General features: G+C 40.3%; 2 protein-coding genes across 2 annotated transcripts; both read left to right on the top strand.

Moving 5' to 3' along the window:
- Window positions 1–54: 54 nt before the first annotated feature.
- Window positions 55–12,980, top strand: LOC137256200 (acetylcholine receptor subunit alpha-1-A-like). The gene is made up of 7 exons (XM_067793918.1): window positions 55–130; window positions 1,295–1,431; window positions 2,919–2,963; window positions 3,512–3,621; window positions 10,988–11,529; window positions 12,031–12,227; window positions 12,688–12,980. The coding sequence occupies exons 1-7, from the start codon at window positions 73–75 to the stop codon at window positions 12,967–12,969; spliced, it is 1,371 nt and encodes a 456-aa protein (XP_067650019.1). The 5' UTR covers window positions 55–72; the 3' UTR covers window positions 12,970–12,980.
- Window positions 12,981–52,092: 39,112 nt separating this feature from the next.
- Window positions 52,093–83,674, top strand: LOC137256489 (mitogen-activated protein kinase kinase kinase zak-1-like). Its single transcript, XM_067794326.1, has 21 exons — window positions 52,093–52,144; window positions 53,877–54,056; window positions 54,578–54,665; window positions 55,135–55,233; window positions 57,839–57,904; window positions 60,134–60,162; window positions 61,291–61,374; window positions 62,146–62,199; window positions 64,554–64,640; window positions 65,904–66,033; window positions 67,292–67,343; window positions 67,775–67,910; window positions 68,940–68,984; window positions 70,115–70,145; window positions 70,961–71,097; window positions 72,431–72,493; window positions 72,667–72,762; window positions 75,525–75,656; window positions 76,502–76,576; window positions 77,259–77,499; window positions 82,101–83,674. Exons 2-21 carry the CDS (start codon window positions 53,907–53,909, stop codon window positions 83,672–83,674), a joined length of 3,369 nt encoding a protein of 1,122 aa, XP_067650427.1. The 5' UTR covers window positions 52,093–52,144; window positions 53,877–53,906.
- The last annotated feature ends 60,505 nt before the right edge of the window (window positions 83,675–144,179 follow it).

Raw genomic sequence — 144,179 nt, 5'->3', positions numbered from 1 at the left:
CTAGCTGGAATAGTTCCTGGTTCGTTAAGTGTTGTACACAGTTTCACGGCTGGGCTTGTGTGGTTGAGAGAGATGCTCTTCCCGGAGATGGATGTAAAGACGTTACTTCTCTTCCTTGGATGGATGCTAGGTAAAGACAATCTTACAGCGTATGTCCAGGTATCGTTTGGAATAGTATGTAAGTCATTCCAGGGCTAATTAGCTTGTTCCAAGACGTTGATTGATTTCTTAATATTCGCCAAGCCTAATATGCCACATACGCCCTGCTCCACGGCTGTTCTGAATGCTGAGCCCCGTGGATGTATGGTAATTCTATCATCCGATGCGGCGAGTCTAAATAAGCGTGCAGTACAGCCCCAGCCGGTTATGCGTTTTTTATGAAGTTATCTTTAATATGTTTTACCTTGGAGACTTGTGCAGGTGTTTGGTTACAAGACCGGAGAGAATCGAGGCTTATGAAGAACCTTAACTGGGCCTTTGCAATGTAAAGAGGAATAGCTGTTAGGTCTCCGGTTTACGAGAGCAGTAGGTGTCAAAAGTAATTTGAATGTTTGAGAAGGCGGCTGCTATTTTCACATATTGTTGTTTTGTTGCTTTCTAGATTTATTCATAAAATGTGTCTGGATTTATTCATAAATATTCTGTTATGCTGTTGTTTCATATCGTTGTGTACGATCTCCTAACACTTGATGTTATGCTTGCGCTGCTGTTTCATGATGTCTCGTGTGTATCCCTGTTTCCGATCTACTTTCTCCTGACCTTGTGATATTGTTTCATGTCTCGTCTGTGTACATGTTAGTGTTAACTTCTCTTGTGAATCTCAGAAATTTACAGTATTTCGTTGTGGACGTTCCCATCTATTGGCCACCTCTGCTCTACATCAGGGGATTCCCGTCATCTGTCTATATGTGATGATGTTTTGTTGTTCAGCGTCTCATGTCTACTCCTGGTGGTGGCCCGTTGTTTCACGTCTCCTGTCTAGCCCTTATGACGCTCCGTTGTTTCACGTCTCATGTCTGTCTCTGCTAATGTCATTTTGTTCCACGTCACCTGTCTGTCAATGATGACGCTCTCTTGTTTCACGTCTCCTGCCTACCTGTGATAATGTCCTGTTATTTCACTTCTCCTGCTAACCGCTAATGACCTTCTGTTGTTTCTGATAATGTCATTTTGTGTAGCGACTCCTGTCTGGTAATGATGACGTTCTGTTGTGTCACGTAACCTGTGTGTGGTTTTTTTTTTATATTTAATGATTTCGACTGTTTACAAATGCCTGATATTGTTCTGACGGCAGTCCCTGCAGCTTGCAATCCCAAACAACGCCTGGTTGCGGATTTGTTTCGAAGTTACGACAAACGTGTTGAACCCTTTGGTCCTAACACCACCCTGGATGTGAGGATGGACCTCACCCTTGTCGAAATATCTGGCATCGTAAGTGTACCTGACCACATTTGGAACGTTCACGTTGTATAATGGAATTGGCTGAGTGTAAGTCTGATACACTTAACTTGTATTCTGCAATAGTGCTACAGAACATTTGCACACGTCTGTAGTTGAATAGTTGAAACACTACAAACTGTTGCGATTCGGCTTACAGGAGCAGTTGTGGTACTTGTTATGATGTATATACTATGTATTAGACAGTTAAAGAGCAAAAGTGATACAAAAGTGATATGTTCACGCTATACATATAGTTGGGGTTGTAAGCATAATGATGTTGTCGCGGTATTCGACACCAGTGGCTGTCCCTTGGCAGCTGAGGAGATCACCGGTCATCGTGATCCGATCCCACCAGGGTGTGCCGAATGGAGATAATTCCATAATGTCGGTGTGGTGATACAGTTCCCGATCATCATTCTGTGTATTAGCTGTAGCAGGGTTCCAGTTTGTCGACGATCACGGAGAGGTCCTGCGTTTATCCGTCGGTCATCACATCTCGTGGTACATCTGGGGCGACAACTCCGAGGCCTATCGTGAACGGCAGCGTAATTTGCCCACCGCAGCCGGCTGACACCAAACTGCGAGGCATCTAGTTGTGTTTAGGTGTGGACTTGTGTTCATCCGGTGTGGAACATTCCTATGACGCTCCATCTTCATGTACTCTTGACACTGTGGAAGGTAGTGAAAAGCTGGACGACATTGGTCCTAGGCCGAAATTTATAGCAACCCTTCCACATGCAGCACATGTATTTTGCCATTTGCCAGGTGTGAAACATGGTGTGATTTTCCATACCCACCTTCTGATGCGTTTGGGCCCAATGTTACCGTATCCAAGGACACCCGGTGGTCATTGTACAACATGCTAAACTGGGCAAATGGTTATCCACAAACAAGTATTTGCAGGATGTACATGCTTGTGTTTAACTTCAATACCCCCTACTGTTATTGAATGGTATATATAGAATAGTTCAATAGAAATAGTGATATTTACATTATTATAGTTCAGGAAACACAGTTATATATTTAGGATCTATGATGAATAATTCTAGAGCAATCGTGAATAGTTTGTACTATATTTTGACCACTGTGGACCCTGTCTAAACCGGCACTCATTGGGACTGAAGAAATTGGCCGGTTTAGACAATGTGCCGAATCGGACAGATGCCGGTTGTGACAGCGTCCACTTTAGTTTAAGAGAACTGGTGATAACGTTATATATTGAATAGTTAAAACAAATCACGCTGACATTTGCGTTAACGTTGCTTAGTACAGTTGTGTTGTGAAGACATGACAATTTAGTCACCATTTCTTTGGCTTGTTGGGCAGTAAGGGACATCGTTACTGAGTCACTGTGTGTATATTTTCTTAGAACGACTCGGCTTTCATAAATACCAAATCATCAATCTTAAAGTCCATTCTTTATGCTGGTCGATTTTAGAAGTGATGATGACATCATAACCCCTTTTCAATTATTGTAGGATGAACAAAACCAAGTGATGACTACAAACTGCTGGATAACTTTGGTACGTATGTGTGCGTGAGGGAGCGAGGGAGATGGGGACGGAACTGATCACTTTCGTGTGGGAGTAATCTCAAAAAGGAAACGCATCTTGTGGTTCTTGTGACCTATCTGTCAATATGTACCTGAAACCGACGACAATAGGCTCGCCACGGCCCTGTTCCATCGTCTGGTCCGATGTCTGGTCAAACCAATAACACACCTTACAAAGGACAGTACATTAAGTAAAACATAAGCTTAGCATTCAACTTCTTAACACACTGCTTCCATTAAAGGCAGCGGTTGATTTGCACAACTGTACTGCTTCTTGCTTTGATTGTTACAAACAACCCCATTCTAAAAGCTAATACACACACGTCACTTATTCCTACAAACGGGTCCAATGCATTGAGATTTATGCATGTAGAATACTGCCAATGATCTTGGTGGCAGCAACTAGATCTGTGATAATGTGCTTCCTAGAGAAGCGTTCCTTGTTTGCTTGGGCTTTTTTTTTAAGGATGATTGAAACTGAAAACCTAAACTAAGGTTTATTTGCTCAACTTTTTATAGATATGGAAGGATGCGTCGTTAGAATGGCAAACAGAAAAATACGAGAACGTAACAGACATCCGGGTTCCAGCTGACTCCATATGGACGCCTGACCTAAGAATAAAAAACGCGTGAGTACCTGCCGATGTCTTTTATGGCATATGCTATGAGGAGGATATTAGAAGTAGTTAATCCTGGACGTGCGTTTGTATCCATGAAAATAAAAATGTTTCAGTGGAAACTGACAGTGAAGTATGGGCTTGTTAAGTTATAATCTGCCATCAAGGTACAATAAACTCCTTGGATCTCGAGCTCCTGAATCTCGAATCTGCTACCTAATATCTCGTCCCAATCTCTTCTTATATATTTATCATTATTTTTTAGTTATATCTCGAAGAGCCACATACATGATATCTCGAACCTGAAAATTAGTCCCAAGATTTTTGTATCCCAATCTCGGACAGTCCTCTGCGCAACAAACATTTTGCAGACATGCTCAATGCGTTGTCAACATAAGATACATTGTGTTACTGGCGGACTCCCAATACTGTACCGACCCGTGAAGGTCCCGGGGTAGAATAGGCCTTCAGCAACCCATGCTTGCCATAAAAGGCGACTATGCTTGTCGTAAGATACGACCAACGGGATCGGGTGGTCAGTTTCGCTGACTTGGTTGACACATGACATCGGTTCCCAATTGTGCAGATCGATGCTCATGTTGTTGATCACTGGATTGTCTGGTCCAGACTCGATTATTTACAGACCGCCTCCGTATAGCTTGTACTTTGCTGAGTGCGGCGTAAAACTACACTCACTCACTAATACTGTACCCATAGGGGCTTGTAGCGCTAAACGCTGACAGGGTCTAAGTACTGTATCAAAGGACACCAAGACACGTCCGGAAACGGTGCATACCTTGATGGTTGCTTTTAGCGTTACAAGCCCCAGTATAATATCCTTCACTAATAAACAATATTCGATATCGATAAAGACAACTCTCGTCAAGAAGCAATGTTGCTCAAAGTATGTGTTGTACCAGTCGGTGCTGGAATATTGTTTGTATCTTCAAGAGGTGATCCCTGCTGGGTTATATTATGGGATTCAAAGATGACGATGAATCAGTAGACAAAGTAGTTACATGACTGTTGCTATGATATTGTCTAACATTGCCCAGCGGCCATGATGCTGGTAGCTAGTGTCAATGTCAATATTGCTTCCAATGTCAAAAGTTAAAGTAATGGACTTATACCAGGTCGGGTTCATGTATTCATTCATCCGCCGTCAATAAGCTACATATAGCACAGTATAAATACGTGCCTACTGATCAGCTTACTCAAATCTGTATACAAATGTTACGAACAACCCATTCAATATGAAACTAAATAAACAATGATGTCAGTCATCTAAACATAACATATGTCTAAATATTTTATAAAATATATAACCATTAATTTTCATCCAAAACCATGTCTGAACGGATATGACCCTTGAATGCTTAATGTTGAGCTTATTATGTGAACAAACATCTCATTTTGCATGCCTTAAACACTTCAAGGTCAATACCGAGTGTAACCTACATGTGACAGTATGGCACTCTGCACTCTCCTCCTCATGCACCCTGTCAGCCTCCTGTTTCTCCGAAAGTCTCGTCCATACAATTCCTAGTGTAAAATAGCTTCTAACTGGGTCAGGTTCTGCACAGGTGGATCCCTTTGTTGCTCCTGACTACCAAACATGTCATTTTGCATGCCTTAAACACTTCAAGGTCAATACCGAGTGTAACCTACATGTGACAGTATGGCACTCTGCACTCTCCTCCTCATGCACCCTGTCAGCCTCCTGTTTCTCCGAAAGTCTCGTCCATACAATTCCTAGTGTAAAATAGCTTCTAACTGGGTCAGGTTCTGCACAGGTGGATCCCTTTGTTGCTCATGACTACCAAACATGTCATTTTGCATGCCTTAAACACTTCAAGGTCAATACCGAGTGTAACCTACATGTGACAGTATGGCACTCAGCACTCTCCTCCTCATGCACCCTGTCAGCCTCCTGTTTCTCCGAAAGTCTCGTCCATACAATTCCTAGTGTAAAATAGCTTCTAACTGGGTCAGGTTCTGCACAGGTGGATCCCTTTGTTGCTCCTGACTACCAAACATGTCATTTTGCATGCCTTAAACACTTCAAGGTCAATACCGAGTGTAACCTACATGTGACAGTATGGCACTCTGCACTCTCCTCCTCATGCACCCTGTCAGCCTCCTGTTTCTCCGAAAGTCTCGTCCATACAATTCCTAGTGTAAAATAGCTTCTAACTGGGTCAGGTTCTGCACAGGTGGATCCCTTTGTTGCTCCTGACTACCAAACATGTCATTTTGCATGCCTTAAACACTTCAAGGTCAATACCGAGTGTAACCTACATGTGACAGTATGGCACTCAGCACTCTCCTCCTCATGCACCCTGTCAGCCTCCTGTTTCTCCGAAAGTCTCGTCCATACAATTCCTAGTGTAAAATAGCTTCTAACTGGGTCAGGTTCTGCACAGGTGGATCCCTTTGTTGCTCATGACTACCAAACATGTCATTTTGCATGCCTTAAACACTTCAAGGTCAATACCGAGTGTAACCTACATGTGACAGTATGGCACTCAGCACTCTCCTCCTCATGCACCCTGTCAGCCTCCTGTTTCTCCGAAAGTCTCGTCCATACAATTCCTAGTGTAAAATAGCTTCTAACTGGGTCAGGTTCTGCACAGGTGGATCCCTTTGTTGCTCATGACTACCAAACATGTCATTTTGCATGCCTTAAACACTTCAAGGTCAATACCGAGTGTAACCTACATGTGACAGTATGGCACTCAGCACTCTCCTCCTCATGCACCCTGTCAGCCTCCTGTTTCTCCGAAAGTCTCGTCCATACAATTCCTAGTGTAAAATAGCTTCTAACTGGGTCAGGTTCTGCACAGGTGGATCCCTTTGTTGCTCCTGACTACCAAACATGTCATTTTGCATGCCTTAAACACTTCAAGGTCAATACCGAGTGTAACCTACATGTGACAGTATGGCACTCTGCACTCTCCTCCTCATGCACCCTGTCAGCCTCCTGTTTCTCCGAAAGTCTCGTCCATACAATTCCTAGTGTAAAATAGCTTCTAACTGGGTCAGGTTCTGCACAGGTGGATCCCTTTGTTGCTCATGACTACCAAACATGTCATTTTGCATGCCTTAAACACTTCAAGGTCAATACCGAGTGTAACCTACATGTGACAGTATGGCACTCTGCACTCTCCTCCTCATGCACCCTGTCAGCCTCCTGTTTCTCCGAAAGTCTCGTCCATACAATTCCTAGTGTAAAATAGCTTCTAACTGGGTCAGGTTCTGCACAGGTGGATCCCTTTGTTGCTCCTGACTACCAAACATGTCATTTTGCATGCCTTAAACACTTCAAGGTCAATACCGAGTGTAACCTACATGTGACAGTATGGCACTCTGCACTCTCCTCCTCATGCACCCTGTCAGCCTCCTGTTTCTCCGAAAGTCTCGTCCATACAATTCCTAGTGTAAAATAGCTTCTAACTGGGTCAGGTTCTGCACAGGTGGATCCCTTTGTTGCTCATGACTACCAAACATGTCATTTTGCATGCCTTAAACACTTCAAGGTCAATACCGAGTGTAACCTACATGTGACAGTATGGCACTCTGCACTCTCCTCCTCATGCACCCTGTCAGCCTCCTGTTTCTCCGAAAGTCTCGTCCGTACAATTCCTAGTGTAAAATAGCTTCTAACTGGGTCAGGTTCTGCACAGGTGGATCCCTTTGTTGCTCATGACTACCAAACATGTCATTTTGCATGCCTTAAACACTTCAAGGTCAATACCGAGTGCAACCTACATGTGACAGTATGGCACTCTGCACTCTCCTCCTCATGCACCCTGTCAGCCTCCTGTTTCTCCGAAAGTCTCGTCCGTACAATTCCTAGTGTAAAATAGCTTCTAACTGGGTCAGGTTCTGCACAGGTGGATCCCTTTGTTGCTCATGACTACCAAACATGTCATTTTGCATGCCTTAAACACTTCAAGGTCAATACCGAGTGTAACCTACATGTGACAGTATGGCACTCAGCACTCTCCTCCTCATGCACCCTGTCAGCCTCCTGTTTCTCCGAAAGTCTCGTCCATACAATTCCTAGTGTAAAATAGCTTCTAACTGGGTCAGGTTCTGCACAGGTGGATCCCTTTGTTGCTCCTGACTACCAAACATGTCATTTTGCATGCCTTAAACACTTCAAGGTCAATACCGAGTGTAACCTACATGTGACAGTATGGCACTCAGCACTCTCCTCCTCATGCACCCTGTCAGCCTCCTGTTTCTCCGAAAGTCTCGTCCATACAATTCCTAGTGTAAAATAGCTTCTAACTGGGTCAGGTTCTGCACAGGTGGATCCCTTTGTTGCTCCTGACTACCAAACATGTCATTTTGCATGCCTTAAACACTTCAAGGTCAATACCGAGTGTAACCTACATGTGACAGTATGGCACTCAGCACTCTCCTCCTCATGCACCCTGTCAGCCTCCTGTTTCTCCGAAAGTCTCGTCCATACAATTCCTAGTGTAAAATAGCTTCTAACTGGGTCAGGTTCTGCACAGGTGGATCCCTTTGTTGCTCATGACTACCAAACATGTCATTTTGCATGCCTTAAACACTTCAAGGTCAATACCGAGTGTAACCTACATGTGACAGTATGGCACTCAGCACTCTCCTCCTCATGCACCCTGTCAGCCTCCTGTTTCTCCGAAAGTCTCGTCCATACAATTCCTAGTGTAAAATAGCTTCTAACTGGGTCAGGTTCTGCACAGGTGGATCCCTTTGTTGCTCATGACTACCAAACATGTCATTTTGCATGCCTTAAACACTTCAAGGTCAATACCGAGTGTAACCTACATGTGACAGTATGGCACTCAGCACTCTCCTCCTCATGCACCCTGTCAGCCTCCTGTTTCTCCGAAAGTCTCGTCCATACAATTCCTAGTGTAAAATAGCTTCTAACTGGGTCAGGTTCTGCACAGGTGGATCCCTTTGTTGCTCATGACTACCAAACATGTCATTTTGCATGCCTTAAACACTTCAAGGTCAATACCGAGTGTAACCTACATGTGACAGTATGGCACTCAGCACTCTCCTCCTCATGCACCCTGTCAGCCTCCTGTTTCTCCGAAAGTCTCGTCCATACAATTCCTAGTGTAAAATAGCTTCTAACTGGGTCAGGTTCTGCACAGGTGGATCCCTTTGTTGCTCATGACTACCAAACATGTCATTTTGCATGCCTTAAACACTTCAAGGTCAATACCGAGTGTAACCTACATGTGACAGTATGGCACTCAGCACTCTCCTCCTCATGCACCCTGTCAGCCTCCTGTTTCTCCGAAAGTCTCGTCCATACAATTCCTAGTGTAAAATAGCTTCTAACTGGGTCAGGTTCTGCACAGGTGGATCCCTTTGTTGCTCATGACTACCAAACATGTCATTTTGCATGCCTTAAACACTTCAAGGTCAATACCGAGTGTAACCTACATGTGACAGTATGGCACTCAGCACTCTCCTCCTCATGCACCCTGTCAGCCTCCTGTTTCTCCGAAAGTCTCGTCCATACAATTCCTAGTGTAAAATAGCTTCTAACTGGGTCAGGTTCTGCACAGGTGGATCCCTTTGTTGCTCATGACTACCAAACATGTCATTTTGCATGCCTTAAACACTTCAAGGTCAATACCGAGTGTAACCTACATGTGACAGTATGGCACTCAGCACTCTCCTCCTCATGCACCCTGTCAGCCTCCTGTTTCTCCGAAAGTCTCGTCCATACAATTCCTAGTGTAAAATAGCTTCTAACTGGGTCAGGTTCTGCACAGGTGGATCCCTTTGTTGCTCATGACTACCAAACATGTCATTTTGCATGCCTTAAACACTTCAAGGTCAATACCGAGTGTAACCTACATGTGACAGTATGGCACTCAGCACTCTCCTCCTCATGCACCCTGTCAGCCTCCTGTTTCTCCGAAAGTCTCGTCCATACAATTCCTAGTGTAAAATAGCTTCTAACTGGGTCAGGTTCTGCACAGGTGGATCCCTTTGTTGCTCATGACTACCAAACATGTCATTTTGCATGCCTTAAACACTTCAAGGTCAATACCGAGTGTAACCTACATGTGACAGTATGGCACTCAGCACTCTCCTCCTCATGCACCCTGTCAGCCTCCTGTTTCTCCGAAAGTCTCGTCCATACAATTCCTAGTGTAAAATAGCTTCTAACTGGGTCAGGTTCTGCACAGGTGGATCCCTTTGTTGCTCCTGACTACCAAACATGTCATTTTGCATGCCTTAAACACTTCAAGGTCAATACCGAGTGTAACCTACATGTGACAGTATGGCACTCAGCACTCTCCTCCTCATGCACCCTGTCAGCCTCCTGTTTCTCCGAAAGTCTCGTCCATACAATTCCTAGTGTAAAATAGCTTCTAACTGGGTCAGGTTCTGCACAGGTGGATCCCTTTGTTGCTCATGACTACCAAACATGTCATTTTGCATGCCTTAAACACTTCAAGGTCAATACCGAGTGTAACCTACATGTGACAGTATGGCACTCAGCACTCTCCTCCTCATGCACCCTGTCAGCCTCCTGTTTCTCCGAAAGTCTCGTCCATACAATTCCTAGTGTAAAATAGCTTCTAACTGGGTCAGGTTCTGCACAGGTGGATCCCTTTGTTGCTCATGACTACCAAACATGTCATTTTGCATGCCTTAAACACTTCAAGGTCAATACCGAGTGTAACCTACATGTGACAGTATGGCACTCAGCACTCTCCTCCTCATGCACCCTGTCAGCCTCCTGTTTCTCCGAAAGTCTCGTCCATACAATTCCTAGTGTAAAATAGCTTCTAACTGGGTCAGGTTCTGCACAGGTGGATCCCTTTGTTGCTCATGACTACCAAACATGTCATTTTGCATGCCTTAAACACTTCAAGGTCAATACCGAGTGTAACCTACATGTGACAGTATGGCACTCAGCACTCTCCTCCTCATGCACCCTGTCAGCCTCCTGTTTCTCCGAAAGTCTCGTCCATACAATTCCTAGTGTAAAATAGCTTCTAACTGGGTCAGGTTCTGCACAGGTGGATCCCTTTGTTGCTCATGACTACCAAACATGTCATTTTGCATGCCTTAAACACTTCAAGGTCAATACCGAGTGTAACCTACATGTGACAGTATGGCACTCAGCACTCTCCTCCTCATGCACCCTGTCAGCCTCCTGTTTCTCCGAAAGTCTCGTCCATACAATTCCTAGTGTAAAATAGCTTCTAACTGGGTCAGGTTCTGCACATGTCCCAAAGGATCAACGTCGGGCCTCATTCATTCGTTAGGTATGTCTTGGTCAGAAAAGTTCTTTGTGTATATCTACATTTATAGGAGCAAAGTGTTTACTGATACTGATTCATTTTCTATGCAGAGTGGAAATCGATCTATTATCTTCATCCGGACCAAACAACGCCATTCTGCAGTCAAGTGGACACGTTTTGCTCAACTACCAGGCCATCTTGAAGACGTCGTGTGAAATCAACGTCACATCCTTTCCCATGGATCAACAAGAATGTCGGATGCTGTTTGAGTCGTGGACATACCATGGTGATCGACTCAATATCACAAATGGTGAACGAGGGGCAGCACTCTTAAATGAATATGTTTCCAATACAGGATGGAACATGATCTCATTTAATAAGGACAGGTGGGTCCTTTATTACTCGTGTTGCCCAGAACCCTATATTACATTAGTGTACACAGTGACCCTGAGACGGCGGCCCCTGTTCTTCATCATGTATCTCGTCATGCCCTGCCTCATCATCACCTTGGTGGCTCTGCTGGGACTCCTGGTGCCCAACGAATCCGGAGAGAAAATATCTATTGGAATCACTTCTCTTTTGTCAATGATAGCGTTGTTGCTTGTTCTGTCGACATGGCTGCCATCGACGTCGGTGGAAATCCCTCTACTTGGTACGTTGTGTTTAGGGAAAAAAACCCAAATACGTGGACAATGGCTATCACTATGATACGTACCGTACAGTACACCACACGTACCTAACATGTGTACTATATCTCTGCTGAATTTATACTACATTCAAACTATATTTATACGACATTTATATTACATTGTACGATATGTACAACATTATGCTACTTTTATATTATATGTATGCGATATACTTTACATTGCATTATGTCATATTTATGTCACATTTACACAATATTTTATACTCATTTATACAACATGTACATGCATACTACATTTTTGCTGCATGGCTGCTACATTTATGAATAATTTCAACTGTATCTGTGCAACTTTTATGCTTTTTTCTATACTGTACGCCATACTAGCGATGTGGGTTTACAACATGCAGTCGTCATTCACACAGATACAGCTATAAATATTCTTTCTGGGAATCACTATGGCATTCTTCCCATGAAATATCTTTAATATGGGCTTTGCACCTACAGGATGGTACTACGCGATCAACATCGTTATTGTGTCTCTGAGTGTTGCGCTGGCCGTGTTCACTTTGAATATTCATCACCGAGGGGCGAGTGGACACAAACTGCCGCGGCTTGTGAAAACTTTGTGCTTTAGTTTTCTTGCGAGGATCCTCTTCATCAACATAGACCAGCCGGAGTCGACCGACCAGAACATGGTACATGTATGTATGGTGCTCATTCTGTGACATATCTCATTGGTTCCCACTTGCGCAGATCGATTCTCATGTTGTTGATCACTGGATTGTCTGGTCCAGACTCGATTGTTTACAGACCGCTGCCTTATAGCTGTAATATTGCTGAGTGCGGAGTAAAACTAAACTCACTCACTCATTCTGTGATATGGGCGGCGAGGTATCTCAGTGGTTAGCGTTCGTTACGCCGAAGACCCGGGTTCGATTCCTCATGTGGGTATAATGTGTGAAGCCAACTTCTGGTGTTCTCTGATGTGATGTTGGTGAAATATTGCTAACAGCGGTGTAAAACTACATTCACTCACTCATTCTGTGATAATGTCAGAAATAGTTCTCTTTGCTGTTTGTCCATGTTGGTCTGAACATTGACTGAATGTGTGACCAGTATTTATTTGTTTCTTGGAATCCATTGCATGATTTAAACACGCAGACCCTGATTCCTGCTGATGACGGGGCTATGGATGGAGGCAAAGCAGCACCTACCCTGACAGAGGGACAGCCCTGTGTTTGGAATAATGTGGTGGATATTCTCAACCGATTGCTCCACACAGTAGAGAAGGCCATGGACCTACACAAGAGGAGAATCGCAACACAAGAAAGCCTTGACGAAGCTACGTATGAATGGAAGCAGCTGGCCATCGTTCTTGAACGCGCTCTGACCATCATATTTCTCATCGTCACACTTATTACGACTTGTGCAATGTTCTCGTAGACTCACTGGTAGCCAGGCGGTTGATGTTAATGCTAGTCAGACAGTAGAATTAGCTGCTGTATGTATAATAGTATAAAGACCTTTTCTGTAAAACCGAGAGTTGGCCTTGTGTTGAACCTATTCTCGTGTCCGACTGCATGTCTTGTTTCTATTGCACTTGGAGTTGCTGTATCTACTTTGATCTTCTGCTCTCCAGAACCTAAAGATAGGCCCGCGGTTAAAGTGTTCGCTCACCAGACAGCCGACCCCGCTTCTGTTCCCCATGTGGATTATTGTATCTGTTATGACCTACGCTCTAGAAACTGCAGATAGGCATAGCGGTCAAAGCGGTCGTTTATTAGGTCACATGTGTGACTTGCACATTTATCACGTTTCTGACAATCTCGGTGGCAGGATAATGGGGTGTAATTAGCAATTATATCGTAGAATATACTAAACTTACAAGAAGTCTCGACATTGGGGTTACAGTGGCAGTACAAAATGAGTGGCAGATTCAACAGAAGTATTATACAAAAGTAATGATTGCATCAATAAAGACATCCTCGATATCTCCAGGGTATACGTTCCGATAAGTCTCCACTATACCCTGGACGCATCTACGTCTTACCTCGAGCTCCCTTGACTGTCTTTTGATCCAGTCAGGTGTCTACGCAGGGAAGTTGAGCGAACCAATCACAACTCACTTTCGTTTTTTGAATTATCTAACCGATTATACTTGGCATCAGAAACCATGCAGAGGTTCTCTGGAAGAGGTAGAAGGCGTTCTTGCATATGTTGTTTTAAAGTTTCCTGTCAATTTGTTTGTATGATTTCCCTAAAATCTGGGACGCACTGCGAGCAAACCTTCGCAGTTGCGACCGCTGCCTTTGTTGACACTGGCAAGCTCGGTTATAAAGGCGGCCTAGCCGATTGGCTACTGTGAGAAGGCGGAGAAAGCAAAGGGAGGTAATAAATTATCGGGCAGTGCCGCAGATGCGTCCAGGGTATAGTGGAGACTTCTCGGAACTTATACCCTGGAGATATCGAGGATGCAATAAAGACAGATAGTAATATTATCCTTATAGAAGCTGTGGTGAACTTTCCCAAATTAGGCAGCATAGTAATGATTGCAACAACCAAGACAGATTGTAATATTCTCCTCGTAGCAGCTATGGTGAACTTCCAGAATTAGGCTTGACTGGGTATTTACAGTGAAAATGTAGTGGTCTTAGCTTCCCTGGGACAAAAATACTGCAGATGATCCTCCATTTGCCTGGTACAGATTAGAGCGGAAAGGTCTACAGTGCTGTAGTACCATGAAGTACCTTCCAGGATTCTGTCTAGATATAACACAAGTCTAAATGTAGCTCCGTCACTGCCTCTCACTGAGTACACGTAGAACGCTGTTGCGCAATACATAAGGCAACAACATAAAAAGAGGAGAGACCCGAATGGAGCCGCCCTGTGCTTACGTGGTAACCCTCGGTCTACCATTTCTCGAACGTTCTTGGGTGAGAATTGAGGCGGCGCCGGTTCCATAAACAGGATACTGGGCTCTGATTCAGGTTGAAGTGACCTGCAACTGCAAACTGAGACGTCGCAGTATCATCTTGCAATGCTGCCAGTAGCGGGATTCGGTTTCATTTTTCCACTTCCAGCACGCCATGAAATGTTTGACGCCACGTAGACTGACATTTGAAACATCTTTGGCAGAGCTTGCAGGAGCACTCTCCTTGGAATCGCTTTAGAAAGCTACCAAATTTTGAAACTGTTGCATTTGTTCATAATTTCAGACACTATCAGTACATCCCAGTACATCTCTGCTATGTGACAGTCAATTGGTCTAAACATATTGATAGTGAATGCTTCGCCTGACAATATCAGCGCATCACTGCATCTTGTTTTATGTGACATTTGTTGTAAACATATTAGTAGTGAATATTACGTCAGACAGATTGGTATATCTCTGCGTGTTGTGTTGCCTGAAGACAGGTTACAGAAACGTTGATATTCTGTAAACGTTGGGTGTTCCTATACGATGTCACAGCGACTGGACTTACCATAGGAAAAGGCCAACACAGGTAAAATGTGTAATGGTCATATGGTTTTATTCTATTTCTCCATGAAACAGTACTCAGTGTCGACACTCTGCAAGGCTCAGAGCTTCATGAGCAATACGTGCCATCAAAACTGGTAACAACAATGTAAAACATTCATGGTCTCAGAAAATCATTTGAAAGGTTTATGTGAAGGATACACCCTGATCCTGTGGCTAAAGACTACGCATAATGCAATCCCTACTTCGACTTCAACTACATATCCTTTGCATGTTTCTTCACTGAACAATTAACTTCTCTCAAATACTCATTCTATAGTTGGAACCGTACAATCAATCTGAGTCAATAGTTGCGATTTTTTACGAATGTTGAAAAGGTATTGGCGCTATTCGAGGGATCGCGAGTTAATATGTACACATGAACCGTTATGCTATGTACTGAAAGAAACATGCGGGTTGACTATGTTGTTAGGGCACTAGTTCAGGCATGCTAAAGAAAACCGATTGCAAACTAATCACTGTTGTATCCGCTTATTAATGCCTCGGTAACGTTCATCTAAACCTCACCGGATTGTCTGGTCCAGATTCGATTATTTACAGACCGCCGCCATATAGCTGGAATATCGTTCAGTGCGGCGTAAAACTAAACTCACTCACTAAACCTCAGCGTTTATCAGAAATTCAGATTTGATCCTTATCAGTCACAAATGTACATTTCTCGGTCAAAGTGCACTGTATATACTCAAGATCGTCATGTTTGCATGCGTTCATACATTCAACAGGTTTCCCAAGGGTTCCTATCTTGAAGAGTCAAGGGTGAAATGTCTCCTGTCTCCACTATCATAGCAACAAGTAAAAAAATATATGTCTGAATACAACATGGAATGCAGAATCATCTGTATACAATGTGGCGTTGGTCAGTTCTGCTTTCTAGGTGTAAATGTATGTTTCCTGTTTAATAAAATACAGATTAATCACATTCACAGTAGTGTTTGACATTGTTATTTACACATCAAGAAGCCATATTTCCTGAACAGACTTTAACGAGGTGTTGAAATCCATGACATAGCCATGTGTTACAAATCTGCAATAAAGCTCTGATATCAGCTTCAATACATGTCACTTAAAATATGATCAGTGTCATATATATATCATAAGTGTACATATCAGTTTTGGCTAGAAAGCATTGTTTCGATATTTCATCGTCTATGAAGTTATTAAACAACAGAACTTGGAAGAGGACTTTCATACTGAGTTTTACTGCACAAAAATACACGAACAAAGTCGCTAATAATGATAGTATTACACTTGAATGTGTCTCGCTCGCGCAATGCAAAATGTTACACTCGTTTCGCATAAGTCGTTTGTCCACTGTGGTAAAACTGAAACATTGACTCTAACCCCATGGTGAAACTGAAACATTGTCTCCAACACCGTGGTGAAACTGAAACATTGTCTCTATGTTGGTAGAACTGGAACATTGTCCAAAACACTGAGGTGAAACTGGAACATTACACACAAATCTATGGTGAAAATGACACATTGGATAAGGGATAGTGGTGCTTATTACCGTTGAAAATATGCTGATAGTGCGTTTTGATTCTATCAGATTCTGCCGATTTCTAATAGCAATCAAAAACTGAGTATTCATTTCACTCTATTTTATTGATTTAGAATAGAAAGTTTCATTTTCCGTCGCCTATCTACCCTCATATGTCACGGTAAATCAAAAGATTCTGTATGTTGTTATTAACTATTAACATTATAAATTTAGAACATCCTTTGGAGATGTCACACTAATGACCATGTCTTACCATATGTCGTTTTGCTGCTAAGAGCTTGAATTGTGGTCTCGCAGTTCCTGAATCACATTATTTTCAATACTTTCTGCTCTCTCTGCACTGTAATATCTGTCCCACTGTCCCTGAACCACATGATGTCCCCTGGTGCCTTGTCCTCCCTACAATGTTCTCCCTCGATCACTCCCTGAACTGTATTATATTCCCTACAGTCTCGTTCTACCTACAAACTGTATTATTTCGTTAATTGTTTGCCCTCCCTACAATGTAGTCTGTCTCACAGTCCCGGAACGGTACTATTTTCCTAACTGCTTTGCCCTCCCTACAATGTAGTCTGTCAAACAGTCTCGGAACTGTTTTATTTCCCAACTGCTTTGCCCTCCCTACAATGTAGTCTGTCTCACAGTCCCGGAACTGTACTATTTTCCTAACTGCTTTGCCCTCCCTACAATGTAGTCTGCCTCACAGTCCCGGAACTGTACTATATTCCTAACTGCTTTGCCCTCCCTACAATGTAGTCTGCCTCACAGTCCCGGAACTGTACTATTTTCCTAACTGCTTTGCCCTCCCTACAACGTCGTCTGTCTCACAGTCCCGGAACTGTACTATTTTCCTAACTGCTTTGCCCTCCCTACAATGTCGTCTGACTCACAGTCCCGGAACTGTACTATATTCCTAACTGCTTTGCCCTCCCTACAATGTAGTCTGCCTCACAGTCCCGGAACTGTACTATTTTCTTAACTACTTTGCCCTCCCTACAATGTAGTCTGCCTCACAGTCCCGGAACTGTACTATTTTCCTAACTGCTTTGCCCTCCCTACAACGTCGTCTGTCTCAAAGTCCCGGAACTGTACTATTTTCCTAACTGCTTTGCCCTCCCTACAATGTCGTCTGCCTCACAGTCCCGGAACTGTACTATTTTCCTAACTACTTTGCCCTCCCTGCAATGTAGTCTGTCTCACAGTCCCTGAACTACATTATTTTCCTTACTCCCGGGCTCTCCCTACGATGTAGTCTGTCAAGTCCCTGTGCTACACCATTTTTCCTACTGCCTAGCGCACTGTCTGACGATAACTTTAGCCTTTTTCTCTCTGTGTAATATGCCCGTGCTGAGAGGTACAACCAGAATTCCTCATGGTTTTATTAACAAATCTACTTCTGTCGGGCCCGTTTCACGCAGAGAAGCTAATTTCTAAAACCCAATGGCGCTGTTCAAGTGTGTTACCGACGGACCCGTTCCTCAAGCCATCTCAGTTGTAGGAGGGTCGTAGTGTTCTTCTATTCAGTCAAGGCTACTGACAGTCGATAAGCCAAGGTCGCTTTGTGAAAGAAGCCCCACATGAATCATGAACTCTGGCCATCCGAACAGATTCTAAAGAGAAGACAAGAAGAGTTTCATGACCACCTTTTATCATCTCTCTCCAACATGCACTCTGAAAATGTTTATACTTGTTTCACGGGATTCATAAAACGCCTCTGCTGCTGTCATAAGGTCTACACACAAAGCTACTCCACTCACTGCCAGACCGTATCTTCAGTTCTCAACGGAAAAACCCGCCTGAAACGAGGCACCAGATCTTTTAAAGATTAAAAGCAAGATTTAAGCAAATTCGTCCACATTTATCGAGTTCTGTTGAAACTGATGGACATTCCTATGAACTATTACAGATCCACTGTGTTATGAAAGGGAGATAAGCGAGGGGTGATTGTTTATCCCCATTACCATCCACTGTTTCATGCTGCGCTAAGCTCCGTCACACAATCAGTTGATGGATTACCTTGTGAAGCCACGTGATACATTATGCAGTTATTAACAAGTGGTTAATATCACAGTCATCAGTTAGATAAAGTGTCGTCGACGCCCGATCGTTTTGACTTTTGCCATTTACAACCACATTACGATAGGCTATAGAACTTAGTGTTTGTCATTGGGCCGTTAATGAATACATAATTACGCAATGCTGTCTAAATACCACCGTCCTGCCACAGAATGAATTTCACAACAGTTGCATCTGTTTGTGCTGGAACCTGGTACAAAATCCGCTGATCAAGACAGATACATGTAGCTGGGATAGTTTCATGTTCGTTCGGTGGTTTACAGAGTTTCACAGATAGGCTTGTGTTACTCAGCTCTCGGAGATGGATGTCAAGCCGGTTCTTCTCTTACTTGGATGGATGTTCGGTAAGGACAATCTTTCAATACGTGTCCATGTATCGTTTTCAATAGCATTGAAGTCCTACCAGAGTTTATTCCCTTGGTCCAAGACGTTGATTCTCAATATTCACCAAGTGTAATATGCTACATAGCCTTCCTCCAAGGCTGTACTGAATGTTGAGCCCGTGGATGTCTTTTGTTCTTTGAGCAGTCTTTGGAGGGACATAATGCATTATTTTTGTAAAGAAAGTATCATTTAAACTTTCAATTTTGTGCCTTAGAGATTTATGCAGGTATTATGCTACAGAACCACGAGGCATAGTGTGTATGCTGCAGGTTTGACTCCCCTTATGTATCCCTGTGTTTCCGATCTCCTTACACCCGATGTTTCATGTCTTTTGTACATCCCTGTTTCCGATCTCCCTAAACAAGATGTTATGCTTTTGTTTCATGTTTCTCGTATATCCATGAGATACCGATCTCCCCACACCCTGGGTTATGCTGTTGTTTCGTGTCTCTTGTGTATCCCTGTGTTTCCGATCTCTTTTCACCAGACGTTACACTATTGTTTAATAATGACTCTGTGTCTCCCTGTGTTTCCAAATTCCTTACACTTCATGTTATGCCGTTGTTTCAGGTCTCTTCCATATCCCTGAGCTACCGATCCCCTTACACCCGATAGATTATACTGTTGTTTCATGTCTCTTGTATATCCCTGTGTTTCCGATCTCCCTACACCTGGTGTTTTCATGTTGTTTCGTGTCTGTTGTATATCCCTGTGTTACTGTTCTCCCTACACCTGATGTCTTGATGTTGTTTCGTGTCTGTTGTATATCCCTGTGTTTCCAAATCCCTTACACTCTATGTTATGCCGTTGTTTCGTGTCTGGTGTATATACCTGCATTTCCAAACTACTTACCCTCGATGTTATGCCGTTGTTTCAGGTCTCTTCCATATCCCTGAGCTACCGATCCCCTTACACCCGATAGATTATACTGTTGTTTCATGTCTCTTGTATATCCCTGTTTCCGATCTCCCTACACCTGATGTTTTGATGTTGTTTCGTGTCTGTTGTATATCCCTGTGTTTCCAAACTACTTACACCCGATGTTATGCTGTTGCTTCATGCCTCTTCTGTGTCCCTGTTCGTCCCTGTTAGTGTTTTGATATTTCCTTTCTCTCATGAATCTCAGACAGTATTTTGTCCTGGAAGTTGACGTCAGTTATCATTAGATAATATTTCCGTGGATTCTCCTGTCCACATGCGATGATGTTCTGTTGTTTCACTTCTGTATGCACCAGACGATGTCGTGCTTTTTAGCATCTCCTGTCTAACCGAGATGACGCCCTGTTATGTCACGTCTGCTGCCTACCCCTGACGACGTCCTGTTATTTCACGTCTCTCGTCTACCCCTGTCTACTCGTGATGACGTCCTGTTGCTTCATGTGTCCTGCCTTCTGCTGGGGATGTGCTGTTGTTTCACGTGTCCTGCCTGCCACTGGGGATGTGCTGTTGTTTCACGTGTCCTGCCTGCCACTGGGGATGTGCTGTTGTTTCACGTGTCCTGCCTGCCACTGGGGATGTGCTGTTGTTTCACTTGTCCTGTCTACTCGTGATCATGTCCTCTCGTTTCACGTGTCCTGCCTGCCACTGGAGATGTGCTGTTGTTTCACGTGTCCCGTCTACCTGTGATCACGTCCTGTTGCTTCATGTGTCCTGTCTACTCGTGATCATGTCCTGTTGTTTCACGTGTCCTGCCTGCCACTGGGGATGTGCTGTTGTTTCACTTGTCCTGTCTACTCGTGATCATGTCCTCTCGTTTCACGTGTCCTGCCTGCCACTGGGGATGTGCTGTTGTTTCACGTGTCCTGTCTACCTGTGATGACGTCCTGTTGCTTCATGTGTCCTGCCTTCTGCTGGGGATGTGCTGTTGTTTCACGTGTCCTGCCTGCCACTGGGGATGTGCTGTTGTTTCACGTGTCCTGTCTACCTGTGATGACGTCCTGTTGCTTCATGTGCCCTGCCTTCTGCTGGGGATGTGCTGTTGTTTCACGTGTCCTGCCTGCCATTGGGGATGTGCTGTTGTTTCACGTGTCCTGTCTACCTGTGATGACGTCCTGTTGCTTCATGTGTCCTGCCTTCTACTGGGGATGTGCTGTTGTGTCACGTGTCCTGTCTGTCGCTGATGTCATTTTGTTTCACGTGTTTTTTCTATGTTTAATAACGATTGTTTGTGTGATTTCGCATGTTTGTCCCCGATACTGTTCTGTTATCAGTCCCTGCTGCTAGTAATCCCAAACAAGGCCTGGTTGCGGATTTGTTCGAAATTACGACTAACGTGTTGAACCCTTTGGTCCTAACACAATCCTAGGTGTGAAAATGAGCCGTATCCTTGTCCAGATATCTGACATCGTAAGTGTAGTACTACCCTCTGAATGTTTGTATAATGGAATAAGCTACACTGACACACTGAACTTGTATTCTGCAACAGTGACATGTTTACCTTCGAAATTGGACAGTTCAAAAGTAACAGGAATATGTTTAAGAATGGACTAATTGATCTGAGAACCTAAGTGATGTGCTTACTTTGTACTTATACTTTGTACTTTCAAGAGAAATAGTTCTATGTTTACGTTAAATATTGAATAGTTGAAACAAAATTGATTCACGCTACGAATCGCGTCACCGTTTAGTGCATGACATTTTAGTCATTATTTTATTGGTTGTTAATATCAACGGGACATCCTTGCGGAGTTGATTTCTTGATATAGAGATTAATCCGCCTCCATAAATAGAAAATAAAGCATTATTTCTTTGCGTTGGATGATTTTTAAATATGGAGTGTTATGAACTGATGACATCGTATTTTCTTTTCAATTATTGTAGGACGAGAAAAAGCAGGTGATGACTACAAACTGCTGGATATAGCATACGTTACCAACTCCTGAAGCGTTTACCAGAATCCTGCCTAGAAACTCTTCTAAATATTTTTGATGATATTTGGACATCGGGTAACTTTCCTCCCTCATAGCCAAGTTTTTAAATAACAGACAATTTCAAGTCCGCGTGGGTTCTACCCTGTCTGATCATTACAATCAGGATCAGGGTGTTCCACAAGGCAGTATTTTGTCTGTTACACTTTTTAGCATCATGATCAACAGCTTATCAAAAGTTTTAAACGATTTAATAGATGGATCTTTATTTGTGGATGATTTTAATATTTCTTGTCGTGGGAAAAATATGCATACTATTGAACGGCAACTACAGTTGTGTTTAAACAAAATCGATAAATGGTGTCTTGAAAACGGCTTCAAATTTCTTAAATCAAAAACCAATTGTTTACACTTCTGTCGTAAATATAAACCTCATAAAGACCCCGAACTATTTCTAAGTGGCACCCTATCAAAGTTGTCAAGGAGGCTAAGTTCTTGAGACTCATATTTGATTCACATTTGACCTTTCTGCCCCATATTAAATCCCTAAAAGCCAAATGCTTGAAGGCACTCGATTTATTAATCTAATTCAAAGTGGGGAGGGGATCAGACTACCCTCCTTCACTTATATAGATCACTCGTCCGCGCAAAACTTGATTATGGCTCTGTCGTATATGGTGGAGCATGCAAAAGCAACCTGAAACTATTAGATTCTGTCCATCACCAAGGTCTAAGACTTTGTCTTTGTTCTTTTAGAACTTCACCTATTGACAGTCTCTACGTTGAAGCTGATGATCAGTCTCTTGAGCAGCGCCTTGTTGAGTTAGCTTTACAGTACATTTCTAAGTTATACTCTAATGAATCTAACCATGCATATAACTGTGTTTTCAATCCCCTTTACGAGCATTTATACAATAAAAAATCTTCTCTTGTCCCTCCTCTAGGACACAGACTTAAACCCTTTCTTTCTCCGGGCGGCATTGAGCTGGAAAACATACCTCCCTCCCGTCTTCTTTCTTCTCCTCCTTGGCAGTTGGTCAGGCCCCAAGTAGACCTAACACTGACCACATGTAAAAAAGCAGAAACTTATGAATTACAATATAAACAAGAATATAATCAACTAAAACATAAATATAGCAATTATATATCCTTATTTACAGATGGGTCCAAGGATGGTGGCTCAGTGGCTTGTGCCACTGTCATTAGATCCAGAACAATATTTTCTAGATTACCAGATAATAGTTCTATTTTCACAGCTGAAGCTAACGCTATATTAACAGTTCTTAAATATATTCAAAGACACCCTAAACGTAAACAATATATAATCTATTCAGATTATCTTTCTTGTCTTCAGACGATTAAAAATTTATCATGTAAACATCCACTTTTAATTGATATCATTGAATTGTATAATAATCTTGCTGCTGGCCAATACGACATCGTCTTCTGTTGATTACCAAGCCATGTAGGCATTTCTGGGAACACAATGGCCGATCTTGCTGCCATGGCAGCACTCAGCAAATCCGTGACACCACTTCGTATTCCTTACAGTGATTACAAAACCACCATTAGATCTTATATCCGTGATCTGATGCAAAAGAAGTGGGACACCCAAGTGGGTATCAATAAATTACATGAGATAGAACCTTGCATTGGTTATACCCAATTGGGTTGTCAGTCCAGATTTGAAGAGGTCATACTACGACGATGTCGTATTGGCCACACTAGATATACTCATGCGTACCTGTTGAAAGGTGAGGATCCTCCATTTTGCATCCCTTGTGATGAGAGAGTCACAGTCAAGCATATTCTGCTTGACTGTGTTGAATTCTCCATCACAAGGGATAAGTATTTTACAGTTAAAACAATGAAGGATCTTTTTACCAGCGTTAATTCTCATGTAATTATAGGTTTTTTCAAAAGAAATTGATTTTTTGGTTGAATTTTGAATAGTATATATGTTTCTGTAAATAGATGTATTTTAATGATTGGCAGTTTAAATTAGTAACTTGAATTGTTGGTGGCTGTACCCTCAAAGGGGGTTGAAGTATTGTAAAATTATTGTCCTTCTGAGAGGGTACGTAAGTCCACAAACATTCACAGTAAATTTACGTCTACGTGGTTTTTAATCGTAGCATTCATGTTCTTCCAATTTTGGCTAACTTTTCGTACAATCGCCAGCAGCTGAAGGGATGGTGTAAATGCAACTAGGGTCCATGTAGGTAGCAAAGGTACTGTAAGTCCCCGTGGTCCCTAGTATGGTGATCTACCTTCTGTTGTTGGCGATCTATAGCCTGTTTTTATATTGTATTGTTATCTATAGATAAATTGTTTTAGGTATAGTTACTAGTTCTACTACTACTATATTCTACTCTGTGATATTCTAGTTGATTTACTGTCCTTTGTTGACATTCATTTCAATATCAAATGTTCTGGTCACTAACTCACTAACTCACTCACTACCAAATTGTACTCTAATGAATCTAACCCTGCCTATCTAGGCTATTACTGTGTTTTCAATCCCAGATTTATACAACCAGAAATCTTCTCTTGTTCCACCTCTAGGATACAGAATTAAACCACTTCTTTCTTCGGCCGGCATTGAGCTAGAAAATATAGCTCCTCCCCGTCTTCTTTCTTCTCCTCCTTGGCAGTTGGTTAGGCCATAAGTCGACCTAACATTAACGTCATTTACGAAATCAGAAACTAATGAATTACAATATATACAAGAATATCATCTATTAAAAACTAAATATACTAATTACAAATCCTATTTACAAGGCCGGTGGCTCAGTAACTTGTGCCACTGTCACTGGATCCCGAACACTATCTTCTAGATTACCGGATAGCAGCACTATTTTCACAGCTGAAGCTAATGCTATATTAACGGCTCTTAAATATATTCAAAGACACCCTAAACATATTAAACAGTATATATTTTATTCAGAGTCTCTTTCTTGTCTTCAGGCTATTAAAACTTATCTTGCAAACATTCGTTTTTAATAGAAATTATTGAATTATATAAGGATCTTGCTACTGGCCAATACGACATCGTCCTCTGTTGGTTACCCAACCACAATCTATGAAGCGTATTTTTAACAATAACAGTTGCCATTTAATTATTTCATTTTTAAAAGAGAGCGAGGGTAAGTAAGTCCCAAAACATTTTAAAGTACATTTAAACTTTCCACTTTTTTAGATGTAGAATATCTATATTTTTTATGGCTAAATATGTCTGAATTGCTAGCCTCTGGAGGGATGATGTAAATCCAGCTGGGGACCATGCAGGACGCGAATGTGCTGTAAGTCCAATTGGTCCCTAGTATGGTGATCTACCTTCAGCTGTTGGCAGTCTATATCCCATTTTATACTGTCTTGTCTGAATATACAATCCATTTTTAGAGATAGATATTAGTTTTACTTCTCAGATACTATGATAGTCTAGTTTGTTTTACTGTCCTTCGTCGACAGGTTTTATAATTTACGTGTATCTATGGTGAATGTACTTGTTTTAGTCACGAGATACCTGAAATATTGCGGACGTGACTATAAATGTTATCTCACTCACTAACTCAAAATCTGTTTCCTCAACAAATGCAATATATTGTGAACGGGAAGAAGTTCATGTTTTTCCCTTTGCACGCACATTCCATGCACCATCCCAATAAAAGTCAGGTGGTTTAAATACTCTTACTACAATTTACAATCTTAAATGTGGTGTTGAAGTCATGCCTCGACCTACTGAGGCTCAGTGCAACAATGCGATTGGTCATTTGGAGGCTGGGGAGTCCCAGTTTGCGATTGCAAGGCAACTGAATGTGTCACAGAGTTCCATAGCAAGACGTTGGCATCGCTACCAGCAGCAAGGGTCAATACGTGATCGCCCAAGGTCAGGTGAGGTGCATTCGGCTTCGACATTTGCGCATCAGGTTCACCACAGCATCCTCCACAACATCGGAAGTGACAGGGCTCAGAACAATGTAAGATCAGACTGTGAGGAACCGCTTATTCGTTCTGGCTGGTATTCGTTCCAGAGCACCTGTCCTTACACGTCAACATCGGCAACAACACGGACAGTGGTGTCGCCAACATCTCCTATGGCCATTGCAAAGGTGGAGAACTGTTATCTTCAGTGATGAGTCACGTTACATGCCGACGGAAGAGAGTCGTAACGAATGCTACGCTGTAAATTGTGTACAGGAAAGGGGAAGTGTCATGGTTTCGGCTGGCATCTCATACAGTGTCAGGACAGATCTCATTCAGGTCGAGGGCAATTTGACAGTGGGACGTTACCGTGATGAAATAATCAGGCCTCATGTCCTTCTTTTCATGAACCGCCAGAGCGTCATTTTTTAGAATGATAACGCTCGGCCGCATACAGCAAAAATAACCAGGGATGTCCTTGCGCAGAACAACGTTCAGGTTCTTGGTTGACTCTCACGATTACCGGATCCTAACCCTATTGAACATTTGTGGGACGAACTGGATCGTCGTGTGCGACAGAGTGACCCTCAGACACAGACGCCACCTGCTCTGTTTGTGGCCTTGAGGGAAGAGTACCAACTGATTCCCAGGCACTACATCCGCAATATGTTCCAGTCTATGGAACGCCGATGCTAAGTAACCATTGATGCTAATGTGGCCACGCACGATACCGACTGCTCTGAGACATTGCCAGATGGAACACTTGTCATTTGTGACGTACAGTTTCTTGCAGCATTGGACCGTCAGTGTTCATTCAGGTTTTCTTCATGACTGCCCTGTATTACTGAACCTTAAGTGTATAATTTGATAACAATTTTCAGCTATGCGTTTCTTTTTCAGGGTAGTATATTTGCAATGTATTTACTAGTACTGAATATTCAGTATGCCTTTCATTGTTTTTACAAATGCGTCTAAACAAAGCTATGATGAAAATATGCGCTGTTACTGCTAGAGTTACAAGTATCTACTTTTCCTCGGCATATAATGCATATTTTTAACACACAGACCCTAATTCCTGTTGATGACCAGGCGATGGACGAAGGCAGACCAGCACCCATCCTGACGGAGGGACAGCCCTGTGGAGGGAATGCCGTGGTGGATGTTCTCAACCGACTGCTCTACAGAGTAGAGAAGGCCATGGACCTACACAAGAGGAGGATCACAACACAAGAAAGCCTTGACGAGGCTGCATTCGAATGGAAACAGCTGGCCATCGTTCTTGAACGCGCTCTAATGATCACATTTCTCGTCGTCACTGTTTGTACTGCATTTGTAATGTTCGGATAGACTCACCGCAGGCTAAAGTGCTTATTAATCAGACAGTTGACTTACTTGCTATTTCTTGTGAGTGTAGAACAAAGAGGTAGCCTTGTGGTTTACGTGGTTGCTAATCAGATAGTACACCCAGCTACTATTTCTGGTATGGCTAGAACCAGGAGGTAGGCTTGTGGTGAAAACTGTTCATGCATCAGGCTGTAGGCCCTGCTTCTGTTCTACATATGGGTCATTATCTATTTTTTATTATTTTCGTTCCAGTACACCAGGGCTTATATGTTCGTACAGTAGCATACAAGTCCATACAGTTTATGCAGTGAAGTTATACTGAATGTAATGTTTGCTTTAGTAAAGAGCATGTGCGTAGAAGTGAGTGAGTGAGTTTAGTTTTACGTTGCACTCGGCAATATTTAAGCTATATGGTGGCGGTCAGTAAACAATCGAGTCTGGACAGGCAATCCAGTGATCACAGCATGAACATCGATCTACGCAGTTTGGAACTGATGATATGTGCTGACCAAGTCAGCGAGCCTGACCACCCGATCCGGTTAGTCGCCTCTTATGACATGTATAGTCGCCTTTTATGGCAGACATGGGTTGCTGAAGACCTATTCTACCCCGGATCTTCAGGGGTCTGTTCATACAATAGTATATAAAGGAAAATACTGTAAACGGTCACATGTACATGCAGTAGCAATCAAGTTCGAACAGTTCATACAGAGTAGGTATATTAATTAACAAGAGTGTAGTGTTTGTTTTAATAAAGAATATGTCCGTACAGTAGCATATACGTTCATCCAAAGTAGCTATACTGATGGATAAAGTATATATTTTGTCATTATTCCATGAGTATAAGCAATATTATTCATTTATTCACCACCAGCAGGCGCCAGTCTACTTTTGTAAACTTTCAAAATTGAACTTTATGGTTTTTCTTTCATGCATTAAATCAAAATTGGACAGTGCCTAGATATGACGTTAAAATGGCGTCCCTTCAGCAGTTGTAGGTACCGTGATACACGTTGAATATCAACGTACTTTGGAAAAGAAACGAGCATTGATATAATATTGTTTTTTATAAATATGGTATCATAATATTTTCCACAATGTGTTTAGTTAACATAACAGCCAATAGTTCTCCAGTTAACATGGCAGTGAATGTTTCAGACAAACTAAGGACTTGGGGAAACTTTCGCTGAATAAATTCGACTTACAGTGTGAAATTCGACTTACAGTGTGATGTCTATGTGGCTAGACTGGCTAGTGAATGTCTAAGAAAACGTAATACCAATGTGCCATTATGTGGTACACTTATGGTACTGTGTAGATACAAAGAGAAGATCAGCCGCATTGCAAATATTATCACACATGACAGGTAATGTTAATAGATAAACAATACTTTCGAAAGTTAATATAGTAATGATCACCTGATGAATTCATGGTACTGGTCAAGTGCAGACAAAGATGTTGAGCTTGGAGCAAACATCTCATAAGACAAAGAGTGACGGTTGGTGTAACAATATTTAACAAAAGGTCATGCAATAATACTGTTACACAATACATGATATACATAGAAGTAGCATTATCGTAAATATCAACTTGACAATGTAATAATACTGGTAACATTGAGAACAGTGGGGAAAATACATGATTACATAATGGTTGCTGGCCTATCGATATTTATCAAAGGCTGCCATTTCTTATTGAAAGTGTTGGCTTTCAGATTAATATTTATTCAATGTTCAATGTGTCCTTCATTGGTTTTTTTACAAACGAGTCAAAACAAAGTCTTTCTGAGTTAAGACTGTTATTGTGAATGATCTTATTTGGCAATCAGAGTCAAGTGATTTGTAATCCGGGTTGTAAAAAAAAAGATCTCCTTTGATAGTTTATACCTGGTACAGTATTTCTGTTCACAACTTACGCTACCCGCTTCGTTAAACTAAATTTATGAACCTATGCACATTTATGACAAACATGATCAGTACCTTTATTTGCTGCTACACAAAAAACGTAAAAAGTATAATGAATAATGATGATATATCTATGTATCCGAAATGGGATCCCTATCTCTAGAAAAACGTTAGCAAAACACACTCAAACCCATCCATTCGTCATGCAAAGGACGCTAGTGCCAAATCAGGTTTTGCACGTGCCGTCGATCACGTGATCTTCGCATCGACGTTTTCTTCATTTGCACGTGTTTGCATTGGCCTCAAGAAGTGAAAAAAACACACTTTTAAACCACAGTTCTAACGGTACTTTAAATGCCACGATTGTCAGATGTGCAACGTGAACGTGCCATTGGCACGAAGATCAGTTATTGACGTCGAAATGGGATGCAGTCACTGTTACTGTGTATGACTTGCGAGGTCGTCTACAACAAACTGGCACCACTTCTGATCGCCCAAGGTCGAGTCGTCCACTTCTGACGTCACGAGCAGAAGACCGTCAAATCGCCCTACGTCACGTACGTGACAGGTTTCTGCCGGCTACACGAACCAGGGCTGAGATGTTTAGAGGTCGACTGTCCTTACAGACCATTCGAAATCGGTTGCGGGCTGCCAATCTACATTCTCGACACAGATCCCAGCAATGAAATAAAATCAAATTAACCATCTTACCATTTCTTGTGCTTTTATAGTGCCCTGAAGAAAGAATGTGAAGTTTCTTTTTTGACTCAGTATACGTCTCCAATCCTTTTGATTCGGAGTGGATCTCCATTATAAGTTAGAAAAGCTTAGGTTGTAGAATAGGATGTTGTTGGGTTTTTTGTTTTTTTGTTTTGTTTTGTTTTTTTTCTTTGGGGGGGGGGGGGGGGGCAACTTTTCATTTTAGAAAAAAAATGTTTGGGTTTTTGTTCTGTTGGTTGAGCCATAGAGGTTCATTGAGGATATTCCGGATACCGTTGGAATTACTATGATTTTGCATATAGGAGAAGAAAGTATGCCACCAGAAATGATTGTCCTTTTTCTCGATATTAGCAGCTACTAAGAATAAGTTTGAGAACGGAATATTCTGAAGTCTACTCTCTTTTTATGTGTCGTCTCAGAAATGATATTTATAGAGCTGAGATGAAGTCATCAATGTCTACCATCCTTAATCCTCCATCCTCTTAGTCTGTTATTAAAGTGTTCTCTTTATTTTATCATATTTACCATCTCAAATGAAGTGAAAGAGATCTTATTGGGGTTGTTTAGAAATTATTTTGGTGGATTTGGGTAAGGCTGAGAATATATAAACTAATGTAGATAGTATCTATGATTTTATCGCAATAATGTTACCTATTACTAACAGCTTTCTTCTTCTCCAGTTTGACAATAGTTTATTCTTTGTTTTAGTCGTTTTCAAGTATTTATGACCCGGACATTGACCTTCTTAGAATTTAAAGTAATTCCCAATACCTCTTTTGACATTACTTATCATAATCCCAAGTATCTCTGCAACAAAAAGAAAGAGATATGGGGAAATTGGATCGCCCTGACGACAACCCCGTCCATTTGAAGGAAAAAACGAGGATAGTGTGCCATTTTGAATTACACACAGATAATTACATGATACAGATAGCGTTGTTGGTTGATCCTTTTTATCATTCTTGGCTCCAAACCGACTGTCTTCAACACGTTGAGTATCAATTTTTTTTGAAACAGTATAAAATGGTTGTTTTCAGATTCCATTAGCATTGATAAGCCTACTCTATGCTCAATTTCCAGCTCATATATTATGCCATACAGGTTTCTAACATTAGCAGTAATACATCACCCGCGTATGTGTCATCAACGTCAACGTCTGCTGTGTGCCAACGTCACCTCCGATGGACCCAGGGAGACTGGAATGGAGTCGCCTTTAGCGATGAATCCAGGTTTACCCCCAGATTCGCGGACGGCAGGCATAGAGTCTAGAGACGACGTTGTGAACGGTATGCCCAATGTTGTGTACAGGAAGTCGACAAATTCGGGGGTGGAAGTTGCATGCTGTGGGGTACTTTCTCTGGGAACAACCGTTGCCGACTTCTGGTCATCCTTGGAAACCTCACAGCTGCTGCTTTCCGCGATCAGAAGCTCTCCCCGGAACTCGTTCCTTTCATGGCGGCTCATGGCCCTGGTCTTCAGTCCCAGCATGATAATGCTTGGCCGCATACTGCGACGTTGATACGAAATTTCCTTCAAAACACTGGAATCAACGTCATGGCCTGGCCATCGAGGTCAGCTGACTTTAATCTAAATCTACTCTATGCTCATTTTTCAGGTCAAATATTATGTCATACAGGTTTCTAATATTATCAGTAATACATCCCCCGCGTATGAATCCGTTTGATTTCCATCAATATGATAGTGAAGCATTTGTACAGTCAGTTGTGATACGTGTAATTACTATCTTGTAAAGGGTGTGTTGCTATTTTCAAAGTATTTCCTGTCTTTATTAGCTTTTAGTAAGCAGGTAATACCAACGCTGTTTACAGTATCCAATTGCACAAAGGCTTCTGAAATACACCTAAACATCCATTTGCCAATATCTTTCCAAAATTAACCTGTGAAAACTCTACCGCCAATCCATCAATTCCTGGTATTCAGTAGCCTCGTATAAGTAATGTCTCTAAGAATAAACCGTCACTAATTTTTAACACAAGATCAAAGTCATCAATATCTTCAGCATTGTTGTCGATTTGGTCATTATCTTCGTAGTCATTCTTTGTTTCTTTTAAGATCTTTAAAAAATTGGACGCATTACATTTCCAATATCTTTTTATTCTTTCTTTTCTGGGGGTATTTCTGAGTGATAGGGTGATGGCGGAATGGTCAGATTTGTATCCTGGTGTGAAATTACACCCTAGAGTTATATTAAAGATGTTTTCTTTATCCTAAGAAAAAATCAAGTCGAGCTTGATTATATATATAAATATGTAAATATATAATAGGTATTTATAATATATTATAATCTATAATATATATAAATAGGTAAATATGTATCACCTGTCCTGCCTGCCACTGGGGTTGTGCTGTTGTTTCACGTGTGCTGTCTACCCCTGATGACGTCCTGTTGCTTCATGTGTCCTGCCTTCTACTGGGGATGTGCTGTTGTTTCACGTGTCCTGTCTACTCGTGATCATGTCCTTTTGTTTCACGTGTCCTGTCTGTCGCTGATGTCATTTTGTTTCACGTGTTTTTTCTATGTTTAATAACGATTGTTTGTGTGATTTCGCATGTTTGTCCCCGATACTGTTCTGTTAACAGCACCTGCGGCTAGCAATCCCAAACAAGGCCTGGTTGCGGATTTGTTTCGAAATTACGACAAACGTGTTGAACTCTTTGGTCCTAACACAATCCTGGGTGTGAAAATGAGCCTAATCCTTGTCCAGATATCTGACATCGTAAGTGTAGTACTACCCTCTGAATGTTTGTATAATGGAATAAGCTACATTGACACACTGAACTTGTATTCTGCAACAGTGACATGTTTACCTTCGAAATTGGACAGTTCAAAAGTAACAGGAATATGCTTACTGTGTACTTATACTTTGTACTTTCAAGAGAAATAGTTCTATGTTTACGTTAAATATTGAATAGTTGAAACATAACTGATTCACGCAAAGAATCGCGTCACCGTTTAGTGCATGACATTTTAGTTATTGTTTTGTTGGTTGTTAATAGCAACGGGACATCCTTGCGGAGTTGATTTCTTAATATAGAAATTAATCCGCCTCCATAAATAGAAAATAAAGCATTTTCTCTTTGCGTTGGATGATTTTTAAATATGAAGTGTTACGAACTGATGACATCGTATTTTCTTTTCAATTATTGTAGGACGAGAAAAAGCAGGTGATGACTACAAACTGCTGGATATAACATACATTATCAACTCCTGAAGCATTTACCAGAATCCTGCCTAGAACCTCTTCTAAATATGTTTGATGATATTTGGACATCGGGTAACTATCCTCCCTCATGGCGTGACGCCATAGTAGTACCAATACCTAAACCTGGACGTGATCGTACGGATCCATCCAATTATCGTCCAAGTTTTTAAATAACAGACAATTTCAAGTCCGCGTGGGTTCTACCCTGTCTGATCATAACAATCAGGATCAGGGTGTTCCACAAGGCAGTATTTTGTCTGTTACACTTTTTAGCATCAAGATCAACATTTTATCCAAAGTTTTAAACGATTTAATAGATGGATCTTTATTTGTGGATGATTTTAATATTTCTTGTCGTGGGAAAAATATGCATACTATTGAACGGCAACTACAGTTGTGTTTAAACAAAATCGATAAATGGTGTCTTGAAAACGGCTTCAAATTTCCTTAATCAAAAACCAATTGTATACACTTCTGTCGTAAATATAAACCTCATAAAGACCCAGAACTATTTCTAAGTGGAACCCCTATCAAAGTTGTCAAGGAGGCTAAGTTCTTGAGACTCATATTTGATTCACATTTGACCTTTCTGCCCCATATTAAATCCCTAAAAGCCAAATGCTTGAAGGCACTCGATTTATTAATCTAATTCAAAGTGGGGAGGGGATCAGACTACCCTCCTTCACTTATATAGATCACTCGTCCGCGCAAAACTTGATTATGGCTCTGTCGTATATGGTGGAGCCTGCAAAAGCAACCTGAAACTGTTAGATTCTGTCCATCACCAAGGTCTAAGACTTTGTCTTGGTTCTTTTAGAACTTCACCTATTGACAGTCTCTATGTGGAGGCTGATGAACCATCTCTTGAGCAGCGCCGTATTAAGTTAGCTTCACAGTATATTTCCAAATTATACTCTAATGAATCTAATCCTGCCCATAACTGCGTTTTCAATCCCAATTTACGAGGATTTATACAATAAAAGATCTTCTCTTGTCCCTCCTCTAGGACACAGAATTAAACCCTTTCTTTCTTCGGCCGGCATTGAGCTGGAAAACATACCTCCCTCCCGTCTTCTTTCTTCTCCTCCTTGGCAGTTGGTCAGGCCCCAAGTAGACCTAACACTGACCACATTTAAAAACTCAGAAACTTATGAATTACAATATAAACAAGAATATAATCAACTAAAACATAAATATAGCAATTATATATCTTTATTTACAGATGGGTCCAAGGATGGTGGCTCAGTGGCTTGTGCCACTGTCATTGGATCCAGAACAATATCTTCTAGATTACCAGATAATAGTTCTATTTTCACAGCTGAAGCTAACGCTATATTAACAGTTCTTAAATATATTCAAAGACACCCTAAACGTAAACAATATATAATCTATTCAGATTCTCTTTCTTGTCTTCAGACGATTAAAAATTCATCATGTAAACATCCACTTTTAATTGATATTATTGAATTGTATAATAATCTTGCTGCTGGTCAATACGACATCGTCTTCTGTTGATTACCAAGCCACGTAGGCATTTCTGGGAACACAATGGCAGATCTTGCTGCCAAGGCAGCACTCAACAAATCCGTGACACCACTTCGTATTCCTTACAGTGATTACAAAGCCACCATTAGATCTTATATCCGTGATCTGATGCAAAAGAAGTGGGACACCCAAGTGGGTATCAATAAATTACATGAGACAGAACCTTGCATTGGTTATACCCAATTGGGTTGTCAATCCAGATTTGAAGAGGTCATATTACGACGATGTCGTATTGGCCACACTAGATATACTCATGCGTACCTGTTGAAAGGTGAGGATCCTCCATTTTGCATCCTTTGTGATGAGAGAGTCACAGTCAAGCATATTCTGCTTGACTGTGTTGAATTCTCCATCACAAGGGATAAGTATTTTACAGTTAAAACAATGAAGGATCTTTTTACCAGCGTTAATTCTCATGTAATTATAGTTTTTTTTAAAAGAAATTGATTTTTTGTTTGAAGTTTGAATAGTATATATGTTTTTGTAAATAGATGTATTTTAATGGTTGGCAGTTTAAATTAGTAACTTGAATTGTTGGTGGCTGTACCCTCAAAGGGGGTTGAAATATTGTAAAATTATTGTCCTTCTGAGAGGGTACGTAAGTCCACAAACATTCACAGTAAATTTACGTCTACCAGGTTTTTAATCGTAGCATTCATGTTCTTCCAATGTTGGCTAACTTTTCGTACAATCGCCAGCAGCTGAAGGGATGGTGTAAATCCAACTAGGGTCCATGTAGGTAGCAAAGGTACTGTAAGTCCCCGTGGTCCCTAGTATGGTGATCTACCTTCTGTTGTTGGCGATCTATAGCCTGTTTTTATATTGTATTGTCCTCTATAGATAAATTGTTTTAGGTATAGTTACTAGTTCTACTACTACTATATTCTACTCTGTGATATTCTAGTTGATTTACTGTCCTTTGTTGACATTCATTTCAATATCAAATGTTCTGGTCACTAACTCACTAACTCACTCACTACCAAATTGTACTCTAATGAATCTAACCCTGCCTATCTAGCTTATTACTGCGTTTTCAATCCCAGATTTATACAACCAGAAATCTTCTCTTGTTCCACCTCTAGGATACAGAATTAAACCACTTCTTTCTTCGGCCGGCATTGAGCTAGAAAATATAGCTCCTCCCCGTCTTCTTTCTTCTCCTCCATGGCAGTTGGTTAGGCCATAAGTCGACCTAACATTAACTTCATTTACGAAATCAGAAACTAATGAATTACAATATATACAAGAATGTCATCTATTAAAAACTAAATATACTAATTACAAATCCTATTTACAAGGACAGTGGCTCAGTAACTTGGCCACTGTCACTGGATCTCGAACAATATCTTCTAGATTACCGGATAGCAGCTCTATTTTCACAGCTGAAGCTAATGCTATATTAACGGCTCTTAAATACATTCAAAGACACCCTATACATATTAAACAGTATATATCTTATTCAGAGTCTCTTTCTTGTCTTCAGTCTATTAAAAACTTATCTTGCAAACATCCATTTTTAATAGAAATTATTGAATTATATAAGGATCGTGCTACTGGCCAATACGACATCGACCTCTGTTGGTTACCCACCCATGTTGGTATTTCTGAGAACACAATGACCGATCTTGGTGCTAAGGCAGCACTCAACAAATCTGTGACACCACTTCGTATTCCATATTCTGATTTTAAAGCTACCATTAGATTGTTCATGGTCTGATGCAGAAGAAGTGGGACACCCAAATGGGTATCAATAAATTACATGAAATAAAACCTTACATTGGATATACCTACTTGGGTTGTCAGTCCAGATTTGAAGAGGTCATCATGCGACGATGTCGTATTGGCCAGACAAGGAATACTCATGAATACCTATTGAAAGGTGAGGATCCACCGTGCTGTATTCCTTGTGATGAAAGAACCACGGTCAAGCATATCTTGCTTGACTGTGTTGAATATTCCATCACAACGGATAACTATATTAAGTCACTATCTATGAAGGGTATTTTTAACAATAACAGTTGCCATTTAATTATTTCATTTTTAAAAGAGAGCGAGGGTACGTAAGTCCCAAAACATTTTAAAGTACATTTAAACTTTCCACTTTTTTAGACGTAGAATATCTGTATTTTTTATGGCTAAATATGTCTGAATTGCTAGCGGCTGGAGGGATGATGTAAATCCAGCTAGGGACCATGCAGGACGCGAATGTACTGTAAGTCCAATTGGTCCCTAGTATGGTGATCTACCTTCAGCTGTTGGCAATCTATATCCCATTCTTATACTGTCTTGTCTGAATATGCAATCAAATTTTAGAGATAGATATTAGTTTTACTTCTCAGATACTATGATAGTCTAGTTTGTTTTACTGTCCTTCGGCGACATGTTTTATAATTTACGTGTATCTATGGTGAATGTACTTGTTTTAGTCACGAGATACCTGAAATATTGTCGACGTGACTATAAATGTTATCTCACTCACTCACTCAAAATCTGTTTCCTCAATAAATGCAATATTATTGTGAACGGGAAGAAGTTCATGTTTTTCCTTTTGAACGCACATTCCATGTATCATCCCAATAAAAGTCGGGTGGTTTAAATACTCTTACTACAATTTACAATCTTAAATTTGGTGTTGAAGTCATGCCTAGACCTACTGAGGCTCAGTGCAACAATGCGATTGGTCATTTGGAGGCTTGGGAGTCCCAGTCTGCGATTGCAAGGCAACTGAATGTGTCACAGAGTTCCATAGCAAGACGTTGGCAGCAAGGGTCAATACGTGATCGCCCAAGGTCAGGTCAGGTGTATTCGGCTTCGACATTTGCGCATCAGGTTCACCACAGCATCCTCCACAACATCGGAAGTAACAGGGCTCAGAACAATTTAAGATCAGACTGTGAGGAACCGCTTATTCGTTCTGGCTGGTATTCGTTCCAGAGCACCTGTCCTTACACGTCAACATCGGCAACAACACGGACAGTGGTGTCGCCAACATCTCCTATGGCCATTGCAAAGGTGGAGAACTGTTATCTTCAGTGATGAGTCACGTTACATGCCAAAGGAAGAGAGTCGTAACGAATGCTACGCTGCAAATTCTGTACAGGAAAGAGGAAGTGTCATGGTTTCGGCTGGCATCTCATACAGTGTCAGGACAGATCTCATTCAGGTCGAGGGCAATTTGACAGTGGGATGTTACTGTGATGAAATAATCAGGCCTCATGTCCTTCTTTTCATGAACAGCCAGAGCGTCATTTTTTAGCATGATAACGCTCGACCGCATACAGCAAAAATAACCAGGGATGTCCTTGCGCAGAACACCGTTCAGGTTCTTGGTTGACCCTCACGATTACCGGATCCTAACCCTATTGAACATTTGTGGGACGAATTGGATCGTCGTGTGCGACAGAGTGACCCTCAGACACAGACGCCACCTGCTCTGTTTGTGGCCTTGAGGGAAGAGTACCAACTGATTCCCAGGCACTACATCCGCAATCTGTTCCAGTCTATGGAACGCCGATGCTAAGTAACCATTGATGCTAATGTGGCCACGCACGATATCGACTGCTCTGAGACCTTGCCCGATGGAACACTTGTCACTTGTGACGTACAGTTTCTTGCAGCATTGGACCGTTAATGTTCATTCAGGTTTTCTTCATGACTGCCCTGTATTACTGAACCTTAAGTGTATAATTTGATAACAATTTTCAGCTATGCGTTTCTTTTTCAGGGTAGTATATTTGCAATGTATTTACTAGTACTGAATATTCAGTATGCCTTTCATTGTTTTCACAAATGCGTCTAAACAAAGCTATGATGAAAATATGCGCTGTTACTGCTAGAGTTACAAGTATCTACTTTTCCTCGGCATATAATGCATATTTTTAACACACAGACCCTAATTCCTGCTGATGACCAGGCGATGGACGAAGGCAGACCAGCACCCATCCTGACGGAGGGACAGCCCTGTGGAGGGAATAATGTGGTGGATGTTCTCAACCGACTGCTCTACAGAGTAGAGAAGGCCATGGACCTACACAAGAGGAGGATCACAACACAAGACAGCCTTGACGAGGCTGCATTCGAATGGAAACAGCTGGCCATCGTTCTTGAACGCGCTCTAATGATCACATTTCTCGTCGTCACTGTTTGTACTACATTTGTAATGTTCGGATAGACTCACCGCAGGCTAAAGTGCTTATTAATCAGACAGTTGACTTACTTGCTATTTCTTGTGAGTGTAGAACAAAGAGGTAGCCTTGTGGTTTACGTGGTTGCTAATCAGATAGTACACCCAGCTACTATTTCTGGTATGGCTAGAACCAGGAGGTAGGCTTGTGGTGAAAACTGTTCATGCATCAGGCTGTAGGCCCTGCTTCTGTTCTACATATGGGTCATTATCTATTTTTTTATTATTTTCGTTCCAGTACACCAGGGCTTATATGTTCGTACAGTAGCATACAAGTTCATACAGTTTATGCAGTGAAGTTATACTGAATGTAATGTTTGCTTTAGTAAAGAGCATGTGCGTAGAAGTGAGTGAGTGAGTTTAGTTTTACGTTGCACTCGGCAATATTTAAGCTATATGGTGGCGGTCAGTAAACAATCGAGTCTGGACAGGCAATCCAGTGATCACAGCATGAACATCGATCTACGCAGTGTTGGAACTGATGATATGTGCTGACCAAGTCAGCGAGCCTGACAACCCGATACGGTGAGTCGCCTCTTATGACATGTATAGTCGCCTTTTATGGCAGACATGGGTTGCTGAAGACCTATTCTACCCCGGATCTTCAGGGGTCTGTTCATATTTATATAAAGGAAAATACTGTAAACGGTCACATGTACATCCTGTAACATTCAAGTTCGAACAGTTCATACAGAGTAGGTGTATTAATTAACAAGTGTGTAGTGTTTGTTTTAATAAAGACTATGTCCGTACAGTAGCGTATAAGTTCATACAAAGTAGCTATACTGATGGATACAGTATATATTTTGTCATTATTCCATGAGTATAAGCAGTATTATTCATTTATTCACCACTAGCAGGCGCCATTCCACTTTTGTAAACTTTCAAAAATGAACTTTATGGTTTTTCTTTCATGCATTAAATCAAAATTGGATAACGCCTAGATATGACGTTAAATTGGCGTCCTTTCAGCAGTCGTAGGTATCGTGATACACATTAAACATCAACGTACTTTGGAAGAGAAACGAGCATTGATTTAATATTGTTTTTTTTATACCTATGGTATCACAGTATTTTCCACGATGTGTTTAGTTAACATAACAGTCAATAGTTCTCCAGTTAACATGGCAGTCAATGTTTCAGACAAACTAAGGACTTCGGGAAACTTTCGCTGAATAAATTCAACTTACAGTGTGATGTCTATGTGGCTTGTCTGGTTAGTTAATGTCTAAAGAAACTTAATACCGGTGTGCCATTATGTGGTACATTCATGGTACTGTGTAGATACAAAGAGAAGATCAACCACATTGAAAATATTATCACACATGACAAGTAATGTTAATAGATAAGCAATACTTTAGAAAGTTAATATAGTAATGATTACGTGATGAATTTATAGTACTGGTCAAGTGCAGACAAGGATGCTGAGCTTGGAGCAAACATCTCATAAGACAAAGAGTGACGGTTGGTGTAACAATATTCAACGAAAGGTTATGCAATAATACTGTTACACAATACATGATATACATAGAAGTAGCATTATCGTAAATATCAACTTGACAATGTAATAATACTGGTAACATTGAGAACAGTGGGGAAAATACATCCTTACATAGTGGTAGCTGACCAATCGATATATAGCTATATTATCGATATTTATCAAAGGCTGCCATTTCTTATTGAAAGTCTTGGCTTTCAGATTAATATTTATTCAATGTTCAATGTGTCCTTCATTGTTTTTTTCACAAACGAGTCAAAACAAAGTCTTTTTTGAGTTAAGACTGTTATGGTGAATGATCTTATCAGAGTCAAGTGATTTGTAATAAGAAGCTAGCATCCGGGTTGTAAAAACAAATCTCCTTTGATAGCTTACACCTGGTACTGCATTTCTGTTCACAACTTATGCTACCCGCTTCGTTAAACTAAATTTATGAACATATGCACATTTATAACAAATATGATCAGTACCTTTATTTGCTACTACACAAAAAACTTACTCTCTCTCTCATATATATATATATATATGTGTGTGTGTGTGTGTGTGTGTGTGCGCGTGTGTGTGTGTATGTGTACTGAATCAATAAAGAAACGTTTAATAAAATGTAATTGTTAAATGTAATGAACAATGATGATATATCTATGTTCCCGAAATGCGATCCCTTCTTTCGACTCTAGAAAAACGTTAGCATAACCCACTCAAACCCATCCGCATTTGCACGTGCAGTAGATCACGTGATCTTCGCATCCAAGTTTTTTTTTCATTTGCACGCCTCAAGGATTGAAAAAAAAACACTTTTAAACCACAGTTCTAACGGTACTTTAAATGCCACGATTGTCAAATGTGCAACGTGAACGTGCCATTGGCACGTTGCAAGCGGGAAGATCAGTTATTGACGTCGAAAGAGCAATGGGATGCAGTCACCGTTACTGTGTATGACTTGGGAAGTCGTCTACAACAAACTGGCACCACTTCTGACCGCCCAAGGTCACGACCAGAAGACCGTCGAATCGCCCTACGTCACCTACGTGACAGATTTCTGCCGGCTACACGAACCAGGACTGAGGTGTTTAAAGGTCGACTGTCCTTACAGACCATTCGAAATCGGTTGCGGGCTGCCAGTCTCCATTCTCGACGTCCATATTGTGTGCCAATATTTCATCAACGTCAACGTCTGCTGTGGGCCAACGTCACCTCCGATGGACCCAAAGACACCGGAATCGAGTCGCCTTTAGTGATGAACCCAGGTCTACCCTCAGATTCGCGGACGGCAGGCATAGAGTCTGGAGACCGCGTCGTGAACGGTATGCCCAATGTTTGTACAGGACGTCGACAGATTCGGGGGCGGAAGTTGAATGCTGTGGGGTGCTTTCTGTGGGAACCACCGTTCCCGACTTCTGGTCATCCTTGGAAACCTCACAGCTGCTGCTTTCCTCGACCAGGTGCTCACTCCGGAACTCATGGCCCTGGTCTACAGTCCCAGCATGATAATGCTCGGCCGCATACTGCGATGCTGACACGAAATTTCCTTCAAAACACTGGAATCAACGTCATGGCCTGGTCATCGAGGTCCCCTGGCCTTAATACTCTTCGCTCATTTTTCAGGTCATATATTATGTCATACAGGTTTCTAATATTATCGGTAATACATCCCCCGCGTATGAATCCGTTTGATTTCCATCAATATGATAGTGAAACATTTGTTTAGTCTGTTGTGATACGTGTACTTACTCTCTTGTAAAGGGTGTGTTGCTATTTTCAAAGTATTTTCTATCGTTATTAGCTTTTGGTAAGCAGGTAATACCAACGCTGTTTACAGTATCCAATTACATAAAGGCTTCTGAAATACACCTAAACATCCATTTGCCAATATCTTTCCAAAATTAACCTGTGAAAACTCTACCGCCAATCCATCAATTCCTGGTATTCAGTAGCCTCGTATAAGTAATGTCTCTAAGAATAAACCGTCACTAATTTTTAACACAAGATCAAAGTCATCAATATCTTCAGCATTGTTGTCGATTTGGTCATTATCTTCGTAGTCAATTTTTGTTTCTTTTAAGATCTTTAAAAAATTGGACGCATTACATTTCCAAAATCTTTTTATTCTTTCTTTTCTGAGGGTATTTGTGAGTGATAGGGTGATGGCGGAATGGTCAGATTGGTATCCTTGGGTGAAATTACACCCTCGAGTCATATTAAAGATGTTTTCTTATCCTAAGAAAAAATCAAGTCGAGCTTGTTGTATGGGGTTCTTCCGCAACCATGTACATATTGTTGTATTACCATTCATTTGCCGCCAAGCATCAAGTAGGGTATACTTTTAATTATTTAAGACATACTTCCGTGTTTTGGGGTTATTGATATTCCTACAGTTTCCCATGCCCAGGTTAGGATTAACTATAAGGTTCCAGTCTTCACATTACGTGAAGGAATCACCGGTGTCTATATCAGCAAACAGATTTTCATAAAAGTTTATATCATCATGGCTGGGACAGTATATATTAGCAATTGTTGTCCTAATATTCGTGAACTTTATCTCAATGAATTTCTAGTTATACTTTGATCTACTACTCTCCAGGAACTAGAGAGAGACCAGCGGTTAAACCGTTCATTCATCAGGTCAAAAACCTGACTCTCACTTTTCATCACAAGTCATAGTCTCGATAGCAGACTGATGGGCAATTTTCAATGACTATCTACACGAATAAAATCAGCCAGTATAGGTATATATTATACCTGCGTGTTGTGTTACGTGACAGCTAATTGTCTCAACATATTGATAGTGAATATAGTACGCCAGACAATATCAATATGCATTATATCTGTGCCTGTTGTGTAATGTGACAGTTAGTTGTGTTAACATACCGGTAGTGAATAACACGCCGGACAATATAAGTATATATTTTATCACTGCATGCTGTGATGTGTGGCAATTAATTGTCTTAATATATTGGTAATGAATAACGTTAGAGAATATCAGTACATCTCTGCATGTTGTGTTAGGTTAATTTGTTAACATGTTGGTAATGAATGCTTCGCCTGACAATATCAGCACATCACTGCATCTTGTTTTATGTGACAGTCGTTGTAAACATATTAGTAGTGTGTAGCACACCTGACAATATCAGTACATCACTGCATGTTGTGTTAGGTTAATTTGTTAACATGTTGGTATGAATGCTTCGCCTGACAATATCAGCACATCACTGCATCTTGTTTTATATGACAGTCGTTGTAAACATATTAGTAGTGTGTAGCACGCCTGACAATATCAGTACATCACGGTATGTTGTGCTACGTGACAGTTAGTTGTTTTAACATATTAGCAGTGAATAATACGTCAGAAGATATCGGTATATGTCTGTATGTTGTGTTACCTGAAAGACAAGTGACAAAAATATTTATATTCTGTAAACGTTGGATGTTACGACACGATGTCACACTGACTAGACTGTCCATAGGAAACAGCTCACACGGTTATAACATGTAAAGGACACATTGGTTTTATTCTATTCCCCCATGAAACATGACTCAATGTCGACGCTCTGCAATGTTCAGTGGTTCCTGAAAAATGAATGTGTACATTATCCCTGAAGTGTCAAACAGAAATTAACGCTATATAATAAACACGTTTTACTGCACCTTCTAATAGTATACAACTAAAAGCAAGTTAGAGAAAGCTGATATGTTTGCACTTAAAGCAAACAGGATCAGATCTTAGAGACGTGTGGTAGATTCATTATTTACTGTGTATACAGAAAGGGAAACTCGTGAAAAACAGCTTTTATAACGTGATTCAGTGCTGATAGCAACAGTGTCACGAGATTAATACCGAAAATCAAGGCTGCTGGGGAAACGGTCAGCAACGAGTGTGACCGTCCCCAGCAGTTGCACATACAACAGAACGACCTGATGGAGATCACTAATGTCGGTAGTGTGTTCTGTAGCATAGCCGGTCACTCCAGACTCAGCCACTGAGCAAGCTGATTCAGACCTTGAGGTGGAGGGACGTTGTCTCTGACAGGTCAAGTTGACAGATGCCCTGAGTGTTCAGTGGGTGAAGTATCAGGAGAAAAGGTTGACCATTCCATTGTTTTGTCCCACCAACTCCGAAGTCAGTGACTATATCTGCACCATCATGTCTATTATTGTCGTCTTGCTTAGTTTGGTTTTTGGAAACCAACAATCTGATCACTGATATACAATGTGGTTTCCGTAAAAATCGAAGCACAATTGACCACTTGGTTCGTTTGGAATCATTTGTTAAAACTTCTTTCATTGAAAAACACCATGCAGTATCAATCTTTTTTTATCTCGAAAAAGCATATGATACTTCTTGGAAGCATAGTATTTTAAAAGATTTAAATTCTTTTGGGCTGAGTGTTCGCTTGCCTCAGCTTATATCTATTTTTTTAAATGACAGACAGTTTCAAGTACGTGTGGGATCAACCCTCTCAGACTACTTTCGTCAAGATCAGGGTGTGTTCCACAAGGTAGTATTTTGTCTGTGACTTTATTTAGTATCAAAATCAATAGTCTTTCTAAGGTTTTAAGTGATTCAGTAGATGGGTCACTATTTCTGGATGATTTTAATGTTTCTTGTAGAGGTAGAAATATGTATACAATAGAGAGGCAATTACAAATTTGTCTCAATAAAATTGATAAATGTTCACTTGAAAACGGGTTTAACTTTACTATAACAAAAACAAATTGCTTGCATTTCTGCAGAACGTATAAACCGCATAAAGATCCAGAATTATTTTTAAATGGCAGCCCCATCAAAGTAGTAAAGGAGGCCAAGTTCTTGGGTCTTATTTTCGACTCACATCTAACTTTTCTACCCCACATTGAATCCTTTAAGACTAAATGCCTGAAGGCACTTGATCTGTTAAAATTTGTTTCCAATTCTAAGTGGGGAGGCAACCAAACTACCCTACTCCACTTATACAGATCTCTCATCTGTTCGAAACTTGATTACGGCTCCATCGTTTATGGTGGAGCCTGCAAAAGCAACCTCAAAATACTTGATTCTATCCACCAGCAAGGTCTAAGACTTTGTCTTAGATCATTTAGAACTTCTCCTATTGACAGTCTTTACGTCGAGGCCGATGAGCCATCTCTTACTCAACGACGTATAAAACTCTCCTTACAGTACATAACAAAACTATATTCTAATGAGGCCAGTCCTGTATTTAACTGTGTTTTTAATACTCTTTAAGAGGATCTATAAAATAAAAAGTCTTCTCTTGTTCCGCCTCTGGGACTTAGAGTGAAACCTTTTCTTTCTGCTGGCAGCATTGAGCTAGCCGATAAATCTCCTTCCCGTCTACTTTCGTCTCCTCCTTGGCAGTTAGTTAGACCCGAAGTTGACCTAACACTGACGAGGTTTAAAAAATCACAAACAAATGATTTACAGTATAAACAGGAATATAATCAATTAAAAAGTAGCCATAATACATACAAATCTTTATTTACAGATGGTCCAAAGATGGTGGTGCAGTTGCTTGTGCCACTGTCATTCGATCCAGATCAATATCTTTCAGATTACTGGATAATAGTTCTATTTTCACAGCGGAAGCAAACGCTATATTAACGGCTCTTAAATATATTGAAAGACATCCTAGGCATAAACAGTATATTATCCAACTCTCTTTCTTGCCTCCAGGCAATTAAAAACCTGTCATGTAAACATCCACTTTTAATAGAAATAGTTGAATTGTACAGTGATCTTGCTACTGGCCAATACGACATCGTCTTCTGTTGGCTACCAAGCCACGTAGGCATTTCTGGTAACACAATGGCTGATCTTCCTGCCAAGGCAGCACTCAACAATTCTGTGACACCACTTCTTATTCCATACTCTGGTTATAAAGCTACAATTAGATCGTATATCAGTGATCTGATGCAAAAGAAGTGGGACACGCAAGTGAATGTAAATAAAATACATGAAATAAAACCTTATGTTGGTTATACCTACTTGGGTTGTCAGTCAAGATTTGAGGAGGTAATTTTCCGGTAATTTTGTTGGCCATACGAGATATACTCATGAATGCCTTTTGAAAGGTGATGATCCTCCATTCTGCATCCCTTGTGATGAAAGGGATCAGCATTTTAATTCACGAACTACGAAGGACCTTTTCAGCAATACTAGTCCTCATTTAATTATTGCATTTTAAAGGAATTTGATTTGTTAACTGAATTGTACATAGATAAATATTTCATAATTGGAAGATTAAATTCGTAACTGAAATCGTTAGTGGCTGTACATTCAAAGGGGGTTGAAGTACCGTAAAATAATTGTCCTCCTGAGAGGGTATTTAAGTCCAAAAACATTTGAAGTAAGTTTCAGTTTTCCAGCTTTTTAACCGTACGATAAGTGTTCTTTTACTTTAGGGCTAGATTCGTCTAAATTGCTAACAGCTGAAGGGATGATTTAAATCCAACTAGGGTCCATGCAGGAAGCAAATGTACTGTAAGTCCCCATGGTCCTTAGTATGGTGATCTACCCTCAGTTGTTGGCAACCTATAGCTCATTTTTATATTGTACTGTCCTCTATAGATACATTGTTTTAGGTCTGATCACTAGTTTTACATTCTACTCTGTGATATTCCAATTAGTTTTGCTGTCCTTCGTTGACAGGGTTTTACAATGTATGTGCTATCAATTCATTGTATTTTTATGATTAATCGTTCTCGTCACGATATGGCTGGAATATTGCCGATGTGACGTTAAATGTTAACTCACTCACTCACTATTATTATCATCCCGGTCAACTACCTGGGGGGACTATTCGATGAAGAAAAGAAACCACCATTAACTACCATCCCTGTAGCGACCAGCGTTCGGATTCACTTTCATTGTGCAAAGGCTGGTTATGGGATGCAACGAGAAGCATCCCACACCATGACGCTTCTACCGCCAAAACGACCGTGGTCACGACTGAAGCGTTCCACGCACGGTCTGTTGACAACGCGCTCATAATTATGCTGAAGTGACCACTGTTGTCTTGTCCAACCCATGCTTGCCATGAAAGGTGACTATGCTTGTCGTAAGAGGAGACTAACGGGATCGGGTGGTCAGGCTCGCTGACTTGGTTGAAACATGTCATTGGTTCCCATTTGCGCAGATCGATGGTCATTTTGTTGATCACTGGATTGTCTGGTTCAGACTCGATTATTTACAGACCGTCGCCATATAGCTGGAATACTGCTGAGTGCGGCGTAAAACTAAACTCACTCACGTGCTCACTCAATTAGTCCACCAGCACATTGGCTTCTTCTTTGAAAGGCATTTTAGAAGTTGTATAGATGAAGGAAATCCAAGTTCTATGGATAGTCAACTTCTTTATTGCAATGGGGGAAACGAAGTTGACTATCCATAGAACTTGGTTTTCCTTCAGACAGACAGACAGACAGACAGACATTTTATTCAGTAATGTAGGCCACTGGCCCATAATACAATATCATGCAAAAATATATAATATATACATGCTAGTTGTAGAATAATGGTTGAAGTACATGGTCAGTTTGTTGATGTAGTGGATTTACTTCTTAGTTTTAATACAGTGGAGAGGAATGTAGTTAATGATTTAAGACATTTAATGTTGGTGCAGGTAAGTAAACGTACAAAGGTTTCAATTGTAGGAGGATGGGTCTGCTGGATTGTGAAACACTTATTTCTTATTTCTGAGTATTTGCTACAGATAAGGAGGACATGAAACTCATCTTCGACATAGTTCAAACCAGCAGAGTGACAGTAGAGGCAGAGACGTTGATCATATGGTGTATTTGTATGGCGACCGGTTTCCACTGCTAATCTAAAGTTGCTACAGCGAAACATAGCTAGAACTTTCCGTTGATATGGTAGGAGGTCTGAGGACAAGTAGTGTTCAACATGAAGTAAAGATTTAAATTGTGAATAGTATTTACATTTGGATGAAGACTCAAGTGCAGAATGCCAATATTGAAGGAAGCAGTCATAAAATCGTTGCTTAAAAATAGATATAAATGTTTTTATACAACTATATCCTGTGAGATCCATACAAATCCAAAACCATATTGAAAAAGTATTTGTCTTATGTGTGAAGCCCAGGTAGATTTATTGTTGTCATCAATGGCTTCTGTCTAATTAAATAACGTTCGCTAATTACCATAGTAAACCCAGTCATCTCATTTACAAGTGTTATCTTAGCTCATCATCAAGCCGTTGTAGCTCATTATACTGTCCTGCTAATTAACCAACACATGTGGATTTGATGGATTTATCCAGTTCCATGAGACCCGTGAAAGTCTCGGGTAAAATAGGCCTTCAGCAACCCGTGCTTGCCATAAAAGGCGACTATATGTGCTTGTTGTAAGAGGCGACTAACAGGATCGGGTGGGGTGGAGCAGTGACTTGGATGACATGTCATCGGTTCCCAAATGCGCAGATGGATGCTCATGCTGTTGATTGAGTCTGGACCGGACAATCCAGTGATCAACAACATAACCAACGATCTGCACAATTGGGAACCGATGACATGTTTCAACCAAGTCAACGAACTTAACCACCCGATCCCGTTAGTCGCCTATCCCGACAAGCATAGTCGCCTTTTATGGCAAGCGTGTGTTGCTGAAGGCCTATTCTACCCCGGGACCTCCACGGGTCCAGATATAAACAACTAATAAAGTGTAAACATCGACCAGGTATGGTTTACACATCAATATATTTAGCACACCTTACCTTTAGGTGGCGGACATAAATAAACCACATTTGCAGGCTGATGGAGCTTTCTTATTCTGCTGTCATGCTCTTTTATCTGAAGGTAGATAACTCACACCACTACATGTTACACAACACCAAATGTTTTCCCATCTGTAGTAACCTTATATTTTGAGGAAAATATTCAGGCTATCAACAACCAATCCATGTACATAGGGGTACAGTCTGTTCTTTGAACTACAATAAAAGACAAATTCTGTCAAACGTGTCCGGCTTTTTGCCAGCATAGGAAGCGGAACACATCAACCCTCCATTCCGCACCAAATGTCACCTACTTGAAAATATCGGTGCACATATGGGCATAAGTCGTGGTGATAAAAAATGAAGCACTGAATGCTTAAAATTGTGGTTAGTTTTATTTACTGGATGGATGTGCTTTTAACGCACATAAACATCTTACACTATTTCATCCAATCACAGCTGTCACAGGTCTCTGTCCATTTGAGTTGTTTACAAACGGTCCTCGCTTGGGGAGCATGTGATTCTGATTTAGTGCAGTAGAACCTAAAAATTACCAACAACCTGATAGTGAAAGGGAGGAAACTCAATTTGTAAAGTCACAGAAGCGTTAATAAAATCTGTAATGATCTGAACCTGTTAGCCTGTAACACTGCACTCATCATCTGACTTTCTGTGATGCTATGTTATCGTACCCTAGATATTGTTATCTCATTGTCTTCTCTTGTCTATAAACTAGTGTACCAAAACTGAAATAAGAATCTATACCGAAACGTCTCCATTGTCAAAAGAGACGTTCATCATCCATAAAGTCTTACGTAATGAAATGGGGTTTTATGTGAACATCACATGCACGACTGTTTAACGTTAACATTGCCATATACTGCATTGTCTGAACGACATTCTAGAGGTTGGTGAGTCAAAAAATGAAACATACAATTTTATGGATGATAACTTTTTGATTATTGCATAGACCGATTCGTACACCGTTATCAACCTAGAATTGACTACAACCAAATGATGAGAAGTATGATCATAATACATATTATTACGCTATAATACATTCTTATCGAAAACATATTTGAGTTTGGCACGTGAAACCATTTTGCTGATCACATTGCAGACTTACAAAGTCTCTAAGGTATTAATTGATAGTTTAAATGTTTTCTAAAATATATAAATTTTCCTCCAACAGACGGACTTTTACTGCCCGCTGATCTTGCCTTGCATCTCTAAAAGATAGAATCACTATGCATTCACTGGTTTTGCCTACAGAACAGCGTGGGCGCAAGGCTAGTCACGTGGGTGCTTCGGCAGAAAGCTAGTCACGTGGGTGAGAAAAAGTGTGTCACCATGCAGTTCCGTTTCATTTTCTTTGGCCTAATTTGTGACATATTGAGGCTGAATTTTGCAGTGTGTGTCACTTGGCTGACAAACCAAACAAAGCCTCCCAGTCGAATTTCTCAAATTCATTTTAACAGAATCTCGGCTGTGATACACTCATGGGCTGATTTTTTCTCTTCTGTCCACTGAACAATATGTCTGGTTCACAACTGATAAATCTCTGTCAACCAACTGCTCATTTCTCATTCATTTGCTTTCATATGAGACATTGTATTTTGCGTAAGTATGTTACGACACCATTGTCAGTATCCTCTCAACGCGGACGTAACCGAGACTTGCACGAAATAATATGTTTGTTATAAAGTGTCTTTAGTTAAGAAACACAGTTCGCTCTACAGCCATGTAGAGTGTAATAAGGCAACCTTTGGCCCTGAATTATTATATATTGAAAAGCAAAAGAAACGTCGCTGGTCATTATGTAGATATCCATTGGCTTGTTGTCGTTGATGTCTCGTTAATATAGCCGTTGCTGCTTTGTTCAGAAAACACTTTAACGATTGCCATGCAAACCTGCAATTTATGCCTGAATGCATGCATGATGCAGATGGATCTTGATTTCACTGTTTGTGTGCGCGAACTCAACGAAGTGAATGAAATATGAATACTACGACTTGCCGTTGAATAAACATGAGATGACGTTTTCGCTTGACCTTCAGTCCTTGTTTTGTCGTTCAGAAATCGATGACATTTTGCTGAGATGCCGGTTTAGTTTGCTTCCGGTACAGTGACATAAGGGAACGATTTCAGTTTATTTTGTCCACACCTGCATCAGGAACACCAAAGTGACTTAACCAAGTTGAGCCATTGATATAGTGCTAGCGCTGTGTTATAACCAACCACTGCGCTGCCGTCATCAGCACTGAGTGAGTGAGTGAGTTTACTTTCAGTCCGCTTTTACAATGCAAGCAACATCACGTCGGGGAACACCAGAAATGAAATTCACAAATTATGCCCATGTGAGGAAACGAACTCGGGTCGTAGGCCTGACAAGTTAGCGCTTTTACCACTAGGCTATCTCACCGCCCCATTTTATCAAAAGTCAAAGGGATTATCACAGACATCTTCACGTTATTCAGCGGACAATCACAATTTTAAAACTCAGTGTCTGAAATGATGTTTTCATAGATGTTGCTGTTTAAGTGACATTTTTTGTTCACAAATATTATTTCTTTTCCGTTTGTCAAAAAGGACTTGTCCACCATTACAAACGATGTGTGGCGTCCACCATTACAAACGATGTGTAGCAGTGTTTTATACGAGATGGTTTGTGCAGTATAGGTAAGTGATGAATGAACATCAGAACACTGCATGAGTGAATGAACGACTGAACGAATGAGTGAATGACCCGCCCATTCCTTCATTTAGTTTAGTTTAGTTTAGTTTAGTTTAGTTTAGTTTAGTTTAGTTTAGTTTAGTTTCTAGGCTATAACCAGACAATAACATTTGCCTACACTTACAAGTTACCTTCCCTTGAGCATCCAGGGTTACATAGCGAAATCGATTCCATGAAACTCAGTCTTGCTTAATTACCAGTATTTTGCTCTTTTATTTGACTTCATTTGTTGATATTTAATAACTTTTGGAAGGTAGGAGTAACGTGTAATTTGAAGACAGTGGGCTGGTTCTCAAGTAGGATTGTACGTACGTTTCCCCTAGGCACAACGCGACACGTGACGTCAATGGTTTCGTCTTAGTGCATCGACACGCCCGGACAAGATATCCGTAATTGAAGTATAGTCGCACATTCGTCAGGTAGGGGAGCTGGAAATCCCAAGTGGTGAAATGTATGTGCAAACATTATACACGTGTATGTTGGATTGCTTTTAACTTTTCGAGAATGTGCTTGTTTTGAAATTGATCGATAAAAAGGCGTATAAAATGTAACTTGTTATTTAGATCGAAATGGTTTTATTGCAAAGATCCGCCGTCGTTTCAGGTGTTTCTCCTAACACGCTACATGTGTTGTGTATACATATCATGAGCGCAATAATTCACACGCCGAATTTCAAAGAGTGATTTTCAGACTGTTACATTTGTTTACAAAATTTCTAAATGTGCGCTGAATCGCAAGTTGCAAACTCAGTCAAAACGAAGTGAAATATCTAACGAGATCTGAATGGGGTCGCACAACGTACACCAGTCTATATGTACAGGTCTATACGTTCCCTCACCAGTATCATGACACGGAACAGTACCTAATGATGGTTCCGTTCCACGTTTAAACATTTTCCCAAATTGCTCGGTGTTTTATCATGGCCCTATCTTTAATTTAGGATTTAGGATAATTTAGGATACAGGTACTGTTCTGCAGTTTGGTTGTTGTTTTATCAACACCTTTGATACATCTCAATACAAGAAAATGCTGTACCCAGATTCATATTAGTAGTACCAGTACCAGCAACTGATTCAGTGTGACTGAGCAGTAAGTCAGCAACATGAGCTATTAAACAACATCATACTGGCCTCCATTACTGGACCTGTGAAAATCCTGGTTGAAGTTGATCTTCAGTAACCCATGCTTGTCCCCAGAGGCTCGCTGACTTGGTTGACACGTCATTGTATCCCATTTGCATAGAAAGATGCTCATGCTGTTTGCTCCCTGGAATGCAGTTGAGTGCCACGTGAAACAACAACCAACTAACCAGTTGACCAACCTCCGTGCCATATTCATCAATGATGTACCGTTAACTGTTCAGTGACCCTAACATACTATGTATATATATGTATATATATCAGTGTTGGCTCAAGAAAGGGTTTAGGAGTGTTTTGACTCATCAAATTCAGTGAGGCCCCCATCTAGTTTACATCTGCCCATCTATTTAACATTGGAGGGGGTCCAGAAACATTATTTTCATCAATTTGGACCCACTCAAAATTTCACCCAAATCTAACACTGATGTATATTTCTCAGTGCCTCTTTGTAGTCACTTTAAGCATGAAAACTGTATGATTATAATCCACACCAAAACATCGTTGCAGTAAACACAAAATTGTTATCCATAAAGTCATAGTTCTATTATTGACTCACCAACTTCCAGAATGCTGATCAAACAATTAAAATCATATTGGGTATTTTTTTGTGGAAATTAAGAGGCAGGTAATTTTGTCATACAGACTATCAGCATGTTTATTGGGCCATCTGAAGCTTCCTCATTATAGTGTCAGGTTATTGGTAGGGAACGGGTAGTATCGTGTCAAGTGTTCATACATCTCATGGAATGCCTGGGTTTGATTCACCAGCTAGTTTCATTGTGTGAAATAAGTTTCAGGAGCTCCTGCTGTGATTATCCTTAGCTTTCAAAATTAATGTTGGTACTAACTACTTAGGTTCAAAGTTGACTGAAAACCACTCGAACCTACAGTTTTTGTTTTTGTAGGTCCTTAAGGCTGACACCTTTTTCCTCCTCAATATGTAACCGTATTATTTCTCAGAAGATATCATTCAGTAATTTCTTGTGTATATTTCTAAATTAATCTCTTAAACTCAGATTGTTAGTTGTCACATATTTTGTTTAGGGGTTGAACTGACACCATATTCAACTAAAGATGGCAGCAACATTTTGTGAGATAGACATCGAGGACCTTGTGTTCTATGAGCGATGTGGCGGTGGTACATTTGGCAGCGTGTACCGGGCGCTGTGGAAGTCGCAGAACATGATTGTGGCTGTCAAGAGACTCCTCATGCTCGAGAAGGAGGTAGGTCTCAAACTTGTTACTACAGAACATATTATTCCTTCTGGCAAACAAGGATCAGATGAGCACCGACCTGACAAAATTTTCTTTCAGTAACTGTTATAGATAGGATAACCAAATGTGGTTATGTTTATGGGGCATTAATTTCATGGTGAAGTTTAAAACCCGATACAAACAGAATACTTTGGCTGGAATACAGATGACCATGTCTTCTGGTTTCATCTTAACAGAGACACGTGAAAGTCCAGGGTAGAGTGGGCCTTCAGCAACCCATGCTTGCCATAAAAGGCGACTATGCTTGTTGTAAGAGGCGACTAATGGGATTGGTCAGGCTCAGTGACTTGGTTGACACATGTCATCGGTTTCTAATGGTGCAGATCAATGCTCATGTTGTTGATAACTGGATTGTCTGGTCCAGACTCGATTATTTGCAGACCGCTGCCATATAGCTGGAATATTGCTGAATGAGGCGTAAAGCTCAATTAACTCGCTCACTCATATTAACAGAACCATACTTGTTTCAGGCCCAGGTTCTGAGTGTTGTAAGTCATCGGAACATCATCCAGTTTTACGGCGCTGTCACTACAGACCCCAATGTGTGCCTTGTTACTGGTGAGTTACCATATTTACCTGCAGTGCTAGTCAAGATGAGTCCTTTGTGCTAACCGATCGTGGGCCAGTTAAGTATTGCTGAAGATGCTGGGGTTATTGAGGTGACATTTGTAGATGAGAATTGCAAAACTGGTGAAACGGTGTTGTTTGTTGATTTGGTATTCTTTATGATGAGAAGTTTAGTTTTGCTGAAAATGAGGGTAGTGATATTTCCAAATCAAAAATGCTTGAAAATGTTTGTATGTAACTTGTTGAAGATGTTGGGGATACTGAAAAATACAGAATATTAAATTTTTCATCATTGAAATGAAAATAGCCAAAGGCAGTTTTCCCTGAAATTCCTGTACTGAATAACCCTGATAACCCTCTGTGTTTGTTCTCAAAAGTGTTGACCATAAGAAGAGATTGTTAGTGTTTGAGCAAGTGCTTTTTTATGCCAGTTCATCTGTGATATTTTGTATCTTCTCAGAATACGCACCCAATGGTTCCCTCTATGCCTACCTCACTAACCCGGAAAATCAGCTGGATTTTCAACAGATTCTCACCTGGGCCAAGGAAATTGCCACAGGTAAGTTACAGATTTCAATGGAGACATCAAAATGGGTGGTCTGTCATCACCTCCCATGTAAACATTGAGTTGGGTGGGTCTCTCATCACCTCCTAAGTAAACATTGAGGTGGTGGTGTCTCTCATCACCTCCCATGTAAACATTGAGTTGGGTGAGTCTGTCATCACTTCTGGTGTAACCATAGAGTTGGGTGGGTCTCTCATCACCTCCTGTGTAATCATTGAGGTGGTACTGTCTCCCATCATCTCCCATGTTGACATCGAAGTGGGTTGGTCTCCCATCATCTCCTGTGTAAACACTGTGGTGGGTGGATCTCTCATCACCTCTCATATAAACATTGTCTCACTGAGTCTCTCACCACCTCCCGTTTAAACATTGAGGTGGTGGTGTCTTCCATCATTTCCCATGTAAAACACTGAGGTGGTGGGGGGTGTCTCATCACCTCCTATGTAGACATTGAGGTGGGTGAGTCTCTCATCACACCCCATGTAAACATCGAAGTGGGTGTGTCTCTCATCACTTCTCATATAAATATTGTCTCACGGAGTCACTACCTCCCATGTAAACATTGAGGTGGGCGGATCTCTTAACACCTCCCATGTAAACACTGAGGTGGGTAATTCTCTCATCAAGTGATATTGTTCAAACTTTGATTATTTTGATGTTTTTTAAATGATGAAAAATGTGAAAGTCTTAGACTCAGATTGGGAGTTTTTCCATCATTTGCTGTGGACAAGAAGCTGAATATTGGCAAATGAACAGCTGAAAATACATCCATGCATCACACATGCCAACCGCTCCGATTTTGGAACACTTTCAAGAACAAAATCCGCTCTCCAATTCGTCTTTTTTAAAATCAGGTTTTTAATGTATATAATGTGTATTTAATGTGTATCATAATTTTATGGTATGTTATTTCATAAGTCACAGGTGATTTATTTGAGCCAACACTGGTAAATGCATTCAGAAGCATAGCATGTGGTCTTCTTGATCTCGATAGTGTATATTGCATGTTATTGATGATGGATAGGGAAACGAATAGACATCAATAGCCCACATGTCATAGCCTGGGCTCACCCCCAACTTGCACCTTCAGTGCTCTGGTCTGGCTTTCAGGCCTGGCATCACACCACTTCCATGAAGTTCAGGCTTGGCATCTCTGCTGTATGAGCAAGTCGACCAGCAAAGATAGGAATTGTTCCAATAGTAAATACACCATTCTTCCAGCACATGTCAACCATGTACAGTAGCTTTCTTGTGAAAACAGCTTATTTGCCTAAACTTTGCAGTGATATATTTAGACCTGCAATAACTTTCCACCCTATGTGTGTTGCAAATGGCAGTACAAATTTTTAGTTGAATTTGGCAATACCTCAAAGTATTACAAAATAGAAAAAAAAGTATGAGGCTCATGTAAAGAAATGTAAGTTTCTTCAACAGTATGCAACAGTTTCCACTCTGTCTTGAATCCTAGATAAATCTTGCTTTACTGCTCTCTAAGTGTCTGCGTACTATATGACCACATGTTAAAGGCACTATTTCATACCACACTTTTCTAAAAATTATGATGCATTTCTTTGAATAATGCTAACTATCGCCCCTCAGGGTAGCTACCATGCATGTTATTTTTAAAAATTAGTAGTTTTTCTTATCCTGACTCATGCTTAATTGCTTATCTCCTCTTCCCTGGCGAAGGTAGTAGAATACTTGAAATCCCTTGAAGTTCCCTTCTAAAGGAAGCGTACGTAAAATACACTCACCCACTAGTAGCCTCCCTTTACTGCGCAAATGGTCAGCAGACTGACCATGCTTGTCACTCTCTCCCTATCACCTGAAGAGGGCGCCTGGAGGCACCTGGGGTTTTTCAATTATTTTGGTCCTTTAACTAAATTTACGTTGTATGCGTTATTTGGCTTATGTATATGCATCATAATTTGTCAAATTTGTGATTATTGCGTGTTTATTTAGCAGGTATTTCATCAACTGAGACTAAGTATAAAATATCAATTTTATTCAGAAAAGTACATATTTAGAGAACAATATCGAATTAGAAATGAATTAGAATGAATTATTGAATTAGTGCAGCATTGCATTAAGTAGACTCTCACGCTTTCGACCTGCCAGACATTATTTCATGTGAACGCCATAGAGTTATGCACCTTGAAGCACTCTTTACGAATATTCTGTACCTCCATTAGACACAGAAGTCTGTCACTGACAAAATGATGCTAATGTCTGGCGCAAAAACATACACACAGCTTGTGATTGAAACTAGTACAGCTAATGACAACAACACTTTTCAATTACTGAGCCATGTTTTACATATAACAAGTGCTTTCAGTTTAGAAGTTGATTGCCTCAAGGTTTCAGACAAGTCATAAGGGATAATAAGTCTTTTGTTGCATCAATAGGAAGCTTAACTGAGTGCATATGCCCCAATATATATTATGTAGGCCACAATATTGTCAAAAAAGTGTGAAATTGTGCCTTTATCTGAAGTATTGTACATTATTATGCTAGTATTAGTATTTGTATAGGGCAGATATCCAGTTCAACTGCTCAACTGTTGCCGGTTGTCTGCCTTCATCATGCTGTGTTATTTCAGGGATGCACTATTTACATTGTGAAGCTCCAGTCAAGGTGATTCATCGAGACCTCAAGTCCAAGAATGGTATGTCAGTTCCTTACTTACCAGATCACATTCAGCCAATGTAATTTCCACTATAAATCCTAACAGCCAGGATGGTGTATTCATGGCACCAGCCATGGAACCAGTAATTAAAGACCACCACTTGTCAGACTTAATTATTGTGAAATCTAGTGGTTGAGAGGGTTAGACTGCTCACCTAAGTTCCTTATTGTGAAAGTGTGGGCTCAAATCTGAGATTGGACTCAACTATGATAAAGTGTTAAGTAACAGAATAACAAGAAAGTCTAAGAACAGATATCCAGGGATTGCTGGCTCAAGTTCCTTACTGTGAAAGTGTGGGTTCCAATCTGAGATGGACACAACTATTAATAAAGTATTAAGTAATAGAATCTATACAATAACAAGAAAGTCTACAAACAAATATCATATGATAACATGTATTGCTGAAGGATGCTCCTTACTCAGAAGTGTGTATTCAAAGCTGTGGTGGGACTCAACCATAAATAGAGGATACTAAATGGCCCATTTGTGTAATACCATTTTTATGATTTGGTATCAAACAAGCGAAAAGCGAGTTTGATACGAAATCTTTAGCAAGTTTAATAAAAATGGTATTTCATGGAAGCAAGTTTAGTATTCTGTTTATTACTCGCCAACATGAATTGACAGAAACTGCGGCAAAATTGCCTACAGTGTGAGGACTCTCAGCTTTCCGCGAGTCATGCAAGGTCTGGTAAAAATGCGACAGCAACATTAGCATTGTGACGTCACAAGTTTGGACCATTTTGACGTCATACGCCAAGCGGAATTACACTAGTGTAATATTGCCGTAAGAATATTACACAGCAGTATCTTCAACTTTAATAATAAAGTATATCTGTAGGTTATTGAGAAAGTCTAAGAACATATATCACATATGTTAAAGTTTACTAAGTGTTTTATGTACATACTGATGGAATAGGTTCTTTTGTAGAGGTTGGTATTCAGAAATAGGACAAAATGTTGTGGATGACAACTTCTTCTTTATTGTTTACCCAACTTTTCTGGACTATTCCTTGCCCTTTTGTGAGATGGATACTAACTGGCAGTTATACAGGATATATATACAAGTAATGTACATGAAGCCACGGTGATGATTTTAAGCATGTATATACAATAAACAGCAGATTATAAGATATAAGAGAATGAAATATATGGAAGACGATACGGTGTTATTACAGCGGATTAAGTGGGTAGGCGATAGGAGCCAGTGGATGTACAATAGGGCGACTGATAGTTTACAGTATACAAAGGTTGAGATAAGATAATCAAGGCGGGGATGAAGTTGTTACTGTGATAAGTGATTGTTGAAGCCTTAAGGAAGTCAGATGAAGGAGAACTAGGGGTAAAAGCCCCCATCTGGGAGAAAGTAACAATATCAAAGGAATAGTCTAAACATCAGACCATATCTGTGAGTTTATTGCAGAATTTAAGCTCTGCAACTAAAAATATTGTTTAACAAACTATTATTAAAACATGGACACATTTCACTTTTAATTAAGAGGGATGAGTGCAAAGAAAAGGACTGCCAGATGTGCGAGGAAGGATAGAGACTGTGCAGTATAAGTTAATGAATCAACAGCATTGTCGGTTCGTGCTTCTCGAACCCCTGGCTTCCCTTTCCCTGCACTCCACCCTCTTAACAGATTTATATGTGGTACTTGTTTGTCCCTTCCTAGCTGTCGGCATTATTGTATACAAGGACTGGTTGGCAGAGTCAGTATAAAGTGTCTGAGTTGGGCATTCATGCTTAGACCTATGAGGGTCCCGGGATAGAATAGGCCTTCAGCAACCCATGCTTGCCGTAACAGGTGACTATGCTTGTCGTAAGAGGTGACTAATGGGATCGGGTGGTCAGGCTCGCTGAGTCGGGTGGCACATGTCATTGGTTCCCAATTGCACAGATCGATGCTCATGTTGTTGATCACTGGATTGTCTGGTCCAGACTTGATTATTTACAGACTGCCACCATATAGCTGGAATATTGCTGAGTGTGGCGTAAAACTACACTCACTCACTCACTCACTCACTCACTCTATTCATGCAGCATGGTATCTCATTAAGCTAGCACTATAAAACCAGTTTAAGTATGGGTTAGTACAGCCACACATACACATGCATGCATGTTGTCATATGAGCGAAATATTAGTGAAGTTTTACATTAAACCCCAATTCACCTGTGCTAAACGAATATTATCGTTCCCCTTTCAGTTGTCATATCAGAGGACTGGTCTTGTAAGGTAAGTTTATATGATATATATTCAAGAAAATGATATTAATCATGTGGTGGCTATGGTTGCCTCTTAACTTTAACCTTACCAAACAACCGTCTTCTGCTGCTTCTTACCTTCAACCTTACCAAACAACCGCCAGCTGCTGCCTCTGGAGTCACGTCTGTCTTTCGTGGATTAGTCTCAACGGCCATGAGAGTGCCTTACCGCACCTGAACCCTTTGTAGAATCAGGGTTAGAGACTGTACGCAGACACTTAACCGCTGGTTGTCCTGGGCATCTGAGTGAATCAGGGGACAGATATAGTGGCTGAAATGATTTTGTATCATTACAGAACCATACCCTTAACCATAACCTACATTTGTGTATGACCTTGATTCAGGGATCACGGTAATTATCATACTATCTTGAAAATTATATCTCATATGTCTCCACAAAACACACCTTTGGATGCGCAAACAGTGTACAACATTCCAAATCTATGCATTACAGGGAAGTCCCCCAGTTATAATGTGTCCACCAGAGAGACAAATAGCCCAAGATCACTAAAGCAAGTAATACCAATTTTTTTTTCACCAAATGTCAAGTAAATAGATACTGTTAACACCAACCTTCTCACATATCAGTGTTGTATTTCCTTGTGTCAATACTTCATGCAATGGGCTGTCGTACATAGCATTTTTTGCAACCAACTAAATCCATAAAACAAGGTGACATCACATTTATGTGCACACGAATGGGCAGTGATTGCAAATGACTTTGGTAAACAAGTGTTTCATTCATGAGTGGAATATTAGGCAATTGCAATTTGCTAAATCAGAGAATGAAGTAATCAGTGAATATATAAAATGAAATCATGCATTTAAATTATGATTTTTGCCACACTTTTCTTGTATCCATGAATCAAAGTTACACAAGAGTTATTTTCCTTGTTGAGACAGTGAGAGACTAGCATGACTCTTGAGCTTTATAAATGAATCAGGTGTTCTCTAATTCCACTGAGTAGTACATATTTAGAGGTGTGATTCACTACCATGATGACACTAGCATCATTTTGAAAACCATTTGGGGGCTTAAGTATTTAACACAAAATATGCAAGTATTGTTTTCATTGGAACATATGTTTCTGTTTTTCAGCTGTGTGATTTCGGTGCTTCCAAGTTCATTGGCAGTACCACTAGGATGTCTCTGGCGGGGACATTTCCATGGATGGCGCCAGAGGTGGGTTATTCTCAAACAAGGGAGATGTTATAACTGATAAGATTTAGATGATCAGGAGATATTTGTTACATGCCGTTATAATTTGATACATAGGTTCAAAAATCTCATCACCCGATGCCCGGTACATGTCAGCTTTCATTTTGGGAAATCAAATAATCATATCTTTCTTGTCTGTGGACTACTAGATAATTTTCACTTATGGTTTCAAATTGCAAATAAACTTGGATTTCATTTCACATCTGTTGAAAATGTGGCCATTAAATTTCACAATGATAATATAGTCTTTCTTTGCTGTTTATCACTTTTCGATAAATAGTCCACTAAACATTAACATCAAATACCATACTGATGTATTCTTTCATAATTTCATCTTCATGATTGTCTCATTAAATCAGGGCAAGTGGAAAATTAGTCAGGGTCCAGATTTTCAAAGCTGTGTTAGCGCTAAGACAGTCGTATGTACCATACATTAACATTAACTTACGACTATCTTAGCGCTAAGAGAGCTTGAAAAATCTAGACCCAGGACAAGTTACTTTCTTAAAGTCACTTACCCTGTGGCAAGGGGCTATTAAGCAAAATTTGAACTCCTGTTGATATATACATAATGTGTAGGTGATGTACAAAATCTTGTCTATCATCAGAAGTTATTTTCGCAAAACCATTGGTGTTGTTTACTTTTTCATGCTGTCAGTCACTGAGTTGTCTGGTCCACACTTCATTGTTTAGATGCTGCCAGATAACCCATAAGGTGTTCATTTTTTTCTCTAGGTGATTCAAAGTCAGCCTGTGTCGGAATCCTGTGATACTTGGTCCTACGGTGTGGTAAGTCTTGTAGTGTTGGGAATTGATTAGAATCTCATGATTGATGATTGGTTCATTGCAGCTGATCAGTCATCAAAAATAATTGATTCGTGTCCTGTATCACATTTTACTGTTATGTTTGTTCATGCGATATGTTTTTGTTTTTTCAAATTGCACAAAATGCACTTGCAAATTTCACACCTTTAATGTGTTACTAGTATGTTTGGAGCATAAGATTCCTGGAGTCTTGAGGATAAATTCTGTCATGACTTGGAAAGAGCTAGTAGTGCTTTTGAAATGTTAATTTAATGACACAGACAAAACCAACCTTGTGAAAAATATTGTTGATGCAAACAAGTGTTCACAAAATGTTTGTGTTTGATTATGAGAAAACACAATCGATTGCTTGGTCACTTAGTCACTGCAACCAATCTTCGATTATTTCAGTTATTCGGCCCACCACTGAAGACCTGCTGTTCATAATGCTTGCCCTGGTTATTAAAAAAATATAAACATTATGCAGGTGATAAATAAGGCAAGCAGTGGTGGACAGAATATACACAAATCTTCAACAAGTTGAGTACAATGGGAAGTTGACTGGTTTTATGACATGGATGGTCAAAGTCTGGTTTCTTCTGTTTCACATTCTGTCATCACCAAATCTGACATTAAACAGTGTAATAAAGAAACAAAATATCACCCCAAAAGTAAAATATCTCACCCTGCTGAAAGTATCTCACTTTGCTAAACTGCCTCACCCTTCTGGAAGGATCTCCACTTTCTGAAAGTATCTTACCCTTCTGAAAGATTCTCATCTTTCTTCAGCTTTCTAAAAGTATCACTCCTCAGTAGATATATCTCATCTCAGTGAATTATCTCACCTTGCTGAATTATCTCACCTCGCTTAAGTGCCTCACCCTACGCAAAGTATCTCACATTGCTGAAGTATCTCACCCTACTGAATTTTCTCACCTTGCTGATGTTTTCCACCCTAACAAATTATCTCACCTTGCTGAAGTGCCTCTTCCCACGGAAAGTATCTCACATTGCTGAAGTATCTCACCCTACTGAATTTTCTCACCTTGCTGATGTTTTCCACCGTAACAAATTATCTCACCTTGCTGAAGTGCCTCACCCCATGGAAAATATCTCACATTGCTGAAGAATCTCACCCTACGGAATTATCTCGCCTTGCTGAAGTCTCTCACCCTACTGAATGCATCACCTTACTGAAGAGTCTAACCCTATTTAATTATCTCACCATGCTGAAATCTCTCATCCTACTGATTTATTTCATCTTATTGAAGTCTCTCACCTTGCTGAAGTATCTCACCCTACTCAAGTGTCTCACCCTAATGAAAGTATCCTACCTTACTGAAGTGTCTCACCCTACTTAATTATCTGACCCATGAAGATCCGGGGTGGTATATGTCTTCAGGAATGCAAGCTTTGCCATAAAAGGCAACTATGCTTGTCGTAAGTAGCAGTAAATGGGATTGGGTGGTCAAGCTCTCTGACTTGGTTAGCACATGTCATCTGTTCCCAATTGCGCACGCAGATTGATGCTCATGTTGTTGATCACTTGATTGTCTGGTCCAGACTCGAACATTTACAGATCGCCGCCATATAGCTGGAATATTGCTGAGTATGGCGTAAAACTAAACTCACTCATTGTTTACTTAATTATCTCACCATATTGAAGTGTCTCACCCTACTGGATTATCTCACCATACTGAAAAATCTCACCCTACTGGATTATCTCACCATACTGAAGTGTCTCACCCTACTGGATTATCTCACCATACTGAAAGAAGGTTGGATCATACACTTCACTCTCATAGCCTGGAATGGTGTCACTTGTTGCTAATATTTTTATCCACTGCAACACATTTTGCAGGGGGAGGGTTACTGTGTACTCCATCCATCTGTGCAAATTGATCTTTTCTGGGGCACATTTCCTGTGTCCTTCGCCATTATATTTGCTGCAATATTGCTAAAAGTGGTGTAAAACCACACTCACTCACTCACTTTTCTGCAGCAGAACTCTTAAACCATTCAATGGTTCTTCACCAAAAGTGTCACATAGATAAGTCTGTTTGTGAACTGTTGCATTTTAGTACTTTTATATTGAATAATGAAATATTTTTTCACATTTCCATGGCAACAAGTTTGAAGCACTCGGGCTGTCTATTGACACAGACATGCTGGTATATGAAGAGTTTACATGTGTAAAGTTTCAGTGTGAAGAACAATGTAACATTTGATATAGTCATAAGTAGCTGACATATTCATGAAGAGTATTCTACCATTGCTAGGGATATTGATGACTTTGTGTTCATTTTTTCATTCTTGCTATTTGTTTGTTGTTTCTATAGGTGCTATGGGAGCTGTTGACTCATGAAGTGCCATTTAAAGGAATCGAAGGTTTCCAGGTGGCCTGGCTGGTGGTAGAGAAAGGGGAGGTAACTAGACAGCAGTTGGATCACAAATGTAAACATGTAGCTATACTCATGGAAACAAGTAAGGGAACACATGAAAGTGTAAGTGTTACTTTTTTCTTTTCCAGGTTTTTTCACAAGGTATGCATTGCACTGTGGGTGAAACTGTGGAAATACATATAGTAACATTTATACTTTCATGTGTTCCCTTACTTGTTTACATGGGTATACTATGCATGCTTTGTTGACTGTACCTATTTCTTTTTAACCTTCATTTTAACTGCATGTTGGTGAAAATTAGCCCTCCAATCAAATTACTGTCAATAAATGAGATAATTCATTGCACAGCCAGAGATGGGAAGGTTGAAAGAGGTGATGACAAATTCTACGAAGGCTTGTATTTGATACAAAGGGCATGAATTGAATTTTTCTTCTGAACCCCACTGGACACAGGAATTTTCAAAATCAACTTTACCAACTAATAATTTTCTGGACCATAAATAAACATTTGATTTCTTCAGCAAATAATCTTTATCAATGATATGCAACAGAACAGCTAACAGTTGTTAGTTGGTTCAATTGCACTTTTATTTCAACAAAATATCTATCAAGACATTTCAGTAGTTTGGCACTATTGTACCACAATTAAGTTTAATGTGGATATTTACTTGACCAACCAGAGAATTCCTCTTGACCCAGGCATCAGGCAATGATATTTTTCAATGCCATTCCTTGAATCATCAGCTGGACAGGCAGTGAGGTAGCCCAGTGGTGCAAGCAATTGGTGGTTGCCTTCAAGACCTGGTTTCGATTCCCCACATGGGTACAATGTGCAAAACCTATTTCTGATGCCCTCCACAGAGATATTGCTGGAATATTGCTAAAAGACGTGTAAAACCATACTCACTCACTCACTCAGTAGCTGGACAGTATCTAATATAGGACAAAATGTTATGGATGTCAACTTGTTTATTGTTTACACATTTCTGGGCTGTCCCTTGCCCCTTCTTCAGGTGGATGCTAACTAACAGTTAAACAGGGTATATATATTAGTAATGCACATAAAGCCATAGTGATGATTTTATGCATTTATATACAATAAAAACAGCAGATGAGAGAGAGTGAAAACAGCCGTTATGGTGTTCTTACAGTAGATAATTGACAGAAGCTAATGAGTCTGATTGGTACACACTGGTGGCTGATAGTGAACTAAGATACTAAGGGTGGGGATGAAGCTGTTATAGTGGATTAAAACAGTATCTATTTCTGACTGTGTTGTCCTTTCAGAGACTGCTGGTGCCGAGTACTTGTCCATCGTGTTTCGGTCAGCTGATGAAAGACTGCTGGGAACTTGATCCGAAGAAGAGGCCAACATTTAAACAGATTCTTGCCCGTCTTGATGCTATGTTGCAGGATGGTAAGGACATCATGAGTTTAGTAACCCAACCCTCTAAATAGTGGACTACTTCCACCCTAGGTGGCAGGGTCTGATTGTTGTGGAGGGTTCCCAGCTTTACCTGGTTTCTTGTCCATGCATGTGATGTTTGTGTGTGGTTAAACGAGGATGGTAAATATCAGTGTCCCAACTATCAGCCATAGCCCACATTTTGTTGCAGTGTTATTGTGATACATTGAGTCCCCTGATACCTGGATCCCAAATATCTGGAAACCTTGCCTTCAGGTCAGTTCTCATAGACAACCAAGTGTGTCTGTAACGGATATGCGGTTTCTGTTTCTGGGGAGTAAATTTTACAGAGCAACTGGCTAAATCAACACAAAGTTGACTCGATTATCTGCATGTAGCTGTGATCCTCCACTGACTGTGTGAAGTGAAGTGCGAGTGTCCCACGTGTTGTGTCCTGAGACAAGGTCTGCTAATCTCCATTAATGACCAATAATGACACAGAGTGAATTGTAAGTGGCAAAATGACTGCGCAGTTTTGGCAGTGGTTTTAAACCATGCATGTATACTTGCTACTGCTTCAACCCTAGAGCTTTGATTTCAGAAATCCTACTATGCGAATATTCATTTATCTGGACGATTTACGCAAGGACAAATATGTCCAGACTTCCCGGGTCCCACTGAACACACATGTGTATTGCGAAGACCTGATCAAACTATAGACTCTGTCAAAGGACTCTGCGTCATCTTGTGGTCGCGAATAACCTCCCCACCCCCATCGTTATTTGCTTCATCAGCAGTTTTATTTCTTGTTCTTAGGCCTTAGCTGGCCTCTCCCAATTATGCACCAGTTATGTTTCTATTATGTTGTTCTTAATGTTATTCTACTATTTGTCAAAACATACTATGTACATACACTTTTCTCATCATTTGGTTGTAGCAGGGATTGAGAATATTAGAATGAAAATGGCAGGTTAATATTTTGAAATTTACTTTTGATACAAGGTCACTGTCAGTTTCTAATTTCAGAAAATGGCTATTAATCCTGTAAATGGCCCATTGCCAAAGTTCTTTGTCCCAATCACAATTGTAGTCAGCATTGGCTTGTAAATAGTAAATAGCATAAGAATCTACATCAAAATGTCACTCTATGCAATAAACAAGAAGTTGTCATCCATAAAGTTGTGTGTTTCAGCAATATTCTGGTAATAACATGCAGCCCTAATGTGTCAAGATTTATATAATGACATTGTTTATCTTTTTATTCTTTTAGAAACTTTACCGAATCAAACAAACTCTTTCCTAGAACACAAGGAAATATGGAGGTAAGTACAAGCAGCTGTTTGTGAATGAGTGGAATCTGATCAGATTTTCTTGGACAGATTCCTTGAACTGCCAGGGTTGTTACCACTGTCATAAGTGTGTGAATGCATTTCAGTTGTTTAGTCTTCCACTAGTTTTTGGTGTCCATATTATGTGTGTGTACCAGCAGCCCTTGTCACATGTCTGTACCAGGCCTGTCACATGTCTGTACCATCCCTTGTCACATGTTTGTACTGGCCCTTGTCACATGTCTGTACTGGCCCTTGTCACATGTCTGTACTGGCCCTTGTCACATATCTGTACCAGCCCTTGTACAGACCCTTGTCACATGTCTGTACTGCCCTTTGTCACGTCTCTACCAGCCCTGTCACATGTCTGCACCACCACTTGTCTCATGTTTGTACCAGCCCAAGTTATGTATCTGCTGTTGTAGGAAGGAGATACAGACAACCCTGGAGCGTCTGAAGCGAGCTGAGATTGAGCTGGGAGTAAAGGAGCGTGAGCTGAAGGAACGGGAGCTGAAGATCAAGGAACGAGAGAAGAACCTGGAACAGCAGTTTAAAGTTGTCGTAAGCAGACTCCACAGTAGTCAGTCTAACCTCACAGGATTCACACAGTGTTATACAGTGGAAGTTGTCTAAACCAGCACTCATCAGGATCGAAGAAATAATCCAGTTTAGATAACATGCAGGATTGTAGAGCTGATGATAAATGTACAAGTCATGAATGGGACTGAGATTTCATGCTGGTGCTGACGACTTGCTGGATTGGATAGATGCCAGTTTTAACAGTTTCCACTGTATACTGCTGGCCCAATCAAGGCCTTTAAGTCCTAGGGAGGTGGGGTAGCCTAGTGGTTAAAGCAATCCCTCATCACACCGAAGACCCAAGTTCGATTCCCCATAAAGGAAAATGTGTGATGCCCATTTCTGGTGTCCCCCACCATGATATTGCTGGAATATTGCTGCAAGCATCGCAAAACTGAACTCACTTACTCACTTTTGAGGTATTGCCACAAATTTCTTCTAGTATCAATAAGAAGAAAGAAAGCTAAAAGTGGCCTAAAAACTAAACTTTGTGTCGCTTCAAGTTTCTGGAATCCCATGCTTTTCGCCAGTACCTAGAATATGTCCCCAGTATCGTTATTGCTTTTCCCCTTGACAGCAGTGGAGTAGGCTTGTGGTTAAGGATTTTGCTTGTCACACCGAAGACTCGTTTACAAGACCCCACATGGGCTCTTTGTGTGAAGCCCATTTCCAGTGTCCCCTGATATTGCTGGCAGATTGCTGAAAACTGTGTGAAACTAAACAGACTCACTCAATCGTCTACATGTTTCTTGGGAGGACACAGTCACACGCACTCAAGAAGATGCATACAGAAACACAGTCACACACATTTGCACACAGACACACACACCAATGTCTTCAGTGACTTCTGTGTCATTGTACCCATATCATTGATACATACTCAGACATCCAGTGATTTGTCAGACCCATGTCTTTATCCTGCCACAGTGATCTGTAATATTTATGACTGACTGTAGTTGTCTTTGTATATTGTTCTAGATTGAATCAGTAACCTATGTATGTGTATTTCAGCAACTGGACACACACGATGTAAACACGTGGCGTGAAGTAGACGTGGTAAGTTTCTCACATGTTTACTCCTTACACTCCATCCTTTGTCCACTCCTGGGGGTGGGGCAGGTTACTGGTTATAGCGTTCACTCGCAATGCTGAGGACTCGATTCCCAACATAGGTACAATGTATCAAGCCTGTTTTCTGGTGTCCCCTATTGTGATATTGCTTGAATACATGCTAAAAGTGGCTTAAAATCAAACTTGCTTACTTTTTCAATGCACCCCATTTAACCTAGGAGGGGCATACTCCCCTGGGAGCTGAGAATAAATAAGCATTCATTGATCATTTTTGTTGTTCTCTTGATCCTTCTGACAAACATTGATGGTAGGAGAGAGCATAGCTTCGTGTTATACTGATGCATGCGGATTTGTATACAAAATCTGGGAAGTATGAAAAGCATGAATGATTGTTTCTGAAAATATGGGGGCATTGTGGACGAGCTGGCTAAGGCGCCAGGCTAGCGATCCATTGAGGTTGAGGTGTCAGGATCCAGCCCACCTGTGACCGGGTGTAAAAACCTTGGAGTCAACTTTGTGTGCAGACTCTTTCAGTGTTGTCACAACCCCTAGTGTACAGCACACAACCCTGTGCACTTAAAAGAACCCACGAATCCGTTGGTATATGACCAGATGACCACATGAACACATGACAACACCCAGTTGCTGGTACAGCAACGTGCAGTGAACTTAGACAAAGTACTGTGATTATGTGTCCCAGTCCACCCAGCTGTGAATGGGTACCTCGTTAGGATGAGAGAGCGCCTAAGTAAACTCGGTGCACCAAGTGGCAGCAAGAGTTGTGTGATCCCCAGGGAGTTGAGATTGAAATACGATGTCCTGTTGAGATTGACATCCAGTGATCGAGGGGAAAATACCAGCGCCTTGAGCATGCACTAGTGCGTGGATATGTGCGCTATATAAATATCCTATATCTATATCTCGCTATCTATGATCCTTTATGAGTTTATTGTGTAAAATATGATCACTTCACACTCCGTCTGGTTGTGTTAATCCTTTACGCAACAGCAGTGGTTTGACTCCTCCAGACTCCAATACTCTTTCCTAATAGCATGGTTATGAAATATTTCTGAATAAAGTATAAACACTAATACTCTCCAACTTCTCCATTCCAGTATCAGTGGGTGATGCAGCTTGGATCAGCTGGTATGTTGACATGTTTGTCTTATCTATGGAAAGTTTACTGTCATATCTGTCAGATCCAATGCCAGTGGGGTAGCGTAGTGGTTAAAGTATTCGCTCATCATGCCAAAGAAAATTTTTGCTTGCTGTTCTCCACCATGTTGTGGCTCGAATGTTGCTAAAAGTGGCGTAAAACTAAACTCACTCACTCTGACAGATCTATGTATTTAACTCATCCACGTTTTTCAAACATCCATTATACATTTGACATATACATTTGACACATTGAGTATTTGAAATAATCAGATATTCAACACATACAAACATTTGACTCATACAAGTATTTGAAACCTCACAGTGTTCGACGCATTCAAACGCTTGACTCATAAAGTATTTGAAATATCCAGGTATTCAACACATACTCTTGACTCATTGAGTATTTGTAACATCCAAGGACCCGTGAAGGTTTGGGGTAGAATAAGCCTTCAGCAACCCATAGTTGCCATTAAAGGTGACTCTGCTTGTCGTAAGAGGCAACTAACAGGAGCGGGTTGTCAGGCTCGCTGTCTTGAATGACACATGTCATTGACTCCCAATTACGCACTGGATTGTTTGGTCCAGATTCGATTATTTACAGACCACCACCATATAGCTGGAATATTGCTGAGCGCAGCATAAAACTAAACTCACTCACTGAAACACCAAAGTATTTGACACATACAAACATTTGACACATGAAGTACTCCACACGTCCAGGTATTCGACACATACAAACTAACGACACATGAAGTACTGCACACATCCAGATGTCCATTTTGTACGTGTGTTTCTGTTGACAGACCACACTCGTGACTTGGTCCAGTATGCTGACCTATTCCTGCAGCATAACATAAATGGACGGCGCCTCCTGAAACTCTCGCAGAATGATCTAACGATTATGGGTGTTAAAAGCCACGGACATGTTCTTGATCTACATGTAAGTTTACAACAGGGTAGCCTACCGTATATTACTGTAGATAATTTGAGGATCAAAACAAGCCGTATATAGGAGGCGGTTGGCTTATCAGTTTTGATCAATTTATTTTTTCAAGGGTTAAGAAAACAACATTTCATTGCTTTGTGTGAACAAGCAAGAGAAAATATACCAATATTTGCAATCAAACATCACTAGACAAGATTATTTACCTCTTCAATTCTAATTTGTTTGTTTCTCGACATTGTGTTCTATGTAGGGATTAGACCCGTGAAGGTCCCGGGGTAGAATAGGCCTTCAGCAACCCATGTTTGCCATAAAAGGTGACTAACGGAATTGGGTGGTCAGACTAGCTGACTTGGTTGACACATGTCATTGGTTCCCAATTGCGCAGATCAATGCTCATGTTGTTGATCACTGGATTGTCTGGTCCAGGCTCGATTATTTACAGACCGTCGCCATATAGCTGGAATATTGCTGAGTGCGACGTAAAACTAAACTCACTCACTCTCTCACTATGCAGGGATTAAGATTACTTTGTGTTTTTTCTTGTATATATGTTTCGCCTTCCGGTGATTTAGTTAAAATACGCCCTGAAGAATACGATAGCTCATCTTGGCCCATCACAACACCACCATTAAGCTCCACAGGTCACAATATCCTATGTTTTTTATAGTAAGTGGATTAAAAATATCTATTTAACATAGGATGGATGCCCCGTGGCTAAGGTGCCGGAATTTGCATTAAAGAGTTGTGTCCCTCGATGTATCCAATCTAGCTGATCTGACGTGTTGTAACTGATACAACTATTGCTATTGCTGAATCTGTGACTGGAACATGTTAGCCTTAAGTGTTCTCTTAGGTATTAGGGGATGTTGGGTAGCCTAGTGGTTAATTGCTTGTAATGCTGAAGACCTGGGTTCAAGTCCCCACAGAGGTATAATGTGTGAAGCCTGTTTCTGGTTTCCCAGCCGTGATATTGCTGGAATATTGCTACAAACACCGTAAAATTGAACTCACTTACTCACTCTTGAGGTATTGCCACAAATATCTTGCAGTATCATCTTATAATGCTCTAACTTCATACTAAATATGGATGCAGTGGGGAAGCCGTAAGGTTTAAGTGTTCACTCATCTCACCGAAAACCCAGGTTCGATTCCTATGTGGGTACCGTGTGTGATGCCCATTTCTGGTGTGCTCTTCCTTGGTACTGCTGGAATATTGCTGAAAGCTGTGTATAACTAAACTCACTCACTCACTCACTCACTCACTCACTCACTCACTCACTCTTGCTCAATACTCTTGCTCAATATTATGTATGTTTCCTTTTTTCAGATGGAAATCAGTTTATTGAAAGCTCATAACCAAAGATTATTAAACTTTCCTCCTCTCTCAAAGGTGAGTGACCTTGAAACCATTGAAAGAGAAAGATGGGGGTGTTTAGGGTTTAATATTGCCATCTTCTGATAGTCTGGTGTTTTCCAGCAAGCTGTTGGGAATATTGATGTTTGCTGGTTCTGGAGACAACTGGTTTGAGATGATGCATCATGGAAGGTCTTTTATCCCTACAGGAGCAGAACGTAGCTCAGGCCGGGAACACAGATTTCAAGACTGTCACGCTCACTCTCATCTTCGGCCACCATGTCCGTCATGGTAAAACACCACAGGTTAGTAAGGCAGTGGCTTCCACTGGGAGTTCACATTAATGAGAAGGTTCTCGCTGTTAGTGGCGATTTGATTGATCAGATGGTCAGCATCAACAACATGACAGCGCTCCATCGAACCCCGACAGTGTGGATTATTGTCTTTACTATCAGTCACCTTTCTGTGTCAATATCTGAGGACCATGGACCTGTGAAGACCCGGGTTAGAATATTGGCAGCCTTCAGTAGCCCATACTTGTCATAAGAGGCGACTAACCAGACTGGGACTTGGTTGACACATGCTCATGCTGTTGATCACTGGATTGTCTGATCCCATACTCGGATTATTTACAGACCGCTGCCATATAGCTGGAATATTGCTGAGTGCAACGTAAATCATAACTCACTCTGAGGACCTTTAGGGCTACGCACTGGCAAATATTGTAAACTGTGGTTCAGAACATACTGTGCCGTTGTTTGACATTAACCATACATCCGAATCATTTCGTTTAGTTACTACTAATAATGATGATGTGGAGTTGACAACAGCAATCTAAAAGTTTTGTCAGTTGATTACAATTGAATTTGTTCACTGGTCACGAGGGGGACGTGGGTTGATGTACCCTGTTGTTTGTTTATGTTCCATGAGCCGAAAGGGCAAGTACATCAACCCATGGATCCCCAGGGACCAGTGGCCAATGTATTTATCTTACCGAACCCCTCATTCTTTTTCAGCATTAAAATGTCCATTTTAAAATGCCAATGACGGTTGTCTTGTGGTACCCCCCCTACAAGGACCCCTATTGGGCCCCCACAGCAAAGAGCAGATAACTCTTGAATTCTACCTCATACCTCAATTTTCATGCTGTCAATTGCCAATCACATGTCCATTCAGAGATGTATAGCCCTGACTCACCCATAACATTCGACATTGTTACGTCTCTGAGGGTGTTTATAGAATTAGTTTTAAAAAATTAGTTCTACAATTTTTCAAGTTCCCCAGGGCCTCTCACTTGGAATTGGCTCCAGTTGCTAGGCTACATGGCAGCAACAGTGGACATTGTTTGGAGAGCACAGTTTTGGATGCAACCCATTCAGTATGCTTTATCTCAGATGTGGTTACACTCGCAGAGTCACTCGACCATTCTGGGCAATCAATCAGTCTCAGGCCCATGATGACAGAGCAAGGCATGACTGCACATCAATGTGTTAGAATAAAGAGCTGTACAGATAGTGTTCAAATGCTTTCGAGAGAGGGCTTTTGTCTGTGTGGTTCATCCGGAGATGGACAATCAAAGGTCAATGACCTGAAGCAGGGTGGTAAGCTATCTCCGTATCTCCTGTGGGAGGCTTGGCAGTTTCTGCTGTGATGCGACCAGTCAACATTCTTGTGATCCCAGTCTATCTCCAAGGGGTAGACAACGTTCTAGCAGACATGCTCTCTAGACATGTCCTGGCCCCACAAAAGTGGACGCTCCATGGGGGGATATTCGGGACAATCTCCCAGTTGTTTGGGTTGTTCCAGGTGGATCTGTTTGCCTCTGGAGGGAAGAACCAGATACAGGTATTTTGCTGTCAGGTACCAGGTACAAGGGCTATTGCCCTGGACGCTTTCCAACTCGATTGGACGAGTAGGGTGCTGTGGGCGTTACCAACTCTACATTTGATTCCCAAGGTTTTTTTAGCAGCTTGCCACCCAACTCGCTGTACTGCTTGTGCTCCTTGCACCTCTTTTTCTGTTTTGTAAAATATTTATTGAAATATTGTTACAACTGTCATAGGCATTTTAAAATGGACATTTTAATGCTATATGTACCTCAAGGAGGACATTCTTTAAAGAATTCACAACCTCTACAGGTTTGTCTAAATTTTAAGTTTGAACTGTTCAAAGTATGTGTAGCAGATTGGTCACTTCAGCCAAACTGTATGCATCAAACGATTCAAATTTTGCATCTTGCTATTTTTTTCCCAGAGGTATTGTTTCAGTGAAGTGTAATTCCCCTTCTCAGTATTCATGGGGGACTACATTTGAACTCCAAAATTACCAAAATTTCTTCACTTGAATTCTAGGCATATCTTTTTGTAGCTACCGCTAGATTCTGCAGATGACGTGACAAGAAAAACAGATTTAGAGTTATCTCTCATCCATCGATTTGTGTTCACAAAACATCGGTAATTTCCATACATAATACATGATTCAGTGTTATTCAAAGTTAAAAAGTACTACCACAAAGTACCCAGATGAGTTCGGCATTCCCAGTCTGGTACATTGAAATGTATCGAGTATTGCCAAAATTTGTATATTGCAATTGCCACAGGCCATTGTCAGGACTCACTTGTGATTGTACAAGAGATCAATTGTAAATATTTCCAAAGTGAATATGTCACTTTAAAGTTTGGAAATAATGAAAAAGTGTCTGCGGCGATGTCTACCGCTTTGGGGTTTTTTTTATCAATGATTGTGGGTACCAATCTGATTTTGTTTATTTATGTGGTATTTAAATCTTGCAAATGCAAACTTGTGACCAATGTATGATCTCAAAACTATGAATGTTCAGTAATATTAAGGAACTAATCATCACGAAAATTACCAATCATGGTCATGGAACTTGCTGATCATATCGGGTGAACTGATACATGAAAAATGTACCCCAGTATTTCGTATTGTGAAGTTTAAATGGCAATATACCCCTGATATTCATATCATGATATACCGACAAACTGATAATACTGTGCACCTCTTTTGTGTGCTGCCAGCTGACTGACTCATTTGCTGTGATTTACAGGAACACAAGTGGAAGATGTACCTGGAGTTGGATGAGGATGATGGTGATGTTACTGGGGACCCTCTCACTCTCATCAAGGAGGTGGTATTCACCTGCAAAGTGCCTAACTATGGCTCCTTTAAACTCAAGCAGGTGGGTGATGATACAATAGCTCATTGACCTTTCTTTTATATGTAGTCGCATGCACAATACACATCTCGTATGCATCTCGGTCATTTTGTGTAGGTTTATGTTAAGTACATGTATAGTTTGGGGCGAGCACACTGTTATGCAGGTCATAAGTTTTAAACATACAGTGCATCAATCCCAGATCGGTCGAGTATGGTACGAGTTTTGTATGTGTTCCTGGGCACTAAGCGGTTTATGTGTTTCAATACACTGATCTCCCAGCACAAGCTATACAGGGCAAACTTGCAGCACAGATACAACTCCCACTGAATAAACTCCTTGCAGATGCTGATACACTGCATGGATCAGTACCATTTGTCCTGTGATCTGATCAGTGCGTTGAACGTGTTTGCAACTTATTACAAATGTAGAGATGGCATACAGTTAGCATACATGTCGAACATCCAGCATACACTCATATAGCATGTTTAAATACGCCAGGCATGTGCACTGCATATGCATCTATTTGCACCAAGAAAAACTGAGTTACACAAATCATATGCCTTTCATGTGCATTGAATGAGCTGAATTTCTTATTTATTTTCTAGATGTTCATCACACTTATGTCAAACTAATAAAAAATATTCACAATTATTTTTCTGGGTGTTGAAATCTTTGTAAAGGAACTAACAAGCACTTGATGTACGCAAGTGTCACAAGGTCTTTACACAGCTACAGAAGCATCAAGGCCTACAGACTTGACCTTGTGTGCTGTGTTACATTCCTGGTAAATCCTTGACTATTTTTACAATATTATAAATCACAAATCTTGATATGACTTGATATATTTTTTGTCTATTTCTCCCCAGCCTCCGTTTATCATGGAAAAGTGGTGTGTGGGTATTGAGCCAGCCATGACTATTGAATGTGTTGTTGCGTATGAGGTGAGTACTCTCGTAGTGCGCTATGCTTGTCTCCCTTGTTTGGGGATTCAGTTATGAATGACACTGTCCCACGCTTTCCCCTTGTTGGGGATTCAGATATGAACTCTGTTTATTGTAAGAGGGAACAAAACATACATCAACACCCACTATCACGTCTGCCACATGAGAGGGGTGGGGGTGGGATGGGGATGCACAAACCCTGCACCCTCTCTGATTCCTTACCTGTCATATGCTGATTCACTGTTGAATGAATTACTTTTCATAGTGGAGTGCATCATTCTCCCAAACCCATACAGATCACCTTCTTTCCCATCATGAACTGAAAAATATCGTTCAAGATTAATCTCACAATACAAATGTTTTCCCAATCAGGATTGAAACCGCAAATCTCAGATCAGTAGGCAGACACTACCGCCTGGCCACAGGGCCGACGAAGGTGATGAGGTTAAATTATCTACTTAAAGTTACTTTCATTAAATTGATTTTACGCACGCTTCGGTTATTGTTATGTAGCTTCATTAATGATCATCTGTATTGTAATTGCCCATCATTAATTACCCATCATTGGCAGTATATATGTTAGAGAAAACAATTCTCCTCAGTTTTGGTAGACAATGTAAAACCATTGGTATGTTTTCTCATATAGTTAATCACTCTTGATATTATTTTCCCTTCCTCCCAGTCGAGCGTCAAGAAGCCCAAGATGACCCGACATCTTCATCAACTGGATGCGTTCAATTCTGCTCCGCAGCAGAAAGCTGTCACCTTGACCCTTGAACAGACAGAGGTGACAGCAGACTTTCCCACCATGCCCTCTCCCATCACACCACGTCGTCCCGCGAGCTACCCACAGCTCCAAGGAGAGTGGCACAGGAGGGATTCTCTACGGTCTTTCCACATGGACATCCCAGAACACCCTGCAGGTGAGTCCTGGCATGTTGTCATCTGAACTAAACAACAGATCAGACAGATTAGGAAATGAGTATTCCTCTGAGCTTTGTGTTTCCTCCAGAGCGTTTTAGAAGGGCGCTGCGCCCTGCCCCTTTTTTCTGGCGCCCTGCCCCTTTTTACTGCACCCTGCCCGGTACTTACTAGTTGCGACGGGGCACAGGAACAGACTGAAAGTCAGCAACTGTAACAAGCATCTTATGATCAGCCTAAACACTGACAACCACAATGACACCGACTTGGAAGCTATTGTGAAAAGCTTCCTGAGAAAAAAGCAAAGGAGGTTAATAGTACATGAGGCTCAAACTGATCATTTTGTTTTGGTTTTTATTGTGGTTTGTGCCCTTTTCAAACTAGGGTGCCCTTTTCTGTAGAAACTTCACCCTGCCCTTTTTGTGGTCTGGAGGAAACACTGGAGCTATATCGTGCTCCTGTATGACTGGAGTAAGCCTTGAGCTTAGATGTTGCTCCTGCACATGAATCAATGCCTTTGAATTTTCTTGTGAACATATCGTTCCTGTGAACTTATATTGTGCTTTGTTATTCTGTGGCAAATTAGGAAACTTCTCCAAGCATATTAGGTACAGTGAAATCTGCCAACACCAGCACATTGTCAAAACCGGCATAATATTTGGTTCTGCCATTTTACAATCATATTAGTTACAAAAGATCAAAGACATTATAGAGAAAAAGAGATCGACGAGTACATGGCAGCCATTTTGGAAAATGATCTTGCACCCTGTCTAAAGGGACATTTTATTTTGGTCCCATAGGGAATTGGTTTAGGCAGGTTTCACTGTCCATGCGTCTGTGGTTTACTTGAAAAGACAGCTTTACTTGGTTATGTGGAGCTTGAAGTTAGTTCTTGATGAATGGTTTGCTTGACACCATGTATACTTGATTGTTACATGACTTTTCACAGAGACCTGTGAAGGTCAGGGGTAAATAGGCCTTCAGCAATCCATGCTTGCCATAAAAGGCGACTATGCTTGTCGCAAGAGGCGACTAACGGGATCAAGTGGTCAGGCTTGGTGACTTGGTTGTCATGTGTCATCAGTTCCCAATTGCGCAGATCGATTCTCATGTTGTTGATCACTGGATTGTCTGGTCCAGACTCGATTATTTACAGAACGCCGCCATATAGCTGTAATATTTCTGAATGTGGTGTGATGGTAATTTTCCGTGAATCGGTGGAAATCTGTGGATTTAAATGTGAATCAATTGATCTTGTGATTTGTCTAAATCCAAGGAAAAAACATTTAGGTGGGGTGAGGTCCCGCTTATCAACGTCAAGTACCTGCTAGTGTCTCTTGGCAGTGTAGGGAAGAAAGCCCGTCCAAGTGTCTTGGACGGGTGAATTTTGTAGGGGACGGGTTAAAAAAAATATAATCTGTCCTCATGTTGGGTCAGTTTTAGCAAACCAATGGCATATATATAATGATTTTAGCCTTTTTATCCCCCCGGCATGTAATGAGGGTGGATATAGTCGACGCCCCGTCCGTCCGTCCGTAATCATTTCATTTCCGGAGCACAACTCAGAAACTGTTCAATATTTTTAGACCAAACTTGATAGATATAATGACCTCAACCTATAGTTGTGCCTTTTGCTATTTACAGAGTTTTGGCATTTTTATTTTTTTTTTGTTTTTCCATGGAACATTTTGGTGTTAGTCTAGTGGTGGGGCAGGCTTCGTTTCCGGAGCATAACTCAAAAGCCGTTCAATATTGTTTTGCAGAACTTGGTAGATATATGTGACAGACCCCAAAGTGGTGCCTTTTGCTATGTACAGGTTTTTGTGATTTATTATTTTCTCGTTTTCCATGGAAATGTTTCGGACGTAGCCTCAAAATGGAGGAATGAGCTTTGTTTCCGGAGCAGAACACAAAAACTATCCAGTATTTTTCTGCAAAAATTGGTAGATATACAAATCAGAAAGCTGCAGTGGTGCCTTTTGCTAGTTACAGGTTTTTGTCATTTCTTAGTTTCTCGGTTACCATGGAAATGACACAGACTTTGTATCAAAAGTGAGAGGTGTGTTTCGTTTCTGGAGCAGAACTCAAAAACTTCTAAATATCTTTCAGCAAAACTTGGTAGATATGTGTGGCAGACCCTAAAGTGGTGCCTTTTGGTATTTACAGGTTTTTGTGATTTATTATTTTCTCAGTTTCCATGGAAATGTCTCGGACTTAGTCTCAAACTGGAGGTATGGGCTTCGTTTCCGGAGCAGAACTCAAAAACCATTCAATATTTTTCAGCAAAACTTGGTATATATATATATCAATCGGAACCTAAAGTGGTGCCTTTTACTATTTCCAGGTTTTAGTGATTTATCATTTTCTCAGTTCCCATGGAAACGTTTTTGACTTACTCTCAAAAGTGAGAGGTGTGTTTCGTTTCCGGAGCAGAACTGAAACACTTCTTAATATATGTCAGTAAAACTTGGTAGATATGTGTGGCAGACCCCAAAGTGGTGGCTTTTGCTATTTCCTTTTTTTTTATGTATTATTTTCTCGGTTCCATGAACATGTTGCTGACTTCGTTTCCAGAGCACAGCTCAAAAACCATTTCATATCTTTCAAAAGATTTTGGCAGATATACGAGACAGATTTTGAAATGGTGACTTTTTCTGATTACCAATATATGGCATTTATACTTTTCATGAATTCCATGGAAACAATTCAGATTTGGTCTAAGAACACAATAAGTAACTGTCCTATGATTTGTCCTTTCAGATATGTGGGGGCCGGGGGGATATGTCATCTTCTGATGACTCTTGTTGAATATTGCCAAAGGGTAGTAACCAGATGATTCCACTAGGAGACGTTTAACACTCCAAGCTCAGTGTGTGCACATCAAATGATAGCTTAAAATAAAGCAAACCAGTTTTAAGTCTTGAAATGGTGTTTTATTTATATTTAGAGGACAGGCTAGGTTTTGGCAGGACAGGTAAAAATTTGACCAGTCAGTCCTGTGGACAGACTAGATTTTTATGTAATGCAGGGGGATAGACGACACCTCATCTCTCCGTCCATCCATAATCATTTTGTTTCCGGAGCATAACTCAAAAACTGTTCAATATTTTTAGACCAAAATTGATACATACAGTAATCTGAAAACAGTCGAAAACTTCCTAATATCCTTCAGCAAAACTTGGTGCCTTTTGCTATTTACATTTTTTTTTTTATTATTATTTTCTCAGTTTCCATGGAAACGTTTCAGACTTAATCTCAGTCAGAACCTAAAGTGGCGCCTTTTGCTATTTACTGACTTTTGTGATGTCTTATTTTCTTGATTTCCATGGAAACATTTTGGACTTAGTCGCAAAATGGAGGGATGGACTTCGTTTGCGGAGCAGAACTCAAAAACCATTCAATATTTTTCAGCAAAACTTGGTATATATATATATCAATCGGAACCTAAAGTGGTGCCTTTTACTATTTCCAGGTTTTAGTGATTTATCATTTTCTCAGTTCCCATGGAAACGTTTCGGACTTACTCTCAAAATGGAGGGATAGGCTTCGTTTTGGAGCAGAACTCAAAAACCGTTCGATATTTTCTGCACAACTTTGTACATATATCAGTCAGAACCTAAAGTGGTGCCTTTTGCTATTTACAGGTTTTTATGATTTATTATTTTCTCGTTTTCCATGGAAATGATTCAGACTTAGTCTCAAATTGACAGATGTGTTTTGTTTCCAGAGCACATCTCAAATACCTAATATCTGTCAGTAGAACTTGGTAGATATGTGTGGCAGACCCCAAAGTGGTGCCTTTTGCTATTTACAGGTTTTTGTGATTTATCATTTTCTCAGTTTCCATGGAAACATTTCGGACTTTGTCTCAAAATGGAGGAATGGGCCTTGTTCCTGGACCACAACTCAAATATTATTTAATATCTTACAGCATGGCACATATGTGAGGGAGACCACAAAGTGGTGCCTTTGGCTATTTACAGATCTGTGGCATTTATATTTTGCATGATTTCCATGGAAACAATTCAAAGTCAGATGATTTGTATTTTCAAATATGTGTGGGCCGGGCATTTTAATTTTAATATTGATTTAAAGTTTTCCCGGTTTCCATGAAAACAATTCAGACTTAGTCTCAAAATGGAGGGATGCTCTTCGTTTCCAGAGCACAACTCGAAAACCATTTCATATCTTCAAACAGATCTTGGCATATATACGAGACAGATCTTGAAGTGGTGCCTTTTGTTGTTTACAGATCTATGGCATTTATATTTTTCATGATTTCCATGGAAACAGTTCAAACTTAGTCTAAAAAACATCAAGTAACTGCCAGATGATTTGTCCTCTCAAATATATGGGGGCCAGGGGCATATGTCATCTTCTGATGACTCTTGTCTACATCTTTCCTACACTGCTCTAAGGCTATAAAATTTCTGAATTTCACTGTAACTTCCTTAGACACATTGTTGTGGCCTCCCAGCTGATTTTCAGCAGAAATCACTTTTACTTGTTGCCATCCCACTTTATTATAAAACACTGGCCACATGATACTGTTGTTGAACATGGAACTTTTGAACTACTCTTTTATAATGCATGTATGTTCCAGTGAAGTCCGACCTGTGGTCAAGTGTTGTGGCTGGGAGAAAGCCTTCCCTGACATCCGTCCAGCTGAAACCCATCCCTGGGACCAACACGTCACTCTACACCCCGCCCCCTTTTGACTGCAGCAGTCACAACCAGTTCCCCAGCACCCCTGCGTCCTCATCACCGAGCAATCCTGGCGATGACCAAGGTCAAGGTCAGCGTGGAGTCAAAGTCACATTTTTCCTAGAAGAGGAGTCTTCAGGGAGTAACGAGAGTGGATTTAGTGAGACTCCTCAGCCGCAGACTCCTGGGGCTGCCAAAGGAATGAAGAGCTATTCTGAAGCTTGTCGTACTGAGGACCAGGGAGTGATAGGGAGACAGGGTAGTAGCCAGATCAGGAAGAATGTCAGCAAGGGAGATCATGAGGATAGGCACATGAGTGAGGGGTCACTGATGAACGTGGCCAGTGAACCAAAGCATGGGAGTCCGCCTCATCAGGACCGTAACTATCGACGGACTGTTAGTGATGGGCCACCAAACAGGGGGGGGGGGAATAGAAGGGGAAAAGGGTTGTACATTGACAGGGGAGGGAGGGGCAAGGGGCGAGGTTACAGTGGGTATAGAGAGCAGGAAGGGGACATGTATGCATGGAGGGGTGGGTCTAGGTATAGGGGGAGGGGTTATGAAGGACACAGAGGACGGAATAGTGATGAGTTAAGGGGAATGAGGTATGATGGGTATAGGGATAGAGGACGGGGTACAGAAGGGTCAAGGGGACATGGTTCAGAGGGGCCCAGAGGGCATGGTTCAGATGGTTCCAAGGGGCGTGGTTCGGATGGGTCCAAATGGCGTGGTTCAAAGGGGTTCAGAGGACATGGTTCAGATGGGTCTAAAGGTGACAACTACAGACAGAGAGGGAGAGGTGAAGAGAGAGAAGGTAGGTATAGTCGAGGACCGCACAGGACAGAGCAAAGTAGTCAGAGAAAAGAGGAGTATGGTGAGAATGAGGAGGAATATGATAAGCGGGGTGAGGTGTGTAGGGAGGGTGAGGTATATGATAAGGAGGGCGAGGTATATGATACAGGTGTTGAAGGAAATTACAGAGGGCATAGACAATTGACAGGGGCTCATGGTTGGAGACAAACAAGCAGAGAGGAGTTTGAGGAAGAGGGAAAAGGGTCTGTTAGGGGGAACCAGAGATATGAGGAACGTGGAGCAAGGCACAATTGGGGCAGGGGTAGTGCAGGGAGGCAGGGGGCACGGATGGGGAGAGTAAGAAGCCGAAGCGGTGGAGGGAACACAGACAGTCAAGACTCAAGACTGCATCCTGCGGAACATTCTGACCCTCAAATTAATCAGGATGCAGTTCGAAAGAGCCCTGATACCTTGTCAGTAGACACTAGAGACATTCGCGAGGAAAGAAAAACCAGCCTGGAGTGGACTGAGATCAGAAAAAGTCGCAGCATGAGTCAAACCTCCAATAATTCCACTTACTCAGGTCAAAGTCCTAAGTCACGTAGTCCTCGAGGTCCGGACTCCCAGAGAAGAAATTACCCAACAAGTCCATCAAAGGCATCATCCATCCAGAACAGATAATGTGGTATTATACTAGGGTATTTCTCATGTGAATTGTAAATAGTTTTTTTCTAAGTTATTTTGACAAGTGTTTGATGCCACAGTGACGAATACTACATTTGTACTAAGAATGTTACCCCTGTCCATTATCGAAAACGTCATCATTTCAGGCTGTGTGTGTGAAGTTGGTCAGTATCTTCACTAGTGTGACACAATAACTGATCGTAATTATTGTTATGTTTATCAATGCAAAACAACCCACCAAAAACATCAACTTGACACAGACAGGGCTGCTGCTCATCCAGATACATGAACACCTGTACAAGTAGATAAAAGGACCCATCCATGATGCAAAGCTCTCTTTTTCATAGCACCATCTGAAGGATGACAACCAACTTTTCTCTCATCATTTCAGGTAATGTGAGTCTGAAAAACATTTAAGCCCATTTTGTCCAGATAATATCTTAAGCATCTTTAGTTTTATCGTATCGTGACTCATCTATTTATCTCTATCCTGTTCCGAAGAACAGTATAAGCAATACTTCATCATTATCACCTGGCACATTGCATACAAAACATTTGTCGCCTTTTTGCCCAAATCGTAAGCTTTTTAATTTTAACTTGTGCAGTGCTACTTACTTCTGTAAGAAGTTCATTAGATGCAGTGTATCAAGCAGCTGGGGTTACAAAATTCCATTGCCCCATGCTCGGGACAAGTCAGTTTCCTTTTCAGGCAATCTAATAAGGTACCTTACTTGTCTGTGGGCTGCTAGATAATTTTCACTTATGTTTTCAAACTGCAAATAAACTTGGATTTCTTTTCATATCTGCTCAAAATGTAGGTATTAAAATAAAGTTATCTTTCTTTGCTTTTTATCACTTTTTGTTAAATAGTCCAGTAAACATTAACATCAAATACCATCTCGATTTATTCTTTCATAATTTCTTCATTATGATTATGTCGTACATCAAGGGCAAGTGGAAAATTAGTCAGGACAGGTTACTTTGTTGGAGTCACTTACCCTGTAGCATGTGGATTTTGAAAAAACAAATTTTGAACCCCTGAGCAGCCAACAAGGTGTTGTTCTGGTTGGGCTGGGATTCAGACAGTATTATTTCCCTCCAGTTTAAACCATTATTGTTTCACAAGCAAGGTATTTTGGAAATGAAAGCTATCTGTTTGAAGAACCATCAATATTTCAAGCGAGGTGTAATCATTCTATACCTGCATGTTTGTTTCACAGATTGTACAAGTATTTAATGAAGTTTTACTGGGGCCATTATTATGGAGATATGGTAGCTGTCTGATTTGTTTATGTCATCTTTTGTCAGGACCTTGTACATACTCGTAGGTTACGAGTTTTGTAAAACATGGAATTATGGGAAAACAAAAAGATGAATCGGGCAATATGTAGTGAGGTGTGATCGGATGTTGTGTAATTGTACATATCTTGTTAGTCCATGATAACTTGACTCATGGGAGTCCACTTAGATGATGATGATGTTTGAGGATGTTTTTCATCCTTGAGATCCTTGTACAAAGCTGCAGTTGTTTTGGTCATGACTGGAGAGGAGGATCAATGTTCAGGTCGTTGCTCAGGAAGCAGTGAGCAAGTGGCATTATTTGTTCATGTTTAATGAATGAGGCAAGTCTTGGATGCTTCCCCTGATCAGTTAAATATGGTCAAGTGAGCCAAACCTTATCATCAGTAGCTTTAGCAACTTTGTCTCTAAGTTCTTCATACTTATCCACACTGTTAGACATTGCACCATATTGAACTGGTCTTTGCTCATTTCAGCAATGTTTTTGTAACATTAGGCAAGACCAATTTTATTTCTTTCTTTTTTTTTATGGATCAGCTCCTCATATTTTTTCAAGAGTAAGAAAGAAAAAAATTTAAAGAAATTTCCGATACACCAAAAATATAATACTTCTGGTTATTTTGGCCAAAAATGTGAACTTAAAAGAATTTTTTTGTTGTGTTTTGCCAGAAGTGAATTCTTTTCATATTTCGAAGGAATTAAATTTACCTTGACTAGTGATTTTATTTCTATTTTTTTCCCTCCAGTGTTTAGGTTTTCTGGGGACTAAAATTTTGTCAAACAAGAAATAAAATTGGTCTAGCCTTTTATTGGCTTTTTAAAACCGATTTTGGTCTATATTGAACATTCCCTCTGCTTTGTCATGAAAACTGATTCCCCATGTCACACAATGTTATTGATTATGCAATGTTATAAACTTTGTGGACATATTAAGTGAGCAGTGTGTTTTAATTTTTTAATCATATTTGTCGAAGTTGAACCAACCTCAAAATTGAATTGTCCTAATGTTTTAGAATTTATGAATATCCTGAGTCAATGGATTTTCTTTTATGGATAAAACTTGAATGCTTTTACTTCATGTTTTGCCAGTTTGTGTTGTCCTACTGAGATGTTTGCGTTCATCTTAAAAAGTCTCACACATGTTAAGAGAGGTTGTGTGGTAAATAGGATTGCAAGGTTATGTCAGGTTATGTATATTATTTCTTTATTGTCATGGTCTTCACCTGGTCATTTCTCTGTTGTCATAACTGGGTTATGTTTGTGACATCATGACTGGGTTATTGATATGTCATCTTGACTAGGTTATTTCTTTTTTGTATGAACAACCTATTACCAGGTTTGACTTTCAGTCTTGCTTTTCATGTCAGTCCTCAGCCTGTCAGCTTTCATTCTTTATGTGTGAATTGTCAGAACAACAGCCTCATAAAGGCGAATATGTCTTTGTGGTAAACTAGATATGATCAAGACCGTTCATCCATTCGTGTATGTACAGGTGTATTTTTATTACTTATGTAAGGAAGTCTGACCATAAGAATCAACATTGCTGTTAAGCAACATGTTACCATTGAAGGGATATGTCGTCAAGCAGTAACAAGTTATTTCACTAATGTGGGATGAACCTAGTTTAAACACCACCCTGGTGAGACAACCCTGGTGAGACTACTTGGGGTGAAACAACCCTGGTGAGACTGCTTCACGTGAAACAACCCAGGTGAGACTGCATTGGGTGAAACAACCCAGATGAGAATACTTGGGGTGAAACAACCCAGGCGAGACTACTTGGGGTGAAACAACCCAGATTAGACTACTGGGGTTCAAGCTGCTGGTGCACTACTTATTTGGCAACACCCAATTACATCAAAGTCCATAGTTTGGAAGGTTTTCTTTGTTCTTTGATGTCACACTCAGCAGTATTGCAGCAATATGAAGGCTTGTGTGGAAGTATGATAGTACAATTCTTGTTGCTTGTTACGTGTAACAGAACATCAAGTTGGTTAACCTGCCTGTAATACCTTGCCATGTGTAGGGACAATCTAAACATATCATCGAGTACTGCCCCTCAAGGCGAGCAGGGCTAAGGTGTCTCATGCACTATAATTTGCCGTGCTGAGGTGTAACTTTGGTGTGCCTTATGTATCACTAGGTGTCTCTGCACCACAGCTGCAGCGTGTGAAAGAACAGCTGGCCCGCTAGCCCAAGGTTAGCAAAATCCAGTAGGGCCAGTAAATGACAAAAATACACTGGCCTGATTAGCTTGTACAATTTCATGGGGTCAGTTTGTAAATATGGCACTCTCTCTAACATGCTAAGTTCTAACACACATTAAATCCTGCTATATTACAGTCTGACAAAAATGTTCATCATATTAGCAGCTTAATGATGAAACACTTATCATGCCGACATAATATAATATAACCTGCATAATGCATAATAGGCATAAATCTGCATAATATAACCAGTTTAACAGTATTAACCAGTTTAAACACGATGCACTGATTGAAAACCTGTATTTTTGCATGCATTCTGAAAACTTTGTAATACTCAGAAATCTTGGATATTTCCATTTTCCACAGACAAAGGTGTGGTGATGGTGATGACTGATAATGGTGATGATCGTTGTGATAAATGGTGACGTTTATGACAGGCATAGTTAGCCCGAGTGAGTAACAAAATTTGGAAACTATTTCGCACAGTGCTCACATGATGGGGTCCAGCGTTAACTGTAGGTGATCCATGACTGGTGGCATGACATGTTTGCTCAAAGGTGCATCACTCCCATCACAACTGCACATGACAGACATACGACACACCAATGGGAGGTAACTCTAACCATAGACAGGGAGCTAGTACTTAAGTCTGTACAGCTAATATGGACATTGATATGTAAACGTTTATAACAGGAGGTGTGTCATCTAATTTGGGTTGGTAATTTGTTCTCTCCATATCCCCAACCAATGACAAATACTGTGTACTAAAGGCAATTTGCCCATGGAGGATGTTTGCAGTGAAGATGATGGTATACTGATATTGGGGTTTTTTTTCCTTAGGGAGTTAAAATGCTCAGGTCAAATTTTGCTTTCAAGGTGCCTGTGTGTTTTTAAAAAAAATAAGTGTTCATGAGTATTTACTTAAGTACATTACACATTAATTTGTGTATATCACTTGATCTTGGCTACAGAATCACCCTACAGTCAGAAAGTCAGTGAGAGAGAAACACAACCAGCTGGCTATAGCTTGCAATAAGTGTATGGTATGTTAAGTGTATTTTATATGCTTGTTATGAAGTAGGCTCTTTTTGCCTGTCAGTGCCCTCCTGTCTCAGGTGAGGTAGTCTAGTGGCCTGAACCAGGCAATGAAGTGATCAACAGTATAAGCATCAATCTACCCATAGGAATCTGATTCTTATTGGTACAGTTGTTTGATGGATTTGTGTATAATCAGTCAACATTGGAACATGAAGTTATACACTCATAAGAATGGTTGTGGAATGGCAAGGAGGCTTCAAAATAATATTGACTGCATTAGCTAGAACTGACAGGTGTTACTATTTACTTATTCCTGGTTGATATGAAAAACAATAACCCTGTATTTTATCAAGTTCAAATGTTTGAAGTCAGCAGATATGGCAATTAAGTTCTGAAACAAAGAAGGTCTTACTGTCTGTACTCATTATTTGTCAAATTAATTTATCAACTTTAAGATGTACTTTGAGTGTAACTGATAAACAGCTCAGTTTCAATCATCAGCAACAAATATAAAGTAAGCATGTGCTGGTCATTTGCTAATCTATTGAAGAGAAGAAAATTGCTCTATGTTATTGAAAAAGATATGGCTGTTCATTTTAGTATGCTATGAATGCAAATGTAATTAGGGAAACACAGTTTTATTTTTTGGGTTTTGATTTTTGTCCAAGATAAACCTGAAGGCACAAGTGAAAAAATAAATGAAAAACAAATCACAATAGAAATATTTCTTTTATATACAAAAGTATTTTTTTCTTTTGAAAATTTATGAAGCATATTTGAAGCAAATACAGTCTATTTTTTTTAAGTTTACATTTTTGTTAAATGAAAAAGTAGGATTTTATTTTTTGTGCATTGAAAAATCTTTATTATTCTTTTTTCTTTTCTTTGTATTCATGAAAAATTACAACAGATCTAGACATCTATCCATAAAACAAGAAATAAAATTGGTCTGGTCTTGGTTAACAGCTCATACTGCAGTCAGGGGTAGCTTACAGGTTCCTGGGTGACCTTGAAGAGTACTGATTAGTGTCTGGGTTGTAGTCATACGAAGGTGTACTATTTTGCATGTTAGGAAAATTGTTTATATGTATGTTGTTGCTTATAGTTATATTTTGCTTGTTTGTTTGTGTCAGAGACCATATTTGTTTGTGTCGGAGACCATGTATTTATTGGTATATGGTCTCTGTTTGTATATTATTCCCAATGTATGTTGAAAAAGGCAGAATGACAACAGAACATGTATTGACAGAACGAAGGATGACACAGCCATAACCACCTCACAATACTACTTTAATTTTGTGTCACCTCAAGGATGGTATGTGCAATGAATTTTAAGAAAACTGAAACGAAATTTCAAACTGTTTTTGCTATGCTTATGGTAGACACTGATGTGACACTGTGGCCTTAGTATAAGTTCAGCAATATCATGTCCCACATATGCAACTGCCCAAGTGCTCATGGACACTGGAAATGGCCTCTCATCAGGGCCTTTTTTTACAAATTTCTTGAAACTTCAAGGTTCGGAGATGAAATATATAGATATTAAGTTGGAGTTCCAATATAATGATCTTGAAAAATTCAACTTAGCATATTGAAAATTTCAAACTAGAGTCTTGACATTTCAACTTTGTATCCTGAAATTAACCTACCCTGACTGATATAACCAGTTTAACTCCCTTACTTAAACATAGGCTCATTGTAGTCTTACTTGAACACAGACTCATGGTTGTCGGGTAAAATACCTTTGATCATCATTTTACCTCACTTACTTTCATATAGACTCATGATAGTCAGTGGTAAAATACCGTGATCCAGTAGATTTTAGCCTTATTGTATGAAATGACTCTACAGAGCTTTACGGCACTACATGTACTTAGGGCATTGAGCAGTCTCAGTGTTTAATATGTTCCTCATCATAGTCTTCTGTGTATGATAAAAACGTGACGAAGAGAGGTTGAGACAGGGTGAATGGAACATGTCCACAGTTCATGTTTTATCATAAAATGCCTTGCTTTTCCATGTATGTTTGAGAGATGGACGTGATGTTAGTCCCATAGGGATGACGTGTGAAGGCAGATAATCATCCATTGCATAATGTGATACAGTGCCCTCACAAAGCATATCATTGGTCCTGTGAATCTATTTTAGTGTCTAGTATTGCAGTGACTGCTGGCTTTGTGGATGCAGGTACATCTTCACGGTGGACATTTTAAATTATTTTTACATGTTGCAGAGAAAATGTCTATCATGCCAAATAAATTATTTTTGAAATATTGCTCATGTTGTTGTTTGAAATTTTGTGATAGTAAAGTTCTTTCACTGTATTGGGTTCCTGTACAAGCAAAACTTCAATTCAAAATTTTGACACTTCGAATGCTATCATCGGTCAGCTGAATGATCTTCACAAATAGACCACTTAGATCCGATTGAAGTACCAAAGAGGCGGGATCAGAAGATCAGGCATGCTGACTTGATTGATGCATGTCATTGGTTCACAGTTGAGCAGATCGATGCTCATGCTGTTGATATTGGATTGTCTGCTCCAGATCTGATTATTTCCGTACTTCTGCTTATGGAATATTGCTGAGTAGTCTAAAACTAAATTCACTCACTCAAGGAGACAGAAATTCTGAATCCCTTGACATTTTTAAGACCGACTTCAAAACCAGTCTCTTTCGATTGTTCTGTACTCACTCGACATTTTTTGTCTCATTACAATTTCATTTATTTGAAATTGCAAATCTTGGAATGGTGCAGTAGAAAGGTGGAACATGCACACACGATTAGCAGGATGTAATGGAATGGTGCTGAGCAGTAATAGACTTGCAAATCACCAAAAGCATGTACTCCAGAAACAATCGTGCAAAATGCGCAGCATTGGAACAGCAAAATATTCACATTAAACTTCAAGTCAGTTTTGGACAAAGAAGCATTGCCCACTAACGCGTATGACCACCATAGCACGAATGAAAGCTTCTACGCGTCTTTGCATTGACTAAAGGAGCCTTTAAAGTTGTGTAATGTTCCGATATTTTATTCAATAACGCCTGTTCAAGTTCATGAAGAGTCTGGGGGTGAACATGGAGACCGCCGCAAACAATAATAATGTCCCAAGCAAGTTTAGTGGGATTGAGATCAGATAACCTTGCAGGCAAGTCCATCAACAACTCTTTCTCAGGCATCTGTGGACGGGCATTATCGTCCATATGTAACGCAGAAATTAGGACACGCTTGTTGTACCAGAGGAATTATTACAGGTTTTCAACGCTCAGACTGCATGTGTGACGAGTGGAGCACATTAATGCCACACATTTTACATGATGTTCCTGAGGATGAATGTGTTCCACGTGATGTTATCAATGTTATTAGATAAATCAATTTGACAATCATTAAATGTGTGTTCTTTGAACGTTTACCTATCTATGACATGCCGTCATAAATCGCTATCGAGATTGCTAAAGATATTACACTGAAAATACATGTTGCTTATTATTGTGAGGAGTGTATAACTTGTGAACACCCAAGAAAAAATCGCCTAGGACTTTTTGCACGGACTCCATTTTCGTTTGTAGCAGCATGAGCAAGAACTGCGCCTGGAGTTAGGGTGAGTGAGTGAGTGAATTTAATTTTACGCCGCACTCAGCAATACTCCACCTATATGGCGGCGGTTTGTAAATAATCGAGTCTAGACCAGACAATCCAGTGATCAACAACATGAGCATCAATCTGCGCAATTGGGAACCGATGACATGTGTCAACCAAGTCAGCGAGCCTGACCACCCGATCCCGTTGTTGTCTCTAGGATGTAGAGGATTTAGCTACTGCGTTTTGCTTCAGTTTGTTGAATTTCATTACCTGACGGGACTTTATCTTCTCCTGAAGGGAAGTGTTGTTGCTGGTAGACTGGTACCGGACTTTCTGTACGAGGTCTGGGTGGAGCGTGGATTCTAGTTGAGTCGATTTCTGAAGATCGTCCTCGAGGAAGGGTTTCTTGCGTTTGACCTGTTTGGACTTGTGCCTTGAAGAATCTACTGCTTGTAGGATCTTGGAGACAGCGAGTGTACATGGCATGATGGGGGATGTGAGTTCGTTGGGAATCAGGTTGTTCTCTCTGCATCTAAGTAGGAATGAAAGGTGGTGCCTGGTTTTGATGATCTTGGAACTGGTGGTTGGGTTGATGTTAAGGATTCTCTGACTTTGATGACAGATGTCACTTGTTCCCAAAGGCGTAGAGCGATGCTCATGATGTTGATCACTGGATTGTCTTGTGTAGACTCGATTATTTACAGACCGCCACCATACAGCTGGAATATTGCTGAGTGCGGCGTTACATGACAAACCAACCCACCAGACAACCAGTTTGTTTTTTCTCGGAAAGGAGAGAAAAGTCATTCTTCGGATCAGAATACAGATGCCAGTCTTCATGTTGAGTCCGCCCAGGCCGGCAGAATGTTCGCTGTATTGACTATTCCTTTTGAAGCGTCCGTTATAGGTCACGGAAGGTGTCAAGAGAGCAATGTCGTTGAAAATAACTTTCTCTAGTAAAGAATAAAAACCAGAAGCGCACATACAATCCTTGCCTCATGTCCGCGTTACTTCGCGTGTGAAATGGCCAGAAATGCCTGGGAGACGTACGTGGGTTGTTACGTACACTGTGTACCCATAGGAGGATCCAGTGACGGGTGCGCATTATTGACTCCTATATTTAATGGCTATTGAAACTCACATGGTTTCTCATCGACAGTGCAACGACCGTCTGGTATCAAGGGAGGATACAGCTTATGTTGTAAGACGAGTTGCTAACTCTTGAAAATGAAATGTGTACTCCTACCCCCTTTTTCAGTTAGCAGCCCACCTTTCCCCCAAAGCTCCATCCTCCTCTCGTACCAGACGATCGGGACACTATCGTTGAAGAACAACATCACTCCAACAAGGGATCGAAAGTATGAGCACCAATACACTACACCGCGAAGACGTGGACAGCCAGTCAAATCACTGACGCAAACATGTCAGCCCTGACGTCAGGGGTGGTTGGGTAGCCTCGCTCGTCACGCCGAAGGCCCATTCTCGTGTCCCGCCGTTATATCTTCTTAAAAAATGTAGGGGAACCTGAACTTGACATACGTTTCAAGGACAGACATCTTATGAACGCACCACCATTTCCCCTCATTACCACCCCTAAACACAACACATGATATGCACGTGCACAACGCAGTAGCGCCATACACGTGCATGGGGTCCCATTCTTGATTTTGACGTGTTTTCAAGAAGGTCAAGAAATCACTTAGAACATTAAGTTTGACACTCATCTTGCATCGCACATTTGTTAGTGTTTGTTTCTAGTCGTTTGTATTAAAATGAAAATCGTATACAAGCAAATTACATGCCATACACCAGTCATCTTTCAAAAGCGACTACATTCCAAATAACTATGGTTGTAAGGAAGTGCAGATGGTGATGCACTCTCAAAACATTCAATAATATCATAACATCATTGATTGACTCCGATAAATCTCCTAACTATTTTTAATCGTAAATGAAAAAAAATTAAGTTCCCCTTCTTTTTTTTGAAGAGTATATTACAGAACATTGCTGAAACCGGCTTAAAACGTTACTCACTCGCATAAACGAGCATCTGGTGCCCTGGTCGAACCAGGTCACATGGGGGTCAGTTTAGACTGAGGGACACGCAACACAATAATACATTTAACTTCCGATCTGTACAACTTTTGCCTCAAATATAATTATATGACGAATGGAGTAATATTTCTGCTGAACAAGCCAGATCATTTCATCAAAGGAGATATAAAGGTAATGTTTTTCTGAATTGATTTAACATATGCCTGGCATTGTTTAAACATATATGGTGCCCATTTTTCTAGACAGCTGTCTTAAGGAAACCCTATTTATTTTAAAAACATATTATTGTACACCTGTTTATGTGGGCTTAACAGGTTTCGAAGCATTTCCACCACGGTGCTAAATATGTTCAATAGTTTCTATTTTCGCTATGGAGTAGTGGAAATCGTGAAATGTTTATGGTCAGGGAGTATTTTCACGTTGTCTGACGGAGTAATGGCTAACTGGTTTAGAAAGGACATTGGTATGAGGAAATAAAATATTTAATGTAATACAAACACAACCCCGTATAACAATAGCCTTGAATCCATCCTCGAGTAGCTTGTCTCCGTCATGTTTTGAGAGAAGTGGCGCAGCAGTCTCGTTCAATACAAGGTGGCCACGCACATATTCTTTTAAAAATTAGTGGATATTCCATATTGTGAGCATACCACTAGACAATGCCTGTGCATATGAGAAAAAGTAGTTTATATCCATATAGATGAATCATTTCCAAAGGAATGGGGGAAAAATTCTCACATTTTCCTTTCAGATCTCTTAATCATCTGGTTCTCCTTGGTCCCGTAACCCATGAAGGTCCCGGGGTAGAATAGGCCTTCAGCAACCCATGCTTGCTGACTTGGTTGACACATGTCATCGGTTCCAAATTGCGCAGATCGATGCTCATGTTGTTGATCACTGGATTGTCTGGTCCAGACTCGATTATTTACAGACCGCCGCCATATAGCTGTAATATTGCTGAGTGCGGCGTAAAACTCAACTCACTCACTCCTTGGTCCCGTTAAGATCCGGGGTAGAATAGGCCTTCAGTAGACTAACAGCTGTTCTGAAATGAACATATTTTACTAAAAAAATGTTCATAGTGAAAAAAAATAATTTAATGAAATGGAGCCCTAAGACTTTCTTCATTTTCAGGAGCTAAGGAAAGCTAGACTTGCCACATTTTCTAGACTTGCGTGGGCTTTCTTGGATATATATATATATACTTCAGGGTCTGTACGACAGACTAAGGCCTTCAGCAACCCATGCTTGCCATGAAAGGCGACTCAGCTTGTCGTAAGAGGCGACTAACGGGATCGAGTGGTCAGGCACGCTGGCTTGGTTGAGACATGTCATCGGTTCCAAATTGCACAGCTCGGTGTTCATGCTGTTGATCATTGGATTGTCTGGTCCAGACTCGATTATTTACAGACCGCCGCTATACAGCTGGAATATTGCTGAGTGCGGCGTAAAATTAAACTCACTCACTGTTTCTCCTTGGTTTCGTTTGTATTTTGTCAATCTTCTGAATCCATTGTCCCCTATTTTTTTAATGGTAGATATCAGACAAATACCATGAAGATGTCAAACAGGCGTTTACGTGAACAGTAAATGACGGATTGCCTTATTTCCGGTGTATAGTATAAAAACTATCACAGTAGGTATCCAAATGCCAACTTCCGAACCCGGAGCTTCTCGCTACATTTCATTACATCTGCATGACATGCACCTCACCTCTCAACACGCATGCTTTATAGTATATAGTAAATTCTGGTTTTTGCCAGCATGTTGTACTGAGACGCGGCATGCGTTCACGGATATGTTGCTTTACGCCGCAGTGGACATTATCCCAGTCGTAACTCGCTATGTCGGGAGAACGAGTGGATGACAGCATGCACCCCGCTGACCCGTGAAGGTCCCGGGGTAGAATAGGCCTTCAGCAATCCATGCTTGCCATATAAAGCGACTATGCTTGTCGAAAGAGGCGTCTAAAGGGATCGGGTGGTCAGGCTCGCTGACTTGGTTGACACATGTTATCGGTTCCAAATTGCGCAGATTGATGCTCATGTTGTTGATCACTGGATTGTCTGGTCCAGACTCGATTATTCACTATATAGGTGGAATATTGCTGAGTGCGGCGTAAGACTAAACTCACTCACTCACTTTGTTGCCCAAGAGATCATATGGGTTGTATGTGACATAAAAAAACTTACGCTTGGGGATCTAAATTAGGAGTGTACGACACCCTAACCGTTTTCATGGTATTCACCCAAGTGTATCTCCTGAGGTGAATGACCAGCTCCAGATATATATCTACTCATAGATCAACAGTATCAAACTGATACGCTCTAGAAACGTGAAACAAATAGCACTGTATCATGACAAAGCAAACTGGTACCAGCACTTTCTGTGCTTAATACTGTATCCAAATTTCGCATGCGGTTGCTACTTGAAGTCAATATCAAGTACAAGTATCAATATATGTCAATAATCGAAAATGCAGCAGACAATCGACTGATTGATATTTTGAGCTTACAACTGATATTCGGTGGACGAGGTCAGGACCGATCCTGTTACTCGCCTGTTACGACAAGCATGGGTGGCTGACCGGTGTATGTAGAAGACACAAAATTTGCCATGATTTCTCCTGAAGCAGAGATATATTTTTTTGTTTATGTGGTTTTTTTTTTGTTGTTGTTGTTGTTTTAGTTTGTTTAGCGCAATATTCAGCAGCAATATTCCAGCTATATGGCGGCGGTCTGTAAATAATCGAGTCTGGACCAGACAATCCAGTGATCAACATCATTGACATTGATGTACACAAGTAGGATCCGATGATGTCCACGAAGTCAGTGAGCCTGAAGACCCGATCCCTTTAGTCGCATCAACATGGGTTAATACCGATGATTAATTCTAGCTTTTATTTGGAAACCTTTCGCTGAAAGCTAGAAATAGTGGTGTAGTTCTGACAGCTGAGGTTCGACTGGCACCAGATCCTGACATGTAAGGGGGACAATTCTGCTAATGTCTCATGTCTTGAGTTCAAGCGAGTGTAAAATTGAGTATTCTGGGTTATTCACTACATAAATTCGGAATAATTCGATAAAAATAATTTCGGTATGTTACTGTTTCCAATGATTATGACATGTTTCACCTGACGTGGCACCTCCTGAGTCGACATTGGAGTAACTGCGCCTAGCACCATATCCCCGTGCATTCCCCTCCAGTGAATCATTTTTCAGAAATCCAATTTTCTTCAAAGATGGCATTTATGTTTTAGGTCCGACCGTTCATACTCAGATTCCTGTATTATGGTGTATAGATTTTTTTGCGAGGAACTTAAATGCACTTAAGTGGCTTAAAATCAATCGTAACTATTCAGTCTGATCAGAAATGGCACGTTTTAATAATGTGTATATCATTGCAGGAATTCCAAGGAGTCTGGCACTCCCGGAGAATGTTTTTTCTGCAACAAATAAGAAAAAGTGTAAAATCTCAGTCACTCAGTCGTTCTGTGGTTACGATACCCTGTATCCAGTGAGTGAGTGAGTGAGTTAGTGGGTCGGTCGGTCGGTGAGTGAGTGAATGAGTCAGTAACTGGGTAGGTGGTTGAGTGAGTGAGTGAGTGAGAGAGAGAATGGGTCGGTCGGTGAGTGTGTGACTTAGTGAGAGGGTTTGTCGGTGAGTGAGTGAATGAGTCAGTGAGTTGGTGGGTGGGTTGTTGAGTGAGTGGGTCGCTGACTGAGTGGGTCGTTGAGTGATGAGTGAGTGAGTCGTTGAGTGAGTGGATCTTTGAGTGGGTCTGAGTGAATGGCTATGTGGTTCGGTGAGGGTATGATTGAGTGGGTCGGTGAGTGAGTGAGTGTGTCGGTGAGTGTGTGAGTGTGGGTCGTTGAGAGAGTGAGTAATGAGAGGGTGAGTGAGTCCAGACCGTCTCAGTTTGATGATAATCTTTTCCTCCTACCTCATTTAACTCACTGACTCTTTGATAATGTTCTGTAAATATCAGATCCTTCGTGATTAGTAGGAATATCGATACAAAGCGATACCTGACGCAACGACACGACTCATATCGATACAGACGGTGACAAAAAAAAGTTTATTCAGTTTTCAGTAATTCAGTGTCCGCAGAACCACACGGGCTTCAAACTTTGTCCGCAGCCTGGATCTAACCTACGTGACCCGCGGCTTAAACCACAAAGCCACTCGCCTGTGCCTGTGCATCCATGCAGTAAACTCACGATAACAAAGACAAAAATCATCGGTTTGTCCAATAGATGTCAATGCCAGTCGGCACTATGGCGGTCGTGTTGTTCAATAATACCCTGTTGGTACTTCACTACGCATGTCCACATACCCGACCAATCAGAACCTCGCCACTTAATCTGACGTCACACCAAAGACGCTAGAAGTTATGATGTCAGTGTGCAATATCCTCACATATGTTGATGACACTCAGTAAGTCTTTCCGATTGTGAACTGATGGTGATCTGTATGAATTCATTAACACTTTATCGTCAGGCAGTGTTTAAATGAAACAGTCTAGCGCCAACGTATAGTAACAAACGTGTACAGTTGAGTGACAGCGTGCTGTAAGACACGCATACAGTCTAGTATTTACGTGTTGTAACAAACGTGTACAGTCTAGTGGCAATGCGCTGTAACAAACATGTACAGTTGAAAGATAACATATTGCAACAAACATGTGCAGTTGAAAGATAACAAGTAACAAACATTTACAGTTATACGATAACATGTGACAAACATTTACAGTTGAAAGATAACATGTTATAACAAATATGTACAGTCAGATATGTGCAGTATGTGGCATTAAAGGTAAACAGTCTAGGGACGGTGTGATGCAACCAATGTGTACAGTCCAGTGAAAATGCGCTGTACATAACAAGTGTGAATTGTCTAGTAAAAAGCATTTTAACAAACATGTACAGTCTAGTATTTACGTATTGTAAGAAATGTTTACAGTCTGGCATATACGTATCGTGAGAAACGTGTTCAGTCTAATATTTACGTATTGTAATAAACAAGTACAGTTCAGTAGTTTCGTATTGTAACATATGTGTACAGTTTAGTATTTACTTGCTGTTACTGTTGAGGGTTACATTGAGTATAGACAGTTTAGTGACAATGTGACGCAACAAACGTATACAGTCCACTGTAAAAGCGTTGTAACAAACATTTACAATCTAGTATTTACGTATTGTAACAAATATGTACAGTCTAGTAGTCAGGTTGTAACAAGCATGTACGTACAGTCTAGTATTTACGTATTGTAACAAATGTGTACAGTCTAGTATTTCCGCATTCTAACAAATGTGTACAGTCTAGTATTTACGTATTGTGACAGGCATCTACGCACACTCTAGTATTTACGTATTGTAACAAATGTGTACAGTCTAGTATTTACGTATTGTGACAGGCATCTACGCACACTCTAGTATTTACGTATTGCAACAAAAGTGTACAGTCTAGTATTTACGTATTGTAACAGGCATCTACGCACACTGTAGTATTTACGTATTGTAACAAATGTGTACAGTCTAGTATTTACGTATTGTGACAGGCATCTACGCACACTCTAGTATTTACGTATTGTAACAAATGTGTACAGTCTAGTATATACGTATTGTGACAGGCATCTACGCACACTCTAGTATTTACGTATTGTAACAAATGTCTACAGTCTAGTATTTACATATTGTGACAGGCATCTACGCTCACTCTAGTATTTACGTATTGTAACAAATGTGTACAGTCTACTATTTACGTATTGTGACAGGCATCTACGCACACTCTAGTATTTACGTATTGTAACAAATGTCTACAGTCTAGTATTTACGTATTGTGACAGGCATCTACGCACACTGTAGTATTTACGTATTGTAACAAATGTGTACAGTCTAGTATTTACGTATTGTGACAGGCATCTACGCACACTCTAGTATTTACGTGTTGTAACAAATGTGTACAGTCTAGTATTTACGTATTGTGACAGGGATCTATGCACACTCTAGTATTTACGTATTGTAACAAATGTGTACAGTCTAGTATTTACGTATTGTAAGAGGCATCTACGCACACTCTAGTAATTACGTATTGTAACAAATGTGTACAGTCTAGTATTTACGTATTGTGACAGGCATCTACGCACACTCTAGTATTTACGTGTTGTAACAAATGTGTACAGTCTAGTATTTACGTATTGTGACAGGCATCTACGCACACTCAAGTATTTACGTATTGTAACAAATGTGTACAGTCTAGTATTTACGTATTGTGACAGGCATCTACGCACACTCTAGTATTTACGTATTGTAACAAATGTGTACAGTTTAGTATTTACGTGTTGTAAAAAATGTGTACAGTCTAGTATTTACGTATTGTAACAAATGTGTACAGTCTAGTATTTACGTATTGTGACAGGCATCTACGCACACTCTAGTATTTACGTGTTGTAACAAATGTGTACAGTCTAGTATTTACGTGTTGTAACAAATGTGTACAGTCTAGCATTTACGTGTTGTAACAAATGTGTACAGTCTAGTATTTACGTATTGTAACAGGCATCTACGCACACTCTAGTATTTACGTGTTGTAACAAATGTGTACAGTCTAGTATTTACGTATTGTGACAGGCATCTACGCACACTGTAGTATTTACGTATTGTAACAAATGTGTACAGTCTAGTATTTACGCATTGTGACAGGCATCTACGCACACTCTAGTATTTACGTGTTGTAACAAATGTGTACAGTCTAGTATTTACGTATTCTGACAGGCATCTACGCACGCTCTAGTATTTACGTATTGTAACAAATGTGTACAGTCTAGTATTTACGTATTGTGACAGGCATCTACGCACACTCTAGTATTTACGTATTGTAACAAATGTCTACAGTCTAGTATTTACGTGTTGTGACAAATGTGTACAGTCTAGTATTTACGTGTTGTAACAAATGTGTACAGTCTAGTATTTACGTGTTGCAACAAATGTGTACAGTCTAGTATTTACGTATTGTAACAAATGTGTACAGTCTAGTATTTACGTATTGTAACAGGCATCTACGCACACTCTAGTATTTACGTATTCTAACAAATGTGTACAGTCTAGTATTTACGTATTGTAACAAATGTGTACAGTCTAGTATTTACGTGTTGTAACAAGTGTGTACAGTCTAGTATTTACGTATTGTAACAAATGTGTACAGTCTAGTATTTACGTGTTGTAACAAATGTGTACAGTCTAGTGTTTACGTGTTGTAACAAATGTGTACAGTCTAGTATTTACGTGTTGTAACAAATGTGTACAGTCTAGTATTTACGTGTTGTAACAAATGTGTACAGTCTAGTATTTACGTATTGTAACAGGCATCTACGCACACTCTAGTATTTACGTGTTGTAACAAATGTGTACAGTCTAGTATTTACGTATTGTGACAGGCATCTACGCACACTCTAGTATTTACGTATTGTAACAAATGTGTACAGTCTAGTATTTACGTATTGTAACAGGCATCTACGCACACTCTAGTATTTACGTATTGTAACAAATGTGTACAGTCTAGTATTTACGTGTTGTAACAAATGTGTACAGTCTAGTATTTACGTATTGTGACAGGCATCTGCGCACACTCTAGTATTTACGTGTTGAAACAAATGTGTACAGTCTAGTATTTACGTATTGTAACAGGCATCTACGCACACTCTAGTATTTACGTGTTGTAACAAATGTGTACAGTCTAGTATTTACGTATTGTGACAGGCATCTACGCACACTCTAGTATTTACGTATTGTAACAAATGTGTACAGTCTAGTATTTACGTATTGTGACAGGCATCTACGCACACTCTAGTATTTACGTATTGTAACAAATGTCTACAGTCTAGTATTTACGTATTGTGACAGGCATCTACGCACACTGTAGTATTTACGTATTGTAACAAATGTGTACAGTCTAGTATTTACGTGTTGTAACAAATGTGAACAGTCTAGTATTTACGTATTGTAACAGGCATCTACGCACACTCTAGTATTTACGTGTTGTAACAAATGTCTACAGTCTAGTATTTACGTATTGTGACAGGCATCTACGCACAATCTAGTATTTACGTATTGTAACAAATGTGTACAGTCTAGTATTTACGTATTGTGACAGGCATCTACGCACACTCTAGTATTTACGTGTTGTAACAAATGTGTACAGTCTAGTATTTACGTATTGTGACAGGCATCTACGCACACTCCAGTATTTACGTATTGTAACAAATGTGTACAGTCTAGTATTTACGTATTGTGACAGGCATCTACGCACACTCTAGTATTTACGTATTGTAACAAATGTCTACAGTCTAGTATTTACGTATTGTGACAGGCATCTACGCACACTCTAGTATTTACGTATTGTAACAAATGTCTACAGTCTAGTATTTACGTATTGTGACAGGCATCTACGTACACTCTAGTATTTACGTATTGTAACAAATGTGTACAGTCTAGTATTTACGTATTGTGACAGGCATCTACGCACACTCTAGTATTTACGTATTGTAACAAATGTGTACAGTCTAGTATTTACGTATTGTGACAGGCATCTACGCACACAATAGTATTTACGCATTGTAACAAATGTGTACAGTCTAGTATTTACGTATTCTGACAGGCATCTAGGCACACTCTAGTATTTACGTATTGTGACAAATGTGTACAGTCTAGTATTTACGTGTTGTAACAAATGTGTACAGTCTAGTATTTACGTATTGTAACAAATGTGTACAGTGTAGTATTTACGTATTGTGACAGGCATCTACGCTCACTCTAGTATTTACGTATTGTAACAAATGTGTACAGTCTAGTATTTACGTATTGTGACAGGCATCTACGCACACTCTAGTATTTACGTATTGTAACAAATGTCTACAGTCTAGTATTTACGTATTGTGGCAGGCATCTACGCACACTCTAGTATTTACGTATTGTAACAAATGTGTACAGTCTAGTATTTACGTATTGTGACAGGCATCTACGCACACTCTAGTATTTACGTATTGTAACAAATGTCTACAGTCTAGTATTTACGTGTTGTGACAAATGTGTACAGTCTAGTATTTACGTGTTGCAACAAATGTGTACAGTCTAGTATTTACGTATTGTAACAAATGTGTACAGTCTAGTATTTACGTATTGTAACAGGCATCTACGCACACTCTAGTATTTACGTGTTGTAACAAATGTGTACAGTCTAGTATTTACGTATTGTGACAGGCATCTAGGCACACTCTAGTATTTACGTATTGTGACAAATGTGTACAGTCTAGTATTTACGTGTTGTAACAAATGTGTACAGTCTAGTATTTACGTATTGTAACAAATGTGTACAGTGTAGAATTTACGTATTGTGACAGGCATCTACGCTCACTCTAGTATTTACGTATTGTAACAAATGTGTACAGTCTAGTATTTACGTATTGTGACAGGCATCTACGCACACTCTAGTATTTACGTATTGTAACAAATGTCTACAGTCTAGTATTTACGTATTGTGGCAGGCATCTACGCACACTCTAGTATTTACGTATTGTAACAAATGTGTACAGTCTAGTATTTACGTATTGTGACAGGCATCTACGCACACTCTAGTATTTACGTATTGTAACAAATGTCTACAGTCTAGTATTTACGTGTTGTAACAAATGTGTACAGTCTAGTATTTACGTGTTGCAACAAATGTGTACAGTCTAGTATTTACGTATTGTAACAAATGTGTACAGTCTAGTATTTACGTATTGTAACAGGCATCTACGCACACTCTAGTATTTACGTGTTGTAACAAATGTGTACAGTCTAGTATTTACGTATTGTGACAGGCATCTACGCACACTGTAGTATTTACGTATTGTAACAAATGTGTACAGTCTAGTATTTACGTATTGTGACAGGCATCTACGCACACTCTAGTATTTACGTATTGTAACAAATGTGTACAGTCTAGTATTTACGTATTCTGACAGGCATCTACGCACGCTCTAGTATTTACGTATTGTAACAAATGTGTACAGTCTAGTATTTACGTATTGTGACAGGCATCTACGCACACTCTAGTATTTACGTGTTGTAACAAATGTGTACAGTCTAGTATTTACGTGTTGTAACAAATGTGTACAGTCTAGCATTTACGTGTTGTAACAAATGTGTACAGTCTAGTATTTACGTATTGTAACAGGCATCTACGCACACTCTAGTATTTACGTGTTGTAACAAATGTGTACAGTCTAGTATTTACGTATTGTGACAGGCATCTACGCACACTGTAGTATTTACGTATTGTAACAAATGTGTACAGTCTAGTATTTACGTATTGTGACAGGCATCTACGCACACTCTAGTATTTACGTATTGTAACAAATGTCTACAGTCTAGTATTTACGTATTCTGACAGGCATCTACGCACGCTCTAGTATTTACGTATTGTAACAAATGTGTACAGTCTAGTATTTACGTATTGTGACAGGCATCTACGCACACTCTAGTATTTACGTATTGTAACAAATGTCTACAGTCTAGTATTTACGTGTTGTGACAAATGTGTACAGTCTAGTATTTACGTGTTGTAACAAATGTGTACAGTCTAGTATTTACGTGTTGCAACAAATGTGTACAGTCTAGTATTTACGTATTGTAACAAATGTGTACAGTCTAGTATTTACGTATTGTAACAGGCATCTACGCACACTCTAGTATTTACGTATTCTAACAAATGTGTACAGTCTAGTATTTACGTATTGTAACAAATGTGTACAGTCTAGTATTTACGTGTTGTAACAAGTGTGTACAGTCTAGTATTTACGTGTTGTAACAAATGTGTACAGTCTAGTATTTACGTGTTGTAACAAATGTGTACAGTCTAGTGTTTGCGTGTTGTAACAAATGTGTACAGTCTAGTATTTACGTGTTGTAACAAATGTGTACAGTCTAGTATTTACGTGTTGTAACAAATGTGTACAGTCTAGTATTTACGTGTTGCAACAAATGTGTACAGTCTAGTATTTACGTGTTGTAACAAATGTGTACAGTCTAGTATTTACGTGTTGTAACAAATGTGTACAGTCTAGTATTTACGTATTGTGACAGGCATCTACGCACACTCTAGTATTTACGTATTGTAACAAATGTGTACACTCTAGTATTTACGTGTTGAAACAAATGTGTACAGTCTAGTATTTACGTATTGTAACAGGCATCTACGCACACTCTAGTATTTACGTGTTGTAACAAATGTGTACAGTCTAGTATTTACGTATTGTGACAGGCATCTACGCACACTCTAGTATTTACGTATTGTAACAAATGTGTACAGTCTAGTATTTACGTATTGTGACAGGCATCTACGCACACTCTAGTATTTACGTATTGTAACAAATGTGTACAGTCTAGTATTTACGTATTGTGACAGGCATCTACGCACACTCTAGTATTTACGTATTGTAACAAATGTGTACAGTCTAGTATTTACGTGTTGTAACAAATGTGTACAGTCTAGTATTTACGTATTGTAACAGGCATCTACGCACACTGTAGTATTTACGTGTTGTAACAAATGTCTACAGTCTAGTATTTACGTATTGTGACAGGCATCTACGCACACTCTAGTATTTACGTATTGTAACAAATGTGTACAGTCTAGTATTTACGTATTGTGACAGGCATCTACGTACACTCTAGTATTTACGTATTGTAACAAATGTGTACAGTCTAGTATTTACGTATTGTGACAGGCATCTACGCACACTCTAGTATTTACGTATTGTAACAAATGTGTACAGTCTAGTATTTACGTATTGTGACAGGCATCTACGCACACAATAGTATTTACGCATTGTAACAAATGTGTACAGTCTAGTATTTACGTATTGTGACAGGCATCTAGGCACACTCTAGTATTTACGTATTGTAACAAATGTGTACAGTCTAGTATTTACGTATTGTGACAGGCATCTACGCACACTCTAGTATTTACGTATTGTAACAAATGTGTACAGTTTAGTATTTACGTGTTGTAAAAAATGTGTACAGTCTAGTATTTACGTATTGTAACAAATGTGTACAGTCTAGTATTTACGTATTGTGACAGGCATCTACGCACACTCTAGTATTTACGTGTTGTAACAAATGTGTACAGTCTAGTATTTACGTGTTGTAACAAATGTGTACAGTCTAGCATTTACGTGTTGTAACAAATGTGTACAGTCTAGTATTTACGTATTGTAACAGGCATCTACGCACACTCTAGTATTTACGTGTTGTAACAAATGTGTACAGTCTAGTATTTACGTATTGTGACAGGCATCTACGCACACTGTAGTATTTACGTATTGTAACAAATGTGTACAGTCTAGTATTTACGCATTGTGACAGGCATCTACGCACACTCTAGTATTTACGTGTTGTAACAAATGTGTACAGTCTAGTATTTACGTATTCTGACAGGCATCTACGCACGCTCTAGTATTTACGTATTGTAACAAATGTGTACAGTCTAGTATTTACGTATTGTGACAGGCATCTACGCACACTCTAGTATTTACGTATTGTAACAAATGTCTACAGTCTAGTATTTACGTGTTGTGACAAATGTGTACAGTCTAGTATTTACGTGTTGTAACAAATGTGTACAGTCTAGTATTTACGTGTTGCAACAAATGTGTACAGTCTAGTATTTACGTATTGTAACAAATGTGTACAGTCTAGTATTTACGTATTGTAACAGGCATCTACGCACACTCTAGTATTTACGTATTCTAACAAATGTGTACAGTCTAGTATTTACGTATTGTAACAAATGTGTACAGTCTAGTATTTACGTGTTGTAACAAGTGTGTACAGTCTAGTATTTACGTGTTGTAACAAATGTGTACAGTCTAGTATTTACGTGTTGTAACAAATGTGTACAGTCTAGTGTTTACGTGTTGTAACAAATGTGTACAGTCTAGTATTTACGTGTTGTAACAAATGTGTACAATCTAGTATTTACGTGTTGTAACAAATGTGTACAGTCTAGTATTTACGTATTGTAACAGGCATCTACGCACACTCTAGTATTTACGTGTTGTAACAAATGTGTACAGTCTACTATTTACGTATTGTGACAGGCATCTACGCACACTCTAGTATTTACGTATTGTAACAAATGTGTACAGTCTAGTATTTACGTATTGTGACAGGCATCTACGCACACTCTAGTATTTACGTATTGTAACAAATGTGAACAGTCTAGTATTTACGTGTTGTAACAAATGTGTACAGTCTAGTATTTACGTATTGTGACAGGCATCTGCGCACACTCTAGTATTTACGTGTTGAAACAAATGTGTACAGTCTAGTATTTACGTATTGTAACAGGCATCTACGCACACTCTAGTATTTACGTGTTGTAACAAATGTGTACAGTCTAGTATTTACGTATTGTGACAGGCATCTACGCACACTCTAGTATTTACGTATTGTAACAAATGTGTACAGTCTAGTATTTACGTATTGTGACAGGCATCTACGCACACTCTAGTATTTACGTATTGTAACAAATGTCTACAGTCTAGTATTTACGTATTGTGACAGGCATCTACGCACACTCTAGTATTTACGTATTGTAACAAATGTGTACAGTCTAGTATTTACGTGTTGTAACAAATGTGAACAGTCTAGTATTTACGTATTGTAACAGGCATCTACGCACACTGTAGTATTTACGTGTTGTAACAAATGTCTACAGTCTAGTATTTACGTATTGTGACAGGCATCTACGCACAATCTAGTATTTACGTATTGTAACAAATGTGTACAGTCTAGTATTTACGTATTGTGACAGGCATCTACGCACACTCTAGTATTTACGTGTTGTAACAAATGTGTACAGTCTAGTATTTACGTATTGTGACAGGCATCTACGCACACTCCAGTATTTACGTATTGTAACAAATGTGTACAGTCTAGTATTTACGTATTGTGACAGGCATCTACGCACACTCTAGTATTTACGTATTGTAACAAATGTCTACAGTCTAGTATTTACGTATTGTGACAGGCATCTACGCACACTCTAGTATTTACGTATTGTAACAAATGTGTACAGTCTAGTATTTACGTATTGTGACAGGCATCTACGTACACTCTAGTATTTACGTATTGTAACAAATGTGTACAGTCTAGTATTTACGTATTGTGACAGGCATCTACGCACACTCTAGTATTTACGTATTGTAACAAATGTGTACAGTCTAGTATTTACGTATTGTGACAGGCATCTACGCACACAATAGTATTTACGCATTGTAACAAATGTGTACAGTCTAGTATTTACGTATTGTGACAGGCATCTAGGCACACTCTAGTATTTACGTATTGTGACAAATGTGTACAGTCTAGTATTTACGTGTTGTAACAAATGTGTACAGTCTAGTATTTACGTATTGTAACAAATGTGTACAGTGTAGTATTTACGTATTGTGACAGGCATCTACGCTCACTCTAGTATTTACGTATTGTAACAAATGTGTACAGTCTAGTATTTACGTATTGTGACAGGCATCTACGCACACTGTAGTATTTACGTATTGTAACAAATGTCTACAGTCTAGTATTTACGTATTGTGGCAGGCATCTACGCACACTCTAGTATTTACGTATTGTAACAAATGTGTACAGTCTAGTATTTACGTATTGTGACAGGCATCTACGCACACTCTAGTATTTACGTATTGTAACAAATGTCTACAGTCTAGTATTTACGTGTTGTGACAAATGTGTACAGTCTAGTATTTACGTGTTGTAACAAATGTGTACAGTCTAGTATTTACGTGTTGCAACAAATGTGTACAGTCTAGTATTTACATATTGTAACAAATGTGTACAGTCTAGTATTTACGTATTGTAACAGGCATCTACGCACACTCTAGTATTTACGTGTTGTAACAAATGTGTACAGTCTAGTATTTACGTATTGTGACAGGCATCTACGCACACTCTAGTATTTACGTATTGTAACAAATGTGTACAGTCTAGTATTTACGTATTGTGACAGGCATCTACGCACACTCTAGTATTTACGTATTGTAACAAATGTGTACAGTCTAGTATTTACGTATTCTGACAGGCATCTACGCACGCTCTAGTATTTACGTATTGTAACAAATGTGTACAGTCTAGTATTTACGTATTGTGACAGGCATCTACGCACACTCTAGTATTTACGTATTGTAACAAATGTGTACAGTCTAGTATTTACGTGTTGTAACAAATGTGTACAGTCTAGCATTTACGTGTTGTAACAAATGTGTACAGTCTAGTATTTACGTATTGTGACAGGCATCTACGCACACTCTAGTATTTACGTGTTGTAACAAATGTGTACAGTCTAGTATTTACGTATTGTGACAGGCATCTACGCACACTGTAGTATTTACGTATTGTAACAAATGTGTACAGTCTAGTATTTACGTATTGTGACAGGCATCTACGCACACTCTAGTATTTACGTATTGTAACAAATGTGTACAGTCTAGTATTTACGTATTCTGACAGGCATCTACGCACGCTCTAGTATTTACGTATTGTAACAAATGTGTACAGTCTAGTATTTACGTATTGTGACAGGCATCTACGCACACTCTAGTATTTACGTATTGTAACAAATGTCTACAGTCTAGTATTTACGTGTTGTGACAAATGTGTACAGTCTAGTATTTACGTGTTGTAACAAATGTGTACAGTCTAGTATTTACGTGTTGCAACAAATGTGTACAGTCTAGTATTTACGTATTGTAACAAATGTGTACAGTCTAGTATTTACGTATTGTAACAGGCATCTACGCACACTCTAGTATTTACGTATTCTAACAAATGTGTACAGTCTAGTATTTACGTATTGTAACAAATGTGTACAGTCTAGTATTTACGTGTTGTAACAAGTGTGTACAGTCTAGTATTTACGTGTTGTAACAAATGTGTACAGTCTAGTATTTACGTGTTGTAACAAATGTGTACAGTCTAGTGTTTACGTGTTGTAACAAATGTGTACAGTCTAGTATTTACGTGTTGTAACAAATGTGTACAGTCTAGTATTTACGTGTTGTAACAAATGTGTACAGTCTAGTATTTACGTGTTGTAACAAATGTGTACAGTCTAGTATTTACGTGTTGTAACAAATGTGTACAGTCTAGTATTTACGTGTTGTAACAAATGTGTACAGTCTAGTATTTACGTATTGTGACAGGCATCTACGCACACTCTAGTATTTACGTATTGTAACAAATGTGTACAGTCTAGTATTTACGTGTTGTAACAAATGTGTACAGTCTAGTATTTACGTATTGTGACAGGCATCTGCGCACACTCTAGTATTTACGTGTTGAAACAAATGTGTACAGTCTAGTATTTACGTATTGTAACAGGCATCTACGCACACTCTAGTATTTACGTGTTGTAACAAATGTGTACAGTCTAGTATTTACGTATTGTGACAGGCATCTACGCACACTCTAGTATTTACGTATTGTAACAAATGTGTACAGTCTAGTATTTACGTATTGTGACAGGCATCTACGCACACTCTAGTATTTACGTATTGTAACAAATGTGTACAGTCTAGTATTTACGTATTGTGACAGGCATCTACGCACACTCTAGTATTTACGTATTGTAACAAATGTGTACAGTCTAGTATCTACGTGTTGTAACAAATGTGTACAGTCTAGTATTTACGTATTGTAACAGGCATCTACGCACACTGTAGTATTTACGTGTTGTAACAAATGTCTACAGTCTAGTATTTACGTATTGTGACAGGCATCTACGCACACTCTAGTATTTACGTATTGTAACAAATGTGTACAGTCTAGTATTTACGTATTGTGACAGGCATCTACGTACACTCTAGTATTTACGTATTGTAACAAATGTGTACAGTCTAGTATTTACGTATTGTGACAGGCATCTACGCACACTCTAGTATTTACGTATTGTAACAAATGTGTACAGTCTAGTATTTACGTATTGTGACAGGCATCTACGCACACAATAGTATTTACGCATTGTAACAAATGTGTACAGTCTAGTATTTACGTATTGTGACAGGCATCTAGGCACACTCTAGTATTTACGTATTGTGACAAATGTGTACAGTCTAGTATTTACGCGTTGTAACAAATGTGTACAGTCTAGTATTTACGTATTGTAACAAATGTGTACAGTGTAGTATTTACGTATTGTGACAGGCATCTACGCTCACTCTAGTATTTACGTATTGTAACAAATGTGTACAGTCTAGTATTTACGTATTGTGACAGGGATCTACGCACACTCTAGTATTTACGTATTGTATCAAATGTGTACAGTCTAGTATTTACGTATTGTGACAGGCATCTACGCACACTCTAGTATTTACGTATTGTAACAAATGTCTACAGTCTAGTATTTACGTATTGTGACAGGCATCTACGCACACTCTAGTATTTACGTATTGTAACAAATGTGTACAGTCTAGTATTTACGTATTGTGACAGGCATCTACGCACACTCTAGTATTTACGTATTCTAACAAATGTGTACAGTCTAGTATTTACGTATTGTAACAAATGTGTACAGTCTAGTATTTACGTGTTGTAACAAGTGTGTACAGTCTAGTATTTACGTGTTGTAACAAATGTGTACAGTCTAGTATTTACGTGTTGTAACAAATGTGTACAGTCTAGTGTTTACGTGTTGTAACAAATGTGTACAGTCTAGTATTTACGTGTTGTAACAAATGTGTACAGTCTAGTATTTACGTGTTGTAACAAATGTGTACAGTCTAGTATTTACGTGTTGTAACAAATGTGTACAGTCTAGTATTTACGTGTTGTAACAAATGTGTACAGTCTAGTATTTACGTGTTGTAACAAATGTGTACAGTCTAGTATTTACGTATTGTGACAGGCATCTACGCACACTCTAGTATTTACGTATTGTAACAAATGTGTACAGTCTAGTATTTACGTGTTGTAACAAATGTGTACAGTCTAGTATTTACGTATTGTGACAGGCATCTGCGCACACTCTAGTATTTACGTGTTGAAACAAATGTGTACAGTCTAGTATTTACGTATTGTAACAGGCATCTACGCACACTCTAGTATTTACGTGTTGTAACAAATGTGTACAGTCTAGTATTTACGTATTGTGACAGGCATCTACGCACACTCTAGTATTTACGTATTGTAACAAATGTGTACAGTCTAGTATTTACGTATTGTGACAGGCATCTACGCACACTCTAGTATTTACGTATTGTAACAAATGTGTACAGTCTAGTATTTACGTATTGTGACAGGCATCTACGCACACTCTAGTATTTACGTATTGTAACAAATGTGTACAGTCTAGTATTTACGTGTTGTAACAAATGTGTACAGTCTAGTATTTACGTATTGTAACAGGCATCTACGCACACTGTAGTATTTACGTGTTGTAACAAATGTCTACAGTCTAGTATTTACGTATTGTGACAGGCATCTACGCACACTCTAGTATTTACGTATTGTAACAAATGTGTACAGTCTAGTATTTACGTATTGTGACAGGCATCTACGTACACTCTAGTATTTACGTATTGTAACAAATGTGTACAGTCTAGTATTTACGTATTGTGACAGGCATCTACGCACACTCTAGTATTTACGTATTGTAACAAATGTGTACAGTCTAGTATTTACGTATTGTGACAGGCATCTACGCACACAATAGTATTTACGCATTGTAACAAATGTGTACAGTCTAGTATTTACGTATTGTGACAGGCATCTAGGCACACTCTAGTATTTACGTATTGTGACAAATGTGTACAGTCTAGTATTTACGTGTTGTAACAAATGTGTACAGTCTAGTATTTACGTATTGTAACAAATGTGTACAGTGTAGTATTTACGTATTGTGACAGGCATCTACGCTCACTCTAGTATTTACGTATTGTAACAAATGTGTACAGTCTAGTATTTACGTATTGTGACAGGGATCTACGCACACTCTAGTATTTACGTATTGTAACAAATGTCTACAGTCTAGTATTTACGTATTGTGAAAGGCATCTACGCACACTCTAGTATTTACGTATTGTAACAAATGTGTACAGTCTAGTATTTACGTATTGTGACAGGCATCTACGCACACTCTAGTATTTACGTATTGTAACAAATGTGTACAGTCTAGTATTTACGTATTGTGACAGGCATCTACGCACACTCTAGTATTTACGTATTGTAACAAATGTGTACAGTCTAGTATTTACGTATTGTGACAGGGATCTACGCACACTCTAGTATTTACGTGTTGCAACAAATGTGTACAGTCTAGTATTTACGTATTGTGACAGGCATCTACGCACACTCTAGTATTTACGTATTGTAACAAATGTGTACAGTCTAGTATTTACGTATTGTGACAGGCATCTACGCACACTCTAGTATTTACGTATTGTAACAAATGTGTACAGTCTAGTATTTACGTATTGTGACAGGCATCTACGCACACTGTAGTATTTACGTATTGTAACAAATGTGTACAGTCTAGTATTTACGTATTGTGACAGGCATCTACGCACACTCTAGTATTTACGTATTGTAACAAATGTCTACAGTCTAGTATTTACGTATTGTGACAGGCATCTAGGCACACTCTGGTATTTACGTATTGTAACAAATGTGTACAGTCTAGTATTTACGTATTGTAACAGGCATCTACGCACACTCTAGTATTTACGTATTGTAACAAATGTGTACAGTCTAGTATTTACGTATTGTGACAGGCATCTACGCACACTCTAGTATTTACGTATTGTAACAAATGTCTACAGTCTAGTATTTACGTATTGTGACAGGTATCTACGCACACTCTAGTATTTACGTATTGTAACAAATGTGTACAATCTAGTATTTACGTATTGTAACAAATGTGTACAGTCTAGTCTTTACGTATTGTGACAGGCATCTACGCACACTCTAGTATTTACGTATTGTAACAAATGTGTACAGTCTAGTATTTACGTATTGTAAGAGGCATCTACGCACACTCTAGTATTTACGTGTTGTAACAAATGTGTACAGTCTAGTATTTACGTATTGTGACAGGCATCTACGCACACAATAGTATTTACGTATTGTAACAAATGTGTACAGTCTAGTATTTACGTATTGTGACAGGGATCTACGCACACTCTAGTATTTACGTGTTGTAACAAATGTGTACAGTCTAGTATTTACGTATTGTGACAGGCATCTACGCACACTCTAGTATTTACGTATTGTAACAAATGTCTACAGTCTAGTATTTACGTATTGTGACAGGCATCTACGCACACTCTAGTATTTACGTATTGTAACAAATGTGTACAGTCTAGTATTTACGTATTGTGACAGGCATCTACGCACACTGTAGTATTTACGTATTGTAACAAATGTGTACAGTCTAGTATTTACGTATTGTAAGAGGCATCTACGCACACTCTAATATTTACGTATTGTAACAAATGTGTACAGTCTAGTATTTACGTATTGTAAGAGGCATCTACGCACACTCTAGTATTTCCGTATTGTAACAAATGTGTACAGTCTAGTATTTACGTATTGTGACAGGTATTTGCGCACACTCTAGTATTTACGTATTGTGACATATGTGTACAATCTAGTATTTACGTATTGTAACAAATGTGTACAGTCTAGTATTTACGTATTGTAACAAATGTGTACAGTCTAGTATTTACGTATTGAGACAAGCATGTACAATCTAGTTGTACGAATTGTAACGAACGTGAACACCTATTGACGATGCGTTGTACCAAGCATGTACAATCCTAAACGAACACTATGTAACGTGTACAGTCTGGTACCAATGCGCTATATGGGTACAATAGAGACACAAAAACTGTGTTTGGTGTGTGGTGTTACAGATAACTTAACACGTATGTGGTTTAGTCGTACCACAAAGATCTCTTTGTGGCCGAGATTATCCGCGAACTCCTGGTTATTTAGAGTTCCGTTATTTAGTCGTGGACCCTTCATAAATAAAGTCCAATCATTTTTCAAAGGAATACCAAACATTTTGTGTTTGCTAACACTTGGTTAAAGGAGTGCCGGCCATTAGCCTAATGATTAAGCTAAACATTAGTTTTTATATTAGTCCGAACATGCGGGAATCACAACTAGAATGTCTGTACAGACGTATGGTGCGTAACTAAATCTGTTCAGTATATTAGCTTAAAGCTGTATAATCCCGGTCCATTGTGGACGGCCAATTTGGACGTTGCTGGCAAGAACATTCAAAGATGACACTGAAATTGTATAGTTGGGCTCGATAGCACATAAATCTCGCTAAAATCTGATAAGGTCGGGACAATACGCGTTGTCTCTCACTCGAAGTGGCCATTTTCTTATTTTGACAGGGCCATGGGGAGATTGACAATGGCAACGAGGGCCGATTACAAGCATATCTAGATAACGGTCACGCACGCTGTGTTTACGGTTTTAAGTAACCCCTCGGGGTTGAGTACCATAATTACTTCTTTGTAACCTTTACTTAGCACGTTATACCTGTATACTATAGCATTACAACATCTTAAACCCTCAAAGACGACTGTCGGTATTGTTTGAGCTTTTGGTTTTTTTGCCATCTTTCTGATATGCGGTTTCGGTTTTCAAGAGCTGCGTTGGAAATTAATGGTTAGTGTTGGTGTATGAATTTCTCATTTGTCTCCAGAGGACCTAGGCCTTTTACTTAAATTAAAAAGACATGAAAAAATAGAGCAAAAAGAATGGCTTTTTGGTTTTAAGTTTTCAACTGTTTCGTGATTCAAGCGTGCAAGAGCCTCGATCCCGGGACAATCTGAGAGTGTTATGTTTGAGGTGGTTTTAGAGAAATGGGAGGTCGATTTGTGACGTGAGGTTACAGACGGACGACAGATGACGTTATTGTGCGTTGTGGTGCTAATAATTCATGAAAAAATGTATCACAGTTTGTTCTTTTTTCAGAAAATGTCTTGACAGAGCTACCTTGCAAGCTTCCTCTGACAATAGAAAGATCCAGGGTTCTCCAAGCTCTGATCTTCTGCTATGATAGGGAGACATGTGACCCAGTGATGCAAATCGCCGTAATTCGCTGAGAGGAGTTCCTTGTGCACGTCGGAAGTCTAAGAGTGTTCTGCTTCCGGTCCGTGCTACTTGCTTTCACTTCATGGGGCTGTAAACCCTTGAGACTTGCTCTACTTCGGGGTTACTTCCCCGTTGAACCAGGCCGTGATACAACTGGAATACTGTTTAAAGCGGCGTTAAACAGTCACTCACTCACTATCCATACCGATGTATGCACAATGACCCGTAAGCGACAAAAGTACATGTATCTCCGATGTTGCTGAAGGTTTGCTTTGTCTAGTGATTTCTCCGATTATGTGTCGTTAACACGTCACTCAGCTGTGTATTCCAGCTCTATGACGGCGCCTGAAAGAGTTGGACTGGGGACAAGACAATCCGGTGATTGGTACCAAGATCAGCGTCCACGGCACTGTACGATGAAAGGACATTGGCCGAGTGACACAGCGTGTGGTCTATGACCTTGTTTCGGTAATCTATACGTTTAAGGAGACGCAATCATCGCCGGATTGGAATGTTGGATTGATCTCTTAATGTCCATGTTTGTCTTAGAAGCAGGTGAAGGGAGCAGGTGGCCTGGCTTCCTGACTTTGTTGATGCATGTCATCGTATGACGAATATATGTAACGATGCCCGTCATGTCAATCAGCATCATCGGAGACAGTATTTACAGACCACCGCACCATAGATATATCATGGCCATGTACACTAGAGCTCAGAAACAAACATGCATTTAGAGCTCACACACGGAACCCTATCAACCGTTCTTCCCACATGGGGGCAAGCAATACGCCAGACTGGTTACAGCAGAGGAATAGGAATATCCCATTACGGGCTGTCTCGAATCCACACCTAGGTAAAATAGCATTTCATTTGACGGCGTAAACAGCTTCAGGTAAATGTAAGTGAGAATCGAAGTGTTATACGGTTATCACGCGTACGAAGTACGGTGATTCTAGTTCGTCATAACAGTAGGCATTTCGTCTACAATATACGTTTAGTGGAAAGGACAAACGAACCCGGTTCATTACAGCCAACAGTTCGTTATAAACAGTTTACTGCACAAACGGGGGCTATTACAGGGAAAATCGTGGAGAAAACAATAAGATAGAATGGCAAGGAGCCCCGAGATTATCGTCTTTTTCATACTTTTTACACGTTTTCTAGACTTGGGTGGACTTGGATATATCTGTTTCAGGGTGTGTTTGACAGACTAGTACAAACGTTGCCTACTACGTTCTAATTCCGTATAGTTCATAACAATGTCAAGGTTATATCAGTGACATAAAAAACAGCACAGCATGTCGGGATTAGTCATACAGCATTAAGGAACAACTTTTCAGATTTACGACAGGAAAATCGTACGGTAAATTTTCGCCACTTTGTTGATAGTGCAAATAATTTGATTTCCACCGATAATGATTGTGTAAGCAAATCCTATCACTGAATCTATTGCATCAACGACAATCAGTTCAGCTAAGTTTGCCGTCTGTTTATAAAGGGCATTATCGTCCATGCATCTTCACCACTACATCCGGGCGACGTTCTCTTGTTTACATCAGCCAATGAGAAGGAGGCTTGTATATTTGTCTCGCTCAGCACCAGCGCGATGGAAAGCAGATAGGCCACAGCGCTCTTTATAAGAAGCGCCTTATTTTCCATCAGAACCCTGGGATTCGAGACGTGATTGGATGTATCATAATTCAATGCTCGATATAAGAACTGACTCGGGTCTCTTTATAAGGCGATATCCCCTATCTCCTTTAATGCACTGCGGCATGACTGCACGTGAAAATGTACACATGCGCACTAAGAGAATAAAGGTTGGAGATAGAGCGTGTTGCGCCGTGATTCATTGCTCTGACAAGAGAATATTGTCTTATGGCGATATGGACAACGACAAACCTAGGCACATATGCTGCAAAAAAAACCCGACAGATGGTTGAAACGAAGTATGTTCGTGGCTTTCTTACATTTTACAAATATTTTCCGAAATTACATAGAAAGTTATGAAGACAGGTCGATGCAATATATTAACGGTGGAATTCAGGAGGCTTCCTGTCATTTCTTTGTTTCTCTCCTAAAAATACTTGGGCTGATTGTGTGAAATGACAAACGGCGAGAAGTATTGTCAGATCTTCAATGTGATTATGTCTTCGACTCACACATCAAGATAGAGGAGAGAAGGCTAATTAGCAATCAAAGTGCATACACGAAAGAGATGATTAAAGATGATCTATATTCGTCGCAGTTTGTCTGTTTTACAGTCTGAACCATATTATTTTCCTTTCCGCCGTGACTGGAATGTTGTAGCAATAAAGGATGCGAATTTAGATTTTCCACAGATTCTGAAAATACTGGCTCTTGAACACCCTTTCAGTTTACGTTCTTGCTGCCATCACATCATACATTGTAAGAGTGCAGCACTGTTTGTGCTGTTTCAGCAAAATCATAGACGGGGACACCAGAAATGGGCTTCAAATGTGGGTAATCAAACCCTGGTCTTCAGCGTGATGAGCGAACGCTTTAACCATTGGGCTACAGCACTGCCCCTGTACCGTTAGAAACTAAGAGTTAGTTCAACAGAGTGTCCCCCTATCTATACCCATCAATGCTTTGCTTCCAACAGGAAGTGCTTGTTTTGTGCAAGCATGACAATAATGAACACTTTGATGGATATAAATCATAAAATTGTTTGTTCTATGTAAGTATGGCAATAATTCGACCACGACTTCAGTAAATACTGGATGTTGATTGGTTGTTGTTAATCACAATCATTCAGAGGTATACAATCACGTTAGGTACATCTGGTTTCAAACACAGTATGTATTGTTTTTTAATCCTACCAACGCAGATAAGGCAGAATGGAGATAAACGTTGTGCGCTGGAAAACGAGGTGACAAAATTATAACAGCTGTAGTTGTTTTGTTTTGTTTTTGTTTTGTTAAAAACCTCACGCTACGCGTTCGGTTTTGAATCATTGAATCATATTAATTTCGCTATGTACCTCTGAGTTTCCAAGGCAGTATGTTTATCCTAATTAACACTTCGACGGGTATGAATCATGTAGGTGTTTGTTCTATGTAAGCTACATGGATATGAAGCATGTAAGTGCTTGTGCAATATAATATGATAATAACTAACAACAGTCGCTTGAATTTTACTACTGACCTGCCAGAGTGAAGGGGCATCAGGTGCCGTTACTTGAATAATTATAGAGGAAATTATATAGAAGATGAGTTCATGAATTATCAGGACATTGAGTTGGAATAATCACGTTCTGTGCTGAAATTGAACATGCCAAATAGATGACACAACATGGACGCTATAACGAATTTTCAAGATAACGATTTTGGAATTTCTAGACACTATCTTGGCATTTATAACCTCCCAAATTATTTTCATATAATGTACACGTTTTGTATTTTTTATTACTTTAACCGGAAATTTCAACTTACATAATATTATCTTTTAGTCTCAAGTTAAAACATCACAAGAATGAAAACGAATTTCCCTAAGATGCTTCCGTAATTCTGTTCTGAGGTTAAGATGCCTTGACTGTTATCCATATGGATAACAAGTAAAACATAATAGACCCTTCATCCTCATACTGTGTAGACACGACCTTGCCGAGCACCGAAAGGGTGACGGCCTCAATTCTATCTTTCTCCTCACACGTCCTCTCTAATATACGTGTAGTTGTGGCATGTAATTGCCCTAGTGGGGTATTTTTGAAGGAAAATGGTCGAAAATTAGGTATTTTTTGTAATTTTGATTAGAATAGTATCACTCAATGGATTGGCTGACTGCATCAGAATTGTGTTATCAATCAAACCTCTCGAACATGTGTTTTTCAAACCGACTGCAGCGTCTAAAAATCTAATTTTTTCATCGATTTTACAACAGAGCTACGTATTGTTTTTCGCAAAGTTTTCAATCAATTTCAGCTACGTCTGTGAAAAAACAGTTCGTGCTGTTGGCTATTGTATTTTCAGGCGCGTTTGATCCTAGGTCAATTTGTTTTCTTTCCATTTGCAAGGATATCGTTTACCATTGTATTTACAGATGAGACTTTAATAATGTTACGCAGACATGTTCATTTTCCTCTGCAATAAATCCAATATGGTGGTTCCGGTGAAAGACCCCAGTTCTGTGTCACAGCGGTCAATTGTAATCAAGGCGTTTATGCAAAAACTGACTGATCACAATCATCTGAATTCTGTTAAACTCAGGTTTTCCGGAACTTTCGAAAGGATCCTGTTTATAGACATCTTTCAAAGTCAACGGGCTTGATGACTGAGAGCTTTTCACAAAGGAAATGTTTATTATCGAAACAACTCGATTGCCCTTCGGGTGTTTCCGTTTATAATCGGACATGATTTAGACAGATATGTTTTTTATGAAATATACACATGAATGCCTTATGTTGTGTTAAATGAATGTACAAGCTAAAGGAGTTGATTTAAAATATTTTACACTTTTTTAAGTAGTTCCACGTGTTCGGAGTCATGAGATGGGATATTCAGTTTCCTTTTAAGTAGCGTGTATTCTTTTTATAAAAATCACGACACTTCCATCAGCGAACGTAGATAAGAGATGCTCTCCTGAAGCCCATCACTACAGTCCCCCAGGATTACGGGTGACAGCAATTACGAGCGTCCTCCGTCTACATCCGTATGCGAGATGCACAAAGTGAATTTCGGTTTCAGCCTCAAAGAACTATACACTTTGTCACGTCAACCAGAATCTAAATGGACGTTGATAAATCGGAAAGTCGTAAATAACAAAACGATGACACTGAATGATCTACAGAGGGAAAATCAATGGCAAAAAGTCTTTATTCGCCTGCCAAGTCACATAACAGACCAATCATGAGGTAAGGTTCATTAAAGACACACGCACAGACAGGCATGCACAGAAAAGCGGACAAGCAATGATAGGCACACACAAATAAATACAAGCACACACATAACGCACACGTGCACACAAGCGCACACACGTGCGCACATCTGTGTATAACGAGAAGACGTACATTTTCTCCAGGGACCAATGTGCCTGTGGGGCCATTTCTACAACATCAGTCTAAGCGTCTTGTCTCTGAAACCCCCGCCCCTGTCAAGTTTCCTGAATCCGCCCATGCTAAGGGATGTTTCTGTACTAACCAGACACCTTACACGAATCTCCTAGTCTTTGCAAGGCAATAAGCATTGCTCCAGTCGGTTCTGTGGAATAATTCTGATCCTGTGTATTCAACTCCATCCATCATATTCCGTTTAACGGCCATATATATAGTAAGTAAACTGAACCAGAAACATTTTCTGAAATCATTCCGCTTCACTGGCTGCTGTTGATGATGTTGGGAAACGTACATAATCGTCGCGGCAACGTCGTACAGGAATTACACATCTTGTCTGATCCAGAAATAAACTTGTCAGGCAACACACTTCAAATAACGTAAGAACCATTTCAAAGTTGTCCATAATGTGTTAAATTTGAAATAAGTGGGTTTTTTCACGAGGCTATTCACCAAGCTTGTAGTGGAGGGCCTGATTTACTAGTAATTAGTATTTATTCGCCTTCGGGCTTCCCCTCACTCACTCAAGTACCTGATGGCGTCTGGTTGCCAGGATCAAGTGCTACTTCTGAGTCTGGTTGTTATGGGCAACTTGTTGCTTATCCACTGGCTAGTCTGTCTCACATTCTCCGAATAACATTACCGACACTCCACCTTATTGTAATTCGGAAACCTTAAAGGGAAAGTTTATACGAGAATTAACCCTACTGTTTTCCACTTTTTCATTTTAAGAAATGTTTATCAAGTAGTTCTACAACAAAAACAAAACAGAAGTTACTGATTTAGTTTTGTGTTATATAGATTCAAAGTTTCTGTATTAACCGAAAGTTCTTTGTCCACAGTGAGCACACCGTGGCATATGTCCTTTGGAAATGACGTCATTGGTGCCCAAATGATATACTAATGACGTCGTTACACCTTATTAGACGCGGCGCTGGTATATGGTTCCAGTGTCTCGATGCGTCGGCTGCTGTTTTAATCCACCTGTTGCCCGGCCGTCAGCTGGCCGTCGGTTCCACGCTGTTACATTGAACAAAAAGTGTTACCACGTAACCAGATTCGAGATTTTCTTGTGGTTCAGATTCTAAATTCCACCCTCCCGAGACTCCGTTTCAAATTGAACGGAATTCTGCGTTACTTTGAAAACTATATTCTTTATGGAAACTGAGCTTAAGTCTAACATAGAGCTGAACTCTGCCATGACGTGTTATGCAGTACATCTCCCACATAATTACATTACACAGATATTGGAATTAATTTAAACTGCCATATAGCTTCTCCATTAACGGTGGGTGCAACTGTTATTGGATTACGTCATTGAATGTAGCAATGTAAGGTCGTGTGTTTGTGTGACTTAAAGTTTGAAATTGGACAAGGGAGTGTGTGTGTGTGTGTGTGTGTTTGTGTGTGTTTGTGTGTGTGTTTGTGTTTGTGTGTGTGTGTTTGTGTGTGTGTTTGTGTGTGTGTTTGTGTGTGTGTTTGTGTGTGTGTGTTTGTGTGTGTGTGTTTGTGTGTGTGTGTTTGTGTGTGTGTTTGTGTGTTTGTGTGTGTGTGTGTGTTTGTGTGTGTGTGTTTGTGTGTGTGTGTGTTTGTGTGTTGTGGTGAATGAGCGAGATGGTGATAGATTTTTTGAATTGCGGAACATCTGCTTCTACACAACCATACTCCATTATTTACACTGCAATGTGTCATTTCTTTTCGTCCTAATCCTGGTCAACATCATCGTATACCATGAACCTGGCGACAAACTACTTTTGCAGCCCTGTAGCTGATAGTATAGCAACATGATAACAGAATTTCCTCAAAACCCGTCTCCGATTTTTTTTTTCTTTCTGCATTATGTTACATTACCAATACATGCTAAAATAAACATCCAATCTTTACCCAATATAGAACCCAGCCTTCCTACAATACAATATTCTCGAACCAAATACAACATGCTGAAAACACGTCTATTTACAAGGACTGAGAAGCCCGACCCCCTGTCCCCATACAAGGATCCCTGCTGCTGGTTGTACGGTCCGTGTAACCACGTCATCTGTGTTACTACGTTAGTTGTACATAATTCATTACATGGAGACCTAATCTGACAGTACGGCATCCTATGAGAGAGTCCAGTCTTGGACCGCGTCATTCTCGTGGCACTGACCATCCCTGGACGTCGATCCAAATTTAGTTTTGCTTTAAGGCGCTTTGACAAACCGACTTAAACCAAATATTTATGCCTGCTTAAATTTGTTGGCAGACGCGATATTTAGTTATTAACCTGGTCTTTGATTGAAGAAATATGGCAACGCCATTTCTCTATTTCATATATCAGAATATGAAGCATTATTGCTTATTATATTAATATGCCTATGTGGATTTCCTGTTTGTTGAATACATCTAAATATGGATTTATTGTTCATATCCTTATAAAGGAAATCTTGTTTAATGACTACGCCAGAATATTAATTTCTTGAGGAATGTTGTCAGGGTTACCATTCTACAGTGGCGTAAAACTAAACTCACTCTCATTCTGAGCGGTGAGGTAGCCTAGTGGTTAAAGCGTTCGTTCGTCACGCCGAAGATCCGGGTTCGATTCCCCACATGGGTACAATGTATGAAGCCCATTTTCTGGTGTCTCCCGCCGTGATATCGCTGAAATATTGCTAAAAAGCGGCGTAAAACTAAACTCACTCACTCACTCACTCTCATTCTCATCTTAACATATCGGCGGTGTCACAGCTCTACGTTCTTGTGTGAAAAGGCTATAAAAATAATGGAAAGAAATATGTAAAAACACACATGTTAACCCTTATATAACCATTTCTGTTCAAACCTGAATCCATGCGCTTGCTACATTGGTTTTACGTATACACCTCCTACGATCAAAGAAGAGCTTCAAGTGCAAAACGTGTTCCAATCATTAAACAAATATTAATTTTATCAATTTCCAGTAAACTGTTTTTAAGTAAATGTCAAAGGCGTCACCGTTTTACTATCCAGAATGCTAGCTTGATTTTGCGAGCGAAGTGTCATCTATCGGCTATCAGAAAACGTCACCAAACCGATGGCGTTAAGGAGTCTGCGTTCAGATCGAATCCGAGGGTGGATACAGCCACCGTTGGAAATAACCGCACGCCCAGTAGACCGGTGCTAGGTAATACTTCCTCGGGCTGGTAAAAACTGAAACACGGTAGCCCTGTTTGCTAATGTATATTTCGGTCTGTGAAAAGTCTCCTCATTGTTCTTCATTTAAAAAATTCTAATTCATTAAGTATTTTTTGTATTGTTCTCAAGCCGAAAATTCTGAGCTTATTGAAACTACACACGACGCTGAAATCCTTACCGTTTCAAAGACGCGTCATGATAAGATGTGTTAAGAAATAAACACCAATCAAAATACTCGACGCGTCCTTCATCGTTTGCAAATGGCGCCATGGTGTCGTTTCCATCCCGACTGACTGACAGGGTGTTCAGTTTTGACTGACACTGATCGAATAGTTATAAACCTGAAATTTATGTTGAATCATTTGGTCCTGACAATTTGTAACGCTGATGTTTAACTTTGAACTTTATGAAAGAAATAATAAATAACTACTTATGAGAGTTTAGTATCTGTATGTATTTTGGCTAATAAATTTTCATTCGGGCTAGTGACATTTAAATCTCCCTAGTCCGCTTTGCTAGTGATCCTGAAAAATATTTCATACACTGCATACAGTCCTTCTAAGAATCACAATACATATGTTATGTTTGTCTAACTAGATCTGTCCGACATCGTCTATAGAGCGAGCTAGACGGCTTACCAGGCGTCCCCAGGAAACAAAGTAGCAGGACTAGTTCGCTCATGGCACCGAAAAGAAGGGGTATCTTGAGCAAGTACCATTTGGCGGGGGTCAGTGAAAGTGTGGGAGTGTCGCTCGAATGATTGTAAACTTGACCTTGTGACGACCATCTCGGCGGTCCAGCACAACCATCCTAGATGGGGTTGTTGTACCACATTTCCGTGACCATTCTCTGAATACAAGCCCAGACAGTATTACGTCAGTAGCAGGCAGTAGTGACTCTGCCTCATCCCGCCAGTAGTATAGGTCTCAGGCTACAATCCAATGTAGCATGCTTGGGACACATTAATCGCATAATACGTCCAAAAGGTCTTTCTGTAAAACTCTTGTTGTACTAGAACAAACCCTCCTTCAAGATTTTTCCTTCAAGGCCTCAACGTCAAATTCAGCTTCTGATAGTGAGTGAGTATATTCCAGCAATATCATGGCGGGGGACACCAGAAATGAGCTTCACACATTGTGCCCATGTGGGGAATCGAACCCGGGTCTTCGGCGTGATGAGCGAACGTTTAACCACAAGGTTACTCCAACCCAACGCCCCCCGTCAATGAGGAGGAGGGTCCGTCACGTTGTTGCAGTTGACGGAGGTGACATGACATTGTGTTCTTCTAGTTTGGGGCTTGTGGTTTCTTGCGTTCTTATTTGCCAGAATATCCTGAAGATGATTGTTAACGTCATATGACCACAGTTGTTAGCTCTACAAAATAAGTAAGTTTTTTCCACGTTACACTCTCTATAGTTTGTCGTCTTTTTAGCGTTTAGATCTGCCATTTAATTATTCCTTTGATGCTTAGTTTATCCAGATACGTCCATAAACTGGGGTTTGGTGAAGTACGTCCCATAGTTGTCGTACTTCTCCGGTGGAGACATCTAGGTTCAGGTCTCGAAGTGGGCTCATTTACGTAGTATCCTTCGTCAAGACTCAGATCCCCTAGCTGTAAATGGGTACCCGTTAGGATATTCTAGCAATGTGAGTGTTAAGTTCCTTGTCTAACAGGCAGTACGGCTCTGCTTCCCAGAGAGTTAAAAGATTATCGGAAAGTACCAGAGTGTCCTATGACCTGGTATAGTGATGTAGTGGCGCCGTGTGCAGGCAATGAGTATCGGAAAGAACATGAGTGTCCTTTGACCGGGTATAGTGATGTAGTGGCGCCGTGAGCAGGCAATGGGCGCCATGTAAGCGGAATATTACCATTACAATCACAATTACAGTTACAATTACAACGTATCTGCGTGTGTAGCCCTACGTCTTTAAAGAAAATTCCGTGTTCCACACTGTCGCCGAAAGACGGATAGACTCCAAGCTACCCAAGCATTCTCAGAACAGAAGACCACATGGACTCGCACTTAACATAATAACCTTTGTTTCACATAACTGCTCTCAATCCACACACGATTAAGTAGAAAATGTAAATAGTGCTTAAACGACCAGAATGAAAAGAGCATTCATCATATAGTCTATATTTCATTACTTCATAGGTTCTTCTCAAGCAGATAAAAGAGGATTCATAGCATTGCTATGTCACGCTTTCGTATAAAGAGAGACGGGCCCTTTGAAAGTGCAGAAGAAATGAAACTACGCTCCTCCCTTCTCCAAGATCTCATATACAGATACAGAGCTCGTGTCGGACCATGATGTAAAAATAATTAGGATTAATCATGCTTGGCTTTGATGAACGGAAATTGAGCGATGGTATCTGTCATTCTCGCTTCCGTAAAGCATGACGGGAATACATACAACAAGTACGCTTCACAATGATGAATGGTACTTGATACTAGAAACGCCATTTTTGGTGCTTTGAGTATCAGTTTGAAAGAGGTGATCTTGATTTGACGTGTCTCTGTTTATCTGCCAATTTCCCGGTAAAGTGGCGGCGTGTGTTTTCTTGGCCAACAAACACATGGAGTGGGTATTTAGGCGATAAAGATATCCGTTTTCAGTGTAGGGCTATGATAGAAAACTAGGAACCGAATGAAATGGCGTCAGTTTCCCTATCACTCTGACCAGCTCTCTTTCAGCCGATTACTATCGTGTGTCTGCCCAAGTCTGTTGAGATCTATTAACTTCCGGGCACAGGAAAACTGGATTTGACCAAAACATAACAAACTTTACAGGGTAGAAATCAGTCGCCGAAACAATACAAACGTAAGTTCCAAAAAACCCAAAAAAAAAACAACTATCGTCATCGTCGTCGTCGAAGTAGCAAAAGTACCATCGTTCCCATTGACATACAACCAGAATAACGCCAGTTGAAAATAGGTAACGAACATACATGCACATGGGTCCTGGTACCTGGAGCGTGGCTTGGTATGTTACGACTTTCCTCCATCTATATTCAACAGCTTTCTGAAGTTAAAACAAAATGACGAACATCTTCCTCAAGTTACAGCGCAAACTATGGAATCCGAGAAGGGACATTGTCGCGTTGTCGTATTGTCGCGCTTTGGTTAATTTTCGCCTCATTTTGCTGGTGTTTGAGAGTGCGACAAAGCGACAATGTCCCTTCTCGGATTCCATAGCAAACAGTCGGAGAATGATAAATGACGACATATATCTCCCGTTAAAATGTTATGAATAATCAAAGAAAGCTACGAATGCCTAAAGTTTTAGGATTGTATTCGTGTTTCTGTGTCACGAATTAGTCAATTTTGTTTTAAATTATTTATTTATTCTGTGAATCGTTGTTTGAGGAATGTATGTTTACACGCAGTGTTCCTAGCATCGTCGTGGTTGTCAACGTTGACGTGTCAGCTGGATGTTTTCGATTACTCAGGTGAAATTGTGGAGCGTTACTCGGTTATCGACCTGAATTAAGATATGTCGTCTGAATGCAGTGGGTATATTTAGTTCACAACAACTGCACATCGTTTTTTGTCACTTGTTAACCTGTCTCCCGTATCCTTTTATTCTGGTCGATCCCTGTAAACTATTGCTACCACCACCAGCTACTAGTACTACTACTTCTACTACTGAGGGCGGTGAGGTAGCCTAGTGGTTAAAGCGTTCGCTCGTCACGCCGAAGACCCGGGTTCGATTCCCCACATGGGTACAATGTGTGAGGCCCAATTTCTGGCGTCTCCCGCCGTGATATCGCTGGAATACTGCTAAAACCAAACTCACTCACTCACTCATTTCTACTACTACTACTGCTATTGCTGCTGCTACTACTACTACTGCAGCTACTACCACTTCCATTACTACTTTTACTACTACTACTACTACTGCTGCTGCTACTAGTGCTTCTGTTGCTCGGGCGATGGGATAGCGTTCGCGCATCACGCAGAAGGCCCGGATTTGATTCTGCACATGGGTGCAATATGTGAAGCCCATTTCTGCTGTTCCCCCGTCGTGATATTGCTGGAACAGATAATATACATTTCAGATGGTTATTTTTCACGATTTTTTAAAAAAAACCTCGCAGAGCCAGAAATTCAGTAAAATCATTGTTATCTATTATTCTGTTTAATACTACATATCTGCATATCTGATGCTCTTTCCACTCCCTAGGGCCGGGGGCCCACTGTAATTAAATGGTCCTGCTTCAGATCATTTGAATCTGCCCCAGAACACTGCAATATTTAATCCTGGTTGTACACCAATTGCCAGCCTTGATGACCAGGATCTTGGAGCCAGACAGTCTGGTAGCCCTCGTCCGTGATCTTTATTGCTTTAATTATGTGACAATGAAATCCAATCAGCTCAGTTCTTCTCGGTGGGGTAACGCAGGACGATACAGATCACTGATGCCCCTATCGCTATCTAAAAAGCCTTGATTGAATCTCCCTGCTCAGATGTCATGGACGCCAAACGTTAGATTGAACTTGAATTTCAATGAAGATTGAACATGAAGATATTAATGAGATTTTTGACCTGGTTTTCTACTTAAATTATTACAGTTTCCATGCATTTCCCTACTGCATTGAACCCCGCGTTTACCCTTCGGGATATCAATTATTTGTGTGTCAATCCAGCACTTCGCTATGTTGGTTTCTCTGCTGAGAGATTGGAGTTATGTTCTTGTTAGGGAGAGATCTCTGGTACCGGCGAGGAGATCGTTCTAGACAAACCCACAATGCTCGCTTCAGAGTTACCTCCTCTCAGTGTATATGATCCGCTGGTTCCGATTTTTAATCCCAGAATCATCAGTCAGCATGCATATCACTCAGTAATGATTGAATTTCGTCACGAATGTGTTAGAGTCTGATTATTAATACCCCGGATAAACCCATGCTTGCCATAAAAGGTGACTATGCTTGTCGTAAGAGGCGACTAACGGGATCGGGTGGTCAGACTAGCTGACTTGGTTGACACATGTCATCGGTTCCCCATTGCGCAGATCGATGCTCATGTTGTTGATCACTGGATTGTCTCGTCCAGACTCGATTATTTACAGACCGTCGCCATATAGCTGGAATATTGCTAAGTGCGACGTAAAACTAAACTCACTCACTTACTCACTCACCGGATAAACCAAACTGCCTGGGAGGCGCTAGAAGGTGACGGTCACATGACTCATATCACCGGGTACCCATTTTGCTGCTGGGTAACAGGCACATTTTTGAATCAGTTCACATAGGCAAGGTGAGATCACGTTTATGACATTTGCTTCGCTGGGGGGCAGGAATGATGTCCAAGAAACTTAGGAGGCAAGCTACCAAACATGTTCACCCATCAAAGGACTCTCTGCGTCTAGCGTTGCTCATCTTCAGCTGATTTGTGACCTGAGTTCCTGTGGCGCAGTGTCACATGCCAACGCAGTAGAGTCTTGGAACCATCGAATAATTACTGTACACTGTACACCAGGTACAGTTTAAAATACAGTTCACAACGGACTTCAACTGTATTCACTCACATTAAGATATTTATCGAAGTGCACCATTGGTGGAACACTGACACCAACATAATCTTACATTTCACCATTTGAACGGACAGTTGACTGGGAGTACCCCAAATTACTTTCCAGCTTTACTGCTTCTCTAACCGGTGGGTTGATACTCATTTGTGAGGGTAGTCTGACATACAGACCCATACATAAATACACGTTCTGGAGCCAGTGCAAGTCTTGAATGTGTGGCAAGTCTAGATTACAGCAGTTTGACGTAGAAAGACTCCTGGTTCCTTTGTTGTATTTACTTTCAAGTAAACACTTTTACTTCCTGTAGAATGTGTTCATTTCAGATTAGCTGTTAGGCGAGTATACACACGTATTTGTGTTAGTGTTTGTGTTAATGTTTGAGTGTGTGTTTGTGTGCGTGCGTACTTGCGTGTGTGTTGACGAAAGAAAGCTTCAGAACCCTTTGAGACAGACCTCGGACATCTTACTCAAAACAAGTTCGAGATACACAATTTCTTCGAGTTTATGTAATTGATCTCTCATACTGTGACAGATTAACTAGTCATTTGACGACATAGTGTGTTGTTTTTCTAACCTTGTTTGGTATATATCTCAGATATTTCTCCCTCTACTTCACAAATGTTGTCTAGGTCTACTTCCCTACTTCTGAAAGAGCCTACACACAGTGCTCATTGACGATCGAGACTGTTGCACTGTTGCAATACTTCGGTAACGTATTTGGCTTAATTCTCCAGCAAAGCATTTGAAAGAAATGTTTTGTGAATATTTATCACTGAATCACTGAATAATCAGACACCCCAGAAAGTCAAAGGGCTTGAAAACGTATGTTGACATGTTTCCGCTATTATTTCCAACACTCCGGGCTTTCAGCCGAGTCTATGTTGCCCATCACTGGCCTGCTGGCGTATCGATGTCGTCATCGCCTCTCGTCTGCTGCAGTCGCTGAGAGTGGCACTATGTGTCGTCCGTCGGTCGAACAAGCGCCACATCCGTGACAAGCATGGCGGCAGAAGGGCGCCCAGCGGCGTGCAGATGCATTGCTACTGTTTACACGCAGTGGTCGTCTGATAGACGGGCTTCATTATAGCCGCTTGATGGAACAAATTTCCAATACTAGCCAGTTTTTGAGCGCTGGAATCTGGAGGTAGCGGGATCTGAAATTACTAAGCTTGAATAACCTTTTTGCGACATGCCGTAAACCAGGTTGGAACAGTTGTCGTAATCGGATTTGAGTAACGTTCCTGCCTGGGCAAGCAATTTCATTTTTCCTGACAAGATCGTATTAATTCGTATAAATATTGATAACAAGAGGCAAAATCTAATTAAATTGTTTGCAGGGGATATCCGACTGTATGGCCCATGACTCTCAACTTTCCGCTAGGTTGGTGTCCGTGTCTTCGCGGCGTGATCTCGAGTGCGTGACGTCATGCGTGTGGGTGAGTGATGACGGGAGGGAGCAGGGGGGTGATTGTGCTGCGTCTACGTCCAGGTCCCCCTTTGATTAGCATCATGGCTTGCACGCAAAATTGTCATGAAGACATGACTATGATGTAATTGACGAGAAAGTAATGTGTGGGCAAGTAATATGGACGGTGCCACGGCAGTTCGAAAGGGATGAGCATTAAAAGATGAAAATGGTATTTCCGTCGACATGGAGACGAAGTGGAGGGGTTATTTTAGTTGTGGAAGGCAATGCAGGGACATTAGTAGGCTTGATGTTCGCAGTCGGAGCACAAACGTTTGCGGTACTGTCTCGGACTGAGTGAGACAACCACAGAGTCGTGACTCGGTTCCACGTGGGGTTCACCTTAATTAAATTGGTAAATGTAACGTGATTCTAAGTCATTGTCGGGGCCCGTCTCCCGCTTGGCTTTTAACCCGTGACTCATGGATTGTGGTACTCGCGGTGCATTTGTGGACATTTGTGAAAAGAACAATTATAGGTAGCTCGAATCACCCAGTCCACACAAGACAACCATAGATCACCCACTCCACATAAGACAACCCTACAACACCCAGTCCACACAAGACAACCCTATATTACCCATTCCACACAAGACAACCCTAGATCACCCATTCCACACAAGACAACCCTACATCACCTACTCCACACAAGGCAACCCTAGATCACCCACTCCACACAAGACAACTCTAGATCACCCACTCCACACAAGAGAGCCCTGAATCACCCAGTCCGTATTAGACAACCCTAGATCTCACACACCACACTAGACAACCCTAGATCAAACTGTCAGTCTGCCCTAGATCAATGAATACACCGAATAACACGCAGTCCACTCTGCATTGCCGAGTCCATCTCAGATCCGTCAGTCGACTCAAGACACACAAGTTTAATCTAGATAATTCATCCACCCTTTATCACCCATTCCACGTTAGATTACCCGGCCAGTTCATCCAAGATTATTCAGTCGGTCCTAGATATCGGTGTTTAATCTTGCTCACCCAAGCCACACTTGATAACCAACTCCACCCTAGACGTCCACGTTTAATCTAGTCCACCCAGTCCACCCCACCCTTAGATAACCCATCCACCCTTTATAATCAAACACACCCTCCATCATCCAGTTCATCCTCGATATAACTCATTTGACCCCCGACGCAAAGATTTAATCTAGACAACTCAATCCACCCAAGATAATCCAGTCCACCCTACATTACTCCACTCTAGACGCCCCAATTTAATCAACATAACCCAGTCCGTTGTTGATCATCAGGTCCACCCTAGATTAGGCAGTGCACCCTAGACACCCCAGGTCAATCCAGCTTACCCAACCCATCCGTGATACCCCAGTTATATCTAGATCACCTAGTCCACCGTTGATCGTCCAGCCCACCATATCTCACAGTCCTCCCTGGAAAACCAAGCGTTATATTGATCACCTCGTGCACCCGTTATCAGCCAGTCAATTCTATGCTCCAGTTCAATCTTTAAACGCACGATGACTTAACCCTGCAGCTACACCCGACCCTCATCCTATGAACGTCAGCCACCATACATCACACTGGATCACCTTAGAGATCTGTTCTTTTAAGCAGTATATGAAAATCTTCAAACGTAATTCTTCGTAAGCCGCTGCGCCACTTCACCTCTCATCTCCCAACATCACTGTAACCACAGAGATCTCAACTAAACCACCAACATCACTGTAACCACAGAGATCTCAACTAAACCACCAACATCACTGTAACCACAGAGATCTCAACTAAACCACCAACATCACTGTAACTATTAAAACAAAAAGCAAAAAAACCCCAATAAATAAATAAATAGATAAATAAATAAATAAATAAATAAACAAATAAATAAATAAATAAATAAATAAATAAATAAATAAATAAATAAAAACAAATAAATAAAAACCCAGTTTATATAATCAAATGAAAGGGAGCACGGAGACCTTCTTCATTTTGAGAGACACTGATCTTCCAACATCATCTTGACAAATGAGGTATACCCTAAACCTCCAATATAGACATCCTGGGGATGAAAGGAGGGCAATTCTGTTTCTTTTCTTTTTCTTTTCTTTTTTGTTACCATAAGGACAGATGTTACATATCTGTTTCTAATTGATGATACAGAAAGTGTGTGATCCATATGTTTCCTCAGGGGCTAACGCGATATCATACACACATCTACTTTCTTTGTTGAGTATACTTTCCCAGTAAATCGACACAGACACAAAGGTCTATTTTCTTTCTGAAGTCGACACACATGTCTACTTTCTCTGTGAAGTCGACACAAGTTTTACTGTGAATTGACTTTCCGTGTGAAGTCGACATTAACGTTAACTTTCTCTTACAATTCGACGCAAATGTCTACTGTCACTGTGAAGTCGACGCAAACGTTTGTTTTTTTCTCAAAAGTCGACGCAATTGTCAACATTCTCTGTCACGTCGACACAAATGTCACATATCTCTGTGAAGTCGACAGAAACATCTACTTTCTTTGTGAAACAGACACAAACGTCACGTGTCTTTGTGAAATCGACACAAATATCACATGTCACTGTGACGTCAACACAAATGTCACATATGTATGTGAAATCGACACAAATGTAGAATTTCCGTTGGAATTTTGATAAGAACCCTTCTATAAGCCCTGAACATCCAACATCACCGTGACCACGGCGATCCACGCAAATGTCACATATCTCTGGCACGTCGACACAAATGTAGAATTTCATCTGGAATTTCCATATAGACCCTATATCTGGGATAAAGGTTTCAAGTACAGCGAACATTTCTTGGGGCAGACATCCTCTGCGACGCGAGTTCCTGACGTACAACGTGCTCTATCTAAAAGGTAGACCAGTTTTGAAAAGATCAGTTTATTCAGGGCTGGAGGTCTTTTATAAATAACAGCCGCAATGCCCTTTATAAAAGACTCACTAACATTTGAATGTTACTTTTTTCTTGCAACCAATGTTTATATGCCAATTCTGAAATTCAGAACAACTGACCACCATCTACCCATTGCGAGCGGCCGCTGGGAGGGTATAACAAGAAAACATAGAACATCTAGGTTATGTGACTCCCCAGCAATAGCCGACGATCTTCATTATTTACTGCGATGTAGTTATTTTAACGATATTAGACTAAAATATATCCCTTCACGATACCTTAAATGGAAAAAAGTCTGGCTACCTTCAAGCAATTAATGTGTCCAAAGAAAACAGCAGAATTGAAAACGCTCCCGACGTTTATTAATAGTATACTATCACACTTTGAACACTAACTATGCCATATCTTGTCATATTTCTATTTTGCACTCTTGTGCAATCGCTGGGTGGTTGGAGGAGAATAAAGAAGTTGAAGTTGTTACGTGCTGTAACCAATAGCTTCAACGCCGTGAAATGTAGAATTATTTCCACACCTGTCATTTAGTATCACCGTTTGCCTTTATGGAGCTGCAGAAAAGACGCTGCCCGTCATATTCACTACTGATACTGGCTTGCGCAGTTGGCATCTATTGACTACGGAATTTCCAGCCTCGACATGGACACCGTTTCTGGGTTCATTTCTTTTGCATTTTATTTTGATCAAATTACATGAAAGATTTCGTGATCCGATGTAAATCTACGCTGGACGTTGTATCCAGTTTTTATAATGTGAATTGATATTTTATAGGAGCACATAATCAATCATGGGGGCGTATTTGATTTCGATATAAGACTGCAGCAATTATAGTGCCGTGATGGTGGGAACTGAACAGTGCCCATCCACTAACATGTTCAATCGTCTTATTAGAAATCGGCTAAATTCATAACCTAACCCACGCCAAGTAACATCTGCAACGTATATACGTACAACTGTCGACCCCACAGCAGCACTATATACTCGGTCGACCCCTACAGCAACACTATGTACTTACACACTAACCCCCAACCCCCACCCCTCCCTCCCCATCAGTAGTAGTAAACGATACCCATCATTTACTACGACTTCACACACACGCACACGCACACGCACACGCACACATATACGTACGCACATACACCGCACGCCCCAGCATACACGCAACACTAACACACACACACACACACACACACACACACACGCACACGCACACATATACGTACGCACATACACCGCACGCCCCAGCATACACGCAACACTAACACACACACACACACACACAAACACACACACACGCACACGCACACATATACGTACGCACATACACCGCACGCCCCAGCATACACGCAACACTAACACACACACACACACATACACACGCACACGCACACATATACGTACGCACATACACCGCACGCCCCAGCATACACGCAACACTAACACACACACACACACACACACACACACACACACACACACACACACACACACACACACACACACACACACACACACACACACACGCACGCACACACACACGCACACACACGCACGCACTACACACACCAGGCTTACCACAAACATCATATGCCCCCGCACGCTTACAATCATACATACACACGAAACCGTAAGCAGCTCGTGTGTGGGTACCCGATTGGATCTGATGCCGTCACTACAAAACCTTCCGGATATTCTTTTCGGAAGCTGGGACTTCCGTTTTTACTATCCATGGAATCTTGCTGGGTATTCTCCTCAGGCTGGGGAGCTCTGCATATAACGGGTCTTTTATTACACGGAGCAAACACTGAAGTGGAACCAGTGCATCAGGGTCGTGTAAGGGACGTAACTCTCGGCTTATCTCAGGGATCGGATACTTCAGCTGTCTAACTCCAGATCGCATCTCTTCCCTCACCTTCGGATATTTGCTTGTAGTGTCTACCAAGGAGGAGATGGAGGGAGTGTGTGTGTGGTGTGTGTGTTGGGGGTAGGGGTGGTGGCGGGGAGAGGGGTTGGCGTGAGAGGGGAATGCGGACGTATCCCGCTTGAGTGGGGTTCGGTTGTGTTTGGAATTTGGAAACAAAATGAAAATGACAAGGCATCTGAAGTCAGCGTTCGGAACCAAATCGTTTTAAAGAAACTTGCTTGCAAAAAATATATTTTATTGGAACCTGTCGCAGAGACCATTCTGGGTGAGATAAAAGAAAATTGAAGAAGGTGGAAGTTGTTTCCAATCTTGAAATCAGTCTGGGAAATCAGTAGAGAAAAGCGCCCCAATTTACTTTAGGCGCGTTTCGAGTAAAACTAGAGTGGATTAACGCGAATGCTATGCTGATAGATCGACCAAAACACTGGCAAACACAGTCGGTTTTCAGGCGGGATGTTATCCTCAAACTTTAGATGTTTATATGTTAGCTCTAAGCGCAGGACCACACACCGCCACTCCTGTTTCTGGTCAGAGAACACCTACATGTAGTGAGTCTCTCTCTTCTCCCTACACAGAGGAACTCGATCGATCCTGTATGTAGTGGGTCTCATTCTTGTCCCTACTCAGAGGAACTCGATCGATCCTGTATGTAGTGAGTCTCATTCTTGTCCCTACTCAGAGGAACTCGATCGATCCTGTATGTAGTGAGTCTCATTTTTGTCCCTACTCAGAGGAACTCAATCGATCCTGTATGTAGTGAGTCTCATTCTTGTCCCTACTCAGAGGAACTCGATCGATCCTGTATGTAGTGAGTCTCATTTTTGTCCCTACTTAGAGGAACTCAATCGATCCTGTATGTAGTGAGTCTAATTCTTGTCCCTACTCAGAGGAGCTCGATCGATCCTGTATGTAGTGGGTCTCATTCTTGTCCCTACTCAGAGGAACTCGATCGATCCTGTATGTAGTGGGTCTCATTCTTGTCCCTACTCAGAGGAACTCGATCGATCCTGTATGTAGTGAGTCTCATTTTTGTCCCTACTCAGAGGAACTCAATCGATCCTGTATGTAGTGGGTCTCATTCTTGTCCCTACTTAGAGGAACTCGATCGATCCTGTGTGTAGTGAGTTTCATTCTTGTCCCTACTCAGAGGAACTCGATTGAAGCTGTATGTAGTGCGTCTAATTCTTGTCCCTACTCAGGGGACCACCTGCATGTAGTGAGTCTCATTCTTGTCTTTTGCCAGGGAACACCTATATGTAGTGAGTCTCTGAGTTTACAATATCTGCTCCTGTGCCACCAAAGTGGTTTATGAGAATAAAGAATTGAATTGAATCTCAGTCTTCTGTCTTGTCAAGGGAACACCTGTCTATAATGAGTCCCAGCCTTATGCCTAATCAGGCAACGCCTGTATATATAGTGAGTCTCAGTCTTGTGTCTGGTCAAGAGAACACCTGTCTGTAGTGAGTCCCAGTCTTGTCGCTAGTCAGGAGAACACCTGTCTGTAGGGAGTCAGCCTTGTCGCTGGTCAATTGAACACCTGTATATGGTGAGTCCAACCCTCGTGTTTAAGGGAATACCTGTCTATCGTGAGTCCTAGTCTTGTCGTTAGTTAGGGGAACACCTGTATGTAGTGAGTCTCAGTTTCGTCTCTTCTGGTGACTGTGCAGGTAGGTCTTCTCATGCGACTGAAGATCATGATGACATAGCTGCTCTTTTGAATCTGGGCATTGTCCCATTACATCAAATTTATCGCCACCAGGTTATATGTATTTAAATACGAAGCAAAACTAAGAATCTAGAGCTTTTGATATATTGCACCCCAAACAAACCATGTCTTCGTTCACATCTCACCGTTAAACCCAAGTCTTGCTCGAACTGTGCCCAACCACCCCTTCGCGCGCGTTCTGTGCGTTTGAGCCACAGACGGCCAGCTCCAGTATTAACATCATTAAGTGATAATTTCCTCTTCTCCTATACCTGTATCTACGAGAGCTGCTATCGCGTGTCAAAATACTAGTCCTGTACCACGGAGCCCGAGAAAGCTGTTCTGCGCATCCACCTCACGTCCGTACCTACTATATACATAAAGAAAACCCTGCGTCGTGTCAAAAAGCTGACAAGATCTTTTAATCACTTAGAGCCAATGCCTAAATCTGCATGACGCCTAGAACGTTTCAGCTACCGACATGCGCTAACATCAGCTTGGAGCATGTGAGGCTTGTTTCATAGCCTGTCATTTGGAAAGCAGTCGCGTAACTACTTAACAACAAAAACGTTGATGTATGTTCGTTGATGCTTTTTTTTCAATTTAAGCCATCTGTATCCAACTAAATGTCTAAAAGCTGTACATTTTACTGACTTGTTGTAAATTAGATTATCTGAGCGTTAGCTTATCGCTGTGCTTTCACTATACGCTTCAGAATAAACATGTTTGAATTGTATATATGACGGTGTGTTTTTTTAACAAATAAACTGAACATATGCGTTAAAGAGAATATTTTTTGCTGGGAACCGGCTTTACTAAACAAGCCGGAGGCGACTTGTATTGCCCGGATGTCTCGTTTTCAAATTTAGAATTTGGATTTGCTATTATTAATTCATAACACGTTGACATTGCGAAACAGTTTGGCGTTGTGTTTACCTCGGAGTTGATTTTTAGTTTCAAGGTTTTCGTGTGCAGAACGTGACACGGTTCCTACACCCAAGGGCAAAAGGAACTATTCCAAAATTGGAATTACAGTTTTTTTAAATCAAAATAAAATAATTCAAAAGCGCTGTATGTTATTCCCACAAACACAGCCAACACCAGTATTTATATTTCTGAAACATCATTTTCTGGGTAGAGATTACGCCCAAAATGACCTGATTTATGCACATGCAACAGGGTCTAAATGGGGCACCGACCACATAAAAACAGTTGCTATACCCTGCGTTACCCAGATTTACGGAAAACACAAGGACAATGACAAGGGAAAAGGAGAAATGGCGCTATATGATAAGAAGCCAACGTGTTGGGACACTGGCGGATCAAGAATGGGGTAGGTAGGTGGGTTGGGCGTGTTCAGGGGGCTTCGAAACCATCCCCACCCTTCCCCACCCCAGCGTCCACCCTTTGCAAACTTTTGATCACATTGAAGATATATTTTTTTTGCGTCGGCAGAGCCAGTGAGGGGTTCCCTTCTCCTTTCAAATTCCTGGATCCGCCCATGCGGGATGTTTCGGTTTTACCCACAATACAATCACTGGGATGATGACATATTACTGGCACATGGGCATCCGTTGGAGAGGCCCGGGTTTTATGCGGACGGGCTAATTCATCTAGATGGCCACATATACCTTGACCAAATTCCACCAGGACAGACTAGGAAAACCCTCACCGCCATGAATCGCCATGAACTTTATCGGGGACAACGACGAGAACGTTATTCCGTGTCCAGTTTGACCCCATGACACGTTTCCAACACGTGGGGAATTGTTTGGGTCCGAGTGTTTGGAAGTGGGAGGTTGGATGTATTGCGACTTGGCTTGTCCACTCGCCCATCATTTATTGGGACCATGAGACTTCGCTATTATTTTGTGATCGTATCACGTGAGACACATACGGTTTACGGATTTTTTAAAAATTATCATAGAAACTATCTTTCCTTGATTTTCTGACGCTTCAGTGTTGTTCAGATACTTTCGTTTTGATGCTTGTTGGTTAACGCCGTGCTCAGCAGTGTTCCAGATATATAGCAGAGTTCTGTAAATAACCGAGTCTGGACCACACAATCCAGTGATCAACAGCATGAACATCAATCTAAGCAACTGGGACACGACGTCAGAGAGCCTGACCACCCGATCCCTTTAGTCGCCTCTTATGACAAACATGGGATGCTAAATACAAAATCTAACCCGGGTTTTCACGGGTGATCAATAGTATAGGCTTGATTGGAGATGTTAACGAACCTATGTGAATTAAACATGTCGCAATGTAGACTCTGGCTATTTTAACAGATTCACAGAATTGACGCAGTAACCTTTGCAAATTTTATTACCAAGATTTACTACTCTCACTCGTTATGTTACGCCATTGTAAAGACCCTTAACCACAGCACTGAAGGCAACATGATCAGCGTATACTAATACCAGACATAACTATGCGACATACAACCATACGAAGGGACACCTCATTATCCTAAATCCACTGTCAAGTTTCGTGTACGTTCTTTTGCCTGGCAGTGTACTTCAACATGGCAGGAATTGTCGACCCATGGCTTCCAGCAAGTAGATATAGAGGGGTTAACGAAGGTAACGTCCCACATAGCAGGAAACCGCAACGCCAGAAGTCGGATTATGTCCATTAAATAACAAACAGCAAATATGATACTGGAACATAATTCTTAAAAAAATAATTTTAAGTTTAACAAATGTCTATTTCAGTTAACTGACCAAACTCTACACCAAACTCAGAACGTTAAGAACTGGTGTAATTTGAATATATCTAAAGAACACTTGACTGCAGTATGAAACTCGCTCATTCCATGTGTCCGAAAATAGTCGTGCATCTAAAATATCACCTTTGTTCTGACTGATAATACTTTTATAAAGGCATACTTTCACATTTTCTTTGACATTTCATCTTCTGAAAACTTTACCAACAAGTGGTCTTAAGGACCGGTTTCCTGTATGTCGTAACGCCGGCGGTGCATCACCGTCGAATTAACTCTGTCTAAACAATGTTCAAGAGGCCGCTACTTGAGGTCATTGACTAAACACTATACGTACAGTGACGTTTACGCCTTCTTACGATCAACTTGTCGTTTTGTATGGGAGAAACGACGGAGATTTATATTCGGACATTTTCAGAATGTGTGGTATTTGGTATGATGGGCAGTATTGTTTCAAATTACTTGTTTTTGTACGCTGTGTGCTGATGAAAACTTGAAACACTGGTACAAATGTTCTTACATATGAATTTATCTAATTTTTTGCACCACCTCAGTATTATTCCTGTTAAAAATATACCATGGTTGGCGTAATCCTGTTTGTCGTTCGTATCCCTGTCTACACTTGTCAGCGCCTTGTCCGTTATCGCCGGAACCATGACAGTGGCACACGTCCGAGGTCTGTCGTTTCTAGACGTCAAACGTACACGTTGACGTAACTAAAATGACGTATAAGGAATAAAACATCAGTGATTGACAGGTAATAGAGTAGAGTCATCGGAAAAGCGTGAACGAGTTTGTTGTTCGTCTTCCTCTTCATCTCCAATCTCGTTACAACCGTTACATCACTTATCTCCCTCTTTATGACGAGGCACTGTATCATTTATCCTCGTCTGTGTATCGAAGCGTTTATATCATTTATCCTCGTCTGTATATCGAAACATTTATCCTCGTCTGTATATCGAAACGTTTATATAATTTATCCTCGTCTGTATATCGAAACGTTTATATAATTTATCTATGTCTGTATATCGAAACGTTTATATCATTCATCCTCGTCTGTATATCGAAACGTTTATATCTTTCATCCTCGTCTGTATATCAAAACATTTATATAATTTATCTATGTCTGTATATCGAAACGTTTATATCGAAACGTTTATATCATTTATCCTCGTCTGTATATCAAAACGTTTATATCATATATCCTCTTCTGTATATCGAAACATTTATATAATTTATCCATGTCTGTATATCGAAACGCTTGTATCGAAACGTTTATATAATTTATCCATGTCTGTATATGGAAACGTTTATATCGCAATGTTTATATCATTTATCCTCGTCTGTATATCAAAACGTTTATATCATATATCCTCGCCTGTATATCGAAACGTTTATATCATTTATCCCTGTCTGTATATCGAAACATCTGTATCATTTATCCCCCGCTGTGTGGAGAAAGGTCTGTACAGTTTAGTGAGGAACGTTTAGTATCATTTATCCCCTTATGTATGTCGAAACATTTATATCATTTATGTCGAAACGTTTATATCATTTGTATCGAAACGTTTATATCATTTATCCCCGTCTGTATACCGAAACCTTTATATCAACGTTATAAAAGGCGAGTAAGCTTGTCGTAAGAGGCGACTAGCGGGATCGGGTGGTCATCCTCGCTGCCTTGGTTGTCACATGTTGCACAGACCGATGCCCATGCTGTTGATCACTGGATTGTCTGGTCCAGACTCGATTATTTACAGACCGCCGCCATATAGCTGGAATATTGCTGAGTGCGGCGTAAAACTAAACTCACTCACTGCTCTACCATTGCTGTCTATACGGAATCTCCTTCAAACGTCTCTCAAAGCAGTGCCTGTCAAACACAGCTCCAGTCTATCTCTCAGATCGTCTCCTCTAATGTACTATCTAGATCTCGGGGATCTGAGAATCAGTGCCTTTTTGCTGTCCCCAAAGTCAAACATCGTGCATATAGCCTTCTCCTATGATGCTGCCAAAGAATTGTATGTCTTCCCTCAATTAAAATGTTCCAGTTCCGACTACCAGACATTCAAACAACTCCTGGAAACTCTCTTCTTTAAACAAGCCTAGCAATTAGTTCTCAGCTATTTACACAACTTAGCCGATTTCAGAAGGATATAAAGCTTCGAAAAGCTCGATATAAATATTCTTATTATGATTATTTTACGGTCCCTGTCCCTCTTCACTGACGTTTAACTCACAACATACCTATATTTTATATCGTTTAATGAATATCGAAACATTTAACCTTTCGATATATCTCTTCACATACATATTTCAACAACCATTACCCTGTCCGTATACACTGAAGGAAAGAGACTATGGATGGTCATCTTCTTTATTGCAAGCAGCTTGATATCGGTGTTAGTACCTACACAGAATCGTTGCACTCGTTGCAGTAAAGAAGTTGACTATCCATAGAAAGTTCGACTTCCTTCACCTATAAAACTTCCGACATGCCCCTCAAAGAAGAAACATCTTTTTGGTCTCACTTTCGGGAATTGACGTTTAGATCTTTGTTTGTCCCTTCAGTGTCTCCAAAGCTGTTACAAGGGTCAGTTCCCTTGCTCCCAGTACATCAAAGGGAAGTATGTGTACTTACAATACAAATATCTCATCTCCATATATAGAACTTAATACACAATCTGAATTACTACTTACAATACCCCAACCTACTTCATCTTGAACCAGAGTGTACTGACTCGAACTGGAATCAGCATTTGCCTAGTATTGCCACCAACGAGCGCTGTGAATAATTCGATCGATGAACCTGAAATTTAAAGAAGGCTTTGTATTTCCAGAGCAAATTACAGATAAAACCCTTTCGACATTGTCTGTGATAAAAACTTCGTACTTTGGAAAGAATGAAGCTAAATCTGGTATGACAGTCGCACTCCGGAGCGGGCTCGGTCCCAGGGGACATGTGGAAACTGCGGAGGCGAAATGGATCCCTTCACCTATTCATATTAAGCAACGCTCGGGAGAGAATGCTGAAATCTTTTCTTCGGATTGGTGCCATTGTGTCTACGAGGAACAGCCATTTGTCATCCTGAGCAAGAGTCGCTTGGATCTGACAAGCCCCGCTTCTGATGCAGCCTCGATTTAGAGATTTTTGTGTCACGTGACGTGCACCAAGGGAGCTAACTGTCAATCATTGTCATTGCGACAGAAATTCGCCATTTCCCCCAATTTTCGTGGAATCGGGGGTTATAATTATTTGAGCTGGGATTACGATTTTAAATACGAGGTGTCTGATTTTTTTTATCCTTTCTCTAGAGTTAATTTCTTTTTTTTCCGTTTTCTTGATCTAGGTTTAGAAACATAACCCGCTCGTGATGAAGTAGAACTTGAGACGAAACAGAGCACATCTGCTTTTGTTTGCAGGCAACGCATCTCTACAAATGTGTTTCTGTCTTCTAAACGAAGGTTTTCGTTTTTTTAATTCTGAAGTTCTGACCTAAACACTGTAACGACAGAAAGCGATGACCTCATCGTTGAATGGTCTCAGGATTTATACGGTTGAGATCAGGGGCACCCCTCAGTCTAAAACTAACATTGCCATATACATTTCACTATGCTGACCTCGGATCACATGAGATGTAAATTAAGTAATTCCACTCGTTAT

This window comes from Haliotis asinina, chromosome 11 (genome assembly GCF_037392515.1).
Source record: "Haliotis asinina isolate JCU_RB_2024 chromosome 11, JCU_Hal_asi_v2, whole genome shotgun sequence".
Classification (NCBI taxonomy): Eukaryota; Metazoa; Mollusca; class Gastropoda; order Lepetellida; family Haliotidae; genus Haliotis; species Haliotis asinina.
This window is presented reverse-complemented; position numbering and strand designations above follow the sequence as displayed.

Excerpts from the sequence above, each read along its gene's own strand:
- LOC137256200 (XM_067793918.1), top strand. The coding sequence starts at position 73 with ATGCTCTTCCCGGAGATGGATGTAAAGACGTTACTTCTCTTCCTTGGA. Across the intron at positions 1,432-2,918 it reads TTGTCGAAATATCTGGCATC|GATGAACAAAACCAAGTGAT; the intron begins GTAAGTGTACCT and ends CAATTATTGTAG. Across the intron at positions 2,964-3,511 it reads CAAACTGCTGGATAACTTTG|ATATGGAAGGATGCGTCGTT; the intron begins GTACGTATGTGT and ends AACTTTTTATAG.
- LOC137256489 (XM_067794326.1), top strand. The coding sequence starts at position 53,907 with ATGGCAGCAACATTTTGTGAGATAGACATCGAGGACCTTGTGTTCTAT. Across the intron at positions 67,911-68,939 it reads AACAGCAGTTTAAAGTTGTC|CAACTGGACACACACGATGT; the intron begins GTAAGCAGACTC and ends TGTGTATTTCAG. Across the intron at positions 71,098-72,430 it reads GACATGTTCTTGATCTACAT|ATGGAAATCAGTTTATTGAA; the intron begins GTAAGTTTACAA and ends TCCTTTTTTCAG.